General features: G+C 45.2%; 1 long non-coding RNA gene across 1 annotated transcript; it reads right to left on the bottom strand.

Moving 5' to 3' along the window:
* Positions 1–25,955: 25,955 nt before the first annotated feature.
* LOC138579528 (uncharacterized) lies at positions 25,956–111,611 on the bottom strand. The gene is made up of 3 exons (XR_011304041.1): positions 111,556–111,611; positions 35,921–35,996; positions 25,956–27,015 (listed from the first exon to the last, which is right to left on the bottom strand). It is a non-coding gene; the product is annotated as an uncharacterized lncRNA (long non-coding RNA).
* Between the last annotated feature and the right edge of the window lie 32,568 nt (positions 111,612–144,179).

Genomic DNA, 144,179 nt, shown 5'->3' with positions numbered 1-144,179 from the left:
CGCACAGAAGGAGAGAGAAGGAGAGAGAAGTGCGAATCCAGCTCCGCCCCTTTCCCGCCTCCGTGCACCGCCTCCAGGAAGTATATAAGGACTTCCCAAGCACCCTTGCGGCGCTAAGCCCGAGCGCGCAAAGGGCATCGACTCAACGGAGTATCCTGCTGTTGTGCTGTGGCTGCATTTGCGGTCCTGATCAGCTGTTGCTGTTGCTGCGAGGAGAACGAGGAGAGCGAGGAGAGCGAGGAGCGGCGCACAGAAGGAGAGAGAAGGAGAGAGAAGTGCGAATCCAGCTCCGCCCCTTTCCCGCCTCCGTGCACCGCCTCCAGGAAGTATATAAGGACTTCCCAAGCACCCTTGCGGCGCTAAGCCCGAGCGCGCAAAGGGCATCGACTCAACGGAGTATCCTGCTGTTGTGCTGTGGCTGCATTTGCGGTCCTGATCAGCTGTTGCTGTTGCTGCGAGGAGAACGAGGAGAGCGAGGAGAGCGAGGAGCGGCGCACAGAAGGAGAGAGAAGGAGAGAGAAGTGCGAATCCAGCTCCGCCCCTTTCCCGCCTCCGTGCACCGCCTCCAGGAAGTATATAAGGACTTCCCAAGCACCCTTGCGGCGCTAAACCCGAGCGCGCAAAGGGCATCGACTCAACGGAGTATCCTGCTGTTGTGCTGTTTGGCTGCTGGGCTGCGTACGCAATAGCCTATTGTAACGACAAGCGGAGCTGAGGAAATAAAGCTCACACCGAGGAGCTGCAATACAGGATGAAACCTACGGCTGTACACATGGAGTCACAAGGAACAGCCGTGCGAACTCGCCTGCAGGTAAGGCAAAAATTTACATCACTTCCGGAAGCAAATGCCAGCCCAGAGTGTGTACAGAATATGTCAACGCTGAAACAATCTCGCCTACCTTTCTGCACCAAGAAGCGGAAAAGCTCATCTATGGGGGCCCCAACGATTGATACAGGTAGTGAGAAAAGGCTGGGTATGGCAATAGAAGATCCTGTGCGGCTAGCTCCAAAATCGCCTGTTCTACCTATGGCTTGCACAGCTCCTACTGTCAAAGAACTTATAAGTCATCCTTCTCCCCCTGTTGAAACATCGAACCCGGACGAGGATGCCGACCAGGCTAAGAAATCTGATTCAATTTCTGATGAAAGATATCTGAGTAAAACGACCAACACCGAGTCCCCAAGAGACAAAGAAAAAAGCTTAGTTGAAGTAAACCAAATGGTAAGGGTATCATCCGAGAAAAGCCCAGTTCTCTCGGCTATTCTGAGCCCTGAAGAGACAATGGATATATCAGATCAGCCTAGCAACCTTGAAATATGGAGAGACTCACGTGATTCGATACCACCTGCAATCTCCCTAAGGAAGGGAATTGACACTATCCACATGCCGACTTATGATGCAGCCAATTATGGTACTGCACCTATACTAAATATGTGCGAAAGCATTTCGGATGAAAACTCTAGTCTGCCATTGACCTCCCCTACTTTGACCCTAAAGGAAACTACAAACAGACCTTTACTGTATGAGTCTGTCTGGGAAAAGGAGGTTCAATGGACCACAAAAGACTTAGAATTATGGGAGAAAGCTTAGCCAGACCCCAACAGGGAAACAGAGAAAAATAAACAACATCTGAGAGCCATGGAAGAACCCACAACAATAAGTGACATCTCCCAGCCATACAGGGAAGAGAACAGAGGTCTGTGGCTCAAGGAAAAGACCCCTCAAAATAACATCCAGCAGGAGGCAACTGCCCTGATACCTAATGACCTAACGACCCATCAATTTCCTTCTTGGACCCTCCATAGAGATATGCCGGAGTCGCCCTATCCAAAGGGGATGCTCCCCCCAAAGGCCAGACTAGAAAAGGAAACCCTGTGGAATTTTGATAGCGAAATTCCGTCAAAAACTACAGGTGTTGAGGGAATGACAATGTTGCCACTAGCAAATCTGAGCAACTCAAATTTAGCTAGCAAAATCATGCAAGACCTTACCCTTTTGACGGGGAAAATAGAGAGAGAAAAAAGGAGGAGCTTCTCGATAATAAGCGAAAAAATGGCTGAACTCGAAAAGGATCAAATAAAAGGGAACTCTCTGGAGTCGGAGGTCGCGGAGGCTGAGCTCCTCGTTGCAAAACCCCAAAGAGACCCTAGGCCACTGACCCTATTACAAAGATCTTTAACGGAGAGGAGAAACCCATGCCTCGAAGAGAGACCGACAAGCTTAAAACCACAAGGCCATTCTGTGTTGGACGGTCAAGAGCAGTGCTCTGAAACTTCTACGAAAGACCAAATTACACACCTAATTAAAGACGCTTACCAAATGACCAGAGAAAAGGATATGAAACACCTTCAGCAAGTGATTATGACCTCTTTGAACATCACACTGGCCCCATACCTAAAACTGTATGAGATGATAAATGATTCTGTGAAAGAGATGACCACTACTAACATACAAATCAAAGAGGCAAACATACAAACAGAATTGTCCTTGAGAAATTTAAATGTACGAATGGACAAAGAAGCCGAAAAATCGCTCACTTGGCAAAATCGCCTTACGGATCTAGCAAGGAGAGATGCTAATGATAAGTCCCTATTGATGGAGGCGGTCCTGGAAGACTGCAAGTGGATGCGAAATCTATGTAAACAGGAAAAAGATGAGATAAGCGTGGTTGAAAATCCGCGTCGAGGTAAAGGTCCCATGAAACTGAGCAAAATTAAACCATATCAACCTATGCAAAATGAGCAAATGACCAAAGAGGTAATATTGATCTCTCCTGGCTGTAAGGGGATGGGAACCTCTGATATTAAATTACAATCAGAAAAAACAAACTTCTCCATCTTTAGAGGTGGGACATCCAAAGACCTGCTCTTAGATAAGGAAAGTGAGCTGAAGACTAAACCTAATGAAAATGGAAAAAAAACTAAAAATGAAGGATTAAAACGGAAGACAAATAGCTCGAGGGCTTTTTTAAGGAATCTAAGAACACCACCAAGACGAGAAAATCCCCAACAGGCAAAGAAGCCGAGGAGAGAATTGGTAATGGGAGACACAACTATTTCGGCAGATACGAATGCTAAGGAAGTGGGAGGGGGGCATGACCCGACTCCGACCAAGAAGGTAAATGGAGATGAATCATGCCAACGAGAAGACCTAAGTGATTTGATTGACATTATGGAAGAATATAGAGAGGATGAAAAATGGCAATGCATCAGCCCATCAGAATGGGAAACTATGGACAACTGGGAGCTGGTGGAGAGAAGTTCTAACCCCCCCAATCGTAAGACACCCCAACGAGATATCCTGCCGATAATCTTAAAAGAGAAAAAAAACCGATCTGACTCGTGGGAAGTAGAAGAATTCAACGAGGCTGATGACAACTTTGCTAACTTCAAAACCTTAGAGCAAAAAAGACAAATGTTGGCTACCAAAGAAAAAAGGGTACAATTTCACCCTGAAAATTCTCATCTAAAACAAGATGGTAAAAATAGAATTAAAGAAACAAAGAAGAGCATTAAAGAAACAAAAGCGACCGCTCCCCCCTCGAGGACAGCCCCATCAAAAGAACGATGTCTGAAATTAGCGACGACATCAAATGGTCCAAGAAGGGCTTTACTCAACAGAAGCTACGTTGTCTCACTTTGCAACCAAACATCAGCTCTACGTATGATAACTACTAAAGATATAAAAATTGTGGAATTCCCAAAAGAACAGAGAATGGACCAAGTTATATTACATCTCAACTCAAATGACATCAAGCAGAAATTTCTGAAGGCTGCTGATATCCTTAAAAAAAAGGGGTTCCGCGTAACAGAATTGGAGGATGACTTTAAGCCTGATAGTGCCGATATAACCGCAAAGGATAGAAAAAAGGAAAATAATGAGTACTCACCCTACACCGAAAAAGAATCAACGGGGAAAAGGTGGGGAGAAAAAGGACAAGAAAAAGAGGAAAATAAGAGGAAGATTTTGAAAGAAAACGAAAAAGAAGGGAACAAAAACCCCGAAAGCCACTTACAAAGTACTAAAGAAAACGTCGAAAACTTAAAAACCCTGAGGTTCACGGCTGATAATTCACAAAACCCAAGAAAGGACAAAATAAATGAAAACAAATTTGAGATTAAATCAAATGTTCGGTATCCCTTGTCAAAGGAACACAACTCAAAAAAGAAACAATAGAATGAGGAAGCTGGACAGGGATCCGTTCGCTGTGCCTCATGGAATACCAGAGGATTCCATCATCTGTTCTCGACGGAAAGCGCTTTCCTGACTAAATATGATCTCATCTGTATCCAAGAATCATGGCTGTGTGAACCCCCGATATGTGAAGGATTTGAAGTCTTCTTCAATCCGGCAAAGAAGGGGCTAAAAGGTCGACCGTTTGCTGGCTTACTGGTACTAAAAAAAATCGATAGCAACCTTCAAATACTGAAGTACGAAATGCCAAATCCTTATGTTCAAATATTGGAAATAGCCTCTACAACAGAAAATCAGGAAGAGACGACTAAATTGCTATTGATTAACACATACTGGAGGGAAAAAATGCCTAACCCAGGGGCATACCTAAAATCAATCACGAAAGCCATTGACAAGTCCATGACGGAGGAAGAAGATCAGCTTATATTACTGAATGGTGATTTAAACATCAAGCTCCTTGACACAAGGGGAAAAATCAAAGAGATAGAAAATCTTACAGGAAAAGAAAGCCAATGGATGACGGAAATGGGCACACGGGATATGATGATGCTAAATAGCCAAACAAAGGGTGATCTAATGGGGGCCGACACCTGGCATAGTGGAAAATTGAAAGCTTGCTTGGACTATTGCTTTGTGGGAAGAGAAACGCTGGCCCGGATAAATTCGTTCCGAGTGATCAAGCAAGCAAATAGTGATCACTCTCTTCTGGAAACTGAGCTTGCATGGAATTCAAGAACTCTCCCAAGGGGAGGAAAAGTGATGGAAACTGAGATATCCTGGGGAAGAAACAGACTGCGACTTAAAGACCAGACTATTCCAACACTGGTGAAAAACTTCCAGGAAGCGGTAGAAAAGGGCAAAGAGGTGGTCGATTATAAATGGCTGTTCAAAGCCTATGAGGTTCAGTATGACCCATCTAAGCTGAAGCAAATAAAGAAGAAACACGCCTTTAATGAATTTGTAGTCGCCAGACGAAAAAGATACAGAGCTGACCTTAGGCGTATTAAAAAATCTCATAGCCTAGACAAACGTGATCGGGAAAGAAAATGCCGTCAAATCTACAAGAACTGGCTAAAATCAACCAGATATCAAAGAACTCAAAGTGACGCAGAACACATGATGGCAGCCTTAGCAGCTAATAACACAAAAAGCACATGGGATCTTATTAATAACAGAGACTCAAACCAATCGGCCATAGGTATTAACCAAGTCTCCGAGAAAAACTGGTTCGACCACTATACTGCCCTGTTCAAAGGAAAAACTGAGGGAAAGGCTGCGGAAAAAACAACAGGAAACGCTACGTGGTCATTGATCTTTGATAAAGAAGAAATCCAAATGCTGATCAAAAAATTAAGCTCTTCTAGGGCGGCTGGACCAGACGGCGTCTCCAACAAAATGTTAAAAGAAAGTATGGAAGGCTGGTCTGATTTCATTCACGCCCTCTTTAAACAAATAGCAAGAACTAAACAAATACCTAGTACGTGGACGGAGGCCTACATTGTGCCTATTTTTAAAAAAGGGGATCGTGGCAACCCTAGAAATTACAGGCCGATTGCGCTACTAGACTCCATTGGCAAGCTCTTTGCCTCCATCCTTCTACGTGATTTAAAGAACTGGGCAGCTCAAGCCGGAATTCTAGACGAGCGACAAACTGCCTTTGTGAGTGGAGTGGGCACCTGCCTTAACCTGTTCCTGATCAATATACTAAAAGCGAAGGCCTTAAAAAGAAAAACAACTATCTACCTGGCCTTTATTGATCTCGAGCAGGCGTTTGATGGAATAAACAGAGAACGGCTCTGGGCTAAACTGAACGCTTGGGGATGCCCTGTGGACCTACTGGAAGCAATCCAGGCATTGTATACGGACACTTCAATCCAAGTTCAGATTAATGCAGATGGTGGACTATCAAGGAAGATCAAGACATCCCGAGGCATTAAGCAGGGATGTGCCCTCGCCCCTTTTCTCTTCATACTTTACATGGCTGATATGAAAGCCTCACAAGATCGGATCCGGGCCTTCCCACCGAAGATCAATGGCATAGATATACCCTGGATGCTCTATGCGGATGATGTAGTGTTCATGGATCAGACGCCGATAGGTCTTCAGCGCAGGATTGAGGCCTTTAATGAATATCTGGAAATGAATGATATGAAAGTAAACGCGAAAAAATCAATGATCCTGACCATGAAATCAAGTCACGGAAAGAAATCGGCAGGGAAAATATACGCATGGTCGTTAAATAAAGAAAAACTGGCAGTGGTCGACACTACGATCTACCTTGGGATAAGAATTAACCGAAGCTATAATGAGCAGGCTCATTATACTCTGATCAGAGAAAAACTAAAAAGTCTGGTTAACCAAGGGCTACTTGTACATCGCAGATATGGGAAATTCTCTTTATTGCCGGTTATAACCTTCTACAAGCAAAAGGTAGTAGCCGTCATCACATATGGAGCCGAGGCTCTTCTAGCCCTACGTTGGGAGGTCTGGAACCAATGTGAAGCCTACTTCTGGCGAAAGATTTTGCGCCTTCCGAATTCATTACCCCTGGAACTTATAAGAATGGAATTAAGACTGCAATCCGTCATTTCAATCACGACGTGGAAATCATTATCCCTCTATAGAAAGTGCATCTTAGATAATCCACCTGCACCATTCAGAATCCTAGCTAAGCTAGGCGATTCCAGTAGTGATTCAATTCTACAAGACTGGAAAAAGAGGTGTGAAGATACTTTGAAACATCTGTCGATTTCCGAAGATACTCTGAAAAACAATCCAGAAAAGGCAAAAAGAACAAATCGGGAAAAAGATTGGGAGGAAACACAGGAAAAGAAATCAGCACGAGACCTATGTCACAATGTCATCTGGGAACGCAAAGTCCTGAATTTACTACCTCCATATTTGATGAAATTCCCCTCACAGCACTATCGTGATCTGCTCATGCGCTGTAGGTTTAACATCTGGCACTCGAGAGAATTAAGGTGGCGTAGAAGGCAAATTGATAAATCACTAGCATACTGTAGATTTTGCAGAAAGAAGGCCCAATTGGAAACTATAAGGCATGTGATGCTGACTTGCCCGAGCCTTAAACTAATTCGGTTGATGTATATGGGAAATTATACGAGTCTGATCACGGAGGAAAACGAAGAAGAGTATTGGGAAAGGCTCATCACAGCTGAGAAAGTGGGCCGTACGTTGGATGCTCTGAAATTTGTTGAATCTTTGAATCTGGACTGGGAGGAGGGGGAATCTGAGGTGGATGCCACCCAAATAACTAGTGCCTCCGGCCTAGGGACGATCATTTAGAGATTTTGGAACTCGACCCTATTTTTAGGGTGGCCTCCACCTCTTTGAGGAGGGATTGCTAAGGGAATGTTAAAGGTTTAACTTTGTCAAACCAATAAAACAAAAAAACAAAAAAAAAAAAAAAAAAAATTACTGTCACGTCTGGAATTTGGTTGTTCTGGAAGTGAAATTCTACTTGGTCAGATTTTTGTTCAACCATGTGGCAGGTGCCATTTAAACTAACATGGTTGACACTCTGTTTTAATTTTATTGGTCGGCTAGTCTGCCGAGTCCAGAGGACCTTGTTTACGCAATCTATTAGGGGTGACAACCTTCTCAGGAGGTAATTCCCTAGTAAACAAGGGGTGCCCTCTGGAGTCACTACTATGACCGGGTGTTTCACCTTGTGTCGCCCAATTTTAATGTACAAGTCTGCAGTCCCCTCAACGGGAATTTCCTTCCCGTCAAAGTTCTGCAGTTGTCCAGGAAGAGAGGTGAGAGGAATTCGGTAATCCTCCCCCCTTCCTGCATTTAGTTCCTCAAAGGCCCTTTTGGACAGAAGGGTAGCTTGGGATCCAGTGTCAACCAGTGCCAAAATTGTACCCTGCTCCTGTACTTGTACTGGGGCATAGTATCTTCCCTCCTTCTCCTCAAGGGGGCACAGATAATGCATATTTTTGGACAACTGGTGGGCTAACTTTCTGGTTTTGGACATTGCTAGCGAAGAGATTTGGGCAGAATTCTGTGGAGAGCCTTGGGAATCTGAAAGAAAAAGTTGGCAACTGGAGATCAGAGCCATTGTGGGTTCCCCTGGTTCCGGTTCTGGGCCACCCCCCCCTTTTTGGAGGCAGTCACCAGGATGGGTTTGAACCAGGAGATTTCGGTATTGTCGGTTCTGGGGTGAGATGATGGGCGGCGGTAGCTCAGTCTCCACATCTCCCTGAATTGGCGTCCCTTGGGACCCATTTTTCCTTGGGAGGAGTTCCCCATCTCTAAAGGAGAAGATCCTTTCCCCGGGATCCTCTGAGGATCCCCCTCCCTCAAATTGGAAGATCTGTACCTCCTCCACAAACTGGGTCTGTTTGGGTACTTTGTTTCTCCTACCTCCTCTCTGCTCCTTGGGTGGCAGACATTCAGGGGTAGGAGATTTTGTTTCCGGTTCCTGGTTTTCCAGGGGCTTTTTACAAGTTGGGAAGGAGGCTTCCTCCAAGGCTTTAAACCTCCCTTCCCCTTGTGCCTCCTCCCTGGGAACCGGTGGGTTATCGGGGTGCTGCACCCGTCATTGTTCTGGAGCACCCGGTCCAGAGTTTGGGGCATTCTGCGGTGGCATGCTCATCTGAGGGTTCTGTTGAGCCCTCAGTATGTGACCCAGATCTCGTGCCATATTTTGGACCTGGCGCTCAAGTTGTGAAACCCGCTCAGGCTGATACGGGGCTCTATTTTCTCCCCTGGGCTGATCCCCTGAAGGGTAGCTATCCCTTCTCTGGTAATACCCCGGATTGGGAAAGTTTTGGTACCCCTCCACCCTTGGTCTCCCCTCTCCCAGATTAGGTTGTCTGGGCTCAGGGAATTGGGGAAAGAAGGATGGATGATTTTGGGGCTGGAAATTGGGTGGATACCTGGGGAAAAAGTTCTGCCCAGGATTTGGAGAATTTCTGCCCTCCTGTGGGAAGTTGGGAGGGAAGTTCCCTGGGTTAGGTGCTTGGCTGGATCCCCCCCCTTGGGCTGGAGGAGTCCACACATAACCCAGGATTGGTCGGTTTCCCTTATAGCTGGGACTTAAATAGTCAGGGGGGCGGAGGACCCCATTTGTGGGACTACCTCCTCGACTCCCTGTCTGTGACTGGCCCGAGGGCCTTCTGGGCTGTGAATTATTTGGTGCAGGCAGGTTTTTAGGCCCCCCCATTTGCAAATCTAAAACGGGGGCAACCTTTACCTCTGCCACCTTGGCAGCAGCAGGGGTGCTGTTGGTTTTGTGGTTTTTCGGTGCATTATTTTTATTTTCGATAGGCTTCTGCACCTCATAGATCCGGGTAGCCTGTTCAATGACCCAGTCTAAAGATCTTTTCTCATGAAAATCTCTCACGAGCTGGGTCATTATGTATTTGGGTAAGGCATGGAAAAACGTATTGATAAATTCTCTGCTATCCGTGCGTACCCTTCTGGTGGTCTGCGCAAAAGCACGCTTTAATTCTTGCACAAACTCTTGTGGGGCCTGATCCTCCCCACATTGCAAATTGGAGGCTGCCTTGCGAGCCTCTTGAGGATTTCTGTGCACAGAAAAATGTTTCAAGATGGCCGCCTTGTTTGTGGACCACCTTGAATGATTTTGATCCTCCAGCCCCGCAAAGAAACTGGAGTATTCTGGTGAGAAGGTCCACTTTACATATTGAATACAGCTTTGGCTGTCCTTCAAATGGAAAGTCTCCATCATTTGCTCATAGAGCTCCAAATGTTCCCAAACAGAATACTTGGCGTTCTTATGATAAGGCGTGATGACACTCCTGATTACCTTTATTTGTTTCAATGGGTCCTTAAGCAAGGCCCTTTTTGCCTTATTGGCCTTTTTGGTTCGGGTAACCCTGGTCCATTCATCCTCTGACTCAGAAGCACTGCTCCCAGAGGTGCCCGTCTGATCTTCCAGGTTTTCCCGGATTCTGCGAGCCTGGGAATGGCTGGCAGAATGTGGGGACCTGGTCTCCTGTGTCCTGTAATTCTCAGAGGAGTCTTCAGACCCCTCCTTGCTGCCAGGATTTGATGGGTACCCCCCCCCCACTGACCTAACTGGGCCGAGGTTTTCAGGATGCCCTTAATGGGCCTACTCTCCTGGGGTTCCCCACTAAATTGCACTGTGCTTGTGTGCCCATACCCGGATGCCCGCCCATCCATTCCTGGGAGGTACTGGCCTATGAGCCCCATACTTCTAGTGGATATTAATCTGCCATCCCCGTGGCCCTGGGCTTATGTGCGCGAGGGGACATGGGGGTGGCAGAGTCCAGGAACTGGGAGAGATGAAGGCCTCTGGTACTAGGGCTCCTGAGGTTATGCTCAGGAGTTTCTCTTTCCCAGCGAACCTCATCTCTATCCGCCCCTGCTTCCTGTTGCAATGCAAGAGCCTGCGCTTTCAGTTCCTCAGTTAAGGCCTTACTAGACTCTATCAGTCTCTCCTGCATGGCTACCTGTTGCTGGAGCCTATCATTGTGCTGACAGAGAGCCTCATTTTCTCTCTGTGCCTCCCGATTGGTCCTGGAGTACTGGGCCAGTCTCTGCTGCAGCAGGATTACCTCCTGAGCTGTGTCCACATTGGCCTGCTCCTTTCTTGCCAGAGCATCCTCCACCCTCCTGGTGTGCTCTAACAAGTTGTGGTGTTCTTTTTGGAGGTCACCCAGTCCCTGGAGGGCCAGGTGATTTTCTTCCATTTTCCTTTTTAAGTGGCAGACTTCCTGGCCTAAGGTATCCCTTTCCTGAATAAGAGCCTGCATCTGTGCCGCCAGGTCGTCCCTTTGCCTTTGGAAGGCACCAGCTTTCTGGCGCTCCTGGTCAAACTCTGCCTGGGTATCCAGGTCTTTCAAAATCAGTTTATTGCTCTCTGCCTTCTCCCTATCTAGGTGGCTTTGCAGGGTGACTTCCTGCTCGGCACATGCCCTATTGAAATCTAATTGTTGCTCCAGCTTTTTCTGGCTCTGCAGTAGGGAGTCCAAACCTTCTTGGTACTCCTTCTGCAAGGCCAGAAATCTGGTATCCTGGTCCACCTTTTCCTGTTGCAGCACATCCATACCGTCCTTTATTTTAGTGATGTACTGTCTGCTGTCCTTTTCTGACTCCTGGCTCCTGAGCAGCCTCTGCTCAGAAGAGTCCAGATCAGATTGGGCCTTCTCTAACGCCATCTGTTGCCTATTTGCCAGATCTTGGCCTTCAGCACATTTGTACTGCGTGGCTCCCATATATAGATACAAATATGCCGCTATCCTGGCAATCTTATTATGTTCATCTTTGGCTTTAGGGGCCATATATAGTTCACTCAGGGCCACATGTAGGGGACCCTTATCTCCCCATATATCTGACCCTGTTTCAGTGACCTGTTGCGCGATTGCCTGCAACCAGACCGTTTGGTCCTGATGAGTCCACTCACCTCTCACAAATAGCTTATGTAAGAAGTGCTCTCTGGCTATTTTGATGTCTACCAGTGTTGTCATTCTGGAATTTGCGTTCCTTCCTGACTTACAGAAGTTTGTATTTTATTTTTGCAAAACAGACCGTTTCCTTAGAGCGTTCCTTTGAGGAGTGCTTTACAGCGTAACACAGCGTGGTGATCCGACCGGATGTAAGTCTCCCGTCAGTTAGCACACTGTATTAATCTGCACAAGTGATAAATCTAACCCAAAATATCCCGGCTCGAGCCCCCACTTTGTAAGAGGATTCAATCAACACTACAGCTAAGTCAATGCCTAGTCTGGGATACTGAATGGAAACCCTTATTGATATATCTTTATGTCCAGTTCATGAGTTCTGGGTGACTACCCCTATATAACACCCCTCTCTTAGAATCCCCCTGACCCCACTGAGCCAAGAAATAGCTCTGTTTTGCAGGTTTAAAAGAAAACCTTTGAGAAATAAAAGAAAATATAGATACCATGCTTTTATAATAAATTAATAATCGATATCGCCCTTATAAATATAATGTTAATCAACAAGGAGTAATCTGACACTAGCACACTTCTTTATAATCAATGAGGAGTTGGTGTAGGATGGATAAAGTAGCAAAAATACTTTTATGATCTCAAGGGAAAAGCAATGAGGAATAAAATGCAGTACAGAAATACTTGAGATGATTTTAGCAAAAGATAAGATAATCACTTTTCCTCTGGCAATTCACCCCCCTCCCCTATGCAATGTAAGAAATGGAAGGAGATGGAAAGAGGAGCACACAGTTCTCAGGAATGCAATCAAATACAATACGACATTCAGTTCCCCCCCAGCAAGCTTAGAGGAAACAGGTAGGAGTTTCAAACATAGGCCCAAGTGCTTTGAATGTGGTGGCAATGAAGTGAGAAATATGCTGAAAATGCTTTTAATTCCCTTTAGGAGGTTCAGGGTGAGTGAGAGATACTTGGGATGAGCTCAGGCTCACTTTAGCAATGATTCAGGGATGGTTATTAAGAGGCAAACAAATGTTTAGCAAAGGAAAGCAAAAAGCTGCTATCTTTTTACAGGTAAAGAAATCGGGCCAAATCGCAAATCGCGGTAGATTTTGCGAGTGCGAGAATCGCGATTGCGGTAAATGTATAAGTCTGTTCTAGGCTGCTTGGAAAGCCTAGATTCTAAGCTTTCAGATGAAAGTTAAATTTCGTTCCTAGCCCAAACGGTTCCAGAGATATGAACGATTTTGTAAAGGTCGTTTTTCGGATTTAAAGTAAACTCAAAATGACAGGTGACAGCTTGCAGCTGCAGAATTGACAGGTGACAGTTGTGCAGCTTTAAAAATGACAGATGACATGATTTCTAGGAGGCAGTTCTACTTAGGTTAAAATAGTTTGGATTAGATTATTTTAACTAAGAGATTGGTTCTGCACAGTTCTGCTAGGTACTCACAATATAAATTTGAAATAGGCCTCGCCACGGATCTGGTCAGGTTTTGGACTGGACTCCGGTTCTGGTCTCGGCACTTCACAGTGATCTGGGTCAGCTCTGGATCTCTGGTCTGGTCTCTGGCAATTGTTCTTGGCAAAAGAATTCAAACAGCTCGCCCGGCTGTGGAATAGTTCGCAAATGATTTTAAGGTTGCTGAGGCCTGCTGAGAAGAGTTCTCAGTTTGTGGGTTTAGGCCCTTGCTTTAAGTTCTGAAGTAAAGTTCTGGTCTTTGGAGATTGATGGATTTGAAGTCTGGATATCTGGATGTGAAGTCGTCGGTCAGCATGCTCCGCAGCAAATGGAATTGGATGTCTCTACCTGTCCCAGCAGTCTCTTTTTATGTGTTTTGAAAATGGGTGTGTGCCTGGGCCTAGCTAAGCCTGCCCCTCTCTACTTGTCATTGGCCCAATTCTCCCCTCTCCCATGATTGGGGGAAGGAAATGGATTGTCAGCATGATGAAGTCTGTTTATGGGTCAGGGGATCCTCCCCTGGTCAGTTTGCCCACAAATCTATATTTGATTCAAATACATCCTTCCCAGATATACAATTTGTTGAAATTACATGTGCACATTATATATTCCTTATGGTCCATGCTTGTCCGCCTCTGATCTTCCTGGGGGCTTGCATTAAAAAATGACAACATTTTGCGCTTTTTAACTGGTTTTGCAATATCGGACATTTACCCAAAATTACACACGTGCGCAAAGAGTATGGACATTAATTGATGAAGTGTCAGATTTTTAACATGCAGACATTTGGAGTGAGACCCTATTTTCCGCTAGCAACCCCCCAGAATACACCACAGGGTCCTAACGCCTCTCAAAATGTTCACAGAAAAATCACAAAAATAATGATATTACTTATATAATTCTGACAAGTCCGCACTTTGATTTATCTATCTTTTTAAAATTATGCCCTGGTCAAAAAGGGGTGTGGCTTCCCACATCACAGGGTGGAATAACTGGTTTATCCACTTCCCCCAAGCTCAGCTGCTAGCAGAGGCACTGCCCCTCCCAGTTTCCCCTAAGAGGAAGCCACTTTTACGGCCCCCCACTATAACATTTGCCTGAGTCCAGGACAGGCCTTTGTTCAACTCCCTGTAGTCCCCAGCTGCTCCACCCTTAATCTAATCAGAGAGGTGACAACTCCTTTTGGCAAGGGGAGTGGCTGAGCAGGTTTCTCCTGTCGGGGGTAGTTGTCAGGCAGAATCCAGTTTCATTAAGCCAGGTTTCAGCTAAATGTCACTTTTTTTCCCAGTTTTCTACATTCAAATCAAACTGACAATTTTTACATATACATTAAATAATGACTTCCTTCAAGTCATTTCAGAATATAGTTTTACATTGTATCCACCTCTTAGCAAGTCTTTCCTTGGTCTGGTTTTGTTTCATTTGTTCAGTTTTACACAAAAGTCTGGTGGTTTTAAAACGCCAGCTTTCTGATAGTGGTGAGTACTGGTAATGCAACCATTTTTGGGATTAAGAAAATGAATTCCCCACAGTTCTGAGTTGCTTTTTTGGCAATCAGCATTGCCATTCCCAATGTTTTCAGGCTACTGTGTGTGTAGCCCACTGGTGGATTTAGGCAGTGCCCTCCTGTGCTCACAACATAGGCAAAAATGGGTGGCAGCCTACTCTTCATGTTTTCCCTGAGCACTCTCTGGGGAGTTCTGGCCCTCATGATGTTTTCCATGCCAGTACTGCACAGTTTTATTGTAGGGCTTGGATGCATGGGTAAAAACATCCCACAATATGCACCAGTGAGTAACGTTCCCACACTGGAAATCAAGAGAAACATAGATAACATACCGGAGAGAGCAGAAGAGTTGGAATGGATCTCAGACAAAACAAAAGCATTTCTTACCACAACTTATCCAATCGCACCTTCATTTTACTTACTTCCAAAAAGTTGGTTGACCCTGCGGGAAGACGTATATGGCAGCCATCGGTCGATTGCTACAACCCTTAGGGATTTACATCGACCACTTTCTACAACCGCTTATAGAAGCCACATCAACATACCTAAAAGATACCACCCACTTTCTCCAAATCCTTGAGACAGTTCAGCTCACCAGTGAGGACATTGTATTTACTGTTGATGTGTGCAGCCTCTACATGAGCATCCCTCATGACCTCGAGCAGGAGGCCGTAGAATGGTTACTTTTACAAACTGATACTATCGGTGTCAACAGAGAGTTTATCTGGATCGTACTAGAATTTATTTTTAAAAATTCCTACTTCAAATACAAGAAGCAACATTACCTTCAAACATCAGGTACCTCATTGGGTGCCAGAATGGCCCCTGTGTACACCAACAGCTGTATGTACAGGTTTCAGACTACACACATCATACAGCACCCAAGTCTGGTGCAATTAAACGGAGGAGATTAACGTGAGTAACGTCGGTGTGACCTAATTTCAACAGCAGATACCAATGGTGTGTTTCTGTGTTTTTGTTTAGAGTTGATTAAGCTACTTTCAGCCACGCTTTCTAGAACATATATTTTTGTGATTATGAAGATTTAGAAGTGGTTCACTTGGATGTGCACCACTCATATTTTACCAGCCAAGCCAGCTAAACCAGGTACTCCTTCTAGGTTGTTCTCCAAGCTAATTGTCACACAGAGGGTGCAATTGTTGACAACATGGTTTAATCAGGGATATGGTAATAGTTTCTTTCAGATAAGCCAGGTACTGTTTTTAACTTCCAAGATATTTGTTAAGCAGAGGATGCAATTGTTGACAACACAGTTTAATCAGGGCCCTGGTGATACTTTGCATGAGAATGGCACTGTTTGGAGAGGTGATTCACTCTGATAGACACAACAAAAAAGTGGGTGCTAAATATAATGATGTATAGGGAGTCATTTGAGAGGAATTAGCCACATCTTCTAAGATCCTAATGATCCTTTTTCTCCTCTCTTCTTTTCCCTTTTTTCTTTACTGTTTTTTTTTCTTGTTGGTTTTTTGTTTATGGTTTTATCATCCTAATTCATATATACATCAATACTTTTGTGACACGATTGTTGATTATAAAATAATGTGTTGGAATTTGTTTTTTCTAGTAACGATGTCCTGTTTTGAACTGGGACAACTATGGAATTGAATGTTATGGTGTACTTATGGTGATGGCGGCTACAGACATGTCACACGGACCTATGTCACTGGGTGCTTTACACACATGATTTAATTTGGGTCTGGATGACTTTCACAATAACATGGTTCGTTCATTTTATTTCCTGTATATAAATGTGATCTTGGTGAATGATTCATTGAATACATTAACAGTTTATATAGCTATTTGCCCTGATGATGGACAAGTTGTCCGAAATGCATTGGCATGTTTAGAATTTTTTGGAAAAGGCTACCGAGAGGAGTCTTTATTGAAATAAAAACACAGCAGGTTTATTTTCACGAGATATCAGAGTCAGTGACGTTATTTATAACAGATTAATTGATAACTGAACCATGTAGTAATACCTACATTTAATGTTTTTCTAGACTTTGATCTAGACTAAGGGTGTGCAACCCGCACCGTAGTTTTCTTGGCCTTGGACCGCATTGCTGGAATTGGAGGTAATGCCTGGTTTAGTTATCTGTAATCTTCATTACTCCTAGTCCAACTATTTCTCATCCCAGTTTTTACCTATGAGGCAAGGAGTCTCATACTTAAGCACTGGACAAGAAAAAGGGATGTGGAGGTAATTCTGAGCAGAGAAGCTGATTTTGGGTTTGGGGCAGGGGGTGGGAGAGAGAGGGGATGTGTGGGGGGGTGGTTGGTTGGGACGGGGATTGTGCGAAAAATGGTAATGGTCATCCATGTCCAGGCTAAGCATGCATGATATGTGGTATTAGTGGCTAGAGAGGCATTTGGGGACTGTCAGTCTAGTCATTTCTTACTGCAGTATTGTATATTTTTCTGGGCATCTGTGATAAAATACACGTGATAAGTGTTATTGCTTCGACTGGCATTTTGGTGCAAGCTGTGTAGGTATGCCTAAATGTGGCCTGGCATGCTTTACTGTAATATGTTATTACGTGTCTAGACTGGTCTACACTGTGCAGCCAGTTGGACATTTTTTCATTGTGGCGTGACATGTTTAATAGCATAGGATTATATTAATTAAAGCATTAATGTTCCTGTGCACTGCTGGTGATTTGCATGAATTGGATTTTTGGATTGGTGTTATCCTACAAAACAATTGCTAACACCCATGCGTTTTAGCCAATTTTTCTCAGAAAGTGTGCTGAATAATGCATTAAAACACATATTTATATTTTTCTCTTAGTGCAGAGTGCAGCGAACACCTGCAGCACGTCCATGCGTATTGCATAAGCGTGTTCATCTTGGCCAGCCCCGAGTGTGGCGGGGCCCGTGATTTGTTGCCCAATTGGAGGCGTGGACCCTCAGCATGGCTCGCAGGGGGGCCCTCAAATTGTGTTACACCACTGATAAAGTTGTCATCAAAGTACATGTCTCATATTTTGATATTTTGTTTCCCAGAGAATATTGTACCATAGATTGCTGGGTTTAAAAGGTGAGCACCTTTTATACCTTGCCAGCGTAGTTATTGGAAAGAAGCAGCATGAAAGAAATTGCACAATTGTTAAACTATTTTGAACTTTTCCTTTGAGCGGAGTTCAGCTGCCAGCTCTGCCCCCTCTGAACTCCGCCTCCTCGGAACTCCATCGTTTGTGGGATCCCCCTTTATATTTTTTCCATTTCCACCGCTGATTATAAATTGGCAACATTATTGGTACTTTACCATTTCAGTCTATGGAAAAAACTCCATTATTTACTAACAGAGAAATAAATGGGCTCCATCACTTTGCTGCTCCCAACTGTACTGGCAGGCGTGTCTTGTGGCCCAGAGAGTTGTGGTGGGGGGCAGGGGGGAGCAGGTTCGGAGGAGGAAGGTGAACGTGGGGGAGGAGCAGAGAGTCGGGGATAAGTGGGCGGGGGGAGCGGAGGTGGTGCTGGGTGGCCCTTCTCAGCTGTACGCATCAACTGCCGAGAGAGGGAGTGGGGGAGGGGGAGCCATGCCTTCGGGGAGCCCCAGAGCCTCGAAGTAATCAGCAGGCGAAGTTATTATCATTAGGTTGCTAATTAATTCCCAACTCATTACCTTTGCTTCAGATAATGTGTCCCCGCCTCGGATTTGATTAAACTCGTCTCTATGCAAATAGAAGGAGTCTCCATTTGTTTCCTGGGTGGGGAGCACCCGCCACAAAATTGCACCGATGTCGCTTGCAAACAGAATTTTCTTTTGTAGATGGGCAAGAATTGCCTTTTAAATGCAACTGCTTGTGCATATTGCTATTGCTTGGAGAAGACTCTTCGAATTTAACCTTATTAGTCCCATCTCAGCAAAGTGCAGGAGCGCATTGGCTTCTCCCATTGTTTCGCACAGTAAAGAACAGTAAGCACCCGATTTAGTATTTGATTAAAATATGGTTGTTCACATGAAAAGCATTTGCCAAACCAGACGGCCACCCGAATGCCTTGATACACGTATATCTCCAAAGCGCCAGCGTGATGGCAGAATCCGCGGGTCAGTAAATTCACAGGCGGCAGCAATGCGTCCTCACATCACTGGTTTCCAAACCTAAAGCCCAGGCCAGTTTCCTAACCTAAAGCCGTGTCAATGTGAGACTCAGAGATGCTCAACAATCACAGACATCGTTCACACTGACAAGTGGCCCTCTCCGTGATGTCAGGAACTCATGAGTCATCCTTGGAAGAACACGAGCACAAACTTCATCTACTGCATGCCGAGGGGCCAGGCAGAACACATTCTGTACCTTTCTCCGCCAGCCCCATGGCTTGTGTTTCCCACAAGATAAAGCTCCCTCAGTTCCTCCTCTTGAACAAGGACGGCTTCCGGACTTTGTCTTGGAAGTCCTGTAAGCATTATTCTGGAATTCTACCGCCTGTATCATTATCCGCCTCTGCAGATTCTTAAGCCTCCATATCTACTCGCAGGCCCCCCACACACTCCACACTACTCGATCTGCATCTTATAAGAATCCAAAATTAGCTTGTAACCCCAATATGCATATTATTTGAACACCTAGTTAGTTCTCTGCATTGTCTCCCGCTGGAAGATAGTCCATATAGGATGGCATGACAAGGAATGCAAAGCATGTTCCTCTGCCACACGCCCTTCCTGCATCTACAAACTCCGGTCCTGCTTCCACACCCCCTTACTACACTCTTGTTCAAGCCCCCCCTTCCTAGCAAATGAAGGTGGTGATCCTGGGTTTCCTTTCCAGCAGACTATGGTCAGATGCTCCCGGACGGGGCACAGTATGGCACGGGTACGGTTTCAGCAGTTTAGAACTGCCATGGTGGTGGTGGGACGTGGTACGGAAGGATGCTATGATTCTCTTTGGTCTTCATTCTGGGCTCAGTCGTTGCAGTAGAAACATGCAGAGAAATGCGTTCACATTATCATCCCACATGCACCAATTCCAAAAAGTGAGGGCTCTGCCATCAGTGTCTCCCAGTACTACACATTCACAATGAGAATGGAGATGCCATTGGCATACTCTGCAGATCAGACAATCATGAGGATTCTGCTGCCAGGGGAAACAAATCGTTCCAGGTGCCAGTGCCACCAGGACACCACCGTTACCCCAGAAAATCATTTGCATTCCCATATTTTTCCTTCAAAAGGGTTTACTATGGGAGGTGGTGTGGTGAGGGAGCACAGGATCACATCCAGAGAGACTGAAAGAAAGGTAGTGGCATTTCCTTTCCCCGGATCTATGTGATCATTTCGAGAGAAAAAACTGCAAATTCTTTCACCCTATTCCATTGCATATATATGGTGGGGGATAACCCCCCTGTGCCCCATATACCCCTGCATCTTTTAATTAACTTTACCCCACCTCTCGCGTATAGAAACACTTGTGTACAGGCGCGTTATAAATGCCACATCATATCATATCATCACCACCCCCCACACATATATATATATATATTCAGTAAAAAAAACTTTGTTAAAGGGACGTTATGGTTAAGTGGCGCTACTAAAAACCTATGAAATTCAGTGAAAAAACTTTGTTAAAGGGACGTTATGGTTCAAAGTAAAACCGAAAAACCCCTGAAATTCGGCAGTTATGGTAAGATAAGCAACCATAACTTGCGCCGCCACCGTGCACTGCTAACACTAACACCCAGGACATCAAAGATGACATCACAAATGTCATTGATGACATCACTGATGACATCACGTGGCTGGCTCTCCCTTTTTTTCCTTTCCTGACATATCTAGGCCACATGATTTTCTTCAGTAACAGTCAGGAACTACAAATTGTAAATTACTATATTCGTAGCCTTATCCTTCAAGTATGTTCTTAGAATAATTCCCTTATGGTCCAGTCATATCATATGAAACATATACATAGGAGAAGTCACAACCTTGAAAGACAGCAATCCTTTTTGTGCATTAAAATTATCAGTAGATTTATCAGCACTTTCTGATACATTTGATGTTTTTTTTATTACTGTACTTTCCCTGTATATGCTCATATTTATATATGTGGTACTCACACTATTTTCCTTAGGGTCCAGACACATCATGTGATATATATAGATAGGGTAAGTAACAGCTTTGAAACAGAGCAATCATTTCTCTCCATAAAGGTAATCAGTTAGGTTATGAACACTTTCTGCTACTATTGCTGTTTCTTTTTCCTACTTCAATTCCCTTGTATATATTCATATTTGTATGTGGTGTTGTCTCTTTGTGATTTGTGTATAATGATGCAATTATGTAGTAAGTGGGTTTTATTACCTACTTATCACAAGTTTCACTGTACGCAAAACTCTAATATGAAAACAGTTATCATTTCAATATTCAACATGGCAAGCTTATGAATATTGCACCTCCATCATGTATGCTGCACACAATGCCTATGTTTCTACATGAGTACCTTAGTATACTGGATTGAAGTTAATAATAGAATGCTATTTATATCAATGCATAGCTTAATGCACTGATTACCACTTGATATTTATTCCAATAATATTTGACACTTTTTTTATTAACATTACACTAAGAATCCCTTGTGCAGTCTTTTCATGAAAGGTAAATGCACAAGTGATGTCATCAGTGATGCCATCAATGACATTTGTGATGACATCTTTGATGTCCTGGGTGTTAGTGTTAGCAGTGCACGGTGGCGGTGCGAATTATGGTTGCTTATCTTACCATAACTGCCGAATTTCAGGGTTTTTCGGTTTTACTTTGAACCATAACGTCCCTTTAACAAAGTTTTTCACTGAATTTCATAGGTTTTTAGTAGCACAACTTAACCATAATATCCCTGACTTCATATACATGTAACATACTAACCCCCTCGTAGTGATTTTCATGTCCACGGACTACCGCCATGTCCGCGGACACATCGAAAATCTGAGCGTGGTGAATGTAAATTTAAATATTGTGCCCCATTTCCCCTTTGAAGTTGGTTCTGAAAAGAGACGTTTTTTTATTTTTTTTTACAGATGCTTGACAGACACCTGTTATTTTGTATTTTTGTTCTTGTTTTTTTTCTTACTTTACTCCTAAAATCTTTACATAACCTTCTCCAAAGTAACCCTTACATTCCAAAATAGAAAGGCATTTCCCGTAAACGATAAAGAAATGCCATCTTCTTTAAAATTAACAGCATTACTGGCATCAATATTCTCATTGTTACAGAAGAACATACCATCTCTAAGCATGAAGGCACGCATGCCTTGGTTGATGACACACCTAGCAATGTTTTGCTGAGGACAAAAAACGGAACTATTGTCCCATATTGCCCTAGGTAGTAATCCAGAAAAAATGACTTTCGCATTTGGAAGGATCTTCATTACGACTTGAACCAAGCGTTCCAAATCAGCCAACAAAGTAGGGGCACTGACGTTGCCCAAATGGAAAGCACCATAGTGCAAAACTACCACATGCGGACTGTTCATCGTGGCCATATCCTCACAAACTTGTACAATTCCCTGTACATTGCAATCAGGCACAGTGCTCCACACCACCTCCACTCCTTTCACATCAAAGTTCTTTGCAACATGCCTGCATTCAGCATACTGCTGTAAACCATGCACAAACATATCTCCGAGCACCAACACCCTGACTTTCTCCACTTTTGCCATCTTCACCACACACAGTCTCTTTCAACACAAATCCACAACCTCCACATCTGATTGGCTGATCCGTACAGTCTTCTTTCCATGTTGGATTTCCTGGAAAAACCCAGATGTAGCACGCCCTGTCCAGGAACAGCCGCGGTGTCCGCGGATGCCGTCCACTTTACTCTCTGTGCCATTCCCTCATTGCATACAGCTAAGCAATCACACAATACGAATAACGTCCTCAGAACACCCCCATTTTGTGAATTTTCGAACATTTCAGGACAATTATCATTTCATTATTCAACATATTAACATTACAAATATTATACTTTCATCTTGTACTCTGCACACAATGCTATGTTTCTCCATTAGTAGCTCAGTATACTAGATAGAATCCCATAATACAATGCTATTTATATCAAGGCATCGTTCAAAGCACTAATAACGGTACGAAATTTATTGCAATATCCTTGACACTTTTTTCGCAACATTATAATAAAAATCCCTAGTACACAAATTCCATGAAAAGTACATACACATGTGATGTCATCAGTGATTTCATCAATGACATTTGCGATGTCATCTTTGATGTCCTGGGTTTTAGTTTTAGCAGTGCACGGTGGTGGCGCGGGTTATTTTTCATAGCTTACCATAACTTGCGATTTTCAGGGGTCTTTCGGCTGTACTTAAAACCATAACGTCCTTTAAACAAACTTTTTTTAATATCACGCAAAAAATATACAAACATGGCGTGCAAAAACCAACTTTTCACAGATGGCTTTACACAGAATGTTGCAAAGTAAGAATTTATGCTCGTTCACAGTGAAGGTCAGCTGCTTCCATTTTTTTCTCGGGCCCCGGAGAGGCTCACGAAGCGGACTATAAGGTTGTATTGTGTTTTGACCTTGACAGACAGAGATTGTGATGAAAGACTTCTCTTGAAGGAGTGTTGCTAAAACGTAAGAGAAGATAAGGATGAAATTTATGAAACGAAACCACTTTTATATATTATATCACTATGCGAAAGATCGTTGGCACACGCTGAGTCATATTTTGGGACTGCACCACTCGTAGACAATGGAAATTGAAATTGTACTGTAAGTAATCCTTTAGATTATTTTATACCAAATATAATTACAATAGCGTAGCATTAAAGACCGCTCAAGTTGAACTTGTTCGTTGAAAGTGGCATAATGTTTTCTACCGCGCACTATCAACGCCGAATTGATCCCCTGTTGTTTAGAGGGCTCTGAAAAAGGCAGACGACACAGGGTGGGTTAATACAAATAATTTAACCGATCTATAGGCGGTCAAGCGCTCTACTCGCTGTGCCACTTCACTGTAGCCTGTCAAATGGCACAGCGAGTACAACGCTCGCTTTGACATCCGTGCACAGATTGCTAACGCAAGTTCGAATCCCGGCAAGGCCAAACTCAGCCTTTCATCCTTCCGTGGTCGATAAATGAGCACCACACACCGTGGTTAATAATAAGCACCGCTTAGATACCTCACGGTTCTTAGCGCTATATGAATGGGAAAATATTATTATTTTATTATTAACATACTCCGTTGCACTATCTTCGATAGCAAATAGTTTCACGCCCTAATAAATAAAATGATGATTTTTAATGAAGATCGGCTGGTAAGACTAATTTATGTTTTTTAAAACAGGTATGTGGCCCCATTTTGCCTATGTCACGATTTACAGACTCCAGCGGATGGGGTCTTCAACTGCCAGGTGCAGGTCCAAATATGCAACTTCATGACCCTCACCATTTTATGGGACAATCGCCAAGGACCAATATGCCCTTACGCAGTACTAGCGGCTACAAACAACATACCAACCAATAGGGTGGTCTAATGGCTCGTTTTTGGAGCAACCTTCCGATTATCAGAGCGACCATTTACTGCTTTTATCATAAACCAACAGCCTATCTATCGCAAAGGAACAACGCATGGCTCCAAATAAACTTTTGCTGATCGACAGCAGAGACATAGCAAATCGCTGAATATTCACTAAACATTTCACGTGAAATAAATGTACTTTACCAAATGTACAATCCTGCTGTTTACTTTTAAACCACAGTTTCATATTCCGAATTGTGGCGCACTGAGTTGTAAGCTGATCTAACACCCTCTGTACCGCAAAGGAACATCGCGTGCCTCAACATGAACTTTTGCGGATCGACAACAAAGACAAATGCAAATTGCTGAATATTCTCTAAACATTTGATGTCAAATAAATGTCCTTTACAAAATGTACAATCTTGCTGTTTGCTTTTAAATCACTGTTTCATATTCCGAATTGTGGCGCGCTGTGTTGTGACATAATATGTCTTGTCTTCCGGGTTCTGTGTAAAGTCACTTAGGACTGGAGAGGACTGGGCGCATTTGATGACGCACCCTGTAACGTCACGGAGAGAGGCGAGGAATATGAATGCTTTGATAATATCAGGCTTAGGGGCGGGAGATATGATTTAGTGTCGCAAAAGCAAGTCAGCCAGGTCAATAGCGCCAGTCATAGGATTATCACATAATGTCGGCGCACACCAGCCGGATTTATCGTTTCTTTAGTGGACAAAAAGTCAGTTGACACCCATAGGAAATTGTACTATTAGCGGACAAAACGAGTGCTCTTAAAACACTTTCACCCTGACAACGAACAATACAAACAACGTTCTCAGAACACCCCCATTTTGTGTAATTGCAACCATTTCGGGACACCGCGAGTGTTCTTAGAACACATTCAACTACACAGATTACAATACGGACAGCGTCCTGAGGACACCCCCAGTTTGTGTATTTACGAACAATTAAGTACACTGCGAGTGTTCATAGCTCATTTTTACCTTCCTTCCGAACAAAAATGACACATACTCCGCCCTCTAAACACCCCACCATTTAGGTTATTTACAAAATGTCAGAACAGCCGTGTTCTCCGCGGACAAATCGAACGCAACAAAAACGTCTAGCACATAAAAAAACAAAACATTGAACCTATCTCATACTCCCCCACCCTCCCCAAACACTCTTACACACCAACACAGAGCACTAAATACAATTTTTTATCCACGTTTCACCACGCTGTACGCGGTCGACGGCGAATACAAGATGGCGGGCGCCACAGAAAATCTGACGCGCTCCACACCCCTCGCCGTCCAATCATCGAACACGTCACATGTCCGCAGACATGACGCAAGGCCATCGGCCAATCGGGGTGCTGTCCGCGGAGGGAACAGGGTAGTCCGTCCGCGAAGCGAACACAGATATCACTAATTTGTTTGCCTTACATTTTGGTCATTTTTAGAAAAACTACTGGACGGATTTACACCAAATTTGCAAAAGCATGCTTTCGGGACCAGGCCGCCGCTCCTGCCGCAAATTTGGTGTAAATCCGTCCAGCGGTTCGGGCTGTAGCCGTGCGCAAATCTTTTTCCCTAGGGACCCCCCCATAACTTTTCCCCCCCTGGACGAATCCTCACCAAACTTTGCAAAAAAAAATCAGAGTGGGCCATATACTTTTTTTGCAAAGTTTGGTGAGGATTCGTCCAGGGGGAGTGAAGTTATAAGCCGCCCAAAAAGTGCTCTTCCTATGGAAACACCAACTTAACCATAACTACATGGCCGCTGCCGCGGCCATGTAATATTACATATATATATATATATATATATATATATATATATATATATATACACATACATGCGGTGAAATGGGTCATCCGAAATTCAGTAATTTCGGATTCGGCGTGATTGCGCTATTTTGGTGTGATACCCTTTTCTCCCATGGCCGCATTGCAAAGCAGAGAGAACCAAGGGTGGACCTCAAGCAGGAAGCGACCCTGAAGGTAGAGCACTATGATGGCCTCACTCCTGAGGGTTTCCGCTTGCATGCAGAGAATCTGTGATCTGCATAAGGGGGTAGAGGGGGTGTGGTGTGGCTCAGAAGGAGAGTCCCCGGTACAGAGCCTGCCATGCTTTGCTCTTCGTTTCGAGTAATATGAATCAAGGATAAACATCTCCCCACTATACATTGTCTGATAAAAATAAAAAGAAGCATTGCCTATGGTGCTATACTCCCCACGTTGGCCCTCTGACATTTTTTATAAAGGGGGTTCACCCCAGAATCAAGGCACAGGCAGAAGCCATGGGGCTGCAAACTCTACTTGGGAGCTACCATATTCTAGCTGAAAAATATCCACTGTAGAGCTGTGAATAATGTCATGCTCAGGGGTGTTAACAATAATCATATAGTGCACAGTGTAACACTAAAATATCTCTCAGATGTTCAATAACCCTGGCCAATTATTGCTGCCTGGGTTTGGTGTTATTCCATTGATACTATCCACAAGGAATCAAGAGCAACGGGTGGATACAACCCACGAATCACAAGGAAAAATATATTGTAAAAATTCATCCACTGTAGTGTGCGCTAAAAAGCAAAATGCAACATGATAATCTACCAATATATGGCCCTCTGCAGGCATGCAGCAAGCCTGCATTTACCAGAAAAAGACAGTCGCCTCTCAGAGGTGTTCAACAATTAGAGAGCAGCTCAGCCTGAGAGGGATCCTTGACCTCAGGGCGAGCCAGCAGCAGTCAGGACTAGAAGGACCCCCTGGGTGCAGGGCCTTTAGTTCTTCAGCTGTCCACCATGCGACCGTATAGACGACGTTCCTTCATGCCTTCCAGTGGCGCGATGGTGACGGCGGAGATTACCCAATAGGCCACAATGCAAAAGGGTTCTGGAACCAGTCTCATTATATTGCTGTATCTGCACAGAAACAAAGAAAAAAAGCAGGCAGAGAAGATTGATTCTTACCACATGAACAATTACAGGTGTTAATTGCACTACATGAAACCTTACGCACTCACAATACCACATAATACACCACACAGATTTCGTCCATAACACTTAATAATATCAAAGGACATCCATTAAAATGTCATGAATTATCTGATATTGTCACAAATATGAGTGTCAAAACAAGCTTAAACCACTAGCAATTTCCGATACTTACAAGTTCCTAAAAGAAAACTCTAAAATCCATTCCTTATTTAATATCATTAACTGTTCAGAACAGATGACTATAAGATGAACAATGAATGTTTTCATATCTTTTAAAAGTGTCGACAAGCATTTTAAAACTCTCGAAGTAAGAACTACTTCTTGCCCCGTAATACAATGACAGTAAACATGTGGGTATCTAAAGATTCAGAATTATAAACAAATCTATGAAAGCAATCAAGGTGGCATTCCTTCACAGCTTCTTAATAGAATGCCCAGTGCTTTAACGTTTCAAGTAACCCTATATGGTTACACAATCTACAGGTTCACTTTGCCTGAAGTATATTTTTTCTTAGTACAATTACCTTCATTGTCTCCCATAAATTGAAGACAACCCTCTTTTATAACCCTCTTGATATTGTATCTGGGTAGAGTTGAGCATATGACATTGACAGGATACTTCTTTGGACTTCTTAATCTCCTTGGGATCCATTAAGAACAAGTTTGCTCCAATCTATCATCAACCCAATATATTCGAAAAAAGGTCATTTTAATATATGTACGCCAGTAAGTGTTTTGGACATTTCTTGTTCTAAACATATCTAAATGATACTAAAAGAATGTCATGTTTTGCAGACTTGATTTCCCCAAAAAACAAGGAAGCTTGATGAATTTTAACCATCATCATCAGTGATGGTAGACCTAATTCCAATCTAATATATTCAATAGGGCAACTCTGATGTACCCCTACAATCTTTCTTCAATATCCGGCCTTTATAATTAGTAACAATTGCCGAATTTGCCAAGGCAAGCATCTAATCCATAAAGAGCCGAAGGAATTATCTTTTTGTTTATAGGACTGGGTGGTGGAGCTCCAAGAAAAATCTCTGTAATTCATGTCAGAAACCTGTAACAACCCAGTTACTGTCAATCTCTGAGAAATGATTTCGATAATTGAAAAGGGAAGTCAGGTAAATACATCTGTGAGTTGCCTTCAAAACATTACTTCCCAATTTCCAAATAGAATTGTCACAAGGTTTTTCTGTTAAAAATCATTTGTTTACTCTGTAAGTTTATTCTCAATACCGTATGTTGACAATATATATCAATACTTCTCTGTAACCCTGTTTTAGTTTGTTATAAAACAGGACCAAGTCATCAAAGTAGCCAAGTTGAGTAATCCGGTGTGAGCCAGATATGCACCCCTTTTTAACACCACAAATGGATGGGACCTATTTAGAACGAATAACCTCTTTTTCCAATCTAACCCTCACACTTGTATTGCTATGTATCATTTAAATTACAAGGAAGAAATGTGTATGGGTCCCAACCCTTGAGAATGTGCTATGACCACTGACAAAAGTAACTGCAGCAAGCTGCGTCACCAATACCACAAAAATGGCACATAAAGATTTATAGTGCATATTGTAGAAAATTGATTGCTATTGGTGAATCACACTCTGCCTCCTAAAAGTTGGTTGCACATATTCATGAAGAAGATGAGTCAGCTGAGTCGAGTTTTCATCTGTAAGTGATTTTATTCCCAAAAAAGTCACCTGACATATGTTTCGACCTAAGTCGTCCTCAAGGCTGATAAAAGGACCAAAGCACCATGAAAACAGGTATGTGAATGGATTTTGAAAGTATATATACAAAACGTGAAAACAGGTAGAGTGTACAACCCAAACACAAAGTCCACATTCCATAGCTATACATATTTAAAAATATGACAAGACTTGTTCTGCGTATATGGGACTCAAGGTGCCTCACACCACCCTGGTTATGTTCACCAAATTCCAGACATCTATTGTATGTTATATGGGGACAAGTATGGAAATATTGTTAACAAGAAACTTGAAATCATTTCACAGAATAAAATTTCGTAGTTGCCATGTGCAGTTGGGGTGCACCACACAGACATATTAAGCTAAGCAATGTAATATTTTAAATTACCTTTGAATCACTGTGACAGTGTTTTTTTGTGTTTTTGTCTGTACCTCGTGCTTCTGCATACCCCTCCATCTGCAATATGACTTTGGGTATGTAACTATTCTTGGTTTGAGTTATGATTATCTGAATATGCATTTCACATTTTTTATTTGTTCTTTGTAACACATATGTATAATCTTACACTTTATTTTAGTTTATTAATTTAGTTTTATATTTGATATGTTTTCACCATTTATGGTTGTCAAAAAACGTTCACGTTTTGTATATATACTTTCATAATCCAGCCTGTGTTCATGGTGCTATGGTCATTTCATCAGCCTTGAGGACGACTTAGGTTGAAACAAGTGTTGGCTGACTTTTTTGGGCAATAGAATTTAAATTACTTGAAGCTCACCTACATCAATTTCTTGTTTCATAAGCGTGTTCCAAAGCCTGTCCCTAACTACTGTAGTTGGAGGCATGTGTTGAGGAGGAGCTAGAACCTTGGCAAGCTCTGTCCTGCAACCCTCACCTGCCTTACAATTAGGCCCGACTTCTCAAAGCACTATAGCACTGAGAAACTTTTTTCATGCAAAAATAATCACACACAGGCGTGGCCAGGCACTAAATGAAGATAGTTAGTATTTAAATATAAAGTGCAAATAACCACTATTTGAATACACTTGTAAATGTCATTCTGTTATTCTATGCAGTTTTAAAATCTCAAAGCACGGTGAATGTAGCCTGTGCTAAAAATAGTCTACAGGCATTGACTGGTGTCCGTTAGCTCTGGCAGAGCACACACAGTGGCTGAGCAGCTGTTCCCTGTCCATCAAAACACTGAGGCAGGCTGGGACTCATGTACACAATGTAATCATATGGGAAAAAAAGGTTTTAAGGAGAATTACTGGATCAGATAAAATATGAGTATATTGAGTGTAGTGTGGAGAGTATGGCGGGAAGGTGTGTTTATATATAAATGTTTATAATATAGCAAATGATGATAAACAGGAGCTACAATGTATTCCTGCACAGGCACCAGTATGCTAAGTAGTTTTTTCTAAATGGAAACCTGGCCATGCAAGAAGGAAGACTGCAGAAACCCTTGTATGGGAAGCAGGACAGTTTTGGATGAGCTATGCCAGTATCCAATGCCCAAGTCAAACAGTATATAAGGCACCTGCTTAGCACCTGTCTGGAGGAGGCAGCCATGGAAGAAGGACAGAATGTTGGTCGGAGGGGGCAGAGTCCTTTGCTCCCCCATCTTCATTTTTGTACGGATAAAATGTGTTATCCTTGCAAGATAGACTCTGGCCTTAATTCCCGAGAGGGATTAACTATTAATCTGGTGTGAGCGTGATTAGGGGTACCCATATTTAAGCGGTACCCCTGTAAGTATGGGCTACCTTTCACACTGTATCACACGTAGGACACTGACACAATGGGTACAATTTGTAAAACCTTTATTGAAATTGTTGGGGTTGCAGAAACTCCTACTTTGTCCTATAACTGAGATGGGAGTAGTCTCAACCATCAAATTATAAATAATGCGGTCCTAATGGAGTCCATCAAATCAAAATGGCCCATGCCAACAAAAAATCTAATGCCTGCCCTATTTCTTGTATGAAAAGTGTAAAAAGGAGAAATGTATGCAAAAGGAAAAATCAGTGTTCAAATGAATACATGTGGTTGAACCAGCTCTACTCCCCCACGTTAGACCTCACAGAGTAAGGCGGTCCCTGCAGGCAGGATGAAACACTCTGGCTTGGTTTCCAATACAATAAACCATTCAAAAACATGGATCAGGGCCTGTGTGGCCTTCCACATTAAAGTCTCTTTTCCTGACTTCCAAAATAACGTTTCAGACCTTTCCCCACAAAGTTCACATAGGTCTCCCTCTGCCGGGCTCAGACCTCTCACGACAAAGTTCAACACAAACTTGCAATGGGGCTCCCTTCCCCAAGCTTATTATACTTCGGTCTCCCTCTGTTGGCTTCAGACCACTTTCTGATGTCAAAAACGTTCAAATGCGCGTGATTTTCTTTACAGACCACTACATGACCACTTCGACTCAAAGTTTACAGATTAACTTTCACTTTCCCCTTCTCTAGGAGTTAAACTTAATTATTTCACTTTTGATGTTCATTCGCTTTATCACTGCAAATAATATACCTTTCACTGAGACTTCCGAGTTGGCTTCTTCCTTTTGCCAGATCACTTTTCACATCTGTCATTTACTTCAATGTTCATTCACAGGTCTGCCTTTCCTCACGTCTCATCCTCACGTGTGCAGCCTTCACTTGTGATATAATGTTGCTACTTAAAATTTCAAACCACACCAGTCCCTCAGGCTGCTTGCCAACTCACCGGCTGTGTGAGCCTCTTTCTTGGTTTTGCGATAACCGATTCATGAGTCAAGGTTAGTACCACAGGCTTGGCCTCGCATCCCCAACTCTGCTGTTCACCTGGGAGGGTCACTGGCATCCTTGAAACACAACGCAGTCTTAACTTGTGGGATTTGGCCTTCTCCACGTCTTTTCCCCTGCCAGTCGGAGGCAACAACCTCTGCTAGGGAACTTGGAGTTTTTGACCCATTGCTCTTGTCCTTTGGTCCATCGCTGTGCTCCAGTAGGTTTGCCTTCATCCTGGAAGTTCTCTTGTACTCGTGTTCCGCCCTGCTCAGAGTGTGTCTTTGGGTTCTGCCTTTTATTCGTTTGAGGAGAGCTAATTGGTATCAGTTGTTTGTACTTAGAGTCAAGTGCCTGACTTTGATGGACTCGATTAGCGGGACCTGTCCAATCCTTACCTCTATGCTACAAAAGAGTGTGGGATAATGTTCACAAAAAAAGAAAGAAGTGTACACAATATGTTAAGTCAGGATGCTATGGCCGGGGTCTCCTTCCCCACATTTTTAGCACAAGACAAGGCGAGACTCTTGAGCATACCACACTCCATTTCTCACTATCAGGACCTTCTGTGTCAAGGTCTCTTTCATGTAAAGTCTCTTGCTTCAGAGGGCCTGATGTGCCATTAACAACAAAAAAAATGTTCCTTCTGCTAATCTTCACATCAGGTGATTACTCTTCACCCTTGGATCCCCCTCAGCCAGGCTCCAATCCTTCTTTCACTGTTTGCCTCCCTCAGTCGGGCTCAGACCAACCACACACTATAGACATCCCTGGGTCGGGTTCACACTTGTTGTCACAGTGTTCTCGGGTGTATTACTGTTCACACTATTTCGCAGGCATCCCTCAACCGGGTTCACATTTGCCAAAATAAACAGTTCACTTTGCTTAGCTTTTTCTTTGCATCCCTCAGTCTGTTCACATTTGCCTCCAAAACATGTCAAAGACTTTCGACTGTACAAGGGATTTGGCTCGACCCTCTATGACCTCTTTGACACTTTACGCCGGCCTCCCGGAGGGCCTCTTGATACTTGTAGTTTCTACATCAACCGAAGACTTTTGACTATGCACGGGATTCAACATAACTCGGTGCAGGACCACTTAGATTTCCCAGTTCAACACATTCTCATTGTTCATGGGTGGGTCATCAGTCAGGGTCCTTCGAATGAGCACACACGTGGCATTGGACCACTCTAACTTCAAAACCTTGAGCCCAACACAGTCCGATCTATTATCAGTTCTTTCAAACTTACCAGCTGTGCCGAACTCTGTTGGCGTCTCCTGCCCCTGGAGTCAAGGACAGTACCACAATGGCAACTGCTTCTCCCTGCCCTGGCTATCAGTGCGGGAGGGTGTCATGTAGCGCTGACATCCTTTGCATCATTCGCCAGCTGTGATTACCAGTTTTACGTTTCCCTTCTCAGAGGCTCCGCTGGTATGGGTTGAAAAGGGCAAGAGCAATTCCCTCCTCATTGTTCTTTCAGGTCTCGCCGCCTTTCTCCTGCGTTTTAGCTGCCGTCCTGGAATAGCTGCTTCCTCATGCATTTGGCCTTGCCCTCAGTGTGCTCTTGTGCTCTGCCTTTTATTCCTATGGGGAAACGGAAGGAAAGTCAGGTGTGTGTAGTTATTAGTAATTGCCTGACTTTGACTGATTCTTATGTTGGGACATGTCAGGTGTAGGGCTCTGGGATTAGTCTGTTGTCTTCATGGTGATCGGCCTGTGAGAAAGTGTTTGTGTCAAGAAAGGGGCTGGGGGTTGAGCTACTAGATATCCTATTGGGTAGGATGGGGGTACCTTCTCTCACCCTTGTGTCCCACTTCCTCTACCCAAAGACCCCTCATCCAGGTGGTCCTCCAACATTGGTCCACCCACAGGAACTGGATACAATAGTGATGGTCGTGTCCTGGCCACCGGGATGACAGATCCCCGGGGACTAGCGAGTGAGACACCTTCAGGTTTCTCACATACCACACAGTTATTTTAAATTGCAAACACCCACAAGTTGCTTTTCACCCAGGGACTGACTGGCAGACTTCAAGGCACACACTGCACAGTACCCCTTTGTCAGAGCCACTGCACAATGGCATAGCACAACATTTGGCTGCTCCCCTGCTAGCCACTCTGTGGGAGGCCCTGAGCTCATTAACAAAGCACAGGGCACACCACATCCCGGACCGCTCGGACTACCGCATTAGCGCAATGTCCATGATGATTATGCTGCTGCAGGGGCATGCACTACTGCAAGTGAAAGAAGTAAACTTAAATGGTTCACGTAGCATAGAAAGAAATGGGTGCTGCCCGGTCCACAAATATACCAGCTACTAGTGGTGGCTCGTGAGTTTTTTTTTTGGAGGGTGTAAATATTTTCCACAAGTATGCGATTATGACCGAGCGTAGTGAGGGAGCCCAAACTAACAAAAATGGGTTTGGGGAGGGTCAGGGGGGATTCATCTCCCTCCCCTGAGAACATGTTTTGAATAATGGGTTAAAATGCACCATTACACAGTACACTTTCTGTGAAAATGTGGGTAAAAGGCCAACAATCGGTTTTGGAGGGTGTAGTGTAAATCATGAAAAAAAGTACAATAGATGCAATTCAACAAAAGTTCACAGGGTATTTCCCAATGCATTTTCATGCCGGTCCTGCAACATATTCCAGTATGAAAAACATTTTCTTGCTGGATGTGCAACACCAACATATGCTAGTATTCCCATGTAAGACCATACTCATGTTTGCGTTAAGATTTTTTTTTTTATAGTATCATTACTGGCACTGCGCACAAAACTGGCTTGGCCAATATATGCCAGTACCCCTATGTAAGAACCTACTCCTGTTAGTTTGCCCATTAAAATTGACATGTCACAATATGAAAACCTGTCCATACTGGTTCCAATGTAAGCCAGTCTGGACCCACAGTTCTCATGCTTGATTCATCATAGATGCTCAGTAATTGAGAATTCATGCTATAGTAAAAAAAATATATAGGCCGCTACACCAAAATATCAGTCTAGTGTGGTAACGCTACTTATCATGCTTGCTTTTTTTTTTACAGAGGCTGAGTAATAAATGTCATGCCACTGCACCAAAATGCCACTCTAGCCAGGTAATGACACACATTAACTTGACTTTGCCTGAAAATACTATCAAAACATGCAATGTCAAGAAAGTATGTGGCAAAAATCCTCCAGTGATCTCCAGTCTCCCAGGGCCTTACACACACATGCATCCCCTTTCACCCACCAGTCACTCACCAATACATCCCCTCTCACATTCATTCACGCTGCATTCATTACACAGTCACACACCCAACCCCCACCCAGAACATTCAATTACCACATTCATTCATATTCACCCACCATTCATTCACACCTTCTCTTATATCCAGTCATTGCATTCTCTACACAGGCACGCACCCACCCACGGCGTAAAAAAACGAAAAAAGGGACCGGTTGTTTTGTGCATCTGTACAGTATATAAGAAAAAGCACAGGAGAAATCATGTCAAGCACTATATGGGAGGAAAACATTCATTTCTATTCCATTAATTCTTAATATAGAAAGTTTAAACACATGAAAACATGAAACATTCTGCACTGAAGTTAATATAAATGTATCATGTCACTTAAAGATCGTTAAGACTCCATCTAAAAAAAATAGATGTGGAAATTATCAAAATCTATATACATTTTTAGTGAATAGACCAGCAAAACAGTATACAGCACAAGAACCACCCGTTAGGTGGTAAGCATAATTAAAATGACAAACATTCTACACATATGTATTACAATCAAACATACAATGCAAATATCAAACCTAGTAAATTAACAATTATATAATCTCTCAAATCAAATATTACACATGAAACAGTAAAAGGCGTGATACAAATAATTCAGACCAATATCATTCCAACATGATTCTTTCCCATAAAATAGGTGTTCCAAAATGCTGGAAAATTCTTCAGGGATAGTGTTTACTGACAGTTTTTTCTGGTAATACTTCACTACGTATATTTTGTGTTTAGTTGTCCTCACCCACACAGCCCCTAAAAAGAGGACGTTGAAGCTCTAGTTAGCCGACGGCCCACCCACAACATACAAAAACACACCATCACCTTCATACTCATTTACCCACCAGTCACTCACTTACACCTTCTCTTACATCCACTCATTGAATTCTCTACACAGGCACGCACCTACCCACCCAGAAAATTCACAAACACACATCACATCAGATTACTTCTCATTCAACCACCATTGACACACATTCATCTGACACCCTCTTCACATATGCAAAATACACATCATATTTCTTTTTTAAAGTCTTTCCTTTTTCTTACAGCTTCGGTCCGTCCTTCCAGGCCACCCACAGCTCCTCCATGCTGCCCACGAAGCTTCCTGGTTCCTGTATGTGAGCTGCAAGGAAGCAGAGGGACAAGGGGTTGGAAATGAATGCGGCATCTGATTTGTGCCAAGTGTTATGGTCATCTCCAATGCCAATCCAAACTGAGCACTTCCACGGCCAACCAGACCCACTACACCAGAAGCTTCCAGGTTTTAAAAAAAAAAAAGTTGTTTTAATTATTTTTACATTTGTGGTCATAATGGAGTCTGCAGGTGTTGCAACTACGGCCGAGGGGTTGCAGTTGCGACCCCTGGTGACCCCCAAATGACATCCCTGTGTATGACCCATGCATGTTATCTGATGGCTGACCGCATCTTAATTACGAGGCATCATAAGAACAGCATTACTGGGAAATGTGTGGCTACGCTTGCTTGGGCATATGATAGAAGCAACTGGATGTAAGAATGCAAATTACATTTAGTGATATACAATTTGTCTGAGGCATTATCTGTCGCTTCTGGGAAATGTATTGTCATTACTTAGACATTTGAAGCAGTGCTTGGCCTACAATAGCAGCAGCTGAACATGAGGATGCCCACTATCTATAATGATGATACCATGCATAGGATGAACAAAGTGATATTTCTGGAGTATTTCAGGCTGCATTAGGCATATGATAGAAGAAAATGGCTCTCTGAGGTTGCACATTATATCTGGGGACTACAGTATGCATGTGAAGCATTAACCAGTAGTGGTTTACATTGCTGTTGCATTAGAGGCTCCTTTTGATATATGATGCCAACAAATGGACGTCTGAGAGTTCACCTTCCATGTAATATTTCTAACATGAATATGGCTCATTACCTGGGCTTGAACTACATGATTGGGGATTTAAGTGTGGGGTTGGAGTTTGATGCCAGAAAATGAACATGTAAGGCTGGCCCTTAGATATGACGACTATAGGTGGTTTATGCGGCTATACCATGCTTAGATTACCAGCATCTGCATGTAGGAGCCTTAACTGGGAATGTGGGACGGTGTTTAGCATATAAAGATTACAGATGGCATACAATGGTTCTGCCCTTGGCTTATGCTGGTTCTGCTGGGTGTAGCCCTGTCATATGAAGACCCCTTCCATGGCATATCAAGGCAGCCCCAAGTTCAGTCATGATGGTCTACTAAAGCAGACAACAGTTTATTTAAATGGCAATTTGTTATTTTACCAGTCATGAGTTTATATCCGTTTTTCTGGTACATTTGTGACTTTACTTCTGGCAATGTCATATGTCATATGTCATATGTCATATGTCATATGGGTCCAAGGTCATATGGCATCACTTCCGATCATAGCACCAGTTCTGGTGATGGCATCAAGTATTTGATGTCACTTCCTCTAACCCCGAATTGACATCCCTGAGTCACGGGCGATTTTATGTAAGGTTTACGACTGGTGCTTTGCAGTGCATAATCCTCAAACCTACCCTTAGCACATTGAGATAGCATCCATGACATCGAATAAAGAACATATGCATGCACATGGTTCCAGGCACGCTCAACAACGCTCAGCGTTTCATTTTGCCCAGTACGTTGTACTGGGCGTGTGGGATCATACACCCTTTCTTTGCGTGACATCATGGTAACCATTTCTTAGCATAGACACTCTTGCTAAAAGAAAGGTGTATGGCTTTTGCCTTGCCATACACCCGCCTCAAGCCTGAAGAAATTCTGCTCTGTGTGTGCGTGTGCGTGTTTGTGGGGTGGGGTGGCCGATCTGTACGAGCTTGTGTTAGAGACACACAATGAACAATCCTGCACAAAGCCTCAAATACACATCATTCCATACATCCAATAAAGTATCTACACGAAGCAAGGTCACATCTCCACATATGCAAACTCTTAATCACAATAAATAATTGAAAGCAGCTGGCAAAAGAGAAAAGCGCTAAGGACATAAGAGCACAACACGATATTACGTAGAGATATGCGCTGTGGCCACATGCTCTCCGTGAGCAACCTTCATCTAGTCACGTCTGCTACCTTCTCTCTGCACCTCTCCCTGGCCTTGGTCTATAGTACATGTTCTTTCCACTCCACGGTTTCTGGATTCCTTGGTAATTTCTCCTCTGTCCCTTCGCTGACACTGCCCACTATTTTTAGTTTAGGCTAATTTAGATTGCACTTCAGCACTATCTGAATGTAATCGAAAATTACTGCTTAGGATTTGTTAAGATGAGGGTGGGCATGTTAGAGGCAGATATAGCTTCTGGTTGCTGTTTGATTGCCCAGTATTTTATCTCACTTAGTACTCACTTTAGGGTTAGGCCTTTTGTATTATTAATACTGGCATAGGCATATGATGACCATTGCAAGCAGTTATTGGCTATTGTAGACCATTGCCAACAAAAGATGACCAATCCTGAACAATGTTGACCATTGCCAACCATCGCCACTCATGGTTGACATCGACATCTCCATCACTAATCATGTTTGGGAATGACCAACTATGGTGAAGCACTGTCCACCGTGTTTGACCATCACTAACCATGGCTGACCATCACCACACAGGTCACCTCCCTGGTCTCTTTTCCTCTAACCTGGGATGAAGCCTACAACAACAGGCAGTTATCTTTAGCAAAGCCAAACCTGTTGGCTTTGTCTACCCTTTTTTTTACTGCTCCCATTTCTGATCACATCTACAAAATCAAAGACACCAAAGCTGATCATTCAACCGTAATCGACTGTCTAAAAGAAGTCTTCAACTGGATGAATGCCAACAACCTGAAAATCAACCAGGAAAAACAGAAATCATGATCATATACAAAGACGAAGAGAACGAAACTGCCCTCCCGTGGCCAACGGAAATGGGAACCACACCATCACCATCTAAGGTAGTAAAAAATCTGGGAGTCCTGATGGGCAACACCCTAACCTTAGAACCACAAATAATGCAACAGTCAAGAAATGTTTCTTCCTCCTACACACGGCAAGAAGAAACCTACCTTTCCTCTCCTTCATGCACAAAACACTCACTATTGTCACCCTCATCATGTCAAGAATCGACTATGCAAACAGCCTCTACCTCGGAATACCTCTTGAAGAAACTACAACAGATCCAAAATACATCAGCCAGACTACTCCTTAAACTATCCAGAATAGACCACATCACCCCTGCCCTAAAAACACTACACTGGCTCCCATTAAAACACCTTCAAAACAATGTGCATAACGCACAGGGAAATCTGAGGACAAGGAGCAGAATTCCTACAAAAAAAAAATAATCTACAAGCCAACGAGACTCCTCAGATCCAGCAACGAAATCCACCTGAAACTAAATCCATACCTTAAGAAAAAACTTGAAGGCACCGCCTTCTACCACTTAGCCGCAAAAACCTGGAACAACATCCCAAAAGAAATAAGAAACACCGAAGATCACCTAAAATTCAGAAAATTACTAAAAACCTGGCTCTTCAACACCACAGACTCAAACTGAAAACCGAAACAGAAAGGAAAAAGAATGACTAAATCGGAAAGGACACTGACAAGCTCCCAGAACCGACTGAGAAGCAGCCACGGCACCTGGACGGGTGACGCCGGGCAGAGTGGAACACAGGCGACACCCATGGAGACGGAGGCAACAACCCCAACCAATCCCGTCCAACATCTTCCCTCGCCCCTTAGCTGCTACTAGGTACCACAGTGTTGTGGAATTGTCGAGATATTACCAATCATCACACTGAGTTGTGGACACTGGCAGGTTCACTGGCCATATAAGCGGGAAGGAAGGACAGGTGGGGTTGTGAGGGAGGCTGGTGGAGGTGGGAGCGAGATTGAAAGGGACCTTGAATGCACGATGGGCCCAGATTAGGCCAGAGGCACAGGGTGCCCCCACACCAAATCTGGAGAGATTATGCAAGCCCAACTCGTCAATTCAGGACAGAAATGCCAACTAACCAATTCCACTAACAATTTCCCCCTCTGCATACACCTCTCAAACTCCAAACCAAACACAACAACAAACCTACAGCACAACAAACCGCACAAACTTCACTGCAACAAAACAAAAAACACACATAGACTCGCACAACAGTACACAACGACTACCGGCGGCAAACACCCAGGCCCAGCCAACAGACCCATCGGCCTGAGGCCGCCAACAGCACATCACTGCATTCTTGCACTTTTCCAGCTTCCTCCCACTAACTAACCCTCCCTTCCTCTTTCAGAGCCGCCAGAGACCCACTCCGGTGGTGATAGTGTGCGATACAAATGTCCTTTAACATTAACATACGACTCTAACTCACAGCCCCACCGATACACCCCATCCACTCATCTTGTCTCCCCTTTCCCCTGTCTCCTCACAAGAGCAATAAGTGGTTGGATCAATTACCAATAGTAAAGTGCAGTACCATAGGAATTACATTAGAGGATGTGGTCATAGCAAGAATATGCCAGCCAGTTTCAGTAAATGAGATTGCATGTCTCCCTTTGGGATACATTGACTTTGTTGGCAGTGGTACATATGTTCTCGTCACCCACCCATAGTAATCTTCATGAATAGGAACTTCTCACTTAACGTCTCTTCTTCATCACTCAGACTTATATTTAGAAAATATGCAGAACTGCAAGTGTGCATGTGATGTTCTGCACACACCTGATTTTACTTCATCTTGTAGTGTGCTTAATGTATTATTTAGCCGGTTAGGTGATGTTATAGTATGTTGAGGTTTCATTATAATGTTTAGCTTTAAATGTTTAATTTTGTAGCCCCTTTCAAGCAGCCATAACACAGCAGTTAGCAAGCCCCAAAACACACAAAGGAAAACAACTCAAAGGGAACACTTGGAAATCTATCTGTTAACCAGACCTAACCACCGGCCTTGCCCTAGCATTTGCATGATGCCCTCTATTAACAGGACACAGTAACTACAGCCCAGGGTGAAACGACTAATTAAAGGCTGGATTATGTAATTTAACTCCCATAGGCCCCCAGCCTTAGCCTAAGAGAATTCCTGCCTCACACACCAATATTACCATTATCTTTAGGGCCCTAGCAGGACTCAAGACCCTGCAGGATAGTCAGACTGGGGATTCTGCCCCCATGAAAGTAGTGTATGAAATCCTGCCCTCACTTAAATGTGCCCATATTTCCTTCCAGTTTCCCCATCTATAGAACCTGGTGGTTTGTGGAAGTTCGGGGCTTAGGGATTTGCACACTGTTTTTTTGCGCATGGTTTCCATATGCCTTGGCTCACCATGAAACTAAGCCATAGACAGGCTGTGTTTCCTTAGGCAGTTTTCACACAAGCACATACCTAGAGTTTTGGTAACAGGCATGGGGAAACCAAAACATGTAATTTCTTTGTTGGCTAACTTTTCAGGGTCTCTTGCAAACTTGGCAAATTTGTATTTCTCACATGCAGCCCCTCCCAAATGTTGTGGGGGGCCTAGAACAGTAAATAGATGGATTTGCCATCTGTGTTTTCTTGAGCATGACTTCAACATGCCCAGGCTCATGCCAGGCTCACCAGGCATCGAGTACATTCAAGACCTATCCCCAGGTGCAGCAAACACCTCTCCTCCAGATATCTCTCCTTGCAGATGAGTCCCAGATAAATGTGCTACACTTGTACACATAGTCCATCCACCTTTTCCTGTTCATGCCTTTCGAAGGATGTGTCTATCCCTCACTCTCATCTCAACTATCTACCCAACACTGCTCCTCCCGACCACTTCTGCATGTTCCATCACACTCCTTCCTTGCCTCTCTGACAGGCACAAGCACCTCAACCCCATAAACTATAGCCGGGGGTGCTATAGGAATGCAACATAACATACATCTTTTTTTTAATTAGTGTAATGTACTTGAAGTGTTATTTTCCCTTCAGACATGGTTGCTTACAAGTAACAGGTCGCAAAGTGGTTTGTGCCTAAATGCTCAGACTTGTTGAACAACTAGCACCTGAGAAGGGAAAATGTAAGATCTTAGTAAATGTTTCCACCATTTTAAAGACTTCCAGATTTGTGTATTTCAGGTGATGATGTCTATGTGAATGTGTGTGCTTTTATTGTGTGCGTTGTTATTCCTTTATTGCCATTCTGAATCCGAGCACTTCTTGCAATGTTTAGGGTATTATTGTTGTCCCACCTTGATATTCAGTGTGACTTTTTAGACCATCTTCACCTTGGGTTTATATTTGTATTCTCTTTTCCCAGGGTATCTCTTTTAATAGGAGAAGTTGTGTGTCTTTCTTTAAAAATGTGTCAATAGACGGAGGAGAGATTCGCTGAATCCTGATGGCAGTAGCCAACTCTTCCCTGGCATCCCACTGGGCTGATGGCAACATTGGCAATGCCAGCTGGAAGACACATGTGGGGCAGAAGCAGGAGCGGTCCAGCTGTCTTCCCTTTCTAGAGCATAACTTGGCCGTTCCCGGGGGAAACCAGATGCGGTGCGAGTGTGCTAATCATTCAGATTCCAATGCAGCATTGTACACATTACGAGTCTGAGTCATGCGGCAGCAAAGGTTCTGTGGAGTCTCATCTGCAAAGCGGCAATTAGCCACGCGTATAAACAGAGCTCCATGTTTGCCTGTTATGCAAAGCGTGGACTTTGCAGAGAGTGTCCTTGCATTTCAGAGTGCATTCTATGTTCAGAAAATAGAAGCTCTTAGAAATGCCAGAAAAGGCCTTGCTTTTCCAATGTATCTGTTCGGGATAAGTGCGGGAGAATGTGCAATGCACAGAAGGAGGGTTTCTCACCATTGTGTATTTTGCCTACGCTACATCCAAGCAAATCATTAGCTGCTGCTATCCCTAATAGGTTGCTGCCCATTTGTCTGGTGTAGAAATACATGTCGGCCACTTTTACCACTTATAATCGAAGGTCCTTTGGCACCTATCAGACTCTCTCATAATGGAATCGCTTGGGTCTACTGACATGACCAGGTTGCATCCTACCTACACACATGAATGCTGAAAGCCAAAGACAATCTAATTATCATGCATGCACGGCCCTACACTCCGCTATTCAGGACAGCACCACATGTATGCCACCTGCCCAGCACCCCAAAATAACAGGCCACCTTTGTATATGAAGGGACTTGTCTCGCAAACATTTACACTTGAGAAAAATGGGGTGACTCCCACTGCCATCTCAGATTTGCACCAGCTACCTTAAAGCCGATTCACAAAGCCTAATACATCTTTCAGATGCTCCTGTGCAAATGTAATTCACAAAGACGTTCTCAAGGGCATCTATGAGATGTTCCAAGCGCGTCCCAATTTGCCACTGTTTTATGCTCTGTGAATCGGGTATAAGGCAGCAGCTGCAAGTCTAATTCTCAATGACATACCCTCATTTGCTCCAGTGCAAATCTTTGTGAATTAGGGCCCCAGATGACCTGCACTTTTCTCAAAATGTAGCATCTCTGGATAAACTTTATTTGTGATTCTCAAAGATGCCCAATTATTTATGAATCAGAGAATATTAGTCAAAATAAATGCATGATAACCTTAGAAATGTTGAGTAGGTACTGTGAGAAACCTGAGGGTATTTTCACTTCTGCTCCCCTTGGATCCTCTGAGTAGGTGGCCGGGGAAAGGCTGTCGCTCTTGTATCCCAACCCTGGTGGTGCATTAGCGAGGGAGGATCACCTGGGCGGATGGCCCTTGAGGATCAGGAGTGTGGTGCCCTCGGGCAAGACATGGTATCCCCCTTTTCCTATTGACAACCAGCCTACTCCCCACCCCCTCCAATCTTTATGGGCTATTATAAGCCATCTCCCCACATGTTCCCACATGAACACTTGACAGTACTGAGATGAGGAAGAAGCAACTGAGAGCAATGAAAACTACACTCTTTCACCACTCTGGTACTGGAGCGAGGAAGAAGCTTGCAAAGAGCTGTGAGAGTCAGGCATGTCCCTTTGATTGTGGTCTGGAAGGGTTACTTAAACATCTGCACCTGCACCCTGTCAAGGGGCTGTAGGTGTATAAAAGGAGACCTCTGTGTGAAGGAGCAGCAGGAAACCCTCATGAGGAGGCAGCTGTGGTAGGACCAGAGACAGAGCCAGGACGCCGCCAATTATCCTGGAGGACGTCTTGAACCCAAAGTGAGTTGGCAATGTGTTTTCCCCAGGTCTGGGAGCCTCCATCTCCAAGTGTGAGCAGCAGGAGCTGCTAAGGAGAAGTTCGGTGCAGAAAGGATGCCACCTGCATCCTGAAAGAAGCCAGCGTACAGAGAGGAGCACTCGGCCTGCGAGCGGCACTTGTGCCAGTGGGTTTTCTGACTTCAGCAGTCAAGAGGAACCACCGGGAAGATGTACAAAAGTCTGGCGAGTGTCGGAAGGGTGTATAAGCACCAGGGCGCTCCTGTGGTACCGCAAGTGAATAACGGTCTGTGCATATAAGTCAATACATGCATATTGAAAACCAACTAAGTGGAAACTTAACTTTGAAGCCAGTACAGGCATATTGAATATCTAACTGAATTAGATCTCACAATTGAGCAACATAAGTGCACATGGGACACTGATCTGAAAGTAAACAATATTAAACGTCTACTGCACCATGATTAAACTGAAACTCTGAAGTTAAGTACACCAAAGGCTAAAAGGAGCCACACAGTGAACTTTGATGTGTGATCGCAATGTGCAAGACTATGAATTGGTAAGAGGTTTTTGACACGTGGTGGCAGAGCCACAAGGCTTACAAAGTGAAGCAAACCGAGTACAAGACTACACATACAGTCAAGAGGATGACGCAAGGAACTACTTGAAGGTGACTTGGTGCATAGGAGCAAGTGGCAAGGAACCTGTGTGGGCTGAGGAGTCCAGGAATCCTGGTTGCATGTCCTATGATGGGTGGACTGCGGTCTAACAACTGGGCCTAGACCAGTGAGCCCTGAATGGTGAAAATAAGGACACTGTGAAGCAGCCCAAGGAAACCAATGCAGATGAACCACACTTGTTGTTTTGAGAACAGAGTCTCAAGACCGCTTTTGTTTTGAACCGTGTTGCTTGAAACTTGGGGAATGGAACCCCAAGTAGTGATTTTGAACTGTGACATCTTGAACTGGAAAAAGGTAATCGTGAGATTGTTTTCATAGAACGTTCATGTGCTTGGGGAAGGGGTAGCTGAAAGAAAGCTGTGAGCTGGACAGAGGTCAGAACTTTGAGTTGAACACTATTTCTTTTGACTTTAATATCCCTACACATTATTTAGCTGAAGTTGTGAGGGCATGGATAGGTTTTGGACACAGACAGACTTTTAAGTGGAACTCTTTGACTTAGACTTTCCTTAGTTTCGTCCAGGTAGGAAAATCACACCTTAGCATAGGGCAAGATAGGCCTTTAACCATCCCAACATTTTAGTTAATATTTTTTGTTTGAACTTTAAGTCTGTTGTAAGTGTCTTAATTCGTGATGCCTTCACAGTACATGGTTCAACTTTAAAAATTGCACCAGATTTGTTGAATTTTAATTTTATATTCTGTAAATGTTAATCTTAGGTAAAAGTCCCATGAAATACACAATTGCAATAATTTAAAACAAAACAACTATAGACTAGAATTGTTTATTTCACCCTCATTAGTTGTTCCAAAAATAATAAGAATACAGCGATCCGACTTTGTAGCACGCTTGGTCATGGATCTTCAGACTAGTTGTGAACAGTGTACATTTTGATCAGGGCACACGTCACTACACCTCAGCACTCTCCAGGAACCAGGTAGCTGTACAAGGCCCATTGCCAGCAGCCGCGGCTTCAAATGTCTTTCTGCTCAGTGGATGCTCATTTATGGTTTGGATAAGGACACACAATAGGCCTGAACACCAACAAAAATGCCTCATATTCGCAAAGTGCAATTTGTGTCTTTAATTTACCAAATTATGTTAGTGGTACCTTTAAAAATGTGTTTCAACTGATGTGTTGTAAAGCAAATAGGGCGAGTAATATTGGGGGAAAGTACTAGCTGCAGAGTATATTAAAGTCCTCGAACAAGCTCAAATTGGGCCACAAAACTAGCCCGCACTGACTGGACCGTCCTGTTCTTGCGAGATTCCCCTATTACTTTATAGGAATGTTTGTATTTATTTAAGGGCCCCTCACGCCGTATAGAGGAAGACCGGGAGGCAAGACGGAATTGTGCAATCTGGTCCCAAATGTGGGATGCGTGCATACCCCAAACCTTTCCATAATCTGCCACTTCTGTTTCGTTTGCACTAGGATAGATACATTGATATGTGACTTTGCTGAATCCCAGACATGTGTGCAGTGTTATTTTTGTTTTTCACTGCTTTGATTTCTTGCTAACAAAGCTGAAAGTGCAAGAGCAGCTTACATGCGCAAAACATCACCTTTGTGGGGCTACCTGCCCACAACTGTGAAGGACTAAACTTCCAAAAACAATGATACCAGATAGAAGTATCACTGCAAGTTTATCCCTCGATCCCTCCCATCTAGATGATGGCAGTGTCTTCCTTTCCAGAATCCCAGTTTCTACACTAACACCCCACCACACCCATATGAATGCAGTGCACCGTGTACTAGCCACCTCACCGATTCATTGAAATATAACTGCATCACAATGCTTAGGCAACGGGTCCTGGCTATCCCTTCAAGTCCACCTCACATTCGAAACCGCTTTTATCACCTATAAAACATTGAAAACAATGTTCCCTCCTAAATTACTCATCGATTTTGAATGCAACACAACAAGTCATGTCATCACCAAAATTCGAGGAACGCATTGCTTGCTCTTTCCCTTGCTATCCCCTTAACTGATCTTATCACTTCTTCCACCTCCCCCAACAATTTCCCACTCTGCGTATTCTTGCTCCTCACTTGGCTTACCTCATTAAAACATGAAATTGTCAAGGAAAAAGTATTTCCTGACACTTGTTCAACTGCAGTCTTCTGTCAAAAGTCTGACCAGGATAATGCAGTTATTTCATATACAACTAGGACGTCAATCTTAAAGTTCAAAAACTACCCTCCACTGATCCATGGGGAATATATTATAGTTGAGAACTCTCACCATCCCCTGCAATAGCTGCACAGCAACCACATATGGACTGGGAATGTACCTAATTGAAGAATTACTTCCTGACATATTTATATGCATGGCTACCCTTCGGAGATAAGTTATGGCCAAAATAAGAGACTGTTGTTTCAACGACTAGCAGAAATGCATGGTTTTGCTGACAATAAGACCCTGATTCACAAAAGCATTTTATAATGTCCAATCCCATTGAAAAATGCTCTGTGAATCAGGCCATAAATGTTTAGAAGATTAATAAATAAAAACGACTGACAACACAGAGGCCTATCTAGCTTCTCCTCACACGGTGTGCAAAGAAAACAACTGTCAAGTGTAAAGGCTCATCCCCGTCTTAAACGTGCAATGCAAAGAAATAAGACACACCCCAACGGGAAATGAGACCAAGAGAACAGGCTGCGAGAGTTAGTTGTCTTTATGTAAAATTGGCATCCAGAGAACTCTGCTGCCCGAGAGCGCTCTGGCAAACAATACATGTACAATTGATTATAAGAACAAAAATCATCATCAATGAGGTCAGACAAAGATGACAAAGTATGCTGTGGTTGGACACATGTTTGCGTTGCCTATGGATGTGTAGGTGTTGCTCCCTCAGGATTGGCTGTTCGGTTGGTGGGAGTGTGAGCATCACGTGGTCCAGCTGCCAGTGTCCAGCTGGGGTGAGGTTGCTGTGGAGCACAGTGGCCACTAACTAAGCTAACATGAGATACTATCGTTGTTCATGCACTAAATATTAGTCACTACAGCTCCTTTGAGCAAATCATCACAAACCTATAAATTGTATATATATATGATCATAGATCACTCATTAAGACTTGTGTGGATAACTGGGCTTAGGGGTCTTGGCGGGTGTGATAACATTGATCATGGGGTGGGTCTGGGCGCATCAAAGAAACTAGGGGGCACTCTGACGTTTGTTAGTTCTAGAGTGCAATATACTGTGACAGAGGTCGCGTATCTGGTACATCAAGAGAATACCTTGCAGGGACACAGGGTTACACTGGCAGTAATTTTCCAATGGCGTAGGTGAGAGGGCACATGCAGGTTTGTGGAGATGGATGAGCTACAGGGCCTGGATCAGGCTGGTTCACACATGGGGCAGTGATCTCAGAGGAAGAGCGAAATGTTACATTTGTTCTGTAGCAATTACCTCCAGCTCAGGCGTGAGAATGGAGCTGCAAAGCTTTCAGACACAGGGAGAAAAAGTGGGGGCCATGAGCACGGTGTGTGCGGCGCTGCAGAGGGGAGAGAAGCCTTTTCGTATTATCGCAGTGAGGACTAGTCCAAAATAGAGTCGATGATACACAAAATGGATGCCAAGTGTCTCTGCAACATTCCCACCTATGTCATCATCAGCATGAGGGCTGGTTATGATCATAAGGGCAATGGAGGCATCCCCCACTGTTGGTCGAGCAAGTGATGCACATTGTACTGAATGCGTGAGGGAGGCCCAAACGACCCCTCACTCCCACACATTCCCCCCATTCGTTACATCTAAAGTAACAAACTACTTTTTATTATTATTCTCATTCTGATAATACTCTGCTTCTGCTATCGCTTCGCCCCAAGCAGGTGTACCTTTCATTGGCATCCAAGCCCGACATACACTTCCCAGGCTATTCCCATTCCTGGCATACTCGTCAGGTGTGCATGTCATATATATTCCTCCATCCCCATCCAGGTCCACCCACACCTCGCTGTACCATTGCAGCTCCCTTGGTTCCTTTATAGTTGGGTGATACAAATTATCCACCCTATCCCCATTCTGGCAGTAGACAGCTGTCATGCGATACTGTGGTGAGTTCGATTCTCCAGTTTGCATTTGTGCATCTATTATGGTAGCTGCCGTTGTCTGTCTGCCCATTGTTACCATCATCATTGCTGAATTAGGCATAGATTTTGCACAACATCGGATACCTAGTTGGCACACACAAAAAAATAGTAAAATAAAAACGATGACTGGAACAAAAATGTTCATCATGATGCTGAACCGGGATGGTATCCAATTGAACATGTTGTCGAACCAGTTACTCGGCTCTATTCCTCCCACTTCACACATTTTTACCCCCAGGCTGTGTACTGCTGAGATGACATGGGAGAGGGTCACATTATCTTCATCTTCAGAAGGTACAAATGTACAGCATGCGCTCCCGGTTTTTCAGCAAACACCGCCGTCCATCGCTGTGAGGAGGTCTAGGATGTACCAGTTCTGCATTGTCATTTGACGCAAGGCGCTAAGTTCCACCTTGATCACGTTGAATCCCTCTTCAGTGTCATTGGTCAGTTGGATCAGCTCCCAGTGGACACTCTGTAAACATTTGGTGTTTGTCCGTGCCTGAAGTCCTGGCGTTAGGAGGGAGGCAAAGAATGTCTCTGCTGAGTTAAAGAGCTTATACTTTGCCGGGATCTCCGCAAGAAGATTTGTGGACTCACTGGAAATATAGTTTGACAACCTCTTTTTGTGGGACAGTATGTTTTTTAAGTCACTTTCAGATGGGATGGCATATGAGTAAAGCTCTGTGGCTGTTGGTTGGGGCGCTGCCGATGTGTCAGCCGATTGCCCCGCTGTCGATATGCCAGCTGATTCCCCTGCTGCCAATATGCCAGCCAATTACCCTGCTGCCGATATGCCAGCCGATTTTCTCCCCCCTTGGATATTGCTTTCTGGTATTACCATCAATGCGGAGTGCAGTGTGGCTATGGCGCAAGTGCCTGTCCATGATGCTGGCAGATGAATGTAGGCTTGTTTGCCACACACCCAATACATATCCATGAATGCTGCTGTGCCTTTTTTCATGTCGGGAATGATGATTGTTTTGTTGAATCGCTTATTGGCACCCATTGGCACCTTTCCCGCTCTGTGGAAACAGAGTTCATGTGAGATTTCTTTTTGCGTTTTGATAGGTTTTTCGAGATCAGTATGTTGGGACCAGACAGGAGCATACGTTTCTTTGACCCATTGAAAGTTTTCTTCAGTTAGTTCTCTAAGTGCCTCAGCTTTGCACTCGATTGTCTCATCATGCCATTTATTGTCTGTAAATCTTGTTCCTCTTATGACGAGAAAAGGTACTTTGATGCAAATTACTCCTTGCCGCTTGCTCGTGCAGGTTTTCTTGTTCTGCAGCATTTCTATTGTAACTGTTTGTGCCTGGAAGGTGTTCCAAATTCTATGCAATACGAGATGACTCAAACATTGGGCGTCTGACAAGGGCACTTCTTGGGGTACAAGTATTTTGGGCGTGCCCGATGCGTGCAGTATGAGAGAGCAAACATAGCAGCTCTTGTTTGTTGCTTGTTTTGCTGTTCTCATGTCTGATTACCATTTATTAGACTGGTCTGGGTGGCAGGGGTCTTCTATTTCATCTAATCCCAGGCCATGGTAGACATCTCTTTTTCCTCTCGCCCCCCTTTTCCATCTCCTCCTCCCACCTTCTGTCATGATGCCTACCCCCGGAGCACCAGGCCAGGCCCAGCACCCCCGGGAGCAGGCATCACGCCCCTGGGTAAAAGCCCAGCGGCCCTTTATAGGGGCTATCTGTACTCTGTCCTGGCGCCGTTGGCGCCAGGCTCATGTTGGACATCAGTCCTGGCGCCATAGGCGCCAGGCTCATATGGGGAAGTGTTTGGATGCACTCACCTGAAGCAGACCATGCTGCACACTCACCTGATGCAGACCATGCTGCATGAAGAACCAAGCCAAATGAGGCTTAGGAGGGACTATTCTTCTGAAGGAACTATTTTGTTACTTGGGTGGGGCTGTGGAAGAACACTCACCTGGAACTTCTTCCAAGGCTATTTAAGCCACGCCCGGACAGCCACACGTGCTTCGCGTTGTTCTGCATCCCAGCAGCTGAACGCTCACCGTGTCTGCTCCTGCACCTGGACTCCAGCGACGCCCGCCTCGAACCTGGAACACCTGTAAGGAAAGAAGAGAAGAGAAAGGTGAAAACCAAGAACTTATTCAACCTTCTTACCTGCATCCGGAATCTTCACGCCAGCATTCCTGAAGGAAGACTTCCATTTAAAAGCACCGCATTGCTCGCTGCAGCGCCGCGCTTCACTCACCTGTTCCCGAGACGCCGCCCGGCTCCATCGCGGCTCTTAGCACCGGTCGCCACATCTCTGCACCTAGGGGAGAGAAGAAGAGACAAAAGGTGAGCAAGGGAACACAGGAGGAAAGCCGAATTTCAGCCATATTACTTACCGGGTTCTCTTGGTGAAACATTCCACATCTCGGGTCGGCGCCGCATCTTTGGCAGGTACCGCACCCCTGCCCCTATGGGGAAAGGACAAAAGACATTACTGGGGAATTATAAAGACATTTAGAGGGGTCGCCCTCAGCACTAACTCACCAGATTTTACCACCGGCAATTTAACCCCTCAACGCATCGCCTTTGTTCTGCACCTGAAATAAAGGACAGATCACAGGTTAGGAAAAACATCATAAAAGGAGGCTCACACTTGAACTTTTGCATCTTCATACTTACGGCGTATCGCTCAGAAAAGTCAAGTGGATTTGCCAGCGCCATTCTGAAAACCAGTGAAGTAACTGGACAAACGCGCGCCCCTGCACCAGAAGCAGGATGGAGAGTTCATCCTTCCAAACCATAAGCTGAGCTTAAACCGGGGGTTTGGAGGAAGTCAGAGAAGAACGAAGGAGGAAAGGGGGGAGCAAGCACACTATTCAGCAGACAGTTAATCCCCTTTCTCATCTGCAGAAGGATATTCCTACGGGCCAGACAAGCAAGATTTGGGGGTCCTGTTCAATCGGTGGTCCGAATTCTGCGCATCACGCTTGAAGAGGCCACAGCAACCCAGACCAGACCAGCGCCTCCGTGGGAGCCAGGTGAGCGTTACACCTTCCCTGTCATTGATCATTTTTACTTTTCAATAGTGTATGGGAAAGCCACCTGCCCATGCTGTGTCATTTCGTTCATTAGCAGCTTGCCAGGCCCGTGGGCCTGGCGTCTCTGTAGCAATATTAAAGTGCAGTATAGTGCATCGTGAGGTAGGTTCTGGGGTTGCTTGTACGTCAGTATCTATCAGCTCAGGTTCACTCTCCCAAAAGTAATCCCCATCATACTGATTGGTCTTGTTCACATTAATCGGTTTTATAGTAACATGTGGAAAAGGGGTACTGGTTCCATGCGGTTCTTATGCAGCGTGGTGAGGTTTTTCGTGGACAGAGGGACTATGTTTCCACATTGTTTTCACCCCAGCCCATATAAGTGTTGAGCTTTGTCGTATTAGGTTTACCCCACTCCCCCCTTCTTTTATGTCACAATAAAAGACACAGTATAGTACCATGCCATACAAAATAACATTGCAGAAAAAACTATTATTGAATACTTTATGCCACATTCATAATTATAGTACTTGCTGGCTCTATTAACTACTCTATCACTAACTAAAATTGCGTTGTCATCGGTGAGTGCACTCCTTTCTGCAATTGTGTCACCTGAAGGGGCGATATAAAATTGTTAAGTCACATGCATACATACATTATCATTTTACAATTGTTATTTTTTCACTACTCTAACACTGTATTTGAAACTCTACTGGTGTGCACAACCTATCATTATTTTAATATTTTTTCGGAAACTCAACACGAAAACATCTTTTATTCCTTATATGTTCTACTTTGCAATTACCAAAAACTCTTCAATACACGCAATCAATCATATTGTTCCTCATTGACCATTAGATAGAGAGAGAGAGAGAATAATAGTTCAACATAATTATTTGTCATTTCATTACATTGTTATTAACTTTGTACCTTACTTTTACCCACTTCCAACTTTGTTGCTGTTATTGTGTTCATTTTGAGGGATTGCACTATCATGTGCTCGTCTCACAACAGACAGATGCACCCAATATTTCAGTCCTTTAACTTTCACTGCAGTGGGTGTGCAGTAAATCACTCGATATGGCCCATGAAATCTTGGAGAGTTCCATCTCTGCACAAAACTCCTCACATATACATTTTCTCCTGGCATCAATTGAGCCTTTGCACTGTCATCTGCTGCTATGGCAGTGTCTGTTGTAGCGTTTCATGTGAAAGGTGGTGCAGTTTGTTTTGCTATGCTCCGCACCGCTCGTGTCAAGTGGGTGAGATATTCCTTAAGGTCATCCCCCGGCACTGTAGCAGCTCTGTGAGCATCTGAAGCTCCTCTCACAGGGGAGAGTGGCGTGTGATGTGCCTTCCTGCCACTATTTTGTGCAGGCTCAAATGATTTTCTTTACTTGGCTTTGTCCTGAGTTGGAACAGTGCTATAGGCAAGCAATACACCCAATACATTTTGAGCGTGTTACATAACTTTGATAACTTGCTTTTTAGCAGACGTTGATCTTTTCCACCAATCCGTTTGCCATGGGGCGATAAAAAGAACACAGTTTGTGCTTGATCCCCAGTAATGATGTTACTTCTTTGAAGAGGTCATTCACAAAGTGTGTGCCATAGTCTGATCTTATTACGTCGCATTTGCTCCACCTACAAAAAACTTCCTGCACTAAGAACTTGGCAGCACTTTTTGCATCTGGGTGCGGGCAGGGTCCAGCTTCCACCTACCTTGAAAAAGGGCACACAATCACAATCAGGTACTTTGCACCATTACATCTTTACCCCATATCCATGTAGTCTATGTGGAGCTCTCTAAACGGACCCACAGGGCACAGCAATGTTCCTCTCAATGTTCTTAGGGTCATTCCTGAATTATATTTTTGGCAGGTTGTACACTCTATTGTTAATTTGGACAAGTGTTTGTGCAAGTTTGGAATTAACCAATGCTCTTGTATCTCTGCTGTAACGTGTTGTTTGGCCACGTGTGTCGGAAAGTGCAATTGTTGGGATGCTATTTCTATCACTGGCATCACCACTTTTCCTGTTAATTCCTGTCTCCATATGAGGTCTGTTGGTGACTGTTTGCATCCTCTTTTCCCCCACATGTTTTGTTCTTCTGCAGGTGCACGCTTTTGTAGCTCTATTGTTTGGGCAATTGGTGTGCGACTGTATCCTTCCTCTAATGCATCTGCTCTTGGTGTTTTTACAATGCATTCTATTGCTTGTGGTATTTTGAAATATGCAGCGTCTTTTGCTGCTGTGTCTGCTGCTGCGTTCCCCAATGAGATCACGTCCGTGTTGTTGGTATGTGCTTGGCACTTCACCAAAGCTACTACTGACGGCTCTGCCAATGCTTCTATCAGTTTGTTTAGCAATGTGGCATGTTGTACTGGTGAACGATCCGCCCTTCGAAACTGTCTGCGCCGCCATCGTGACAAACCTGAGTGTACTGTTATAGCATATGCCGAGTCAGAGTATATTGTCACTGCACATCCTTTAGCCATGTGCAGTGCTTCAATTTGTGCTGTCAATTCTGCTGCTTGAGCCGGGTAATGGGAAGGGAGGTGCTTTTGTACAATAATCTTATATTATTCCTCTTCCATCCTCACAACTGCCGCCCCCACATGTTGATGCTGACCCGTCCACAAAGTATATCTCTCCCTCCTGTAATGCATTTTCATTGGCTTTGGGAATATAATCTTCCTCTCCCTCATATGTGGCACAGTCATGTGTCTGGATATCTTCAACTGTGCATGGTTCTGTGATGAATGTGGCTGGGTTCACTATCTTGCACCTGACCACATGAACGCGTGGGCTTGATATTATTATCTCGTAGGTCGTTGCCCTTTGTGTTGTCAGTGTTGATTTTGACCTTTCTAAAATTGCAAAGAGGGAATGTTCTGCATATAGGGTCACAGAGCATCCCATTACAATGGTTGCGCTTTTTTCTATTGCGAAGGCCGCTGCAGCGAGAGCTTGTTCGCACGCAAAGTGACCTTGCATTACTGAGCACAATGTACTGCTGTAATAGGCCAACGGCGTGTGGCCTAGGGATGTTTTCTGTGTTAATGCTGCTGTCATTAAAATGCCATTGCAGTGGGAAAATAAGTAAAACTCCCGGTCATAATCAGGGTTCACCAAAACTGGTGCGTGTGCAATGAGATCCTTCAGTTTGAAATACTGTGTCATCATTTTAATGGGACATTATTCTTTTGCACCTCTTTCAGTGCCTGTAGTATAGGGTCTGTGTATACTGCATAGTCAAGTATACATGCGCGGCAGTAATTGCAGATGCGTAGAAATTTTTGCATCTCTTTTACTGTTTTTGGTATGATTAGGTGTCGTATGGGTGCTGCTCTGTCTGGTAGTATTCTTTTTCCATCTTTTGAAATTAATTATCCCAAGTATAGTACTTCTGCTAGGCAATACTGTAGTTTTCCCTTATCTACCTTGTACCCTTTTTTGGCAAACAAATTTAACAGTCTGATTGAATCTGTTCTGCATTGCTCTTCACTTTTACTACAGACGAATAAATCATCTACGTATTGTATTATCGTGCTTTCTACATCAATATTGCCAAGATCTTCATGCAAAATTCTATTAAAAATGCTGGGGCTTTCACAGTACCCTTGGGGTAACCTGCAATGTTAATATCTATTCCCCCCTAGCGTGAACACTGTGATGTAACGTGAGCTTGGGTCAAGTGGTATTGAGAAGAAAGCATTCTTCCAATCCACTACTGTGAAACACATCGCCTCTTTAGGTATGCTGCACAATATTGATGCGGGACTAGGCACTAATGAGAATTCTTTCTGTATGATGTCATTAAGTGGGCGTAGGTCCTGGATCATCCTCCAAGCCCCACCCTTTGCTTTCTTGATCGGAAAAATCGCTGTGTTACATGCTGAATTTGATGGTACTATTATTCCTTGTCCTAGTAATGCATTTATTGTTTCTCTTATTCCTTCCTCTGCTTCTCTTAGTAATGGGTACTGTTTTACTCTTGGCGGTATGGCACCTGGTTTCAATTTTATTCTGATTGGCGTAATTTCTTGTAATAGCCCTACATCATGGACGCATGGGGGCCTGTAGTCCATATTTTTGGCAGGACCTTTTCTATATCTTCCTCAATTATGGTGGGTGGTACATTAACACTGGCCATGAGGGGGTTGTGTATCTCCCTGTGTTGGATCATGATATCGCATGGTACACTAATCTCCATTTTTATTTCCCCATCACTCTCATTGTCAGTAAACAGTTCTTCATCAGTTAAGTCGTGCAACATTATGTTTGGGTCTATGCACAATACTGTTCTCCATTCGCACCCATGTGTGTCCAGTCCTATCACTGCAATATGTTTGCTCGAGACCTGTACCCCTTCTAGATCAATGGACTTGACTGTCCCGGGAACAATATCTGTATTCACAATAGGGCGGAACACAAAATCTGAAGGCACCTTCCATTCCTTTCTTGGTATCTCTGGCACCACTCTGGCTAACACTCTGATACCATAAATTAACATATCAATGTCTATGGGTACCCCTCTTACCGCCACTTCATTTGTCATTGTGCTAATCATCAACATTGCCCACACGGGGCACTCTCCTGGGGTGGAACAAACTATTCCCCACTCAGTAAAGGATATGGTCATATTCAACTTCCTCAGGAGATCTCTTCCCAACAAATTTATTGGCAAGTCCTCGTGATGCAGTAGTGGTGCTCGCACTGTTTCCCCCCCCCCCACACCGTTATGTCAAGATCTTTTATGTAAGGAACTTTTAAATATCCCCAGAGAACCCTTGTGTTTCCAAATTTCTGCCCTAGAGCAGCAACCGACCTTCCATGAGGCATGATTTTTCAGCTCCTGAGTCCACCATAAAGATGAATTGTTTGTTGCCTATCTCCACCCCCACTAGTGGTTCCTCTTCTGCATGTAGGGTAGTGGATAGGACTGGACACGCAAGAGCTTTCTGTGGGCTGTCCTAATCTGCATATGTCTCCGTTCCTGGAAAAAAGAATACATTATCTCCCACCACCGTTACACCGCGGAATGGTGCCGGTGCACCGTTTGCAGAAGTTGCAAAAATATTATTGTTTGCATTGGCCATAGTGTTCTGCCTCGCCATTTGTTGTGGCATACCTCTCTGCTGTGGTTGTTGTGGATGTTGCATTTGTGACTCATTATAAAATTGTTCATTCTGCCCATTCCCTCCCATTGGTAACCCATAGGGACTGCTTGGGTGCGGGTTACCATACTGCTGTTTGTTCCCCATGGGGGGCTGTCCTTGATAATAACCCATAGGTCGCATTCTGCATTCTCTTGAATAATGCCCCCACGTCCCGCAGTTCCAACATGATCCTTCTGGTCCCCCTCTTATCCCAGGCCCCCCAAATCCTCTGTTTCCCATTCCTCTGAATCCCCCTCTTTGGCCTCTGTACCCACCTCTTCCTCTTGTAGGCCTCCCTTGCCATTGGGGCCCTCCATACTGCTCCTCTCCATCCCACTGCTTCTGCCCATTTGCAGCCCATGTTGCGGCCATTCTTGCTGGCGAATTTCCTACCCCCTCTTCTCCTTCGCCCTGTCTGTCAGTTGATGTTGCATTCATCGCTGCGACCCTCACTAGTTTATTTTGCACTAACTTCGCCTCGTCTGCCAACCTTCGCTGTGCTATCTCCTTTTCTCTTTCGTTGATCCTCCTACAATGGTGTACAATTATGCTCTGCATCTCAGGGCAGCCCATGGCTTCTATCCCAGCTATTTTATCCAATGCCTTATTTACCTACTTCGGGAGCCCTTTTTTATAATAAAGTAGAACAAAGCGGTCGATTGGTCCCACGGCGTACCCGTTTCACTTCTCCACAAGTCTTGTACCCGGAGGATGAATTGCGTAGGCTCCTCCTCCTCTCCCATAGTGCATTGCATCACTAAGTGTAAGTCGGAAGTGTCTGGAAACGTCCTCCGCAATGCATCCTATACTTGCGCTCTAACGTTGTTAAATGCTGACCCGTCATGGCAGTCACAGTTAATTGTTACTCCCGGGAACTCCGCCTTTACCCACACTGCATCTGCTTGGTCACCAACAGCAGACACCAACAAACTCTTCATGTCCCCTATAGCTAGAGGGACCCCTGCTGTGTGTTTTTCGAATGTGTGTATCCACTTCACCGCCCCACCCGAAAGTGGAGAGAGTAGTTTTAACAAGTTATTCTTGTCCATCTGTGCCCATGGTATGTAGTGGGGCCTTCCAGCTCCCTTGTGTATCAGAGGTATTTGCATTTTCATTTTTCCTCCTTTCTTACTTACCATTCCCTTCTTTGTTTTACTCACCTGCATGTTCCCTACTCTTTGCCTTAATCTCCCTTGCCACCTTGGTACATCCCCTTCATCCTCTTGGTCAAAGCGGAATGGCAGCATAGATCCCGCTGCTGCTGCTCCTTCGTCTTCATCTAGGTCACTCCATACCTCCTCTACCTCTTCTTCCGCTCCCTTTCTCCTTGCTCCTCTCCATTTTGGCTGTCTGGCGTTGGAGGTCCTATTATTCTCACTGGTTTGCCATTTAAATGGAACAGGAACTCTCCTCTTTGCCACTCTTGTTCTTGCCCTTTTGGTATTGGTGCTGACACGGCGGGACAGTGTAGATCCCCCTGCAACAGTCGGCGGGGGCGTGAGCTCAACAGCCATTACTGGTGGCACTTCCCCCTCCCCCTGGCAACATTTGGCCTTAAACGTGTTATTTCCACCTGTGCGTGTGCAAGTTGCCTATCTAGGTCTCCTATTAACCGTGCTAGGTTCACTGGCGGCGCACTAGTTGGCCCGTATAGCTCACCATTTCATATGGAGGCAGGGCCGTGGCTGTTGTTGTTCTCCGGGTGACTGGTGTGGTGCATGTTGGAATATACAGAGGCTCACTGTATCCTACTACAGGCCTCGTCAATAATGGGTATATTCTTGTGGGGTCATTTTCTATTGTGGGTGTCACACACTCACCTCCTGTGGCCCCTTCTCCTTCCTCTTGGCTCGCCTTCTTTTCAATCATTGTATCTTTACTTACCTCGCCACTAGGCACTACTTCCTCAAACATCCACCACAAGTCTAGCACCTACCTTCTGTTCTGCAATTGCTTTCCTCTGTATTTTGCTAGCAAGTGTGTTGATACTAGATCCAAAACCCTCTTATCAAATGACCCTCCTTCCGGCCATATAGGCTGTACACTGTCTCCTTTTATTTCCACCACCCATTGATGGTGGTACTTTTTATTTTTTTCAATATACAAGGGGAGATGTTGACAAATATGCACTAATGGTGTTGTCCTTCCCATGATGACGTTCTTTTTTTTCACTCTTACTTGTGTTTAACTCTTTTTCTGTGTATAAATACAGAACATGTCAATTACTTAACAATATGATATGATCGTTTATTTATATAGCGCATATACACAATGTGTTTCAAAGCACTTCAAGGCAAGGGAGGGCACAATGGAAAATACAACCACATTCTTACAAGCCATGAACAGTAAGGATGTGAAATTAACTATCATACTCAGCCTGATGACATTTCAGATAGTGCACAAGCTAAGACATAGATATGGAAGGGAGGGGGAAGGAAATGGAAACAGACAGGCAACTACCGTTCTAGGCCTGACAACATTTCTGGTAGAGCCGGGGAAAAACAAAAGGTGAGGGAGAGGGGTGCAGAAAGGGAGGGGAGGAACAAAACAAGCGACTATTATACTAGGCCTGACGACATTTCAGATAGTGCTGGATGGGTGGTGGGGAGGAATAAAACAGTAACGGGAGGGTGGAGGAAACAGATGAGGTTGCTATCACATTAGGTCCAGGGACAATTCTGATAGAGTAAGTGCATAGAAGAAAGTAAGTGGAGGAGATAGGAAAAGGGAGAAAGGAAAGGAGGAGAGAAAAGAGAGTAAGTAGTCAAAAAGAGTGGAGAAGCAAGAGTGGAGAGTGAAAACAATTGTAGAAGTCAGTAGTAACACATAATGTTGCAAGCCAGGATACAAGATGAAGATGGGAACAGCATGATTCAGGGCCACCATGAGTACAAGATGCAAAGGAAGTCCAGTATGAGAGTTGAGAAAGAGTGACGCACCGTGAATGAATGAAGTCCATAAAAGTCAAATCCAGCATTGGCCACAAGATAGTGATGGTGAAGGAAGGCACCAGTTGGGCAGGGCTTGCTAAGTGGTGAAAAAGAGCGGCAGGCAGGAAGGCACCAGGTGGGCGGGCCTTAGGCCAGATGACCTAGATCCACTTGCACCTGCTCCCCATCTGCAAAGGAAAAGAGGCTGGAGGGCTCCTTAGATAGGGAAACAGAGCGGCAAGCAGGAAGGCACCAGGTGGGCAGGGCTTGCTAAGTGGTGAAAAAGAGCAGCAAGCAGGAAGGTAGCAGGTGGGCGGGGCTTATGCCAGGTGACCTAGATCCACTTGCACCTGCTCCCCATCTGCAAAGGAAAAGAAGCTAGAGGGCTCCTTAAGTAGGGAAACAGAGCGACAAGCAGGAAGGCACCAGGTGGGCGTGGCTTGCTCAGTGGTGAAAAAGAGCGGGAAGCAGGAAGGCACCAGCTGGGCGGGGCTTACTAAGTGGTGCAAAAGAGCGGCAAGCAGGAAGGCACCAGTAGGGCAGGGCTTGTTAAGTGGTGAAAAAGAGCGGCAGGCAGGAAGGCACCAGGTGGGCGGGGCTTAGGCCAGGTGACCTAGATCCACTTGCACCTACTCCCCATCTGCAGCAATACTTGCAACACTTTTACTCAGTTTTGTTTTTCCCTTGACACCACAAATTTCAACACTCTTTATTTACACCATTTATAGCTGGGACTACAAATTGCATCAACCTGAAATATTAATTATACTCCATTATTTGAACTATTTATGAACATCAATCACTGTTTTCGTTACCAATATTTCTCATTAACCGTTATGTTTGTCAAATCACAGATACAGAGGTACTTACTGACAGACCAACATGTAACACTTCAGCACATAGAACACACAAAACATGTAACAAAAAATATCCCCCCTTTATTCTCCTTGTTTGCTTATTTTACTTTATTGTCCCCTACTCTTGCTTTCTCATGCACTCCCCACCTCTGAGGCACCTCAGGCTGCCTCTCCAATAATTCTGCTCATGCGGAAAAAGAATATACTAAATTACAACTCCGAGTCTACTTAATATATGAGACTCCTACTTTTTTCTCTTTATCTTCACTTGTTCCCTGCACTGGACGAGACAATGCTACGCGGCGCCACCTTCTACCCCGTTTGGGCTAGGCTCCCTTATTTCTCTTTACCTCTTTTAACCACAAAAACTAATGGCCATATAAAGGATAGATAAGAAAAAGCCTCAGTGACATTCACACAGACCCTACACTTTATCCCAACTTTTCCCAAACCCTCTTCTCACCCTTGAAGGTCTCGCAACCGGTACTCAAGTGTTCAGTTGGGTGGTCTGAGAGCCACCGTTCACGGTCTATCCACAATCTGGTCCACACCCCAACCAAGCCGTGGCCCGCCTTGGCGTGCAGTTTTTAGTTGGGTATTTGGAAAATGGGAACCATTGGGCCCTCTTGTTTGTGCGCACAAACTGGTCAACCGTGGAGGCGATGGTTTCGATGGGGGGCGTTCCAGATCTCACCACACAGCATGGGGCCTCGGGGCACCTGTCCCAATCATGTCACGGGGGGGAGTCACCAAATGTAAAGGCCCATCTCCGTCTTAAACATGCAATGCAAAGAAATAAAATACACTCCAACGGGGAATGAGACTAAGAGAACAGGCTGCGAGAGTTAGTTGTCTTTACATAACATTGGCATCCAGAGAACTCTACTGCCCGAGAGCGCTCTGGCAAACAATACACGTACAATTGATTATAAGAACAAAAATCATCAATGAGGTCAGACATAAAGATTACAAAGTTTGCTGTGGTTTGGACACACGTTTGCGTTGCCTATGGATGTGTAGGTGTTTCTCCCTCAGGATTGGCTGTTCGGTTGGCGGGAGCATCACGTGGTCCAGCTGCCAGTGTTCAGTCGGGGTGAGGGTCAGGTCACTGTGGAGCATGGTGGCCACTAACTAAGCTAACATGAGATACAATCGTTAGACATGCACTAAATAATAGTCACTACAGCTTCTTTGAGCAAATCATCACAAACTTATGAAGCCTTTTCGTATTATCGCAATGAGGCCTAGTCCAAAATGGAGTCTAGGGTGCACAAAATGGATGCCAAGTGTCTCTGCAACAGTCCCACATATGTCATCGTCAGCATGAGGGCTGGTTATGAGCATAAGGGCAATGAAGGCATCTCCCACTGTTGGTCGAGCAAGTGATGCACATTCTACTGAATGCGTGAAGCGGGCCTAAACAACCCCTCACTCCCACACACAAGGAATGCCAGTATTTTAAGTGGATGGATGTTCCTACTGTATCACCGAAAATAAGATGGAATTACCACCTGAGGCCAGCAATGCTTGGTGAATAGTGCCCGAAACCCAGAAAATTAAATTGGTCTCAAGAGTATTCAAGTAACAGAGATGATTGGCAGATATCAAGCTGTCCTTAATGCCATAAATCATCAACTCCAGGAATGAGTGATCATTACTGATTCAGATTACGCCCAAAATCGATTTGATGAACACATGATAAATTGGAAAGTTGGGGATATGCTGTGTCATAACAACAAATCCTTGAAACATGGAACATTGATCAAAACAATAGATGACATCAAAACATAAAACAGTGTACTGGAAGAATATTAATGGTCACTCTAAATTAGGAGGTCAAAAAATTATTTGGTAGACCAATTAGCCAGACCTGCATCTCTTGGGAATCCTTCAGTATGGAACACATACCGGGAGAAATAAAAATAACAGCTATGAATCAATCACAATCTCATGCTGAAAGTGAAACTTTCACTCTGCAGTTGAGTAGAGATGCTCTAGTTATACATTTAATTATTGCTCAAAGAGAAGAGGCAACCAATGGAAAATGTTAACAAAATCTACTTGACCTACAATACAGTCCATTATCTGAGCAAGATTACCCGAGAAGGAAGAGCTGACAGTGTGCATGAAATTCCAGAAGATGTTCCAATTCATGATAAACTGTTGGTTAGGAAAACCCAATATGGGTACAATCAGGGGGTAGCACCTACCTCATTCCGAAGCATAATGTTAAACAACGCGCTTGATGTGCCGTCTGTCGGTCACAGGGTATTCCAAAAGAAGATGGAGATCCTACATGATGTGACTTATTAGTCACGCACGGTCAAGAATTAAACATATATTTAAAGGTGTATCAGGTATGTGCTCAGTTCCAACCTCTTTTTCCCACTCCACAGGCTTCTCTAAGGAAAAGTGGAATGTCATTACATTGATCCAACGTACCAACTAGTTAGTTGTTCTGCCCAAGATAACAAATATAGGTTTACTGTTACTTGTCTGTTTACTAAGTGGATTAAATGTGTCCTAGCCCCAAATTGTAAGGCACAGACTGCTGCCACTATATTAATCAACCACATATTTTCTCATTTTGGCCTTCCTCAAAGAATTGAGTAGGATTGGGGTAGTCACTGTACCATTGAGGTACTGCCTTAGATGTTGGAAATTCTAAGAGTGAAGAGATAATTGCACATACCCTACTGCCTGGCACTTTGCAGGGGTTAGAGTGATATGACAGGACAACTGTGGGAATTCTAAAAATGTTTGTGATGGATTCTGGACCCAGATGGGTCTTATGGTTACCAGTGGGTCTTATGACTGAGATCTAACCTTAGTTCAGCCTCCTAAATGTTCCCTTTTGAATTCATAACTGCAGAGAAATTGTATTACCTCAGCATCTGTAATGCTGATAAGAGGGACAGATGTTTAATGCCTCTACTACTCCTGATTGTGTTGAGAATATTTTAAAACAGTTCTAACATGCATTCATCTATGCCCGACAGAACCTGAACAATTCTGCCATCATTATGTACATATAATAAGAACTTACTTAGGACCACAGCAGAGCAATAAGAGAAAGGTGACCAAATTTATCTCTATAACTTCCAAAGGACCCAATCTAAGCAGTCGAAGATTCTTGATTCCTGGAAAGGAGCCTTTGAAATTATGAACACTATATCACTGGTTTCCTACAAAATTAAAATACCAAAAGAGGAGGAACTGAGGAAAGCTGAGTGAATGTCAAACACCTGAAGACATGTCATCCTCATTTAGTTCTCTTTCAAACTCCCCCAAAACTGGAATCTGTTTTAGAAGAGCAAGTAAGCAATGTTTAGATAAAAGGATAAATGCTTGGATTGCTTTATTAACTTTGAGTGTTAAAATGTATACATGAACAAATAAGTAAAATCGAGAGTAAGAAACCAAAATATCTTCTGTATCCATGCCAAATAATATGTCAGTCATTCAACCCCTTAATTAACTAACCCGAAATTGTTTTCAGGTGCAAGATCCATAATGGAGGTGTGGGTGGTTTCTTTGTCAAAAGGAAACCCAGGATGCAACAAGGGACAGTAAGAACAACCTAAAGACAAGAAGACAAAATTAATAAAGGGGTCACACATATAAACCTTGGCAGGGGAATGTTACACTATCTTTTCAACGAAAGGGCGTTAAAAAAAGAATGAAATCACAGTCCTTATCCCTTGTTCGACTGTAACTGAACAGCAGTGGCACTCTCTTACTTTTGTCCCTCCAGAAACTCTTGCAAACTGACAGAGCATGTACAATACTATCTGATTTGAATATAGTACCTTTCTTTAAATAATTCAGACTCAGAATGGCTTTGAATGGAAATAACATATAAATTATGTTTCGCATAACAAGACCAAATGTTTAACTGAATAACAAAATTATATCATGCAAACGAGTTTCTTCGTTATGGAATCACATGAAAGGAAAATATAAATGCTATGCAATTTGTATTTTAGTATTCTGAAAGAAAGCAATGAATCAAATGTTAATTGCAAATCATATGAGCGGTTTAGTATATTTGTGAAAAAATACTTTTATTGTGCAAGTCTTTTTTATGAAATAAAGACAAGCTAAAAGCATATTCCAGTTTCATGGGACATAATATCTTGTGACGAAAACAATTCCGGGGTATTAGTGGTGCAGTGTTGAATATCGGTTTCTAAACCATCAATCAACACCACACCTAATACACCAGAATGGATCCAAACAGATTGAATTAAACAAGCATACAATTACAATTATAAACCTCCTTGTTCAATGTTGGTAACATGGACGGAACAGCGAGCATATCTCCTCTAAAGGTTGTAGATCGTTGGTTATTTGCAACACAGTGAAATACAATTATTAACCAACGATAAAAGGAGTGTACAATTCAGGTTGTATACAAATATCTACTTTATTATCACAACAGACAATGTAATAACGCTACTAAAGACAACCCACCCTGCAAATTAATGCAGAGAACAGACAGTTTCTAAGAGGGAAAAGGGATGCACTCTGGATACTGACAGGGTGGTAGTTGGTATGGTTAATAACCACAATCGTTTTTTTAAAGGTTTCTTGACTTCAGCAAAAAGGCAGAACGGGTTTTAAAATGTCCCTAGGGGCCTTCTGGTACATACCAGGGGACAGAACCCCAATGCACCTCTTGCTGTAGCTGTTCTTGGTGCTCAACAGCATCGAGTCAGCTTCAAGGTGCTTCCCAGGCTTCTGGACAGAGTGTAAGACAGAGTCTGTGGCGGGTATCAGGTAGCAAGATGGTTCAGTGAGCGAAGCTTGGCATACGGCAGCAGGCTGGGCTTCACGGCGACTTAGGGTCAGAAATGGTTGGCTCAATGCCGATTGGCGCTTCTATAGCGTTGGTCGAGACATTTCAGGTTCATTCAGGGACTGCAGCTTGATGGCGGTAGGCCAAGACTTGACGCCGGTCACCGTTGCAGATGGTTGCGGATCGAGGAACTCAACTGTCTCGAGAATGTCCTTTAAGGTGCACAGCGGCAGGTGCTTGATGTTAAACTTTTACCCACCTCTTCAGTCGGCTTGAGTTGTCCTTTAAGGTGGACAGCCCAGAGGGAGAGAGTGTGTTGCAGGCACCTGCCTTGTTCTTAGTTTCTGGTTCAGAAACCTTCTGCACTCCGTGTCTAGGGAATTTGCTGCAGAGTCTAGCATGGCACCTTGTGTGCTGGCTGGGTTGCAGTTCTGAAGCAGCTAGAGGTCTTCTCTCCCTGTTCCATGGGAGAAGTTATGAGAAGGTATCTTGCTTCCCTCTCTGGATGCTCCTGGCCTTCCTTCACTGGCAGAAGATGTAAGGCATACTGTACCTTCAGCCAGGGTCCAAGGATGAGTTATTCTTCATGCTTCAATTGAAGTCTTTATATGATTTGTCTGAAAGCCAAGTTGGACAAAATGATTGGTGTAGGCTGAGCCTACCTCTGTTAGCCACTCCTGGGGTCCCTACCAAAAATTCTTCTGTATGTGTGAGGTCATAACCAGAGTGCTTTGCAACAGGAAAAGGTAAGGTTATCCTACATGAACAAGTGGTGTGCCTGAACCAATATGGCTGAACCCTCCTCTCAACTAGGGGTGTACAAATGATAGATTTATATATTTCGGCTGAATACTGAAGAGTTGAACAAGTATTCGGCCGGTGCTGAATTCAGAGCCAAACAGTTGCAATTTTCATAAATAAAGTTATGCAGACAAGGAAAACATTTTGTAAATGAAAAACACACTTTAAAATATGTACATCCATTCTTTATTGCATTTCCTCTTTTATGTTGTCTACAGAAGATGTTTATGTAATCCATGAAAGGAATACATTATCAGAAAATAACTTGTTCATTAACAGCACAGTTTGTATTTGTGTGCATTCATGATTCTCACTTTCTGGGCAGGACCCAATTAACTAAGACTAGCCCAAAAGTAAAGTATGAATGTATGAAATCACTACGAGGGGAGACTGTGATGTGTCTACTTGCACTTTCAAATGTCCCTTTTTGCCTTACCAGTCTTTAGCCTTCTGGCTCTAGCAAGGGACTGAAACACTGAAACACAAAAGGAGTTATCACAACTCCAATTACTTAAACATTTACATATTAGAATATGCCCTGTTGGCCATAGCTGAAAACATGTTAGATAGATTCCCATGCAATTCGATTATGAGTACAATTAAAGTGTTTCATGATGTAACTCCTCGTGCTGCAACATGATACCCAAATCTTAAAATTCCATGTACTGCTATCTTCATGCTTAATTTCCCCAGTTTCACACACTCAGGGATGGCTGTAAAAGGAAGCCTTTTGGGAATTTCACACTGTGCTGACAATTACCGACCAGCAGGAAGGGAGGCATGAGGGGAGAAGCTATCCCCCCCCCAGAACAACACTTGGTTCTTAGGGAAGTGGGGGCAGTGCGGGGGAACATAATCAAAAGAGAGAGGGAACTTGTTTGTTCCCTCTCTCCCAGTACAAGCTCTCCCAGCAGCCACACAGTTCAAGATGTTGGACCCAGCTGCTGAATACCCATCAGGGTACATCAGAGCAGTGGCAATGCCTTGCTGCCTTCCATTTCCTCTGGCGGGTAGGCGGTCATCACCCCATCAGAGCGAGCATTAGCATGCATTAATGCAGCATACAGCCTGCCTCCACTCCACTGATATGGATCTCGGGCTCAAAGGGAAGCAGGACTGGTCGCTTCACAACCCCCCTTCTTGTTCACGAACTCTTGCAGCTTCAGCTCAAAGACACCGGAGCAGAGGGACAAGCACAGGGGTTAGATCCAGACAGCTTTGCATTTCACCCACTACCTTAGCAGATACTAACAAAAGTCACGCATAAAAAAAGCCCACTCTAATTGCAAGTGCCCGCCTCAGCAGGCTCAGTGGCGCTCGCATGTAAATGCACCACAATGCACTCATTTGCAAAGCCCACTTCCATCAGCAGATATACATACAGAGCACACCACGGAGCATTCCAATATACCACTGTGATCTGCATTTCAATGGCCTACGGCTTCTATTTTTATTTGATGTTTGCTTTCTTTGTGGACTGTTTCATATTTATTTTTGCTTTCCCGTGAACTGAGCTCATGGTCAGCCTGACTCATGATCGGTTGCTGGTGGTAGTTTCCGATCCCAAACACAGGCACTGAGCCCCAGGTTATCCGGGCAGAGACCCACCTCTTGCCCCATTACAAGCACTGAGCTCTGAATGAGACTGACATTGGAGCATGTGTTCAGGTTACTGATCCCAAACACAGGCATTGGCGTCAGATTCCAAACATGTGCGTTCGCTCTCTGGTAACCCAGTCTCAGGTGATAGAAAAGGTTCCTCACGCTCTGAAGCAGAAAACATGCAAACATCAATCTGAAGTTATAGTGTCCTAATGATCACCAACTGTGTTGTAAATGATGAATTAGGCCACTGTAATGAACAAAGGGGGATTTCAGCGCATTGGCAGCAGCCGCATTCACACTGAACCCAAGGCACACACTGATTCTTTAATGAAGTGGCATGCAGGCAGGTGTGCAACAAAGTCCCATAAAGAGGGGAAGAGTCTCCCTGGGCACTCCAGATAGCAGTGCGGTCATAGTGAACGGCCGGTCTGTGCAGCTGCACCGAACGCACCATGACCCGATTGGCCCTCAGTAAGAAATATGTTTAATCGGGTTGGCACCAGGGGTTACCTCTGCCCTAGCATCTCATTCTACTACGGCCACTTGGATCAGTCCCCTGCCAACAGCACCAGGCACAAAGGCATCTGCACTAGGGAAGTAACTTCGGCTTCGAGAACCGATTCAAGTAAGTATTTGGACAAATTATTTTCAGCCATTATTCGGCCGAATACTTACTCAAAGCCCATGTTTGGAATACCCCTACTCTCACCAGAAAGAGTTCTGGGCTCACTCTCCTGTGATACTAGGACCCACCCACCTTCTTATCTGCTGTGATCAAAGAGTCTCTATGGTAAATGGTTCTCCCTCTGTGGTTCCTTTTTAAAATCGGCCGACAACCCTTGGATATGCTGAGATACCAGACTCTCTGGCTTCTGCAAACTACATTATTGTATCTAATGAATGGGGTCACCCTAACAAGGATTGTCTACTGAAAAAATAGACTCAGACATTTCATTTCACTGTCATTTATAATGAAGGGCAGGAGCTGGCTTCAGGTTGACACAGTTACATATGAAAGGTTTGTTGGGTTTCCTGTCTCCTTTGTTATCCTCTGCAGCCAGGCCCAATGGGGGCCTGTTTGAATTACCCACTATAGGTATTTTAATTGCTGCCACCAGCAATTGTGGTTCCATGGAGCCCTTGTAAGTTTATCAGACTGTCCATGGCAGGGAAACCCTCCTCCTTGAAATTACATTATGCTCTCCTTTCCGTCCATAATATTCCAACTAAATATGACAGGGGCGGACAGTACCTGCAGGTTGTGTCCAGGCCGGAGTACACAGGTTTATGCATTTGTTGTGGAGGGAGCATGGTAAATGTGTATGGATTAGCTCCAGACATTTTCCTGAGGCAGGTCTATCGTCATCCATTTACTTAAAAAATTCAAAAAAGTTGAGGCAGGCCCACGCCCACCATGCAGATGGTCAAATTCCTCACATATCTCATGAAGCTTTTATGTAATATGAACCTAAGCTATGAACTTTGGTTCACCTAAACTGTATGTGTATACAGAGATCCTCTTCCTTGAGACCAATAATGTTCAACAACTATTAAATTCACTTTGATCAATGCATGGAAATATAAAGGCACATCTGTGTTTACTTGAAGAATAAGGATGTGTCCCAAATTACCAAAAGAATTCACTATTGGCAAGCTTTATGTTGCATTCTTCTCAATTCCATGGACATATATTTTTAAGGTGTAGCAAGGTCAATAGGGTCAGGGTCTGGTAGATCAGTAAAGTGCATATTGATATCAGCGGTCTCGAACAGGCCCTGAACTCTGACCCTGGTAGAGCAAGAAGGCCCAATGAAAAATGCACCTGTTTCATTAAAGTGGCTTCCTAAAATGAACTTTTGTTAATAACAGCAGGTGTGTCTGTTTATACCATGACCTTAGCAATACATATAGTTAAGCTAAATTGTAATGTACTGAACACAAATTATGGGGCCGATTCATGGAACAAACGTGCGCCGAAAATCCCAGCGCAAGCAGGCGCAAGGTGGCACAAGCGCGAGAAAGCAAGCACACGCGTGCGATTCAAGGAAGGTGCTGCGCTTGTTTCCCACTGGTTGTGCGCCAAATCGGTGCATGTCACACGCGGGCACACACATCAAATGGCGTGCGCTACGCGCACAGCAAAAGTGCACATAGTGCAGCGCACACAACAAAAGTAGGCATAACAGTGGGCATAACACGCAGAATGGGGAATAACGCGTGAAAAAGAAGGCGTAACTGGGGAAGTACTGCAGGGACTACACGGAACGCCCACATGCACGCGAACAAACCGTATTCATGGATACGAATACGGGAAAACCGCGCACGGCAAAAGACGCACACAGGCGTGAATGCGTCCGCCACACGAAGACAGGCGGAAACGTCCCACGCACAGTATAAAAGTGCGCGCAAACAACAAACACGTATATACAGCTACGATGAATGCCCCATTTGTCGCAGCACTGATCGTGGGACACCTCAGGAGGAGGAGAATAGCCAGGGCATGCATTTGTTCACCACGGACAAGCCTTTTTGGGATGCCTGACGACCAGGTCTACGGCAGGTATAGGTTTCCACCCCGTATCATCCTAGACCTGGTCAGGGAGTGGGAAGATGACCTTACATCCCCCACCCTTTGCTCCCAAGCATTGAGCCCCTTGGAGAAGGTGCTCAATGTCCTGCATTTTTTGGCCACTGGGTCATTTCAGCGGACTGCTGCCATAGTGGGGGGGGTCTCACAGGCCACGCAGTCACGCTGCCTACACCAGGTCTTGGCAATCATGACAGCGTGCCCCTCAGTCCGCAGGCACATTTACATGCCCAGACCACCCGCAGAAAGGCAGGCGGTCATCCTGGACTTTTACAGGGTGGCACACTTCCCCAAAGTGCTCGGTGCCATAGATTGCACCCATGTGGCCCTACGTCCACCTAGGGCCACTGAGCACATCTACCAAAACCGCAAGCACCGGCATTCCATCAATGTACAGGTGGTATGCGATGCAAAGGGAATCATCACCTCTGTCTATGCAAACTACCCTGGCTCCACCCATGACAGTTTCACATACAGAATGTCTGCCCTGAGCCGGGCCCTGGAAGCTGGGCAGCATGGCGACACGTGGCTCCTAGGTGAGTACAAATGCCCTTGCACATGCATGCATGTCACACACACACACACACGCACACACACACACAAACAAACCCCAATAATCACAACCATTATCACCTCTCCAGGGGACAGTGCCTACCCTCTGAGCAACCACATGATGACGCCAATCCAGAACCCCACCACACCACCCCAGGTAAAATACAACGCTGCCCATATCAACCAGGGCCATAGTGGAGCGCACATTCGGAGTGCTCAAGTTATGCTTCCGCTCCCTTGACCACTCTGGCAGCTACTCTATGCACCCCCAGTAGTGTGCAGGATCATTGTGGCAACATGTGTCCTGCACAATGTTGCAACACGGGAGGGCGTACCGGTGGACATGGTGGTGCCCCCACATCCCCAACCACAGGCACGGGCACTGCCCATGCGTGTGGATAGGGCAAGTGGCGAGGATGCCCGGACCCAGCTTGTGGACACATTTTTCACCAAAACTCCCACCCCTGCAGAGTGCACACAGGCCTGGCACATACCAGGTGACAATCGATGATGACAAAGAGACAGTCAACTGTCACAACCTTACCACCCTCAGATTGTTGCCATGGAAGTGCCACATTGTGTGCATCCCTAGCTACTTAAACACAAGCAATCCTGTGTGACCAAAAGGCATACATGCAAGGTGTGAATCACACACACCTGCAAAACAGGCCATGACTATCACTGGTATGTCACTCAAACCCTCCCAAAGCACAACATGACATGGCAGGCAATAGCCATACACCAACACAGTACCAATAAGGTACTCACTGCCATGAGAAAAATGTAAATTGGCATCAGACAATGATGCCTGACATGGAATCAGATGAAATGACTTACCAACAACCTCCCACCCAAAAGAAGTCATACCCAAATGCATTCCAAAAGTCAAAGTTGTAACATAACAATGAATGTCTGTCTACATGCACATTGTGCATTGACAAATCAACACTGCAGCTTCTGTGTGCCGTGTCCACCTCCTGCAACACACTGCTCAGTGCACAGCAAAGTTAACAGCCATTGCGTGTGATGCACACCCTGAGTATCACATCTAAGCGACAAACCACATCAAAAGCAAATTAGGCATGTACAGGATCCACAATTGGGCATAGGACATGTGCTGCAGGGACACAGCGGGCACCAGAAGGAAAACAGAGTGTACCCGTGGACATGGAAGGGTGGTTGTACATGTAGTGCATTATAGTGCGAGTGTGTGGATCAGTAGGGACATGCACTGAACATATGCATGTGCAAGCAAGTGACCATCAGTGCCCTCTACACATCACATGTGAACATTCACCATGTGTACACCCCAGCATGTCAAACCACAACTATACCCTCACACCTGAAAGGTAAACACAACACATGAAAAGGCATTGATCAGCAGAACACATCATGTACATAGGATACCACAATTACAATGTCAGGGTGCCCATCACACTGCAGGGCAAGGCAACTATCACCAACCAAGCACCACCCCTCCCTCACAAATCACCATGACCCACTGAACAACTGCACCGGGGTCATGGAGCCTACATCCTTGAATTTCAGCTGGCCACAGGATCACCCTTCCCCTTTGTCACCATCTCCCACCTTGTGTACAAAGTTGCCTGCACCCTCAGAGTCCACCTTGATTTGAAAAAACACTACATCCTAGAAAACTCAAAGCAGGCCAACACAGAAGCCAAGCAAAAAGCCTGCAGGCAGAATAACTAACCAGAACAGCCTCCAGTAGATGACTTGAAGTAGCAGTACCTCACAAAGGCCAAGTACTACCACAATAACGTAACAACCAAGGTAGCACAGTAAAACAATGTCACAACAGGATGTGTACCATGTGTGGTACATAACATAGAATGAAGCACCACAAACGGACGTGTACTGTCACTGCTCCAGTGTACAGGTGCAGGAGTGGCACGAACCAACCACCCCTACCGTGGTCTGGGTGGTTGCAAGGTCAAACTCACAGAGGCCTCCTGAGACCCTGGTGGGGAAGGAGGGTCAGGTATATGGAGTCGGGACAGGTGTTGGCATACTGGATAACCAGAATGAGGGGCAGGATAGGGGAGTAGGATTGACACGGGAAAGTAGGGAATGGCCAAGAATGTAGTACTCACATTAACACATACACAATCATACCAAACTTGTTCATTATAAACATAGCAGCAATTCACTGAAATGGAAGTCAAAGAGAAACTTATCTCTGGGGTGAGTGCTGGCCTCCTGCCTGCGCACTCTCAGGTCTGGTGACAGGAGCACTTCAATGCTGCAAAGAGAGCCACAGTTAAAAATCTGTGCGTGCCCATAACACACAAACACACCACCAAATATGCCCCAAAGTAACAAACTACTCTACAAACAGACAATCTGGCGTGGATGCTTCGTACCCATACGTAACATTACCCATGTGATGGTTCATACACAGTCAATGCAGTAAGTCAGGTGCCGGTGGGTGCGTGGCAAATGGAACACCAATGTGTCACAAATCACACAACATGCAATGTTCCCTGGGTAAGCAGACAGACGCATAAAGCAAGGTATGACTTCCAAACAAGTCATGTTCCACCATGACCCAAATAAAGTAGGCAGTGCATGTTTCAAATTCTACATGGAAATGAAATGCACTGCACCCGAGTCTGTCCCTTGCCGTCTGTCCCTGTCAGCTGCTTCTTTCCATGTCTCGGAACGCTACTTGGGCGATACAAGTTCCTCAATGGACCATGGTGGACCGGAGGGAATGTGCCACTGCCCCTCCAGGTGCCCCAGACAACCTGACAATCAACTAGCCGTGAATCCACCAACACATCTGAGCTGTATTGTGCTTTTCAACACCAATATTCGTCCAAACTCACCCTCAGTGCTGCTACTAAGCATGCATGTGCAACTGGCCTGGTGGAAGGTTTGCTGTGTTGTGGCCCCCCTGTGCTGCTCACCTTGCCTGGAGTCCCTTGAAACACGTCAGCAGTTTTCGGATGTAGGATTGCAATCCTTGAGCCTCTGCTTGCGCACACATGTGCATGTGGGCACCACCAAACGTGTCCAGATTCCAGACGTCCAATGGCCCATGTCTGCTGGCAAAGGTGGTCTGGAGGCTCATCCCCCTGCAGAAAGGGAATGAAACACATGATTAATGCATTAGATTCATCTGTGTGTGTCTCTTCAGGCATCACATCACTGGACCATGTCAGAGACGTACATCAGAAATCACACCACAGTCCGTCTTTCACAGCCAAAGTGTGGGACACACTATCTACGGCATGAATTGCAACAAGCACATGTACAGTAAAGATAAGAAACATACTACACAATACATAGCAATGAATGTACACATGAAACACCCCATCTAGCAAAAGCAGAACAGTGGTCACTAACACCCCAATCATCCCCACTAGGGGTGTTAACACAAGTTCCACAGCAGCAGACATGCCACAGATCTAACAGTCCAAAGCCCTTGTGTAATAGGCTGTTACACCGAACCATCCTTGCGAGCCCATGGATAAGGGAAGCAGGAGTGGCATATGTGAGTCAAGGACCCCAAGCAGCAAACACATACACAACACAAGCTTGAAGGGCCCAGCTGGAACAGACAGTGGATGCTTTCAAAAGCCACAAAGCACCACACTGTCACATGAAAGCACAATAGACAAGCAATTTTAAACTATATTAACTAATTACACTAACTACGAAAAACCTACTTGACTTAATTAAACTAACTATCAAACAGAAACTTAACTAACTAAACTAAAATAAAAATCAAAAATGGCCACATACGACCCAGGGGGCTGGGGGGCACCCAGGAGGGGGAAGGTACAGGGTGCTGCTCAACACCCACATGCGATGATGCGGAGCCAAAAAAAAAAACTCCATGGGCTCAACGCCTGCACAGCCCGACCTATGTGGGAGATAGATGGTCGTCTGAGTCTGGCTCATCCTGGAAAGGAGGACGTGGCACAGTAGCCTGGCCAAGCCTAGCCGCAGCTTGCCCCTCGTCGGCAGCAAGTCTGCCGGACGGGTGAGCCTGGTTCTGTGTGGCGATGACACGTAGGTCTGCATGCAGAGCCTCCCGTGATACACGTGCTTCCTCTTGCAAGGTAGCACGTGTAACACGGAGTTCCTCCTGCAAGGCCTGGCTGGACAACCGCTGCACCTCCCGGCAAGCCTGTAGCTCAGCCAAGATGGTACGCTCAAGCTGTGCAAACCTCTCCTCTGACCGCTCCCTCTGGGACATCAGAAGGACACCCAGAGTGGATCTGAGGGAAGACTACTCCTCCCTCAGGGCCTCCATGTGTGCCTCTGCGTGAGCAGCAATTGCTTGACGCAGAGACATTTCAGCCTGGAGTGCCCTGTCTGAGGCCGCCATGTCCAGCCTGAGCGAGCGGGCCGTGGACCATGCTGCCTGCTGCTGGAGAAGCACCTGCCTAGCAGGTGGGAGCACGGATCGGGCCACACGCTCCATGCCTTCAGCGATGTTCTCCATTGCTGCCCACTGCCGTTCTGAATTGGCAGTCATGTCTTGCTCCCACTCAGTATACAGCGGTTGCGAGCGGCGACTGCGTTGCTGGGCTTGACCCCTGCGGGAGCACCAAGGACCAGTTGTCCTCGTCGTGTTGGCACCGCCCTCGGCTGCACAACTACATGCCCCCGTCGACGTGATGTCCCAGGCACATCAGTGACTGGTGTGGAGGGTGACCTTGCGTCCCGATCCACCAAGGGCAGAGGTTTCAAGATTGCCTGACCCCTCAGTGCAGGTGTCGCGGACAGAGGAGTGTCCACATCAGAATCACTCACCCCTGACTCATGGACCTGATGCTCATCCAACTCGACATGGACGTCAGAGTTGTCATCAGGGCTGGACTCATAGGCAGCCAGAGACAAGATGGCCTGTAGCACTTGGGGGTTTTCGTGGCCTGCCACCCCACGACTCCCACTTGTGCCGGGTTGATGTAGTGATACCAACGCTGTGCCTGGCATAACACCATCCTCCGGCTCCATTGCGTCATCATCTGAAAAATAGAGAGTAAAAAGGTCACTACACATGTCAGAAGCACACAAAACACACACTGACAACATCAGGCAGACATGTGACACACAAAATAGAACCTGGCATGCATGCTGGGTCAACTTGGAATTGCTTCTGTGATCAGACCTGTTGAAAGGTGGCAGTTTGCATTGAAGTGGGTCTATGCAGTGCAGCCAATGTGTATGTTACTCACTACCTACATGTACAAGTACTACATGGTGTGTGTCAGAAAATGTGAAGGCAGTGCAAGGTCAACTTCAGGCATCACGTGCAATGTGCATTCAATGGGAAGCATATCTACAAGTAAAGCACCCCTCCACCCAAGTGCAAAAGCATGGATGCCTAGCATGTTATCAAAAGGCTGGCCATAGACCTGTGCATTGACAGGCAGTGTTGACTAGCATCAACAGCTTCATGTGAGTCAAAGGACAACACTGCAAATGATGATGGGACCGTAAGCAGGACACATGATGAAACGGCTGGAGGCCACCCACGTGTGAAGAGGACACTACACCAGTTGGACAGAGTCATTGGCCATTAAACAGGCTGAGGCCTGTGACCCACCCAGATTGTCAGACCCTAAACATGTGTGCAACGCAGTACTGAGCCACAGTAGACATGGGAAGGCTGATGAAATGCCATGCAATGTATGCCACCCAGGACTTGTATTACAGTGATCATCCAGTCAAGGACACATAGGGGCATGCATGCAATGCACATGGAGCATGAATGGGCACTCATGTCCCTGCGGGGCATCTGACCTCTGCACAGTACAAGTGAGATACCCTGCATCAAGAACTAAGGCTGTACCACACAGCATATGTCTGGCAGATTGGTTGCGGGAAGTTAGCATGTACACAGGACGCATTAACAGGGAAGTACCCAACGGCAATATTGAAGCAGACCAGTGCAAAGGTGGAATTGGGGTGCAGAGCGCGGGGTGGAGGGGCAAGGGATCATGCCTACATGGAGTACCCGCAGGCAGGCAGAGGACACATGCACGTCAGTCATGCTATGACATCGTGCCTGGGCTAAGAAGAAGGTCACCCTAAGCTACCTGCAGAAGGGCCAGTGAGCTGGGACATGGACCGGAGGGGCATACTGGTAACCAGCATGTGAGTAGGGTGCAATAGTGTTGATGCCGACAGTCCCTGTCTGCTCCACATGTACACCATCCAGCAGAGCAGACATGCATCACGGAAGCATTGCATTACTTACACATCAGAACCATGTACACGTCACATGCAGTGGCAATCATGCACAACACATCCCACAAATAAAACACACGTCCTCAACAAACACGGACTGGGCATCAAAGTCCGGCATCTCTCCCACTCATTCGACCGATTCAGATGGTATGAACTCCGCAACGAGTGACTCATGCGGAGTGAGGACTTCCTCCTCTGGTGCAGGCCCACCACCAGTCACCAGAGTCAAGTTGTAATTTGAGGCACGCTTAGCCTTAGCGCTGCGTTTGATGTCATTCGAACGTTTTTTGCACTCTTGCGCCGTGCGCACCTCATGGCCAAATGCACTGACATTTTCCGCAACATGCTTCCAGTGGGTATCACGTTGGGCAGTCGTAGTCTGACTATTGGCACCCACTAGCATGTCACGGCTGTGGCCCCGCACGTAGCCCACGAGGAAGTCCAGTTCCTGGTTGCAGAAAGGCTTCTTCCTCGACGTGCAGGAGGTCATAGCTGTGTTTGAGGTCCCAGCCTGTGCTGCAGGTGCAACCTTCCTCCTCTTGGATTGTGGCTCAGACCCTGGCTGGCTAATGCCGCCCTGACCAGAATGGCCAGTGGGTTCGGTGGATTGAGCCAAGGGAGTGGCAGGTGGAGGGACGACCAAAGGCCTGACTTCTGTCAGTGGCAGCTGGGTGCCCTCTAATGGACCCTGTGCAGCAACATCCGCTGTGGCAGGGTCATTGACCGCAACTGTCCTGGTTGGCAGACTCACAACCGGGGTGTTGTGGGTGCATCTGCCCCTGCACTTGCCAACACCCGGCTGTTTGGGGCAGCAGATGACATAACTGCCCCAGGGACACGTGTCTTGGTCAGGGCAGCCCTGCGTGCCCCTACTGTTTCCTCCTGGCCTGTTGGAAATCTTCCAAGGGCTCCTCAAGTGCCAACGCAGGCTGCGCTGGCAGACCCTGAGCCTGGGTGGCGGTGTATACGGCTGCATCTGCAGCTACCACTACCCTTGGGCCCGTGGCAGTCGATGGAACGGACTGTCAGGTCACACGGGCGCCAGTGCCAGATGCAGAAGCTGCATCTCCCGGCACCACTGGGGGTGATGGCATGACTGCACCGACACATGGCACGACATCGTGCTCAAGTGGCGCACCCCTGCCTCTTCCCCCTCTGCAGCTGCCCTGGAATCCCTGGTCACCCCGGCCACGTCCCTGACCACTCCCGCCACGAGGAGTACGCCCAGCTGAGGCGCCCCTCACCTTTGGTGTCCTCCCAACCATGGCACAGATGTAGTAGTGCCGGCACAGATGGAGTAGTGCCAATGGGAGGTGTACACCACAATTGACCTGGGCAATTGGGGTGAAGGGGGAGGGAAGCAAGATGTTAACAGCCCCCCTGCACCTGCACGGCTGTATGTGACCCCAGTGATGTAGTGACGGGTCACGCAACGCTCAGGCACCCCAAAACTGCTGGAAAACCATGCACGCAACCCTGCAGCCTACGTGCGTGGAATCAACCATCCGCAGTATGCGGTGGCACCCAGTAACACGAAAAACGTGTACGCGTGTGACAAACAGGCTACTATGACATCAAAAATGGTGCGATACACAGGGGCACCTGCAGTGGAAAAAATAGCCTGCGCGACTCACCGTCTGACTAGCGGGATGCAGAAAAACACACGTAGCCAATACTCCCGCCAAAAGAAGAGATACGTCCTTGATAGCTGTGAAGTTGTGATGGCGCGCGAAACAACACGAAGCAGCAGAACGCAGAACTACTGGCCCTGCTCACCTTTAACCCATGCTGAGGGAAACGCCCGCGCGTGTCACGTCACTTACACGCGTAGGCCCTTTCCTCGGATTACATGCATTCACACGGGGACATGCATTTTTTCACGCACGCGCTAATCCACTATGCCCACGTCACGGGGGAAATGCCCGCGCACGCCCCCGCGCGTCACTTCACAGAAGCGCTTACACGCGAAGGTCCTTTGGTCCAATGAAATCGCTGACGCGCTCACACGCTAAGGGACTTTCCTCGAATTACACGCTGACGTGCAATTTTTTCACGTGCCAAATCACTCCGTATCAAGCTGGCCACACGAAAACACATGGAAGACCACGCTCCTGCCCTGAAGGCCATTTTCCTGCCCCCAAGAGCTCAGAGCACGCTCCCACCAGCCATCTTCTGCTGCCTCCCTGCCTGCTGCCCACGTGCCCTGCTATTTGGTGTCTGAACGTCAGCCATCTGCAGGGGTCCAGTTGCTGTGTCCACCCCTGCTGGAACAGAAGACTCCCGACAGGGATTCCATCGCTCCACAGCCCAGCCCCAGGACCCAGTTGCCCACCCACTCCTGCCTCTGGGGTTGCCATGTCGGGCACATCTCCATCTGGCACCACTGGCAACCCCCAGCCAGAGAGGCAGAGGGCCACCAGCTTCACTGCCACCGAAGTTGGTGTCCTGGTGGAGCATGTCCTGGGGCATTATAATGCCCTCTTCGGAACAAGACGCGCCAACAAGGAAGGACGGGAGAGGATCTGGGATGACGCAGTGGTTGCCATCAATGCGGAGAGGGTGGCAACCCGCAACTACCAACATGTTAAGAAGCGCTGGGAGGACTTCAGGTCCAGGACCCTCATAAAGGCCCGGCGCCAAGCGGAGGGGGGCCGGGTCAGCCTGAGCAACATCCAGATGAGGGTCCTGGAACGTGTGGGCCCAGCGCTCCACGCCCAGATCCTTCGGAGGCAGACCCGTCTGGAGTTGAGCGGTAAGTGGCCAAGCATTGCTGTGTGAGACAGGGCATGTTGCAGTGTGCTGGTAGTCTGATACTTGCCTGTATGTGTGACATAGGCCATGTATGGATGTGTGTGTGCAGGGACATCATGGTCATGCATGTGAGACCAGTTATGTGTGAACCACATGATAGGTGCATGTGTTTTAATGCAACATGGGGACCTCTATGCAGAATGCACACCTGAAAGCATGGCAGTCTGTTCCTGGACATGGAGGGGGGGGTGAGGAATGGGTGCTGATGTCATGTACATGTATGGTGCGTGTGCGTGTGCGTGTGTGTTTGACTTTGAAACGCCATGGATGCATGTGACTTTGAAGGCAACATCTTGGTGTACAGGGGCCCTTGTACATGGGTGTTGATGTTGATTGCAGGCGAGTGTTTCTGCATGTGTGTTGCATGCATTGACCCATGTGTTGTGGAAGGACAGGATGGAAGTGACATTTGACAGTGCCACTCATGTGTTATTGCTTCCTGTCTAGGGTATTTTGTGCTGTACCCTGATGCTTGTTTTCTATGTCTCCCGCTACGTAGCGTCAAGTGAGGAAGAGGGCGGAGACGGTGCTGTGGAGCCAAGCGGCGGGGATGCCTCCACCGGGCAGCGACGCAAGGCCCAGCCACCCTCCCAGGAATTACCATCATCCGGGAGCGAGGGGGCTGGTGCCGCGTCTGCCACAACGGCTGTGGCGGAAGGACCGGGTGAGCCCCCACAGGGGCTTGCAAAGGCGGAAGACGGTGCAGAGACATCCAGGTTGGTGGTCTCCATAGAGGAGGAGGAGCCCGCTACTGAGCCGCACATGGGGCCTGGTGGGGGTAGTACCACTGGTGCAAGTGGTGCAGTCCAGGGCCAAGGTCAGGAGGCAGCACAGGTCACCACGGAGGGGCCTGTGCATGTCGCTGTCCTTGACCCTGTGACTGCACCATCATGCACCAGCAGGGAGGCCCTGTCCCAGGCCCGTCCGCAGGTAGGGGAGAGTGCCATGTCACCTGCCTCTCCACTACCTGCGGGCGAGGGGTCCCGCGACCGTATGGGATCCTTCCTGGTGGGTGTCGCATTGCGCACATGTGACATTCGTGATGACATGCGTTGTTCCTGGGCGGAGAACCCATGCCATCACGAAGAGCAGCGCCGTGACGTGGCACTGCTGGGAGGGGCCCTGGTCGGTGGGTTCCTACATGTGACGCACACTCTGGCAGACCTCTCCTCCTCTGTGGAGGCTATGCGCCGGTCGTTCTCCACATCATCTTCCGGCCCAGATTGCACCAGGACCCCCTGTGGACCTGGACTGACCAACACAGCCAGCTTGGTGGAGATCCCATCCCTGCCACAGTCGGGAGTCAGCGGTCCAGCAGGGGTGGACACCACAACTGGAGACCAGCAGATGGAGAATGTGCAGGCACCATCGGACAGGGCACATGGACAGCAGCAGCAGGAGCAGGCTGTAGGTGGGAGCAATGATGGCTCGGGGCCATCAACATCAGAGGGGCAGGCATCGGCCATAGGGCAGGAGGACCCAGGAATGGGAGTGTCTTCTGTGTGGCTGCGGTTGGGTGAGCAGATATGTGCGGAGTGGCGGCGGGCGGAAGAGGCGCGGCTCACGATGGTCAGGGCGGAGAACTCCATGCGTCGGGCGTTGAGGCGGGCAGAGTGCCTCGAGGCAACTCGCAGGGAGTTGGAACAGGCCATGAGCGCCTCCCTGTGAGACCTCGGGGCCAGGGCAGAGGCCCGCCTCCGGGACATCGACATGGAGTTCGATGTTGCCCTGGCCTGGGACACCACAGAGTGAGCTGCTGGACTTGCCCGCCGCCATTGTATATAGTTAGATAGTGTTAGGTTTCCTTTTGTTTTTTCTTTATGTTGGTTGCACTTGGACAATGCACCACGTTTCTGTATATAGTTTTTTATTAGGTAGTATTTTTGATAGGTTTCATTTCTTCAGTTGGGCTCATGGACCCTGGATTGTTCATCTGTATATAGTTCACCATTGGATTCTTCTCTTTTTTTTTATTTCACCATGGAGCAATGGTTTTCACTTTTCTTTTTTCCCTTGGATTTGCTTTGTTGGACTGGGACTTTGGACACCATTTCCTTTGGATTTCTTTGGATTATGATTTCTTGTTTTTCAGTTTTTAAGGGACATGCAGCTTTTCTTTTTTTATTACCATTGTTGTTTGTTTGATTTTCATTACATTCATGTTGTGTTTAATACATTTTTTTCTTCATACTTCGATGTGTGGTATTATCTCATTGGTTTCATGCATGTCATGATAGGGGTTTTCACATTAACTTGCAACCATTGTGTGTGTGTGACGGACATGTGTTCATTTATATACCTGGCATTGGGGTTGTATCATGTAATTGCCTTTTCTTTGTGGGTGGATGCAATACTTGGTTGGGTCTTTGGGCTGGGGAGGCTGGCCATAAGGGCCATGATTGAGGATCATCATGACCTGGGGGCAGGGGGACATGAGTGGGACATGAGTTGGGGCCTGCTGGCAGGTGCCACGCACTGCTGTGGGGTGGGGGTGCAAGGGGACATGAGTGGGGGCCTGCTGGCAGGTGCCCCACACTGCTGGGGGGTGGGGGTGCAAGGGGACATGAGTGGGAAATGAGTGGGGGCGTACTGACAGGTGCCCCAAACTGCTAGGGGGTGGGGTTGCAAGGGGACATGAGTGGGACATGAGTGGGGGCCTGCTGGCAGGTGCCCAACACTGCTGGGGGGTGGGGGTGCAAGGGGACATGAGTGGGACATGAATGGGGGCCTGCTGGCAGGTGCCACACACTGCTGTGGGGTGGGGGTGCAAGGGGACATGAGTGGGGGCCTGCTGGCAGGTGCCCCACACTGCTGTGGGGTGGGGGTGCAAGGGGACATGAGTGGGACATGAGTGGGGGCCTGCTGGCAGGTGCCCCACACTCCTGGGGTGTGGGGGTGCAAGGGGACATGAGTGGGACATGAGTGGGGGCCTGCTGGCAGGTGCCCCTCACTGCTGGGGGGTGGGGGTGCAAGGGGACATGAGTGGGGCCTGCTGGCAGGTGGGGGTGCAAGGGGACATGAGTGGAGGCCTGTTGACAGGTGCCCTGCACTGCTGGGGGGGTGGGGGTGCAGGGGGACATGAGTGGGACATGAGTGGGGGCCTGCTGGCAGGTGCCCTGCACTGCTGGGGAGTGGGGTGCAAATGGACATGAGTGGGGGCCTTCTGGCACGTGCCCTGAACTGCTGGGGGGTGGGGGTGCAGGGGTACATGAGTGGGACATGAATGGGGGCCTGCTGGCAGGTGCCAAGCACTGCTGTGGGGTGGGGGTGCAAGGGGACATGAGTGGGGGCCTGCTGGCAGGTGCCCCACACTGCTCGGGGGTGGGGGTGCAAGGGGACATGAGTGGGGGCCTGCTGGCAGGTGCCCTGCATTGCTGGGGGCTGGGGGTGCAAGGGGACATGAGTGGGGGCCTGCTGGCAGGTGCCCCACACTGCTGGGGGGTGGGAGTGCAAGGGGACATGAGTGGGACATGAGTGGGGGCCTGATGGCAGGTGCCCCACACTGCTGGGGGGTGGGGTGCAAGGGGACATGTGTGGGGGCCTGCTGGCAGGTGCCCCACACTGCTGGGGGGTGGGGGTGCAAGGGGACATGAGTGGGACATGAGTGGGGGCCTGCTGGCAGGTGCCCTGCACTGCTGGGGGTGGGGGTGCAAGGGGACATGAGTGGGACATGAGTGGGGGCCTGCTGGCAGGTGCCCTGCACTGCTGGGGAGTGGGGTGCAAATGGACATGAGTGGGGGCCTTCTGGCACGTGCCCTGAACTGCTGGGGGGTGGGGGTGCAGGGGTACATGAGTGGGACATGAGTGGGGGCCTGCTGGCAGGTGCCAAGCACTGCTGTGGGGTGGGGGTGCAAGGGGACATGAGTGGGGGCCTGCTGGCAGGTGCCCCACACTGCTCGGGGGTGGGGGTGCAAGGGGACATGAGTGGGGGCCTGCTGGCAGGTGCCCTGCACTGCTGGGGGGTGGGGTTGCAAGGGAACATGAGTGGGGGACTGCTGGCAGGTGCCCTGCACTGCTGGGGGGTAAGGGTGCAGGGGGACATGAATGGGACATGAGTGAGGGCCTGCTGGCAGGTGCCCTGCACTGCTGGGGGGTGGGGGTGCAAGGGGACATGGGTGGGGGCCTGCTGGCAGATGCCCTGCACTGCTGGGGGTGGGGGTGCAGGGGGACATGAGTGGGACATGAGTGAGGGCCTGCTGGCAGGTGCCCTGCACTGCTGGGGGGTGGGGGTGCAAGGGGACATGAGTGGGGGCCTGCTGGCAGGTGCCCTGCACTGCTGGGGGTGGGGGTGCAAGGGGACATGAATGGGACATGAGTGAGGGCCTGCTGGCAGGTGCCCTGCACTGCTGGGGGGTGGGGGTGCAAAGGGACATGAGTGGGGGCCTGCTGGCAGGTGCCCCACACTGCTGGGGGGTGGGAGTGCAAGGGGACATGAGTGGAACATGAGTGGGGGCCTGCTGGCAGGTGCCCCACACTGCTGGGGGGTGGGGTGCAAGGGGACATGTGTGGGGGCCTGCTGGCAGGTGCCCCACACTGCTGGGGGGTGGGGGTGCAAGGGGACATGAGTGGGACATGAGTGGGGGCCTGCTGGCAGGTGCCCCACACTGCTAGGGGGTGCGGGTGCAAGGGGACATGAGTGGGGGCCTGCTGGCAGGTGCCCTGCATTGCCGGGGGGTGGGGGTACAGGGGGACATGAGTGGGGGCCTGCTTTCCTTCACTGCTTTGGGCTGGTGTGTCCTTTCCAGGATGGCTGCCCCACGCGGAGCACAACAACAGCAGAGCTTTTCAGCCCATGTGACTACCGACTTGCTCTCTGATTGGCTGGGCTCCATTATGTTTCCGGACCTTCACCCGCAGGCGATCGCCGGCCGACCTATTTAAGGCGTGTTGCTCCCTCACCTTTCCTTTTTCTCCTACATGGCTGCTGAGAGCAACACCATCTCCCCACCGGCACTCCTTCCCCACCCCTGAGAATGGCCGATTCCCTGCACTGCTGTGGGCTGGTATGGCCTTTCCAGGATGGCTGCCTCGCACAGAGAGCAAGAACAGCTGAGCTTTTAAGCCCGCGTGACTCGACTTGCGCCCTGATTGGTTCGTGCCATTATGTTTCTGGGACCTTTGCTGGCAGGCGATCGCCGTCCCCATCAAAAGGGCCTCCTTCTAAGGGCCACAGCTCTCCTTGTCTGGCCATTTCCGGAGCGGGAAGGTGCTGCACCCATCTGCCTTCTGACTTCATCTGGTTTTCCATTCCGCATCCTGCAACCAGGAACTTATTCTTCACATTGTCGTCACTCCCCTGTAAGCATTTCAGATCACGTGAGTCTTGACTCTCCTCCTGTCTGCTATATGCCTCTCTCCTGCTGTGACCTGCTGCCTCACTCCTGACAAATGATAAGGGTTACGATAAAAGAGAAAGATTATGATATGGACTATGATGAATGTGAAGGATCAGGACAAAAGGGAATGACTATGAAGAAGAACTGTGATGAAGGACTATGGCAAAGGAGAAGGACTATGATGAAGGACTATGGGAAAGGACTTTGATGAAAGAGAAGTACTAGGATGAATGTCTAGGAAGAAGTACTATGGCAAAGGAGTCTGACTATGACAAAGGAAAAGGACAAAGGAGAAATATACGATGGAGGCGGGCCATGATAAAGAAAAGCAAATGCGACAAAGGAGAATGACTATGATGATTTAAAATAATAACACTGAAAGGGGGGGGACTCGAACCTAGGAGAATGAGTATGATGAAGGTATTTGATGGAGAAGAAGAACGATGATGAAAGACTATGCACAAGTGCTATTATAAAGGAGAAGGTCTAGGACATAGCGCTTTGATGAAGGAGAAGGACTATGGTGAAGGAATAAGATGAAAGAGAAGAACTAGGATGAAGAACTAGGATGAAGGAGAAGGGTTATGATGAATAGACGAATGCAGGGCTTTAAGGAAGGGGAAAGGACTTTGATGAAGGAGCAAGGCAAAGAAGTATAACTATGAGGAAGGAGTGGGACTATGACGAAGGAGAAGACCAGATGATAAAGTCTAAGATGCAGAAGAACTTTAACAAAGGTCGAGGGTGCAATGCTGTACTAAGACAAAGGACTAGAAGAAAGAATGTAGAATGGAAGAACTCAAAAATAGCAAACTGTGATGTATTGCCAATTGCCATGCCAACCAAAGATTCTCCTTCTCAGCAACATTTTTCTTCTTTCTCTTCTTTGTGGCAAAGATTTTCTCACAAAGTGGTGACCAGCTTATGGGACATACCTTAAAATGAAAATTATGTTAAGACTATGCTAGTATTTTGCCCCAAGTGCCCCTCCAATGTCCTCATACTTTTAGTACTTAAGGAGGTGCGATCACCACCTTCATCACCAGCAATGTTTTGCTCCGGCAGCTGCTTCATTATTCTCAATGCCTCTTTCTCCAGGGTGTTCATGAGGGTAGTGTGGTTCCTTACATATGCAAATATATTTGTCACTGCCACCAACAAATAGTACTGCAGCTGAAAAGATCATTCCACTTGGCAGCTCTCCAGAGGATTCCGGGTAACTTGGTGGGGGTGCTGGTTTTGTTTCTCTAGAATAACCTGGTAGGTTTGTGTTGTGGTGCCATATCATCAATTCAGAATGCCCTGCCTCCTCGATTCCCACTAGAATGTGCATCCTTCAAGGGAAAGCCGGTTGCTGGACAATACGAGCTTGGCATGAGCTGCTGTTCTTTCTCAATAAATAAATAATTTCCTTTCCTTGATTGCTTGGCGTGGATTATTCACAACAGAATTGACAACAAGAATGGCATATGTGTTGTAATGTTATGCCATCAATTCATAAAGCCCTTCTGCCAGGATTCCAACTAGAATGTGCACCAAATCTGCTCCTTTAAGAGAGTGCTACGTGTGTATGGACTGATGAGTGCAATCAACCCTTCACCGTAATTAAGGATAATATAACCATAGCCCCAGAGTTCAAACATTTTAACACAGCATCTAAGACATGTTTGGCAACTGATGCTAGTCAAGTTGGGTTAGGTGCAATGCTCTTTAAAAGAGATGAGTATAGCAGTGGATTGTAGCATTTGTCAGGTGTACTCTCAAAGGCCCAGAATGCAGGTAAAGCTAGAGAGAGAAACCTTGTGAATGGCCTTTGCATTTGATCATTTCAAATCCTACCTATGGGGCCGCCCTGTTGTGGTCTTGACAGATCACACACCGCATGTATTTACTGTTGGTGGCTGCAGGATTGTCTAGGTGGCTCTTAAGAAACCACCCTTTTAGTTTTTGTGTACAATAAATTTCATGCCGGAGTATCACCTTAGAAAATTCTATGTCAAGTTTCCTATCAGAAAATGATGGAGGGGCAGATGCGAAGACAGGGTAGGGCCTGAGCAGGCATGGATCACCCAAAATCTGTAAATGCCCACTGAGCAGTGCTGTGTGGGCATTTACAGATGTTAATGTTGAGGCGGTGAACCCAACTAAATTAGCTTCAGGTCCCACTTGTTAGACAATCCTGGCTATGCCTCTGTAAAAAGAAAAGGAAATATTTGAGGGTGTTGAAAACAGTACATCTATCATCACCAATATTTCCAGAGGAGCTGCCTCAGCTAAGGGTTAGGATGAGAGCATGGAACAAGATGAGGAACTCAATCTCATGTTTGATTCTCTGTGGCTGGCATCGGCACAATAGGCTGGGTAAAAAGAGAAATGTTTGCCATGTTGTCAGCCAAGAGTTATCCATGGTGGGCAACCAGATCTTAATGGGTAACCGGTTGGTGCCATCAGAGTCAATTAGATGCAAATGAATGTCTCTTCTCCAGAAAGAACATCTAGGATAGTACTACACTAAACGTAAAGCCAGGCTCACTTACTGGTGGCCCAAAATGGAGTAGCAAATTGATCAAATGGTAAGAAACGGTGCCATGTGTAATGCTCATGATAAGAGGAAACACTCTAATGGCTCCGGTAACTCTCACCCAAACCATATGAAAAAGTAGGTATTGCTATTTTTGTCGCATACAACACTTTGTCAGAAAGTAGTATGTAATTTGTGATAATGAATTACCACTTTCACTGGTTGGATGTTCATACTGTTATATCCATGACAACAGAAGAAATTATTCAGCTTTTTGTATCTCACGAAATAAACCCCTCCCTGTCCTTGACTGCTTGGAGTGGATTATTTGCAACAGTTTCCCTGGAGAACTACGTACTGTGAAGCACAGGTATGCTGTTAATACCAACAGTGCTTTCTCATTGCCATGCTACCTACCTGAACACTGGTGAATATGTGTTAGGGCAAACTTTGTATGTAACCGGGCTGAGTATGGGGAATTGCCATGCATTGCAACCTGTGGCTTTCTACCCATATATTGGTACAGTGCCACTGTGTCCTGACTTTAGTACTGATTTGTATGCTGTTTTGTGTTGTCTTTGGTGGTTCCTGTCATGCGCAGTGCAGAGGAGCATCAGGCCTCCATCTCACACCAACCAGAACCATGTCCTGAGTCCCTCTGAGTGATGGATTCGGCAAAAAGGGTAAAAACAAAATGTGCATTCTTTGTAAATGTGTCTGCATGCGTGCAAGGGTGCTGCATGTTCATGATATATGTTTGTATGTAAGTGTGTGTGAATGCAAGGGTGTGTATATGTATTATATAATGGATGTGTGAATGAGTGAGTGTATGATGTACGGGTGGCTGGATGCACATGTGTATGGTGAATGGGTGGGCTTGTGAATGAGCAAGTGAATGGTGTGTGAATGTGTGTGTGCTTGCGTTTAATGCTGGGGTGAGGAGCTGATTTGGGGACTGGGAAGGGGTGGTCGCCGGTAGAGTGTATGTGCGGAGGGAAGGGGGATATACACTAAAGCATTTTTTTTAATAGGGTTCCATAATAAAGCAAGCATGATGTGTTATTAGTGGCTAGACTGGCATTTTGGTGCAGACAGTCTAGTAATTTCTTACTCTGTCATGACATCTTTAACTGGACATATATAATAAAGTGAGCATGATAAGTGGTATTACCTGGCTACAATGGCATTTGGGTGCAGCCAGTCTAGCCTTTTTTTCTTTTACTGTGGCATGGCATAGTTTACTGGGAATCTATAATAAATTAAGTATCATATGTATTATTAAGTGGCTAGACTGAAATGTGGGTGCAGCCAGTCTAGACAAGTCCTACTGCGGTATGACATTTTCTGGGCATCTATAATAAAGCATCAAAGATATTATTACATGGTTAGACTGGCATTTTGGTGCAGCCATTTATCAATTTCTTACTGTGGTCTGACATTTCTTACGGGACATTTTTGTTAAAGCATGCATGACAAGTGTTATTATATGTGTAGAATTGCATTTGGGCGAAGCCAACATATCCTTTTCTTACTGTGGCACAATATATTTTTCTGGGCATGTATGATAAAGTAAGCATGGTAAGTGTTATAATGTGGTTAGACTGGCATTTTGTTGGAGCCAGCTCAGTTATGTCTTACTGTGGCATGACATTTTTACTGGGCATCATCAAGTCTAAAGCAAACCGGATAAGTGTTATTGTGTGTCTAGAGAGGCCTACATTGTGCAGCAAGTTTGGATAGGTTTTCCTATCGTGGCATGGCATGTGTAATGGCAAAGCATTACATTAATAAAATAATTAATGGTCCTGTGCACTATTGGATTGGAGTTACCTTACAAAACCAATTGCAATCTCTCCTGCTTTTTATCCCAGTTCTTGCAGAAAGTGTGCTGTATATTGCACCACTTAAACCCAGTATTGCATTTTTTTTTCTTGGGAGTGGGGGACACCCTAAATCCCCTTTGGTTGGTTTTGGCTACCTTGCTATGCTCAGTCAATCTAGCATATTTTTGTTAAATGTTTACACCCCTTCAATTACAAAAAAATCTCCAGCTGCCTCTGGATGAGTGACTGGTGGGTGAATGGGTATTGATGTGCACATGCAAAGTTGGGGCCCGGGAATGTTTGCACAACGTCCACTTGATGAATGCCATTACATGGAGGAGAATTTGGTGTGGGGGGTTTGTGCAAGGGGGCAGGCAGACTGGACTGGACATTTTCTGTGGCGTGGCATTTTTTTACTCACAACTCACATAAAGGGCAATGCCATTTTGATGTGTGCTCTTACATGGTAAGTGGAGTCATTTGTGCAGCCAAACAAGGAAATGTTGCCTTACTAATATGTTGCTGGTGTGGAGGGCAAAGTCATCTTGAAGCGGATTCTTACATGGTGGTGCAGGTGTTGGGTAAGCATTTGTGGAACCGCAATAACATGTTTTCTTCCTGTGACAGGAGATTTTTCCTGCCAATAAGGGCAAAGCCAACAAGAGAATATGTGTACTTGGGGCTTTTGGCATGTACTGGCAGAGCCAGGAATGCCCTGTTTTCTCATGCTATCATTACTCTGCGTAATATTACTGGCCACACACAGAAATGGCTGGTATGTTTCGGTGCATGGAGCCAGGCATAGACCCCACGTTTCTACACTAGGAGAATGATTTTATGTTTGATTGAAGCACGCATTTATATGTGTCACCTAGTGTGATGCACGGCGGGACCCTGCAGCATCACAATCATCCTGTGGTGCGGCCCGCGCCTTGTTGTCGAGCTTGGGGGGAAGTGGGGGTGGCGTTCAGCATGGCTCGTAGGGGGCCCCACATTTTGTGTTACACCACTGGTGGCTGACCCTTCTCCAGACCAAATGGCTTAACAGAGGTGCAGGTCTTTCGGGTATCTTCACCTTACCTCAAGCTTGCACATTCAACTGAACCCAGGAAATATGCGGCTCCATTGCAAAACAATCACAAAACATCGAACATTAGATCTACCTCCGAACTGTGCCGTGCATTCTGACAAATAGTTCACTGCTTTGCCACTTACTGCTTGATAAGGGTACCTAGCAGGGACGTGGTCAGCCCTACACACCTTCGTATTGACTAAAATGCACACACACTTTCTAAACTCGTCTGATAAACTTGCCATACCTTGGACTTCGGTCCCGAAGGCTATACCAATCACACTTTACATTACAGGAGAAGGAACAGTCTGCCTCAGGGTCGGAGGTGGCTTTGCCCTCTCTCCACCACCCCGGCTTTTAACGCCGGGGCTGAAGGTGGAATTCACGTGCTGTAGCCTGGGCTGGCTGATGTCTGCGATGGGAGGCGTAGGTAAGACGTGGCGTATTAGTCTCATTAACACACCTCTCTTGCCTCTCAATCTTTCCTCCCTGTCTGACGCGGCACTGCCCTCTACTGGACCACTATCTAAAAAGATACATGATATTGTGTGTGTATTCGAAGTTCACATAATCCCCCTCCCCCTCCTCCAGATCTACTTCGCACACACGCGGCACGCTCCGCGCCAACAGCCAATCTGGGACAGTGTCAACTCGGCTCAGCATCACCGACCCCGTTGCCGTGGAAACTTGGCGGCTGCCGATGAGCATTCTGGGTGCGATGCTGGCTTCATATAGACACTGCGTGTTGCAGCGGGGAGGGGGAGGCGGAGACGGGGGCCTGTAGGTCTCCTTGAACGGCACACGGCACTAATAAATCATGAGAAAAATCGCTTTCGGGCCACGGATGAGTGAAGATGCAGTGTGAGGAGGGGGGAGGGGTGGGTGCACAGGGGAGACTGGCGATCCCAGCCCCCTCTGCGTATGTCAGCTGCCAAGCTGCCGCTAATTTATTGATGACTGGCTTTTTATAGCCTGAACATCATTGGGGAAGGATGCAATAAAGAGGGGATGTGTGGGGAGAAGTATATGTTTGCTGTGGGCGAGTGGAATTTACAGGGCTTTGAAAAGAGCGTTAACATTAAACGTGAAATGCACTTTGTGTCCAAAAATAGTAGACGTGAAATGGAAACGTCATGTAGAAGAGGGAGCTTTGGGGACAAGCGTAGGGTATTTATTTGGTATATGTGGGATGCATTGGATTATTATATGGGTTGTACGCGTGCAAGGAGTACCTAGAGTAAACCACATTCAATTAAGGTGTATCCTAAATAACTCAGAGCAGATCTACCGGAGGATAGCTCAGGGGCAACGTGCTCGCCTTGGAAGCAAGACGACACGGAGCACGGTTCGATCCCCAGGTCCGCGCCTAGAAACCTCTGGGTATTAAGTGTGTTATAAAGAACCTATCATATCATTACAGGGGAGGGCACCCGTCATATTAATAGTGCCCCTAGTGAGTGTTCCTGGTCAGTGCCTACTGCATGGCCTTCCAAGCACCTGGGGGCAGTGGTGTCTCCAGGAATCAAATTTTAGTGGGTGTGGGGGGGGCAGAGAGGGTGCCACAGAGAAAAGTAGGAGCCGCCTATAAAAGGGCAATGTGTATGCTTTTCCCAAACTGACGCGGGCAAAGTAGTCCCAGGGGAGCTATAAATTGTGCATTTATCCAGCAAGCAATTCTGTTGTATATATGTATATATCTTGATGTTAATGATATGGTCTCATCCTATATAGATATTGAAAATATATATCGGTATATCTCCAAAACTCGATATAGCTTGCAGCACACACAGCACAAGTTAACTTCACTCCTGCTTTCGGACCTTCATGGGCAATTTGTCCAGATGTTGCCTCTTGTCATTGGCTGATAATGGTCACCTGCCATTTTTGCACTTTTAAATGATAGTGTCCATATTGTGTCCTGATCGCATCTGCCGTAGGTGGCCTTTTTGTGCATCTGGCTGCGGGTGCTTTTCTGGAAGGACTGTGCAGATCGCCATTGTGGCTGTGGGTGCCTTTCTCTGCAGTTTCTTTGTGTGGACAATGTATAGTGCAAATGTAGCAAGAGCACTGAGAACATCCAAAGCGGGGATGTAAACTAGAGGAGCACAGTGCGTGTCAGTGTGCGCGCTGTGTGGTCAACCAGCTGCAAGAACTGATCCTTTAAAGCTGTGTCGTGTGCAGAGATGGCGCCACTCTGATGTCTCGAGGACAGTGTGTCCCTTTCAGACCAGAAGAAAGAAACAGGCTGAGCAAAAGGCTTGTAAAAACACAACTGACGACTGGGGAAAAGAGAACAGCAGATTAGATCACCAAGCCCCTTGCTTTCCTCAGAGAGGCTGTAGGCTCTGCCGGGAATCCCTTGTCAGGGGCAAGTTACCCACCAAGACCCCAAATTGGAATTTCAGCAATCGCGGCTGGAAAGTCCTGCTACTTTTCCACCCAAATGCAGTGCGCGCAATCTCATACCGTCTCATTTGCCACCCGAACCGCCCACTTCTCTCCCAATCTACTTTTTTGGTAACATTAGTGGCAGATGGCATTTTCAGCGCTGGTCATTAGGCCGGCTCTCGCCGGATCCAAGATCCGGCACCAGATGGGTAGTCGGATCTCGGGATCTGGCCAGAGTCAGCCCCCAAACCCATGCTCTGCGCTGGGTTACTTAAAGAAAAAATGAAAAAAAATAAAATAAAGCCCCAGTGATGGCAGGGGACGGAGCAGCTCCTTGCCGAGCCTGCGATATAATCTGCCCTGTACTCTTTGTGCACAGCGATCTGCTTGCACAGGACAGATTAAATCTCTGAGCCCCCCCTTGGTGGGCTCAGAGTCTAATCTGCCCCATAGTGCAAGCGGACTGTGCACACTACACAGAGCATTTTTGTCATTTTGTACTCTCCCCTCGGGTGCTTTAATTTTCGTTGTGCACTCATTTCCTTTGTCTCTCTGGTGTTTATTCTTAATTGCTTATAATTATTTGTATAACCAACTAAGAACAAACACCAGAGAGACACACAGAGCCAGCACACATTCAAATCTGACCTCTATAAAATGCAGCACATCAGGTACGTTATATATTATGTGATGTGCTGCATTTTTTAGAGGCCAGCTTTTAATGTGTGCTGACTCTGGTGACCCTGTGTAATTTGTCTTGTTTAGGTTCCTGCAGGGAGTAAAAGTGTGGTTTGTGAGTGATGCTGTGGGCAAATGTTATGCGTCTGCATACTGGCTGCCAGCCAGGGTTGGACTGGGGCATAAACTTGTCTCAGCTCCAATGCAAAAGTGGCCCACAGTTGCACATGGCCATTCATTCCTTTTGTGCCAGCATGTTTGATATTGCTGTTTTAAACTATTATTTTGGACATTTCCTTTGATCGGAGGTCAACTGCCAGCTCCGCCCCCTCTAAACCCTGCCTCCTGGGACACTGCCCCCCCGCCCCCAAACTCCACCCCGGCCCTTGTGGCATCCCCCACCAACTTTTTTCCATTTCCACCACTGGACATTTTAACACGACAACAAAAATAAAACTTTGGAATCATTACAGATGCTGGAAACTCATAGAGTGCTGTCCGGTCGCTTTGGGGCAAAATATTTGCAAACCTCCCAATTTGCATTTGAATTGCGCTAATATAAATGACTTCACAGAAATGGACATTGCAAGGAGCATCATCAGTATTTGATACTTGGAGGCACCATGGAAGTGACTTTAAAATAAGTAGCTATAAATAAGCCAAGTGGCAAATATCCTTGTGTTGCAAAATACCTAAATTGCACTATTATTATATATGGAGCGACTCTATAATCATTAGGCTTTCTTTAAATAACAGCATGATATATTAACATAAGCTATGAAGTGAATCACTTATGGAGCTGCAGATAAAAAAACAGTGCGATTAAATGATTTGCCCAGGATCACACCCTTTGGTTAAATGGTGAAACCGGGATTTGGACGATTTAAGCAACTGAGCACATCTTGCCAGGTTTAGTTGATATAGATATTTATTAAGGTTTTGCTTTGCATTTCATGTGCTTAAATAATATATTATTTATAGCAATGCCTTGGAAGCAAACCACATTCCATAATACACTAGCCTTTTATAGTAAACCAACTATACACTATATACATTGTCATAGAAATGTGTTGAGCAATACAGGTACAGCTTTAGTTTTATTCTTCCTATACTGCATGCAAGGTCACAATAGCATCAAGCAGATTAATGTGAGCCTAACAAATCCCCCTTGGGTTTTAAAGCCATAGTAATTTCATAATATGCACCCTTCTCACTTCTGATCACTCCCTCCATTCCCATTTCTAAAGATACAAAAGTCCCTGCTAATAGTCCCCCTTCCCTTCCATCAGTGCCTAATGGCTCTCATTGAAATGCCTTGTTGACAAAGAGCAACTTGAGAGCCCCTCTGCTGCCCGGAGCTCCTTGGGACATTCTCCTGGCAGCGGGACACCTCTCCCATTGGAAAGGATAAGGTGTCCTGCTGCCAGGACAATGAGCATGCTGAGCAGGAATTGCTCAGCACACATTGTCCTGCCAGCAGGACACCTTTCCTGTTGGGCACCTTCCTTGAGGTGACTAACGCAAGAGGTGTTCCATTGACATATATCACAGTCTGGCTCTCAAAAGAGCCTCTCAGGCAGCTTGCCCTCGCTGCACCCATCCCACTCTGTATGCCACTGTAGGGGGGACCAAAGATGGGGCACAGGATTTCAGAGGAGGGGTCTGGGCCCCACCTGGTCCCACCCTAGCGCCACCTCTGCCTGGGGGCATTTTACCTAAGCATTTTGGGATTCGAAAGTTACCAGGCCCTAGCACATCTGCCCCAGGTTATAAGCCCCTCCCCGTACCCCAACAGAACCAATTTGCAAGTGGAGTTCATGGGCCAGGGAGGTTAGGGGTCTCTTTATACACCCCTCCCACACACACTGTATTTACATCTCCTCTCCTATGGCTCCTCGCTACTCCCACTTCTTTATTCATATCTCTGAGGTACTAGGAACTCACTCTGCCCAATCCGAACCCTCTGTCCAGGCTTTTATTTCCCAACTCTACAGGGATTTGTACTCCAGGGGTATTTAAAAAATATCTCAGCATAGCTCCACATTTCTTCCTCTGCTGCACTGATACCCCTGGGGTATTGTAAAGCAGCTGACATATCTTCGCTGTCACCACCCCCTGCAGTCATATGACTGTATTATATAGACATTAGGAAGCCCTGGCTGAAGATGTATTGGGGCCCATTTCAACATGATTGTTTGGGGGGCCCACTTGATTAGAGTGGAAAGCAGTGGGGGGCATAGTGCAGATAAAGAGAAGGTAAATAGCCGCCAATCATCACGAGACTGCGAGCCAGCAGGGAGCTAAAACACAGATTGTCCCTATGAATCCTTCTGTGTAAGCAAGTGGAGGAAGGCAACAAGGTGAAAGCACTTCTGTGTTCCCCATTGGCAGTGAGGGCCTAACCGGCTTGGCAAACCTAGCTTGTAAGGTCAGTGCTGCAAAGCGAACACTGTAAGCCCCATAATGTAAGTAACGTATAGAGGATTATATTGCTGTGTTATTAGTCTGCTGAGTGGCAATATGGGGGCAGTTGCTGGGGGCTGCCTTGAGGCTCGAGGCCCCTTCATTTGAAAAGGTTGAAAGGCCCTGATGCCGTCCCTGGCGCTGACACTTCCACAATTTACAGTATAGGGTGTACTGAATTCCAGATGTGCCCTCGCCTCTCAGCAGCATCTACAGAGTCTCTGCGTTGTGTTTTGCTTAAGATCTGAACGGATCTGTGGAAAAGCGCCACTGCAGTCCTTAACGAGACCATTCACCCCTGCGATGAAGCGTCACTGCATTACAACCCACTGCAGCAAGTGGGGCACGCTGCGTCTACAAGCTCAGTACAGTGCTGCATTAGAGCACTGCAGTCTCGTGACTGCCTCTGCGTGGAGGTCACAGCCATTGGTTGGCTCGCGGTCACGTAATCATTGTTCTTTCTCAGCCCCACCGCCATTAGACAGGACTCCGCAACATAAACCATTTGATGTAACCAGAGCAGGGTGTAATAGCTTAGAGGCCAAGTGATGAATGGACTGCAAGAACAAAACATTCTCTCGGCCGCTTAAAAAGGGTTGCAGTGCAGCAATTGTGTAATCTCTTATAAATTGGTAGATTAAATGAGAAGGACGGAAGCTTGCATTGCTTCTGCCTTCGCTGTATACATTCTATATTTAGAAAGCGCTTCAACACCATAACCTATGACAGGAGGCACTATACAAATGCAAGATAACATAAGTGCCATAGGGCCTCAAAACAGGGTGGACGGAATGGGATTAACGGCGCTGTTAATCCCATTGCGCCCTATTATGAGGTTCCAGAGCGGATCCCGCGAGGGGACCAAGGAGCTAACAACGGGCCTGTGGAGGCTCAAATGGAAATGGGCAAGAACCGGGTCCGGGTTCCCTGAAGGAGGAAATACCGGGCCCTCCAAAGTCGGAATGGCCCGGTATTTCCCCATTCAGAGACCACGGACCCGGACCCGAGATTGGAGGCAGCCATGCCCTTATTAAGGGCATGGCTACCTCCACTGTCGTAATGAGGCCCATAGACTTGGTTTACTGCATGTGATGTGCACTGCAAAAACACACTTTGCACCGCTCTGTGAATCAGGGTGTTTGTTGGCAGTGCAAAGTCACTTTGCACCAGTGCAATGTCATTTTGCACCACGCTAAAAAGTTCAATGTCCTTAGTCTGTTGGAAAGGGTGAAGCAAGAGGAATGGAAAGTGGGAAAGAAATGTGCAGACGTAGGGAGGGCGTTAGGTAGCGATACACGGCTTTATAAGTAAAGAGTGTCCACTAAATATGAACCATCCATTACAGCGAGGCAACACAGAAGAGTGTGTGTTTAAATAATACATGTGTACTGTGAAGGTGAGGGGGGGTGGTGTTGCAGTACTTTTATTGTGTACTGTTAACAGTTCCATTACTTTTTACTGCAATTTTTTACCATTACGGAATGGCTCTCTTTGAAGTTAAAGCATCCCTCTTTATTTTACCAGCCTATAATATTTACTCCTAAACTGGAATCTGTATGTCCGTAATGGTCTCCAGAACCTGGAGGGTTTTATCTCAGCCAGAGGAAGATGGAGGAGGTCCCGCTAACACTCAGAAGAAATCCCATCTAACCCCGCCCTCCCCTCTCCTGATTTTTGGAAAATGTGTGACCTCAGGTTAAATGCTTTGACGTTACATTTCATTAAAGTTCCATGCATTCACAAGGAATGTTATTTTAAAATCAGGGTGACATAGGAGGTATTTCCCATCATGCCACTGGATGCATGTGCTTTTGTAGTAGGAGCATTAGTGACTAGTTGTTTGGATTATTGTTATGCACACCTTTAGGGTACTTCAAAGTATGAGGAGACTCCAGCTTAACATTCTCTGCATAATCTTATTTATTTCCACTGTACCCTGTATTTGAGGGATCAACTGGCATTGAGTGGCACTAATGTGAGGCATTTGAGGCTGCAATTGGCCTATCATGGCAGCTCCTGCATATGTAAAGCTATCAAATACATGTGGTGTCTATGCCATACCGATGCGGCATCAACTGGGATGTCTACGTCATGCATAGTTTTCTTTTTTCTTTTTCATATAAGAAATGAACTGCCATTGAATGCATTACTGCCATGGGACCACTTGGCATATGATGAAACCTCCTGTGTGTATGAGACGGGACATTCACTGACTTTGGATGGCATTATTACCGGGTGCCTCAATATGTTGAGAATGCCATACAGACTGGACATTCACTGGCCCTGGCGCCACCCTTTGAATATGATGGCGGTGAGTGCACATGTGAGGCTGCTGTGACTTACACAGCAAGACTATACCACGCATACAAGACATTCATTGGAATTAGATGGCATTACTAAGGATCTACTGCCCTGAGCTGATCAAAGAACAAAAAAGCTTCTGGTGCCTTTGGTGCCAAAGTTCCAAAATACGAAGAATGGTGGGGGCACCTGATTAACGGGGAAACAATTACATGGGTGATAGCAGCTGCTTCATTTACCCTACATTTTTTACCCCAGGGTACAACTGTGCATGGGACATGAAGCCCAACAAACGAACGCATATTGACATGCCACTTTAATATAGTACTTCAGATAAAAAAAATGTTATCCTTAATTTATTTTAGGAGTATCACTCAGGTTAAGGCTCTGAGCCCTGGCCTGGAACGGAATTTTGACGGCCGGGATGGCAAAATGTATTATTCAATAGGAATGCGAATGGAGGGCATGGTTTTGCGTTTTAAAAATTTGTAAAAGTTGTAAATCAATGAAATCAATTAAAAAAAAAAACTATTACTAGGGCTTTTGAAACTGCCCTTGGCCTATGTTATGTTAATTCAGCCATCTTTTGCATACCGCAAAGTCATCAGTGTGGTGGGTTTAAAGTTGGTATATTCTGCCACTGCCTCGAGCATTCAAATCATAGGCTTGGGAGGAAAGGAAAAGGGAAGGGGTGAAGAGGTGGGGGGGAAAGAGTGCAGTGGATACGGGTAAAGGAAAAGGGATGTGTCAATTCATCCAAAGCAGATCATAGATCAGGATTGCAGAAATTAAGAGGGTCAATTCTGAGGTGCCTGAAGGAGAAGTTTCAAAGATGAATATGATTAAAGTTAGAGTGTGACTGTTTGAGGGTTCCGCTATGTACTCAAAAGGACCTTCGAAGCATGTTCGTTTTTATTGCCTGGGAGTGCATTTAATGTTGCCTGAAAAACAAACCCTTACAATGTGAACTCTGGCACTGTCAATCCAAATGGACAAATGTGGCCAAGTCAAGAAGAGACTCTGTGAAAGGTGAATGTGGACATAAGCAATGGTGTAAATGGAGAGGGATGGGACACCTCTAGCCTTGCCCCCCTTCTGTGGGAAATATTCCATTGATGCGACTACATCTTTCGCTCAGGGCTAGTAAGGCTTTGAGGCCTTGGGCAACACCTGGTTGTCATTTGTTTGCATGGGTGTACTGAAACAATGCACAAGGGAATCGTAGAGTAAATGCATTTCTATGTAATCCCTCCACCCGAGAAGGTCCTCAAACAGTCATGTTCTGTAGATTGGAAAGATTAGATGCCCCATGGGTGCGCTAAACAGAGGGTATGCTTTAGATTGTGGGTCGACTGTAGGGGTGTTCAGACATTCCAAAAAGTGCCCTGCAGGAGCTCAAGCTTTTCTGGGCAGATTTGATCCAAGCCGCAGGATTCCCAAAGGGTACAACACCACCACAGGTCCCACAGTGGGGTGTGAAGTGTGCCGCCCACTTGTAATGTCAGAGGTTCAAGTGTGGAATACAACCAGTCAGTCGGAGATCTTGAGTCATTTGCAAACAGGCTTGTGGGATTTTAAAAGACCCAGATTGCTTCTGCTTCCTTTCTGGGTTTTGTTTGCTATTGAGTTAAGAGTGGGCAGAACAGGTTCACAACTTGGTCATTTTGTAGGAATTTGGGAATGGTTTTGGCAAGTTTTGGAGAGTTTAGGAGTGTTTTGGAGGTGTTTTTAGTGGTTAGTGCTCTTGGTGTTTCTTGATGCCTGTTGTATCCCCTTTTGTCTGCTCATGTGCTTTCTTAAGGTTCCATCTCTAATCTTTACTTTTCATCTTTGCTCCCTTTCAGAAATGAAAAGAACAAAAACCCCATTTTTGTTCTTTTCCTGTGTCCCCTAAAAATGGAGAAAAAACAAAAATTGTGAGATAAACATTTGTGTGTGAACACAAGAAGACTTCATGTGCTGTGCTCAGTCACCTTCCCGATTGTTTGTGTATTTTGAGAAGCCCTTCCCAGTTCGTCTGTTACTTGTTTTGCTTTTTGACCATTGACATCTTACGCATCTAAGGCACCTTTGGCGTTTGTGTTTTGCAAATTTCCATCTTAAGCAACAGGTCCTTTTATGTGGGCGCTGTGATGGGGAGAAAAAGGTTTTCCTTAACAGGATGGCGTTGGGTACGAAGACACCCCAATCCATGACATCACCAGCGAACCTGTCATGTGTATGGGCCTCCTTCAACTTGCCCCAGGGTTTGACTATCAGTGGAGAGGTAGGCAACGTTATATGCAACCTCTGCAAGAAAAGAGTTCATCGGGTAACCCCTGCAAGAGTGCCTTGGCAGCCTCCTCGACATGCAATCATGTGTTCATTGAACATGCACACAAGTCACAGATGAAGCCACTGCAGCACCTTCCTGCAGAGGTGGCCACAGGTAAGTGTCTTGTGACACCAGCTCATCACTGATCATGCTCCAACAACCAACCACTATCCTCTTTGACTCTGGCCAGCCAAACCATCTTCCCACCCCCCGCCCCATATCTGACCCAGCACAGCCTGACCCAGTGGAGCCATCAACTAACAAGGCCACTTACATACTACCAGTGTGTCATGCTATGTGGGCAGAACTGGCGAGACACACTGATGTGTGTTAAGGTGGATTTCTAAACTCTCACCTGGTGGGCAGAAGTTTAGGAGGATATCCTAGTTCAGTGGAACAGGGGAACCTTCTGGACAAAATCAGACCAATCTACGGTAGTTTTACAGGCCGTCAAGACTAGGTCACAGGAGGGGTGAGAGTGATCGGAAGCCCACACAGTAAAACTCCACAGATTACCCTCAGACAGATGTATATCAAATATGCATTTATTATATGCCTTTATAACAAAACACGATTAAACCACAGTTTTTAGGAAAACAATTACCACACATGCTTATTCACTATGTAACATATACACAATAATGCAATTAGTCGACGCTGATGATGGTGGAGAAAGTACCCACAACCTGCAACAGAAAGGGGTTAGTTCAGCACATATATCAGATTAGGCTGTTCTTCATAAAAAAGCTATAACCTATGTAGTCCAGCCCTACGCTCAAAGTACAGTTGTGCTTTAGGAACGCGGGGTCTTGCGTAATCAAAAAAACGGGTTCTCTTCAGGGGATTGTAGCTGCTCAGGAAGGGGCTTGAGGCAATGAAGAATAAGTGACTATTTCTAGAAGAGGGTCTACCCTTGCGGATAGAGCAACCTTTGAAGTTCGGGAATAGCTGGGGAGTGCAGGCTATCCCAGCCAAGGTGAGTATCTTTTCAGGGATACTCATGCGTAAAAAGGGATGCATGTGCCAGGGGGCCACGGGTAAGTTAGTAAAGTACTCACCTACCCCTGACACAGTCCGGACCAAACTTTGGCAGTCTAGCCCACTTCACTCATAGGTGTTAACCCTACAGTTTCCAGATGCTCTGGTTCGCAGTGGATGCAGAATGGTATGATTGTCTGTGGCAGGACAGTAGCCTTTACTCAGCTCTCAAAGAAAGGAGATGGATAGTTCTGGTGCAGCATGTCTCAGGACCAGGTAGACAAGAACTGCAGGCTCTTTTAGCGATGGTCACCACAGTGGGCGACACAAGGACTGCAAATGGTCACAGCGTGGTGCCCTCTCATGAATTGTGACCCAGAAAAGCTAGTATAGCGAGATTCTGTGGGAGAGGGCCAAGGATCACATGCAACCAATTCCCAGAGTCTCAACTCGGGAATGAAACATTCCTGTGTGATACCATGGGTTCCAGCTGGACAGTTCACTGGATGGCCCAGGAACACTTCCGAAGAGGCTCTTTGCGAGGGTAAGTAGGAGGTACAGAGAGTAGTTGTTCCCAGTACTCCAAAGGGGAAAAGCGCCCTTGCAGACCTTCGTTTGATGAAAAAGCAGGGGTCTAACGGGACAAAAGCAGGGTAAGGGTGCCAAACCTTCCTAGCATGTCACTGGTGGTTCCTTGAGTCTGCTCTGTCATTCAGGATACTTGGCTCCTTATGAGGTTCGGTGTGTACCTCAGTAGATTGACCTGGAATGGATGCTAAGTCAATTCTCTTATCCAAGATTTGGTTTGTGCTCAAATCTCAGATAGCCAATGGAAGATCTTTTCTCTTGCATGCATGCCAGACGTGGGCCAATCCTGGCCCACAGTGGTTCCAGTGATTCATGACTACCAGATATACTGGCACCAGAGTTGTGGATTGGGACCAGACAGCCCCAACCCTCTTCTTGGGCAGTAGTACACGTGACATGCAGGAGCCCACGAAAGATGCGGTTTTCACGGGAGGCTGCATGCCCAAATAAGGAATACCCAGGCCTCCCAACCTGGGGCAAGAGAAAGGGACAAAATGTCCAAAGGGCAGAACAAAAGACTTTGTGGCACTGCCATTTTCGTCACTGGCCACAGTCTTGGGCCAAACGCAGTAAACGCGGTATGGTCCATAAAAATGAAGTAAAAATACTTTAAAAGTAAACTGCTGCCACCAGTTCATCATAGGCACACTTGTACAAACACCAAAAAATCCTTACAGGGTGGCTAGGGCCATAAAACAAAAGGACCCCTAATCGCGGTACTGTAAGGTACTTGGCACATAGATAAAAAGTTACTAAGAAATGGCAACATAGTCGAAGACAAAGGGAAACATAGTTTCCCAGTACTGACAGCCTGAAAGACGTGTCAGTTTCCCCATAACAAATGAGCGAACACCCAGAGGAGTGCAGCTGAAGGCTGTGCTCCACGGGAAAAAGCCAGGTTAGGTAAGCCAAACAAAAGCAAAAAGTTTGTGGGGTTTACAACTGAATGGAAAATTGCACCTAAGGGAAATCTTTCCTAACAATATGGAATAGCAGCATATATTTCCTACTTTGCGTGAACTAAGTGTTAGATGGATAATGAGCTGGTGATAGACTCCATGGTGAAGCACAAGCTCCTGCACCTCCCTAACCTATTGTAGAAGGGGGACCAAGAGGGAAGTATGGGGGTGTACATGGTTCACTGGGAAGAACACAGAAAAGGCACAAGTGACTTTACTGGTTTGTACAGCCAAATACATTAAGGCAACATGTCCAGTTTGTCAGTGTTGTAGAAAGACTTGGAGTGTAGCTCTGTTGGTTGGTGTACCTAAGTAGAATAAGATAGAAACTTAATTACATGTTGGTGTTAACCGGACTGGAGGAGTCAATAAAGTAATAAAATGTAGATGATGCTGTGTCACTCCCCTGGTTTGCAGAGCCACATACATTGAGACAGAAACTCCAGTTTGTTAGCCCGGTAATAGGACCTGGAAATTGCCTGTACTAATTATTAGAGACAAATACACTAAGGATGAAGTACAAACTAAATATGTACCTTTGCATTAATACACTCAACCACTACTGTCAGAGTCAAAGTAGCCACTCCCTTTCCCCATGCCACTCCATATGGTTGGCTTGCACTCAAATCCTCATTTTAGAAATCTATTGTGTGGTCTTCAGAGCAATCTGCCTGATGTTTACTCCCACCTTGTCTTTTCTGAAAAGGTATGTGTTCCTTTTTATAGAAGTGTAGAGGAATATGTAAATATGGGCACATCATTCAGCACTCTAAACCTGCCCGAAAATAAAACCTGCAAAAATCCCTCTAAAATAGACACAGAAGGGAAGAGAAAAACAAATAAACAGCCCATTCAGTGACAGGCATTACACGTAGCCCCAACAAGCAATACCAGCTACATATTTATTTAGCTATAACATATCCTTTACAGTCAAGCATACATGTGCTTTTAACCCAACGCAGCCGCAGTTTGCATCAGCTTAAGAAATATAGAAAAAGGTGTTCAGAGTGATGAAATACAGGAATGCCGCCAGTTTACATTAGCTAAACACAGTGCATGAGAACTCCAGATTTAGTCAGCATTTCTCTCTCAGAGAGAAAATCTCCCCCACTTCTGAGCATTAAATAGCAGGCAGGCTCGTATGGAAACACACACATACGCATATTATATATTACAAATAACATATGATCATGTGCTTTATAGCCAGATTAGCATCACATCATTTTAGTTAGAAAAGTCTATAGGAAAAGTGTTCTTTATTTTACTTTAGATAAATGCAACCCACACAGGCCAGAATGTAGTCAGCTTTTCTCAAAGCACACAATCCTTCTCTCAGAACAGAATATCAGACAGCTCATTCCAGAGTTTGCAACATAGCACAGTCAATAGCCTAATGTCTTGCAGAAATTGGCAGCCTGACAATGATGTACTAACACTCTTTTATCAGAGATGTTTAGCTTTTAGCAGTGAGCGATATAAATGCAACTTTAAAAGAGCATTACAAAACACTGGAGGTAAAGACAGGACATGGAACACTGATTGGACAAGATGGCACAAGCTTATCAAGTTCACACAGCCATAATTTAGATGAAATATAACAATGTATGTTCTTAGACGGTTTGCACTGCATAAACACATTCACACTTGTATGAATGAGATAGGTTTGCTAGCAGCTATGCCCTGCATGGAAGGTCAGAGACAGGGCAAGATGACTCATGGGAATAGGAAAAGGCATGCAAGTAAAGGTTTCACTGAGCAGAGTTACAGTAGGTACTGATAACATAGATCTTGATGGAGAAGAATAGTGTTTTAGCCAAAACGCAAAGCAGTCCGGATGGAACTAAAATGTTATATTTTATCTGCCACACAGTTATATCTCACAAAGATAATTGGTTCTAACAATTGTACTCAGTTCACTCCACTCTTATGCCTACTGAAGCAACCAATGGTAATTGTAATTCTGCTAGCTACATGTGTAATGTTTTTGACCTATCATAATGTATGTGACTCTTGGAGTACCTTTATTGGCAGAAGAATATACCTGCCATAGAGAAGAAAGCCCTCTCCCAGGTGTGTTGTTGAGGTTTTTCCTGCACTCTGAGACAATACCCCTAGCAGGGCTAAGACACAGTTCATACTGAACTCAAGCTAGGGGGCGGGGAAGCTATGGCTTTCCACAGTTAATTGAACAAGTATAGATGGCCACAATGATCACTATCCAAGCCATAATTGGAGCAGATCATCATCACTACCCAGTTGGTAAGTCTCACCAACATAGGCATAAATCATTTGGTCTGCAGTTGGCCCGCTAAATTATCATTAGGACACTGATGCACACAGCAAGACAGACAAGGGGAGGAGTCTGTCCCACATCCTCTGACAGTTTTCTATTCCTTTAACACTCACCATGGGGTCACCTGACCTAGTCCTTTGACTTCATTTTCAGCCAGTCTTTTAAACATCTCTTTAGTGCATCCTTGCCCATGGCTACCATGTCCTGTTGCAAATGACAACGAATGTGCTTTCCTCATCCTCCCATACATACTGTTTAAATGTTGACAACTTGACTTGAAGGTGCTCACTCCCCGAACACAATTATAAACTCATAATTACGGGCACACCCCAGTAGGGAATGAGACCAAGAGAAAAGTTTGGAGCAAAATAAAGTTCTTTATAAAGATAATTGCATGGAGAGGACTCTGCTGCCTGAGAGCGCTCTGCCAATCAGTACAAGCATGATACATTTTAAGCAACAGTCTATCAAATATATTGGCTGGCTTCACAGAATAGGTTGGTTTGGAAGTGTTGCTTCATGTGGCACATGCATTGGATCCACGAGAGGGGGTCACTGTATAATCTCGGCTACATAACATCTTCTGACACATAAGAATAATGAAACATAAAACATTGCTTAGAATGTGTGGACACTTATAAATTGTAGACATCCATAACCATATTTTTGCTCCAAGCCATTGTAGAAGTAATGGGTGTGAGGGTCTTGCCCTCCAGGTGCGTTATCAGAGGGCTTGATCTAGGATTTATTGGTCAAGGTGCCACAGAGCTTGGGAGGGCGGATTGATGGGTATTGGTTTTGAGTGCAATATATGATGACACAAGACCAGTTATATGGGGGGTACTCAAGTGGTCAGTGGGGAAGGGTCACACTTCTGTTACATCAAAGGGAGAATGAAGGGGCAAAAGGTTCTGCAGGCAATAACTTTCAACGGTAGGGGTGAGAGGAGCAAGAGAAGATTTGTGGAGACAAACGGGCCACTCTGGTCACACACAGGGCAATGAGTTCAGAGGAAAGGAAAAATAATACAATCTATACTTGTAACAATTTGCGCCAGAGCATCACTGAGAAATGAGCTTGGACAAGGCAGGCACGGGAGGAGGAGGTGTGGGCTGTCAGTGTTAGCTGTGTACAGCGCTGGATAGGGGAGAGGAGGCTTTTGCAACGATCAGAGTGTGGCCTAGTCCAAAAATGGAGTCGGGAGAGATACAAAATGGAGTCCAAATGTGTTGTGCAATAGCCCAGCTTCCATTGTCACCAGGGAAGGGCAATGGAGGCTCTCCACTATTGCATGAAAAGTAGTTCTCCTTTGTGCCGAATGTATAGGGGAGGCAAAATGACTATTCCTCCCTTACAGACGTCTCTCAAGAAAAGATGCAAAGAGATACTGCTCATTTTCCTTCCTTCTAACAATGTCCGGATCCTGTTTATAGGGTGGGATCAGATTCATAGCCAGTCGCCATGCTTTTGTATTGCCGGACAGCTCAGGTTTGTGTATGAGATCGGACAGTTCTAATTTCAACCAGGATACATGTGGCAGCACCTTACTAAGTCATATAGCATACAGGCTAACCTGCTGGGAGGCCTCTTCAAATGGCTGCACTAAAGAGTAAACTTTGTCAAACATTTGCCACTGTGTAGATATTGCTGGCTCTGATTATTGCAGTAGTCAGTCATTGTTTCCAGAAACTCTCCAGCATAGTGAGGGATGTTGCAGTATTCAGCTGGTTGTAAGGGAGATTGTGGCAAAACTGAACCTTGTCTAACATATTCTGAACACTATAGGAGTGACTAAAGTGGGCTCAGATCTTCTGTGCCACACTTTCCAACTCATCTAGAGGCAGGGGCTTGCTTATGGCGTGAATCACCACAAGGGTGTCCACGTTTTGGACCAGAAGGGTAATCTAACCCGAATCTTCCCTTAATCATAGTAGTCACACATTCTGATGCAGGTAATTTTATTTGTTTATACATTTTTAAAGACCAATTTTTTGGTTATTTTCTGTTGCCTTTATGCCGTATAATGACCGCCTTTTAAGTGAAACGTTAGTTTCTTTTTTTCTTCAGTTTCTATGGAAAGAAGATTTTCTTAAAAACCCACAGGTTCTTGGTAGATGTCACAACAGTAATACTATAGACCGATGGTGTGTGTTAGTGGGCACAATTCTAAAAAGGTGAATAGACCAAGGTGATTCAGTGAATTCTCCTATATACTGGTACACGGAGTGGTTAGATTCTTCTAGACTCCAATCCCAGTATGGTGAGACATCATAGTCCTCTCTTTTGATTTATTTTATGGGAGGATCAGAATGTAGTCTGGCATAGAGTTTTTGATGTATAGTCCATTTTTGCCAGAGCACAGAATAAAGAGAGCAGACTGGTTTCAGTGGTGTTGGGTCGTTGGATCACTTTCATCAGGGCTACGAAGACCAGCACTAGGTAGTGTGCGGTCTTCACAGACTTCCATTCAGCATAATCTGGCTGTTTTCAGGAGACCCCGTCTGGATGTGCCTCCTTAAATTGTTCCCCCGTATCATCTAACGGTCCTTATTCCATGAAGGGTAATTTCGTCTTCCTAGAAGGGCTGCTCATGATAAATCGCAGGCCATGTAACCATGTAACCTTGCCATAGGGAGTGTGCACATATTTTTCTGTTCTTCATTGTAGAATATCAGGATCATCCAGGCCTGATTCACCAATAATTCCAACCAGAAAGAACTTAATTTCAACCTGCCCTACATTTTCGTAGGGCTGAGGTTGCTCCTTACGACTCCTCCTTACCACTCCTCCTTATTGTTGCTCTCTCATTGCATTTTGCAGTGGATGTTGTGTGGTGACCCTTAACTGATGAGCTGGTATGTTCGCTTGACTGGCTGCAATGTGTGCTAGCACTAGTGTGTGTTTTTTCAGACCTTTTGGAAAAGACTGTAAACCAGGGTATGGACATTTTCTGAAGCTTGCTTCCTATTGTGATGAATCGGTAATGATTCCCCCCAAAGACCTGGCCTGGGACCCATTGCATGTGGCCAGGGAAGAACAGACACTTCCTGATCCAGGCCCTGGGGATGGTGTCTGCAGGAGGACAACATGGGGATGAAACAGGTCAGGAAGACTGGGTAAACCCCTTGTTTATCTTTCTTGCAATTCCACACTTATAATGGCTTATGGACAACTAAAAGAAATAAGAAAACCTAATGTTGCTGTTAGGTACTACAACTCCCATAATTCCTGAAGGATTGGGATGAGGAAGAGGACTGAGGGGGAAGTGTTGCAGTGGTAGTCAACCTATTAAGCTGAGGGAGGCAGGGAGGTTTAAAAGGGCCCCTCAGGGGCGGATAAAATTAGTGTAGACTTTACTGTCGCATTTGTCAGGAGAACCCTGGTTAAAACAAAGTCCTGGCTGTGCCTGATAGAAGAACACCCTGACCCTGTCAGGAGTGCATTGCCCTAGGTTATAGGTAGTGCGGCGCCTATCTAATAGGGATAGTGGGAGTAAAAACTGTCCCATATCACTACTGATTTTATTAGCTGTGTCAAACCTTTATCCATGTAAAGAAGAGGACAACCCATCAACTGTTGTGTAGACAGGACTGGTTATTAGATCCTATCTAAGTGACTAATTGGATGGAAAATTACAGCCTTGGGATTTTGTATAAGTAATTTATTCACCTGCAGGAATGAAATATTCCAAACAAGATTGGTTGTGTTCAACTGGGTTAATAAGTAAAAGTCCCATACACGTGGGACACCTTAAAAGGCTTACTGCATGTGAGTTCGATTGTACTTAAGCCGTATCCTCCATTATTTGCTGGGCTATCGAAATGGTCATGATACTCCCCATGACTTGTTCGACCGGTTTCAATGGTGAATGTAGTTTATGCCATCTTCTTCAGGACCAATTATTTTAAATGGTAATTCAAATTCCAGCATACATCTGTGTTTGACAGATCAGGCAACCCATCCATCCCCTGTGGGGAGACAAAATGCATGGAAAGCTGGTTGTAGGTACCCCATAGCTTAATTCTGTATGAATTTAACAGAGTTACAGACATATTGTTAAACAATTGTATGTTATTTTATGTCTTATCACGGAAAAACATAACACTGCCTCATTTCTTTTCAATTGGGCACATTCTCTAAAGCAAAAGGGAGGGATGTAGGAGGGGGAAATGAAAACAGGTGACTGGAACACTATGTGGGGATAATATGCCCTATTTAAACAGCTTCCTTGTATATTGTTCTCTTCTCTTTATGTAACCTCAAATGGCTGATAAAGCCTTGTGGGGACATGTTCATATTCATAGATATCGGGAAACATTTGTTATTCTAGTGTATCCACCCGCATGGTAATTGCTTATCACTGCTGTAGGAGGTGGGACAGCATAAAACAAATGTTCCAACTTCTGTTGCTTATGTTACATTATGTTAAAGGCACTTATATAGCGCACCGTCACCAGCGGAATAGGTCCCCAGGTGCTCTGGAGGATCTGTAAAGGAAAATATGGGATTGGTTAGGAAGGTGAAGAGGGAGTAGGATAGTGAGAGGAGTGGTGTACTGTTGGCAGCCTCAACTTGGTAGACACTGGGTGCTGAGCTTTGGTGCGAGTATTGGATCGGTGTCAGTCCGCGTGTGCTGTTGGTGCAGCTTATGTGTTGTTGCAGTGTGGTGAAGTGCGTGCAGCTTGTTGTGCTAGAGATGGTTGTGTGAGTTTTTTTGAGTGAGATAAGTTTGCAGAGAGTTTAAACTTATATTGGTTAGTGGGCTATATGACATTTAACATGCTAACATTACAGTTCTGTCCAGGTGTAGTACTTGCTGCTCTACATAATTTCGTCTAAGTGTGGCACTTGCTAACCTTCACAATAATTATCTAGATATGGGCAGGCTAATGTTCTCAATTCTAAGTGTGGCACACGCTAACATCCATGTTCCATCTAGGTGTGGCATATGCTAACATTTACAGTTTTGTCCAATTATGGTGCATGCTAACACTCATAATCCTATCTAGATGTGGTGCAGGCCAATCTGCTCAATTCTAAGTGTGGCACATGCTAACATTCAAGTTCCATCTGGTTGTGGCATATGCTAACATTTACAATCCTCTCTCGATGCGATGCATGCCAGAGTTAGGAATTCTGTCTAAGTGTGGCACATGCTAACATTTACAGTTTCATTGAAGTATGGCGCATGCTATCATTCGCAATCCTATCTAGATGCGGCGCAGGCTAATCTGCTCAATTCTAAGTGTGGCACATGCAGCATTCATGTTCCATCTAGGTGCGGCATATGCACACTCACAATCCTGTAAAGATGCGGCGCAGGCTAATGTTCTCAATTCTAAGTGTGGCACACGCTAACATCCATGTTCCATCTAGGTGTGGCATATGATGATATGTATAACCCTAGTTAGATGGGAGACAGGCCAAAGATAAAAATTCTAACTATGTGCAGCGCATGCCGCCAATCGCATTTCTATCAGAGTTCTATCAAGTCTGTTGTATGCCACCCTTCCTAGTTCCATCTAAGAAGGCAGATGCCGATCTTCACAAGCCTATCTTATGCAAAAGGCCTCGTAGTTCTAAGGAGGATAGGAAGGGCACGAGGCCCTGAAATATCAATATCCACACTGAACACCTTCTGATATTGTTGATTGTGCCCCCGACAGTCAGCTCGCATATTGTTTACCTTGCCGTGACTTTATTATGCTCGATCTTCGGCCGTCCTTCACTCGCTCTGCTGGAAACAGCATTTCCAGGGCGAATGCGGACTAAATAGCAGTTCCGCATTCGTCATGGGGTCGTGGTCCATGCACGTGACTGCAGAAGGACCGCAGTCACAGGCGGACACGTCTGAAAGAGAAAGATGCCATTGATTTCATATGAGAGAAGCGTGAAGGTTGCTGTTGGGCACGACTGCAAATGCATGCGGCGCATAAAATAAATATAAAATTAAAAGACATTCTTTTGTTTGTTATCATAGAGATGCGAATCCAAAATGGAAAAAAGACCTTTTAAACTTTTTTAAAGGCAGGTGTTTTATATAGAATGTTGTGTGTCAATGACCCATGTTTAGCCAATGCACTGTTAAATAGAAGTGCAGGCATGGGTGATTTTTACTGTAATTATATTTAAACATGAATGTTATCTATTGATTGGATCACTTAGATCAATGGATCACTACAGTGGATGCAGATACTCCATCCCGTTCACGAATACGGAATGTATGCTTGAACAGTTGATGTTAAATGAAGGTCAGACAAGTTAGTGGTATTGGGATATTGTCTGTCTGTGTAAGCACAACAGAAAATACCCTCTAGATTTCATTAATGTAGTGCTTAAAGGCTAACATAAAGGAAATGATTTTGAACTGGGAGAGCTGATTGGTTCAGCTGACTTCTGGCAACGTGGGCACAATGACTACGTCTGTGTCCCTTATTGTAGGGCAATTAGGTGTTGCGGAAAAAAAGGGGCAGTATTGCTATGTCCCATCTGGTGGCAGGTTGGATGTTCAAGCTTGTCATTTGTACTTGCAAAGACATAATCATGAATGATCCTCCATGTGTCTACTTCGACACAACTGTGCTCTTGATAGTGACAATTGAACAGTGTATGTGGCTACATCTCATTTTTGGTCCATAATGTGGGTTGGGTCAGTTCTGATTCTTGATCGAAGTGTGGTAGTGTCTTCACTAGTTTGTCCATAATCTTTTGTCTTCTTTTGAGTGCGAATCGGGGTGCTGGTAAAGTGCATTTCCATGTGTTGAGAATGGGCCAGAGCTTTTTGATTTCTTTCCTAATTTTGTAGAGCAAATTAGTGTAGCTAAATACCGCTGTTATGCTGTCATTCTCAATAGGTGTCTTGTACTGCTGTTCGGGGGTGACCGACCTCGGAATATTTTTGGCTCTCTTGTATGTGCTGTTTATTATTCTTGTTGGGTATCCGTGATGTATCAATGACATTTGTGATGTCATCTTTGATGTCCTGGGTGTTAGTGTTAGCAGTGCACAGTGGCGCGAGTTATGGTTGCTTATCTTACCATAACTGCTGAATTTCAGGGGTTTTTCGGTTTTACTTTGAACCATAACGTCCCTTTAATAAAGTTTTTTTCACTGAATTTCATAAGTTTTTAGTAGCGCAACTTAACCATAACGTCTCTTTAACAAAGTTTCTTCACTGAATTTCATAGGTTTTTAGTAGCGCAACTTAACCATAACGTCCCTTTAACAAAGTTTTTTCACTGAATCTCATAGGTTTTTCATAGCGCAACTTAACCATAACGTCCCTTTAACAATGTTTTTTCACTGAATTTCATAGGTTTTTCGTAGCGCAACTTAACCATAACGTCCCTTTAACAATGTTTTTTCACTGAATTTCATAGGTTGTTAGTAGCACAACTTAACCATAATATCCCTGACTTCATATACATGTAACATAGAACATACTGAACCCCCACGTAGTGATTTTGATGTCCGCAGACTACCGCCAAGTCCGCGGACATACCGAGAATCTGAGCGTGGTGAATGTAAATTTAAATAGTGTGCCCCATTTCCCCTTTGAAGTTGGCTCTGAAAAGAGCCGTTTTTTTTGTTTTTTTTTACAGATGCTTGACAGACACCTGTTATTTTGTATTTTTTTCCTTGTTTTCTTTTCTTACTTTACTCCTAAAATCTTCACATAACCTTCTCCAAAGCAACACTTACACTCGAAAATAGAAAGGCATTTCCCGTAAAAGATAAAGAGATGCCATCTTCTTTAAAATTAACAGTATTACTGGCATCAATATTCTCATTATTACAGAAGAACCTACCAGCTCTAAGCATGAAGGCACACATGCCTCGGTTAATGACACACCTAGCAATGTTTTGCTGAGGACAAAAAACTGAACTATTGTCCCATATTGCCCTGGGTAGTAATCCAGAAAAAATTACTTTCGCATTTGGAAGGATCTTCATTACGGCTTGAACCAAGCTTTCCAAATCAGCCAACAAAGTAGGGGCACTGACGTTGCCCAAATGGAAAGCACCATAGTGCAAAACTACCACATGCGGACTGTTCATCGTGGCCATATCCTCACAAACTTGTACAATTCCCTGTACATTGCAATCAGACACACTGCTCCACACCACCTCCACTCCTTTCACATCAAAGTTCTTTTCAACATGCCTGCATCAAGCGTACTGTTGTAAAACATGCACAAACATATCTCCAAGAGCCAACACCCTGACTTTCTCTACTTCTGCCATCTTCACCACACACAGTCTCTTTCAACACAAATCCACAGCTTGCTAACGCAGGTTCGAATCCCAGCATGGCCAAACTCAGCCTTTCATCCTTCCATGGTCGATAAATGAGCACCACACACCGTGGGTAATAATAAGCAGCGCTGCGATACCCGACGGTTCTTAGAGCTATATAAATGCGAAAATATTACTATTTTATTATTAACATACTCCGTTGCACTATCTTCGCTAGCAAATAGTTTCACGCCCTAATAAATAAAAGGAATATTTTTAATAAAGATCGGCTGGTGAGACTAATTTATGTTTTTTAAAACAGGTATGTTGCCCCATTTTGCCAATGTCACGATTTTCAGACTCCAGCAGATGGATTTTTCAACTGCCAGGTGCAGCTCCATGTAAGCAACTTCATGACCCTCACCATTTTATGGGACAATCGCCAAGGACCAATATGCCCTTATGCAGTACTAGCGGCTAGAAGCAACATACCAACCATTATGGTGGTCTAATGCCTTGTTGTTGGAGCAACCTTCCGATTCTCAGTGCAACCATTTACTGCTTTTATCATAAACCAACAGCCTATCTACAGCAAAGGAACAGCGCGTGGCTCAAAATAAACTTTTGCTGATCGACAGCAGAGACAATTGCAAATCGCTGAATATTCACTAAACATTTCATGTGAAATAAATGTACTTTACCAAATGTACAATCCTGCTGTTTACTTTTAAACCACAGTTTTATATTCCGAATTGTGGCACACTGTGTTCTAAGCTGATCTAACACCCTCTGTACCGCAAAGGAACATCGCGTGGCTCAACATGAACTTTTGCGGATCGACAACAAAGACAAATGCAAATCGCTGAATATTCTCTAAACATTTGATGTCAAATAAATGTACTTTACAAAATGTACAATCTTGCTGTTTGCTTTTAAATCACAGTTTCATATTCCGAATTATGGTGCGCTGTGTTGTGACATAATATGTGTTGTCTTCCGGGTTCTGTGTGAAGTCGCGTAGGACTGGAGACGACTGGGCGTGTTTGATGACGCCCCCTGTAACATCATGGAGAGAGGCGGGGAATATGAATGCTTTCATAATGTCAGGCTTAGGGGCGGGAGATATGATTTACTTTCGCAAAAGCAAGTCAGCCAGGTCAATAGTGCCAGTCATAGGATTATCACATAATGTCGGCGCACACCAGCCTGATTTATCGTTTCTTTAGTGGACAAAAAGTCGGGTCGGGCCCATAGGAAATTGTACTATCAGCGGACAAAAGGAGGGTTCGTAGAACACTTTCAACCTGACAACGAACAATACAAACAACGTTCTCAGAACACCCCCATTTTGTGTAATTGCAACCATTTCGAGACACCGCGAGTGTTCTTAGAACACATTCAACTTGACAGATTACAATACGGACAGCGTCCTCAGGACACCCCCAGTTTGTGTATTTACGAACATTTAAATACACCGCAAGTGTTTTTAGCTCAATTTTACCTTCCTTGCGAACAAAACGGACACATACTCTGTCCTCTGAACACCCCACCTTTTTAGTTTATTTACAAAATGTCAGAACAGCCGTGCTCTCTGCAGACAAATCGAACACAACAAAAGCGTATAGCACATAAAAAAACAAAACATTGAACCTATCTCATACTCCCCCACCCTCCCCAAACACTCTTACACACCAACACACTCCACTAAATACAATTTTTAATCCAAGTTTCACCACGCTGTCCGTGGTCGACGGCAAATACGAGATGGCGGGCGCCACAGAAAATCTGACGCGCTCCACGCCCCACGCCGTCCAATCAGCGAACACGTCGCATGTCTGCGGACATGACGCAAGCCCATGGGCCAATCGGGGTGCAGTCCACAGAGCGAACAGGGAAGTCCGTCCGCGAAGCGCGAAGCGAACACAGATATCACTAATTGTTTTGCGTTACATTTTGGTCATTTTAAAAAAAAACTACTGGATGGATTTACACCAAATTTGCAAAAGCACGCTTTCGGGACCAAGCCGCCGCTCCTGCCGCAAATTTGGTGTAAATCTGTCCAGCGATTCGGGCTGTAGCCGTGCGCAAAGTTTTTTCAAAGTTTGTCTATAGGAAAAAACAAACGTTTTGGGACCCCCCCTGTAACTTTGCCCCCCCTGGACGAAACCTCTCCAAACTTTGCAAAACAAAATTCAGACTGGGCCATATACTTTTTTTGCAAAGTTTGGTGAGGATTCGTCCAGAGGGAGCGAAGTTATAAGCCACCCAAAAAGTGCTCTTCCTATGGAAATACCAACTTAACCATAACTACATGGACGCTACCGCGTCCATGTAATATATATATATATATATTACATTTGACTGAAATTCCCTCAATAAATGATCAAAAGAATTTGGTCAAATTTAAAAGGTCAATTTTTCATCGATCAAGTATGTTAATAACGATCAAAGTCACTAAAGACACAGCCTGTTGAAGCTGTGGTAATACTGTTGGTTCTCATTGGATTTAAATCTTCAGAAGCACAATTAAATGTCGTAAACTATGAGACAAGCAAATGACCTTGCATGGTGAATTCGTGCAGAAGCTAACCTGAGATGAGAGTTGTTCAGGTGAAAGTAGAAGTGCTGTGAAGTCAACCTGACAAGATACAAACTGTGATTCTTAATACGGAGTCTGCTGCAGAGTCTTTTGGTCGTGTTTGGGAGAGAATCTACAGTGTTTTTGCTCCAGTATCCAGTGAGGAATTGTCCTCTTTCTACTTCCACTGCTTTAAAACACCCAGCAAGCCGCGGAGCGGCCGCGGAGTCTGCTGCAGAGTCTTTTGGTCGTGTTTGGGAGAGACTCTACAGTGTTTTTGCTCCAGTATCCAGTGAGGAATTGTCCTCTTTCTACTTCCACTGCTTTAAAACACCCAGCAAGCCGCGGAGCGGCCGCGGAGTCTGCTGCAGAGTCTTTTGGTCGTGTTTGGGAGAGACTCTACAGTGTTTTTGCTCCTGTATTCAGTGATGAATTGTCCTCTTTCTACTTCCACTGCTTTAAAACACCCAGCAAGACGCTGAGTGGTCGCGTAGTCTGCTGCAGAGTCTTTTGGTCTTTAGGCTCTGCAGCCTCCGCAGCGTCACTCTTCCCCGCTCCCTAAACTGTCCAAAGGATCTGCGTGTGGGATAACCTTGTCGCCGGCTGAACCCTCTGATTACACCTCCTCACACCCCCCCTGCGGTGAGTGCTGTCCCCCCTCATCACCTGTACACACCCACTCCCCCCTGCCTGCGCTCCCTACACTCCTGTTCACCCCTGTCACCTCTGCCCAACGTGCACCGGGTCGCTCCTAGCTTCACCCTGCCCTGCCCACGGAAAGGGCCGAAGGCTGAGTGTAGCGGCGAGATTCGACATCTGATCGATTCCTACCCCCACAAGCCTCTCGCGCTACACCGCCCCCCTCAACAGTTCACACAGTGGAACATCTGTGGAACGAAACACTTGTGTATAGGCGCGTTACAAATACCATATCATATCATATCATAACGTCGCCCTCAGCCCGTGGCGTGCGCCCACTCTCCTCTTCCCCCCCACTGCTCGTTCCCGCCTGCGCCCACCCGCGCACCCTCCCGTGCTCCGTTTCTTTCAGAGCTCCCAGCACCTTTCCTTCTCCTGCCCAAAGACGGCGCTGAAGGCAGAGTGCAGCGGCAGGACACGGCAACTGCCCGACTCCCTTCCCACCGGGGCTTCATTAACAAACTCTGTACCCGGAATCTTAACATCCGATGCCGCAGCCCTTCAAGCTACAGCTGACAGCTTACCACAATAACAGCGAGGACGCCAACGACCCGGCATCTCTCTCTCTCTCTTGAACGTGTCTCACGCCGAGACCAACCTGCTTCTCTTCCTCTGCATCAATCTACAGCTGACAGCTCATCGCAACAAATCCAAAGACGGCAGCAGCCCGGCGTATCTCCTTCCTCTGCACGTGTTCCACGCTGAGCCCGCCCTGCCATCCTTCCTCGCTTACTGAAACAACAGCGAGGGCTCCACTGGCCCGGCAGCTCTCCCTCCTCTGTATGTGTTTCACACTGGGACTGCCCCGCCATACGGCGGATGACTTCAACTTTGCTACCTGCATTGGCTCGGCGCCTCTCACGCTGAGACCGCCCCGCCATCACCTCTATGACTGTATTTCTGCTACCTGCATTGTTTGGCTCATTACAAGAATAGAGCCTATCGTGGCCCACAATAAGACCTCTTAACCCTGTGTTCTGAACTCGGACTTGTTTGTGCGCTCCATCTGATTCCAGCTACCGCACCAAAACCCAGTCCTGTAGTCTGAGACTACGCAACTACATTTCCGTACCTCCCATCGCCTGCTTACAGACCATATCTGCTGAGAGACCAGAAGGGCTCGTCCCTTGGATCTCAACAGACCCTGAGACTACGTAACTACAAATCTGTACCTCCCATCGCCTGCTTACAGACCATATCTGTTGTGAGACCGGAAGGGCTCGTCCCTTGGATCTCAACAGACCCTGAGACTACGTAACTACAAATCCGTACCTCCCATCACCTGCTTACAGACCATATCTGTTGAGAGACTGGAAGGGCTTGTCCCTTGGATCTCAACAGACCCTCGTAAATACCTTCTATCCAGGTGTCTGGAAGGACCTGAAATTTGCAGACAATAGACTCATCATTACACTGAGTGTACTATTAGGAGACCGAAAGGGCCCTGACCTTGGATCCTAAACAAACCTCAGCAACTTATACAGCTCTGAATCCATCAAGGAATTTGATAGGGCATCCCGCCTCGACCTGCCCAAATCTTCCAAGATATATCAAGGAGACCTGAAGAGATTGTCCCTTAGAGCCTGTAAATTACAGTTTCACCACCGAAATACCAAGATTGAACCAGGAGACTAGAAGGGCTCATCTCTCGCCCCTGCAGATTACAGTTTCAACACCGAAATACCAAGATCGAATCAGGAGACCGGAAGGGCCCGTCCCTTGGATCCTGCAGATTACAACTTCACCGCTGAAATATCAAGACCTAACCAGGGGACCAGAAGGGTACGTCCCTTGGACCCTGCAGGTCACAGTCTCATCATCGAACTACTTCCACCGTTAGGAGACTGAAAGGGCTCCTCCCCTGGATCCTAACTAATCCTACAGCTCAGACTTTATCAAGGAAATCGAAAGATCCCACACCACAGCATTAGCAACGCTCACCCAGGAAACCGAAAGAGCAAGTCCCTTGGATCTTGATAAGGTCTGCACGACGGAAAGCAACACAGACCCCAGTGCAACCAAAGGAGAAATGTCGGCAACCCGACCCAAACAGCAAACCGTTGTACGCCCGAAAACAAGATAGAACCAAACTCAACACTGCAATGTCTGCTACAGACTCATCACAACTAACCTTGGAACAATCACTCTCCAGAGCTCAAACAACAAAATCTGTCCTGAACAACCATCAACACAAAATGGAACTGGACATTGAGGAGGTACGCATCACCGTCGACCTCTCAAAAATAAAAACAGATCATACAACTTTAGAACTAAATAGAAAACTAAACGAACAATCACTGCCACCCAATCAGATCAATATACAAGCCAAATTCACAGCATCATTACCACATCTGATCAACTTGAGAAGCAACTTTTCGACATGCACAACATCTCTGAAATACCATCTCCTCAAACAGAAAGCACCCCTACCCAGTCAATCAAGGTTGTACAACCAACAAAAGAGAATCCAAGAAACCATATTGTACAGGAACTGTTACTATCACCGACGTCTCAAAACTAACACCCGCTTCAGCAACAACACAATACTGAAAGTGTAGAAAACGGAACACTGCAAGAAATACCATTATCACCGAAAGGAGACACACTGACCACCAACACAGATCCTACACCAACAGATCAAGGACACACACTGGCCACCAATACAGGTCCTACATCATCAGATCAATCAACCAATCTACCCCACAAATCCCCTGCTGGCCATCATCAGGAATCATCTCTTCCACCTTCTGACTCATATAAATAAGACACCTGAAACGATACCGTCAAAGACCCACCGACCGAGCGTAATTGCCAACCATCCTACAACCAGAATGCCATCCCAGAAGATTCAAGCGCAATCAAGAAAAATTTCGACATTCATGAACTCCAGAAGCCTAAATCAGATGAATCATGACCTAGCATTAGCCTACAAAAACCACCAACTGCTCTAAACCAACAAACTAAGAAAGAAAAAGCAAGATTAGCTAAACTTGCATGGCTACATACCCATAATTCAAACAAACTTACTCAAGCACCAGAAAATGTGGAAAACCACACTATAACAAAGGCAAGAAGACTTTCAATGGACATAACAGAAATCGAATCAATTATGCTAAGTCTTGACAAACGAAAGGAAATATTTGGAAATATAACCGAAAATCATCAATCGCAATTTACCTCGACTCCATACCTGACACAAGAAATCGGTCAAAGATCCATCAAAAGAGAAATTGAAGCAAGCCCAAAAAGAAATCAAAACATTTCAACATGATTCACCTATGACACAGATGAATCCTTCTACACGCCTGATCCTATAACCAACATTGATGCCGCAATGCCTGATCCTATAATCAACATTGATGCTGCAATGCCGCAACCATGTGCAACAGGAATTAAAGTCACCAATACGACATTCAACAAACCCAAATACGAGGATTACGCCAACACCAGGATTCCGACTACTATGCTTGACCTACAAAACATGCTCATTGCAGTGCTCCCGCAAACCATGATCCCCTTTATGAAACTCCACAAAGCCATGAACGACAATATCAAGGATCAAGCAACTCTTCTTGCACTCATACATTCCAAACAGATTTACACAGAGAATTTCATAACCAAAATCGAATCCCGATTGAACCTCGAAGCAGAGCAATCCAACCGATGGCAACAACGACTCTTAGAAATAGCAAGAAACGACCGCCAAGAAAAATCCAATTTAAATACAGAAATACTAGCTCTACTCAAAGCGCAACACCAACATCAAACAGCACAGAAAGCAACGTCAATATTTGACCAAGCCATATTAGCTGCCTCAGCCAACGACATGCACCAACAACCATTAGATGGAGTCCGAATCGATCACGAAAGCAACACACAGAGAAAAGCTGATCCCACGACAACCGCATATCTAGAGGCCGAAGACTTCTCGGCAAATAATAACACAGAACAGCATCAGATTTTCTCGAAGGACAAACTACCCAACCCCACGAAACCAGTACAGCCAAAACCAAACACAAAACGACAAACAGGGTCAAGAGCGTTCCTCAGAACAGTAAAAAAGACTGAACATATGCAGCCTTTACCAACTGGGAATATATCGGATCAAAACCAACCAGGACCGCCAGAGAAGACACCCTGTACATCCACAAAGGACAACAAAACACCAAACCAGCAGCAAAACACTGTGGCATCACAGTACCATGGAGCAGTGACCAAACCCTCAATTGAAGACGATCATCTACTCAACCTATCAACCCACTGTGACCAGAAAACTGATGGCACACCGCCACCTAGACACCCTGAAACACCTTCAAGCTTCATTATAATAGATGAATATAAAACCAACCAAGTACCACCGCCAGCAGACATCTATGAAAAAAATTTCTGAGGACTCGCTACAAGAAACCTTCTCTGCACTATCGGAATCATATGATCAAATATCTGATGACTCATTCAGTTCGCGATCATCAAGCAATAGTGATTGTATATTTCCCTCATTTGTTAACCCTTTACAGCAAAACCAAATTTATGAAATTCATATCAAAAGCAAAACCAAAAGATCTGAACCACTGATAATGAACAGGACAAATATCCTAAGACTTTTTGGAGCGATTCCACAATTACAACTAATTACAACAAAAAGGATTGATTTAATAACCTTTAAAGACGACAAGCATCTTGATAAAATTGTTGCTGAACTCTCTGATTCAAATGACCAAGAACTGATATTATCAAAACGCGACCAGCTTCTTAAACTGGGCTTCAATTGCTGGGCATCTACTTCAACAAGGAGACATCAACCTAAAAAGGAAACGAACAAGTGTATTGAGGACCATCTAGGAAATCTTACTTCTTGGAATGACGGAGGACAAGCAGAAGAACAGACCAGAACAGATCGACCATTCAAAAGAATCTATGACCTAGAAGCTTCATTCACAGAAACTGTATCTTCAAGAATTTCATTCTACTCTCACTCATAACAATTAATCAAACCAGATATCATGTGGTCACTCTGCTAATTGAATACAAGAGGAAATTTGCACCTTTTCACACAGCCTTCAAATGATTTAGAAACCTTCCTAATCATTTGCCTTCAAGAGACCTGGATCAGCGAAACCCCAGCGTGTGACGGATTTCTCACTTTTCTCAACCCTGCAATAGTTAAAAAAACAAGGAAGACCAGCATCAGGACTACTTACCCTAATCAAAATAAACCCTCAATGGAAAGTATTGATTAGCGAAAACATCAGTCCCTGGATCCAATTAACAATAATAACGACAATGCAGAACAATCAAACCCAAAAAAATGATGAAACAAGAATTCCTATTTTGAACCTGTACTGGAACCCTGCTGAAATAACAACTGAAGCTTTCATTGACGGTGTATTCATTACAATTGACAAACTAGTTGGAACTCACTACCATCTAGAGCTCATACTTTGCGAGGACTTAAACATCAACCTATTTACCCAGAACGGTACTCCCCGAACCTATGATCAACTGTCACCAAAAGCAGCAAGGTGGATGAACGAAATACGCACCCGAGATCTCATCCTCATAAATCACGCAAGGAATAACTCCACCTCCTACGTACCAACATGGTCCAGAGGATCCTCATCTGCAATCATTGACTATATTTTCCTCTCAGAAACTTTACATGATTCAGTGAAGCTAGCTCATACGACAGTCTCCAACAATAGCGATCACAACAAGTTAACAGTTCACTCACACCTCATTACAAAACAAGATTCTACCCCAAAAGTAACTCCGGTAGAACTTGATGGAACATCCTCAAGACTCCGCATTCCTCAAGCAGCGATCGCTTCACTACCGACAAAACTTCACACCGCAAACAAGACAGATTTTGAAAACCTGAACTACGAGTGGATTCTTCTACCCTTCCAGCAAACACTTAAAAATCGACCAGAAAAAAACTCACCTTCACACATACAATCAAGAAATAGCAGAAAAGAAAAAGGCCCTGGCGAAATCGCTAAGACAGTTGAAGAAAACAAAAACAGCAGAAAATATCTCACAGATTTCGAAACTCAAACAATCATATAACAACTGGAAAAAATAGCAACAAAAAATTCTATTGCAAACAGATGCAGAAACCATAATGAAGACATATAAATCAAACAACACAAAGGAACTTTGGAATCTCCTGAATGATAATGCCCAAAAACAGCACAAGCTAAAGGCCAATGTCCCGCAACAAACGTGGATTACACATTTTTCGACCATCTACGCAGACCGACCGTCTCATCTCGATGAAGTTCTAACCAATAAAAAAAGCTACATGGACAGTAAGCACCACCTGCGACGACTTCCTAAGTATGATTAAAAATCTAAACACATCAAGAGCGCCTGTTCCTGATGGACTCTCTAACGCTGTACTGAAACAAGATCCTCCAGCATGGGCAAGTTTCATGTGCCAGCTAATAGACATCCTAAACTCACTGCACCAAATTCCAAATTCTTGGAGATCAGCAACAATTGTCCCGATCTACAAACAAGGACCCCGTGACCAACCACAGACGTTCTGCCCAATTGTCCTACTGGATCCACTGGGGAAACTATTTGCAACAACACTCCAAAGACAATTTCTTGGGCAACAAAAAATGGCAGGATTTCAATACGGCAAACAGGCTTTACGCCCAATGTTGGTACCAACATCAACCTAATCCTACTCCATCTCATTAAACATGAAGCCATCAACAACAAAACCACAATATATGCTGCAGTCATCGACCTGAAGATGGCCTTTGACGCCATACCACGACAGAAGTTGTGGGCGAAACTCACAAAATGGAACTGCCCCCCGAACATCTTGGAACCAATCATCTTACTTTACTCAGAAACCTCAATAAAAGTGCGCCTACCCAAACAAGGCATGACTACCAAACCAATAACCACATCAAACGGACTAAAGCAAGGATGCCCACTTGCAGCAACTCTTTACAACTTGTTTACATAAGACATTGAACACCACCTAATCAGCACCCAAATTAATCCGCCAAAAATAAACTCAACTCCTATTCCTATCATGGCATACGCGGATGACATCATCTTGCTTGACAAAACCCGCTCTGGATTACAAGCTGCCTTGACACTACTGAGTAATTACATGAACAACAACGAACTAACAATCAACATCTCAAAAACAAAGACCATGATTCTTACTAAACCACAAGCAAAAACAACACAACAACCACAATTCAACATCAATGGAATCCAATTAGAAAATGTTGCAACATTCAAATACCTTGGCATATTAATCAACCAATCCAAGAAGGAAGATCAATGGCTGGACATGATAGAACAAAAGGCTCAAACTCTGGCACGGCAAGGATGCATACTGCATAGGAAATATGGAACATTTTCATTCAGACCAATCATTGCTTATTACAGATCAAAATACATCCCGATCATAACATACGGAACAGAAGCACTGATCAATACTGACAAAGTAAACTGGATGAAATTTGAATCAATCTTCTGGCGCAAGATTCTCCATTTCCCACACTCGTATGCAATGCCCAGAATACGATATGAACTAGCAACGCAATCAATTGGATCCATTGTATCTTGGAAAAGATTAGACATCTACTGCAAACTACTTTCCGACGAGAAAACTGCTGCAGTCCAAATCCTGAAAACTCAGCCAAACGCTTTTAACAACACGATGTTAGAGAAATGGACAAACTCTATCAAGAAAGAAATGGAACAGCAAGAGATATCTGAAGAACTCTTAATCATGTGCCCACAACATGCCCAAACAAAACTCATGCAGAATGATTGGATCAAAACCATTCAACTGAACAATAGCTACAAACAGACCCTCCAATGTAGCATAGACAACAGAAAAATACATGATCCACAGCCATATTTGCTATCACTCCCAGACCAAACCATCAGATCAACATTCTTAAGAATTTGTTTGAACATGCTACCAACAAATTCTCATCTTGCCATAACAAGACAGATTGACAAATCACAAAACTACTGTTGCTTCTGTAAAAACCAAACTACACCGGAAACCATATTTCATTTGGTTATGGAATGTCAGTCACTCGCAACTCAAGGCATGCAATTTGGCTCCTACTTTTATCTTGCATCACAACAAATGAACACAGAAAAAAGATGGGATGCCATCCTCAGCGGAAAGAACTACAAATACATATATACAATCTCCCTCTTCCTATGCAGCATTCTTGAACTCAAACCGAAGAATAACATGAAGCACAGCAAATAGTTTTATTTTTTATTTTATTTTTTCTTCTTTTTTCTCCTCCTTTTCTTCATTAGCTTATTATCTATAAACACATCTTACTCACAACGATGGAAAAGTTTGACACCAAACTAAATCATCATCAACATCAAAAAAAATAAAAAATAAATCCTAATACTATAGAGAAAGACTTCCCAAGTATAAACCAGAAGCTGTGTTTCTTTAACCTTATCAGAAGTTGTGTCCATTTGAGCATACAACAGGAACTGTGTTTCTTCTTTGACATTTATGAGTTATGACAATGCATCTTGGCCTGAAATAACACTGATAATATTTGATTGGATGGGTAGTCATTATTCAAGGAATAAGAAGAGAAGAGCTTTTCTGTTGGTTGACCTTTGGTTGACAGAACCTTCTATTGCACTTTGAAGGAGCCAGGAACTGAATTGAACCTTTACTGCAAACTCGGATTTCCGTGGCTGTGGATATATTAGAAGTATAACTGTGGATGTTTTTTGTGAATTGCCATATATTTCTTTGTGTATTTGATGTTTAAATGCGAGTACCAGATATCCTGTGTTAGAGTGTTTTCCTTTAGTTTTTTAGGCAGGGAAATCCTCATCAGGGTAGGGATAGTGAGGCATTTAATGAAACGTATGATGTAATAAAATGGCATATTTTTAAAAATTATCCAAATGTTGTCCACCTCACATTTCTGACCCCTCACTCTATGTACAGTGCATACACTTAATATTTGCATGAGTTTGTCAATGCCAGCACCATTTTCATCTATCCGTAGGCCACTCTTGCTATCTGTGGCAGTGTTAAATTAGGGGTGCCTGACTCTCAATGCTGCAGATTCTCCTCACCCTCTGCTTCCGGGTCCAGCAGAGCCTGTCATCCCTGCGTGTACTCGTGTGCAGCTGCGGCGTGACAGTTTGATTTGGAAAGACTGCTCCGTGCAGTCACGGAGCGGTCTTTCTAAATTGATCTTGTAGTGAAAATATCTTTGTAAAAAGATCTTTTCACTTAGGACCGAATCCATAACATGACAACATCTGCATATCGGAGGCTACATTTGGATAGTACATTTGCACCAGGGAATATGGCCCTGTGCCGAGCATATAATCAAACATGAATAAGAGGCTAAAACCGACATAGGATTAGAGTGCCTGGTCATATGCTATGTACTGGCAGATGGAGGCAATGTCCCTGGGCCATCTTGGTTCTGCTTGGTGTACTACTGTCATATAATTAAGCCACCAATGGCATATGAAAGCAGAACCCTAGTTATATTACATTTGTTAACTACAATAGTTGTCTGTCTGTATTAGTGACTATTTGTTATTTTATTAATGTACATCTTTTTATTTGTTTTACCATTCAGTACATGACCTCATGGCATGCCATCAGGTTCAAGGGTAATTTCATGGCACTTCATGTGATGCAGTTGGTAGTCAAAGATCATGTGACATCACTACCTCCTGCGTTGCAGTGATTACCTAAGAGTTAGGTAAATGTAGCACTTGTTATTTTGCATTTCTAAGCAGCTGCTAGACTGGGCCAGCAGTGCATGAACCCACAATGTTACTGTAAATGACAGCGCACAGGCTCTGTACAGGGAAGACTCATTTCCACCCACAGAAGGCTGTGTGAGGATCGCTTTCCCCAACTCTTTGTTATGGAAAGGTCCATGTAAATTGACATCGGGGTGCTGCATCCGAAATGTTCCAGTGGTTCCAGTGGCTTACACTACCCACCTTGAATCTCTGAAATTAGGAAAACCTCCCACCCTCCCCCGCTGCCTGGGGTCTGCATGATTCAATCATGGGAAACAACCTCCTGACAGCGCAGCGTATAGGTTCATTTGCATATGCAGATATGTCTAATTATTCAGCTGGCAATTAAAAGAGTCAGTGTCAGCAAATGAACCTAATTAGATACATTTATCAATGGTAATCAGTTTTATTATTAAATGAAATAGATGTCCTGTCATTTTACAGCAAGGTCTTTCCCACAGGATGGTAGCAGTCTGATGGGGGCACAATTGGGGTGCCAAGGTAAATGGGCAGGCGGCAGGGGAATTAGGAAGTGCGTTATTATTTCCCACCCTTTACCGCATAACTTTATGGCTTTCCTAAATTGTTTTAATATCTAACTTGGATACCAGCAACAGATCAGAGAAGAAAATGCCAAGTAAGTGAATGTACAAGTGTCAGACATTGGTCGAAGTGGGCGGGAGCAGTCGGGAGCAGTGCTTTTAAAAAAAAAAAAAAAGTTTTATTGTTCTAATACTTTTATTTTGAAAAGAAACCATTCAGGAAAGGTTTCGTTTTAAAATCAAAGTATAGGAAGAAGTTGAAACTTGCACTTCAGTGCACTGCACTGAACATTCCCTTGAATAACAGGTGTGTTTGTTTGGGGGTTTGGATTGCGCGTGGGAGGGGGCGTGGGAAGGCCAGCAGGCAATATAGTTCCATTACTTCTTTTTGTGCACTTCGACCACTGGTGTCAGAGAATACATACAGATACTTATGCACAATTATGTCTCACTTATTTGAACTCATGGATGATGAGGAACAACCTGAAACTCAACTCCACCAAATTAAACTCCTTCTCTGCTCTACATAGCCGTCACCTTCCAGAATGATGCGACAGAGATGTGCCTCTGCCTGGAAACATCCAAAGTGGTCAAGGAACTGGGAATCTTGATGGGGAATGAACTAAACTGGAGCCTCAAATCAACGTGTTGGCCAAGAAATGGTTCACCTGCGTTCAGTCAGACGCATTAGGGCTTTTCTCACCCAGGCACACAGGGCACTGTCAATTATACGATGGGTGCAGTATACATATTTAATAATATAACATACCACTGCGCCTATTGAGACTGGACACTGTTAACAGCAATTATCCTGGCCTCCCAGAACACCACCTGAAGAAGCTTAAATTCAGAACACAGCAGTAAGGGTGTTCCTTTGACTCGACAGAAGAGACCACATCCCCATTGTTCTCTAAACTCTCCTGTGACTACAGATCAGGACACTCATACATTTTAAAGCTCTCTGCATCATCCGCCGTGCACATTCAGTCCACAGAACTGAATTTATCCAAGAAAATGTGCACCCTTCGACTCAATGAGACGGCTAAGTTTTGGCAACTAGTTATATTTTGTCGCTTCATCAGGAGGTGACCTAGACGATCCACTTAGTCCAACTTGACGGCTAAACTCTGGAACACGCTCCATAAGGGAATTTTCTCTAAGGACCACCTCCGTTTCAGAAAACACTGAAAACTTTGCTATTTACAAAAACCTGGTAGCAGAGTAACAACATTAGGAAGGAAGGAAGGGTAGCTCAGGGGCAAGGCGTTTGTCTTGGAAGCAAGACCACTCAGCGCAACACAGGTTCGAATCCCGATCCTGTGCTTAGAAACCACTTGTTGGTATTAAGCGTGCTATAAAAGAAAAATGATAATTATTATTTACCTTCTCCCCCCAACCATGACCCCGGATCCAAGTACCATATGAGCAGTCCACCATGCAATCTTATGCTCCTCACTAGGCAGCTGAAAGATTTAGTGCACACTATTGGCTGATACTCTGATAACTCCCTTGACTTCTGACTTTGCTTGTTGTCCACTCCTAAATATGCCCGTTATGATATTATTACAAACTAAATGAATAGTCCTTCTTCTGCACCCCATTGATAACACAATCCTGAACAGTATTCCGGCACGTGGACAGCACCAGACAAACCTTTGCTCCTCATTTGCTAGGCACTGCTGTTAGATGTCCAGGCACTCACAAAATGTTGTGTCTGCTACCATCAATCAGCAATTAATACCACTATTGCAGTGCCTGGCAAGTGCCTTTCTCATGCTTACATAAAAAGCCCAAACTGATGGCATTGCCAATGATTGTTCATGTAAAAGTAGAGAAGTTGGCAGTTCTTGTGTATTCGTATGTTTCATTCTCATAACTGCAGATGGCACACAGATGCTTCTGCACCTGGACCCCTTCTAGTCTCCGAACCTGAGGGTGTGTTCCGACTGCGTTTTGGCTAGCGACCGACAAGTGAATGTGCCATAATCTGATTATTTGTGTATCGAGTTGTTTTGTGGAGTTCTACGTGTCACCCTCAGGCCTTCTTCTTAACACTTGACCATCTAGTGGGTTCAGTCAAGGTAGACATTTAGGTCTCATGATTAGCCACTGTGACTGTCTGATAAGCCATGGGCTCTTTCAAGGAGAGTTTGAAGAAAGGCAACCAGTGAAGTGCTTTCTGATTATGGGGACCAGCGCCTCAGCTGAGAGTTGGTTGGGCCTGATCTAGTCTTGTCTGGGGCAAAAGCTTTGATGTGTATCCTCTGCCATATTCCAGCTGAAGTAGGTGAAAAGGAACTGTGCCCATCTGAGAGTAGAGCAAATACCTCCCTGCTCACTCCCTGGCTAGTGGATGACCTACGTTTATTAACATGGACCCTAACATCAGCAGAGAAATCCCTAGCGCCTGAAGATGTCCATGCTAAAGTATCACAACTGCAGCATTCAGTACTTTGACCTTTCTGCAAATGTCTTTGGTAAGTGGTTGTTGGAAAGTGTGGAGTCTGAGTCGGCTCAATACCTTGGTCCAGATGCAGGCGTTTTTATGACAGTCTCGCCTATCCGTGTACGGTGAGCAGAACTATTGCTTATGACACTTGTGTGGGAGCGCGATACAAATAAAATATCATATTGCCCCTTCACTATGCAAGTACTCTTCCTTTGGGGCTACCCGAGTTTTTAATAATGTCTTCTATTATTTCAGCACTCTGATACCTATGAGTGTGTAGCACTATATATGAAACATATTATTAATATTATTATTTATTATTATTATTATTATTATTATTATTAGTATTATCATTATTATTATTATTATTATTTGCAGTGCCACCTGCAAAAACTCCAAAATGCAGGTGCATTACTGCCTGCTGTGGTGATACTTCCACGGTGGTTGCTGCATTGCACTATTTCCTAGTCCACAAATATGCAAAGCAGGCTGGTGAGAACAGGCAATCTTTACTGGATGATGATCGGCCGCACTATAACTCTATTCAAGAGCCGTGCGTTACAATTGCACTGGTTGTACATGATGCTAATGGTAATGGAGGCAAATCATCCTCTGTACAAGTGCCTCCGTCTGGAACGTTCTTTTTCCAGGCCTCTAAACTGTTTGACAATTCTTGTGTAAGAAACTGCAGTAGAGCACTGGAGTGTGGGAGTGGCTAGAGGATGGACATGTTCTTGCCGATTTTACCAACGTTCTCTACAGGTGGTGATGCTAAATATTGATGAGTTGACAAAACGTTACTTCCATTCAGAAAAGGCTTGGCTTTACAAGTGGGTTTTCTCTTCTCTCTTCTGATCAGCACTCTGTCTGATCCATCAGAAATGTTATGTTATGTAGATTTATACGGTGCACCGCTACCACCCAGGGACAGTCTCCATGGCAACACACATTTTCCCAATTCCACAATCATGTTCCCCCTTCACAAACTCCTTGCCCCATTCCACTTGTTTATCTATTGGCCACCTCTCCTTCTCTCCCACCCCTTCCTCCTTTCTTCCACAGAGCACGGTCTGGTTCAGCCTGGTCTGGGACACTATGCACCACCTTCTACGCCACCATGTGTTACATGCTTCTGCGCTACAATACGTCTATGGTGGTGATGGACGCCATACAAATTCTTTTTTTTGAAAATCAGATTTTTTGGGCATTTTGATTATAACAGCACAGAACAACCAAATTACATTTCTTAATAACTCCAACCCAACGCAACTGTCCCACCCCTCCAACCCCCCTGCTATGGCTTTCCAAAATAAGCACCACCACATAGTTGGACGTTAAATAACCTCGCTTCTGCGAGTCCGGGTTGCTCTACTGAGTACACCCGAGCGCCGGGCTAACAAACCTCCCCCCTAAATCCTGCCTTGGATCTCACTTTTATCAATGTCCCCCCCCCCTTGGGAGGCACCCTCCCCCTCCCCAGTCACCTCTGTGAGTCCAGTGGTCTCACCACCCACATTTCTGAAAGAAAGGGAGCCACCCACACTCAATATTCGACCTGGAATCGGCCAACAAGTGGGTTTAATACTCCATATCCTATATCGCACCGAATCTTAGAGACCCATACCTTTTACCCTGGTATTTGTGGGTTCTTTCACCATTGGGCCAAACAGCAGAATGCTGCTACCAACATAATGTGAAACATGTGGCCCTGCTCTGTTTCAGGCTCCTCCTCCGTGTTCACCCCAAAGAGAAGAAGCCATGGGGAGAATTCCCTCTGTATCCCAACTACCCCTTTCATCCAGGACAGGACCTCATTCCAATATGCCTGCACCTTGGGGCAGCCCGCCACATTTGAATATATTCTCCCTTTTCTCAGAGACACTTCCAGCAATGCGGATCGTACCCTACCCTCATCTGAGCTATCCCAACAGGGGGGTAGTGCGACCTATGTAACAGTTTCAGGGCTTGGTGCCTGTATTGCAGTGATGCATTGGAGCGGTGGGCTTGCCTACACATTTGAGACCACAATGTGTCCTCGATATCTCTGGCCAGGACCTGACCCCATTTGGTTCTTTAAGGGGATCCATCAGGATCGCCGAGAGAAGTATTTTATATAACCCAGCTATAAGCCCCCAGGACTGCCTTTGTACAATCAGGATTTTTTTTAAACGTGTTCATTCCCTCCTGACATTCTCCCCCCACTTTTCCTCTGTAAGAAGCGGAAAGGGGATAGCTTACTAAGACCCAGAGCCTCTTCCAGCTCCTTCAAAGATATGAAAGTCTCTCCTACCCACATTTGTCCTGCTCTGCTAAACCCAGCCTCGTACCAAGACTGGAACGTGGCTGGTTCCTCGATTATGTCCCTAAGTGGGGGTGCCCGAATATAGCTTAAGGGCAACAGCCATGTTGTGAGCGACCTATTATCCCCTCCCTCTTTCCAAATGGACCACAGACCCTCCAGAACCGAATGGCACAATACTCTTTTCGGGATGCTTGTCTGTTTGTTTGTTTATTATTTATAATGCGCATCATACCCGGGGGTAACAGGGCGCAGCAATTACAAGTATATGCAAGGCTTGGTTACAACAGAAAAGGTATAGAATCTACATACAAGTCATTAATTACAAGAAGGTATATACAGATGGTACCTATTTGCAGGCGTAGGATAAAAGCGAAGTATATACAAATGATACAGAAATCTTACAGAAGCAATATATACGAGATTTAAGGTGTTTATAAATATAACCAGGTGGGCTGAGATAAGTACAGGTATACGGCAGTGAGTAGGGCAGTTATAGTTACCACAAGGGTAGCAGGTCGAGAGAAGCAATGAAGGAAATACTTCATACAGGCATAAGGTACCGCAACAGTGAGTCCTAACTGCTTGCTGAGCAATAGTTATCATTTACTAGTCATTAGATTTCAGCCACATAATGATGTTGGATCTGAAATTTTGGTAAAATTGGTATATTCTCAGTGTGGGAGGCAGGGAGTTCCACAATTTGGCTGCTTTCACGGGGAAGCTGTTGCCTCTGATTGTGGAGCGTATGAAACTAGGTATGGCGAGGCGATCTCTGTTAGCTGATCTAAGTGGTCTCAGGGAGGTCTGTTTATGGAATCTCTCGGCCAGGTAGTTGGGGGCAGCATTGTTGAGAGATTTGTGGGTGAGCGACAAGGTTTTTAGAAGGATTTTGTCATTGGTTGGGAGCCAGTTGTTCTGTCAGCTGCACTCGGAAATGTGATCTCTTCTGGAAATACCTAATGCCGTTCTAAGGGCATTGTTTTGTAATGTTTGGATTCTTCTGATAGTGGCTTTAGCCGATCCTAAATAGAAGGCATTGCAATAGTCCAGACAAGACAGGATGCGGGCTCTGGCCAGGATGGTGCAGCTACTGTCAGAGAGAAATGGCTTGCCGGTGCGAATAAGTTTGCACGTGTAAGCCGTGAAGGCCGCTAGAGAATTGACCTGTTTGGCAAATGAGAGGTTTGAGTCAAGATAAAAGCCTAGTGTTTTGACCACTTTAATGGTATTGCCATCAATTATGATTGAGGAATAGTCAGAAACTAGTTTGTTTAGGTTAGAGGGGATACCCAGGATGATGAGTTTGGTTTTATCATCATTTAGGCATAGACCATGCGTGGCCATCCATGCCTGGATGATGATGTACACTCTATTCACCAAGGCCCAATCCTTTTCATAATCCCCTGAAAGCGGGAGGAGGATCTGGGTATCATCTGCATAGTTAGTGTAGGTGATACCGAGATGATCCAGATCATCGAAAAGGGGCTTGGTAAAAATGTTGTAGAGTGTGGGTGAAATGAAGGATCCCTGAGGAACACCACAGGTGATGGGTATGGGGTCGGCAGCTGCTAGAGGCGAGAAGACCCTCATTGTTCTACCATTTAAGAAAGATCTAATCCAGGTGACATCGTCGTCAGAGAAGTGTGCTGCTGTGTCAAGATAACTGCAAAGAATAGTGTGGCCAACCAGGTCAAACGCATCCAAGAGATCTAGGAGGAGGAGTAGGGATGATTTGACATTATCTCTAAGCACTTCGACTTGGGTCTTGAGATCGGTGAGGGCTGTCTCCATTCCATGATGGGGACAGAAACCCGATTGTCTGGCTCCTAGTAGGTGGTGTAATTCCAGGTGCTTTTGGATTTGTATATAAGCTACCTTGTCCAGAATCTTTAGAAAGAAGGGCAATGTAGTAATTGGCCTGTAATTGGTAGGTGTAGATGGGTCAAGAGTAGGTTTTTTTAGGAGTGGTAGTACCCAGGATTGTTTAAGGTTGGTAGGGATGATACCAGTAGAGAAGGACACGTTGATAAGTTTTGTTATGAAGGGTGATAGGTCTTGGGCCGCATCTTTGATGAGCTGCGCAGGGCAGAGATCGCCCTGGCAGTTGGAGGGTTTGAGGGACAGAATAATTCTTTCCACTTCAGGAATAGAAACTTTGGTGAAGTTAAATTGGGTGGATTCATCAGTATTGGTATTCCCAGTTATTTTGGATGAAGGAGGGTCATTTAGAGAAGCTGTTTTACAGGAAATTTTGTTTTGTAGGGTGGATATTTTATTGGCTAAAGCATGTTGGATATCTGAACACCATTTTATATCTTTAGTACATATGTCAGGTAGTGCTATAGGGGTGTCTATTTCTTTTAGAATGGTGAATAGTTCCTTCATGTTGGACTTGGCTTGGGATATGCGCGTGTTGAAGGATATTCGTTTAGCTAAACATATTACTTTTTTATAGAAGGAAGACAGTTTGGTGAGTTTAAGCTTGTTGACTTCTGATGGAAGTTTTTTCCAGGCAGCCTCACAGTTTCTTTTTTGTTGCCTTAGGTTTTTAGGAAGGGTGTAAACCATTTATTCAATGGAGTTTTCGGCTTGCTTGGTCTAAGTTTGAGGGGGGGGGCGATCTGGTCCAAAGAGGTGGTCATAATTTTGTTGTATTCCTCAACCAGGCTCTCGGGATCGGTGTTGTCTGGGAGCAGGTTGAGGGTGGGAAGTAAGGCCGGGATAAGCCTGTCCGCAGTAATATTATTTTTCTTTCTAGTTAGTGTGGGTGGAGCCCTAAGGGCAGGTGGAGGTGGGAGTCTGTTAGAAGAAAGCATAAATGACACAAGGTGGTGGTCAGTCCAAACTAGTGCTGAGATCGAGAGGATGTTGGCCTGACAATTATGGTCTGCCACCCAGTTAGGTATTCTACCTTTGTTGTGGGTGGAAGTTTTACTTCTTTGGGTGAATCCAAGTTCTGAGAGGATGTTAGCTGTATTTAGGGCAAGCTGGTCTAATGGGTCATTAAAGCCCATATTAAAGTCTCCAAGTAGAAGTACTTGCATTGCGCTTTTGAGATTACTAGACATGATAGTGTTAATATCATCCTCAAATGTTCCGAGAGGGCCCTGGGGGCAATATATCAAGTGGATATTAAGGGTGTGGGCATTGGTAAGTGGTACTTTAACTAATAATAGTTCACATGAGTGAACATCGATTGGAGTGGCTAATCTCATAAAGAGTCTACATTTGTAGATAATAGCGATGCCTCCTTCTCTGGATTTTAGTCTGTCTTGTCTCAAGATAGAGTAGCTGTCAGGGAGAGCTAGCATAGCATAGGACCTGCAGCGGGGTGTAGCCATGCCTCAGTGATGGCGAGGAAATCTAAGTCATCTCTCTGGATCACGTCGGCAATTTCCGTGGCATGCGCTACTAGGGATTTGAAGTTTATTAGAGCTCCTTTGATCTGAGGGCTCATAGCGATTGTTGTTGTCGGTTGGGAGGCTTGTGAAGGATTGGGTTTGCCGTGTTTGGCTGTGCCTTTTATTGACCTAGGGCCACAGTCCTTATTCCTATAATGGTAGGAAGAGAGCTGACAGGGGGCTCGTATATCTTAGCTAACCTAGCTCTGAGGCGTATGTTCCTAGCCGTAGTTGGGCAGGGATTGCTTGGTATGGGATTTTTCGAATCTTTCATATCTATGAGTAATTTAGTAGTAGTATTAATCGAAATAGTGGAGGACATCAACGTGGGTGGAATCCCAAGGGTTGGTGTGTGGAATAACATGATGTAGAGCGTAATGCTTTGTATAAGGACTGTGATGTAGACAGTCTGGCTGGTAGTTGTAGGGCGCATACTAGTATATGGTGGAGATAAACTTTCATTGGAATATGTAACTGAGGTAGGTGGTGAACTGATAGAGGTATTCATTTGGAGGCAGAGGTTCACTCTAAATGTGAAGTTAGTGCTTGGGATGTGGGCCATGTGGACCCATAGCCATTCATCCAACGTGACCGGGATGAGTACCTCATTGTCCATTGCCACCAATTGCTTTTGTGTCCCCAGAGTAAAGTGATCCACCAGAATCCGCAGCAGAGCCGCCTTGCAATACATGGCTAAGTCTGGGAACCCCTCTCCCACTCTCCTCCTTTGGTCAAGTTAACGTCTCGTATGAGATCCTATGCTTCTTCCCTGCCCAGAGGTACTGAATCAGAACTCGTGTCACTTCAGACAAAAAGGACACCGGGGTGGGCACTGGCAACATTTGAAACAGGAATAAGAACTTTGGGAGAAGCACATCTTAATGGAATTTAACCTCGCCATCCAAGACAACCCCATCCCTGCCCACCTCTCTAGGTCTCTTTTCACCGCTGGCCAAAGATGGAGGAAGTTACCAGGGAAAAGATTGCCATGGTGCAGCATCACCTGTATCCCTCAGTAGCGAAACCCTTCCCTCTGCAAACTGAAGGGTAGTCCAACCACGTACTTCCTCTCGTCTTCTGCCAGCACCCCGCCGCGAAGACTACCGATTTTCCAAGGTTCACCTTAAAGCCTGAGAACTTTCCATACTGCTCCAGACTGTTCCGCACATGTGGGGCCGAGGTGGATGGCTTGGTGACATAAAGCAGGGCATCATCTTCAAAGAGGCTTATCTTACAATGTACTCCACCCACCGTAACCCCTCTGATTCCCTCATTCTTCCTGATTGACGCTGCCCACGGCTCCATTATTAAAGCATAAAACAGCAGGGAAAGGGGGCATCCCTGATGGTAACCCCACCTCAGTTGGAAGGACCCTACTTCACTCCCATTAACTATGACCCTAGCAGTAGGATCCGAGTACAGGGCTGAAATCAAGCCTAAACTTCTCAGGCCCATTCCCACGGATGACAGGACCTCTCCCATGAAAGCCCAGCTCACCCGGTCAAATGCCTTCTCGACGTCCAAGGATAACAGGAGCGCTTCCTCCTCCATTACCATCCGTGAATTCAGTACATGGATAGTTTGTCAAATACTGTCCGCTCCTTGCCTATTTAACACAAACCCCGCCTGGTCCGGGTGGATCAGTCGGGGGAGGCACTTTTCCAGATGCATTGCCATGACTCTAATGAAAATCTTGGCGTCCACGTAGAGGAGGGAGATGGGCCTATAGGATGCACATTTCCGCTTGGTCCTTCCCTGGTTTTGGTATGGCAGCTATCAGGACCTGGAGAAATGTCAGAGGTATCGTGTCCCACCCCCCTATTCGCTTGAACAACTTAGCCAATGGCTCCGCTAGCAAAGTTTGATTTTGCTTGTAAAAGTCAGCCATGAAGCCATCGCCTCCTGTTAGAACTGATATGATATTGTTTCATCCTCATTGTATATGTTGGCCTATGCCCAGTCTCTTTGCGAGGAAATTTGTATTGCAAGGTCGTGACCTTAAGTAAATCAAGCCTCCATTTTAGGTTAAAGTCGCCATTTTAGTTTTCGTGCAAAGTCACCCTGTAGTCTAAAATGGCCGTCTCGTGTGCTCTTGTTCTTGCTTTAACCTCTCCAACCTCTGTAGGGGAGTTAATGTCCAACCTGCCTTCAGGCTACATGTTAGGGTCATGTAGACCTTGTCCTTCGTTGACCTCGGGAACAGGGGATTACTTGAATCGGCGATGTTAACCTACAATTATACAAGAACAATAACGCTATCCAAATACGACATGTGAAACATTTGTTTGATCTGTATTAAAGCAATGTGTAAAGAGTATAACGTTAAACTATAGAATAATAGTGTGTGTTAGTAAATATGTTGAAAAGTAAACCGCATGCATGAGATATGTAAATTAGGAAAAGATCCTGGTGCGACCCTATTCCAGTGCATGATTAACTTGTAAGAGGCTGGACATCATTTTAACAAACTGTATAAATACGCTGATGTCCAGCTAGCAAACCCTGCTCACTGCTCACATTGAACTCTGCTGCTGGTCTCTGTGATGTATTGACAGCCAAATAGCTATTTGTGTACTTTGTTTTATAACTGTTCAGTTTTGTAATAAAGATTCTGGGAATCTTTACAAGCCTGTGTCGGTGTATTTTCCTTTGCTTGGTGTAAAAGCCTTAATATTGTATTTTTCTGATTCCACAGATGGCGCCTGAATAGGGACCCTCAAGATCGACTTCATCTCGTTGAAGGTTGGCTCAGCTATCGGACCGGGATCGGACGGTGCCAACAGAAACAGCCACTCTGGACGAGAAGAGAATTCCTCGACAAAACTGCACGATCCGATCCCTGAACGGTGAGCTTTAGCCCGAGACGACGTCTTGACGAGGGTACATATATCGAGGTGGGTAAATTTGCCAAAAAATCACCAGACACGTGGGTCCTTAGCATTGTCCTTAGTAACCCGATCGGGCCTCCCAGTCCTTTGGTCAGGTGAATCATGTCCCGGTTCTTAATTTAACCCTGACAATTTGAATTTGGCGCATTGTACTCGCGAGCACAATCACTTGACCAGGTAACACCAGAACTTTGATATGCCTGGGAAATTGTCTGCCTGCTTTAGGAAATTATTCCGTAGCGACAGACAATCTTTGGAAGATAGCCGTCCCGCATCACAGGAGGGGTCGCCGGCATGTACTATGTACTGTAAGAAAGGCTTTAGTAGTATAGCATTTAATGACATTTGGCACAGACAGACCAGACATAATTCTAATCTTCGGTGGCCCACCAATGGTAGTTTTGACATCCCTCGTATAGAATATGTAGAGTCTGTATTAGTAAAAAAAAAGGCTAGACCTGCAGCATTTGACGCATTGCATAGTTGTAAAACTTTGCAGCAAAAGAGTAGAGAGAAACATATGCGTAGACATATGACAAGTGTCGAAAAGGCACGGTTATATGATCAAAATAAACAATTAGAGTCAGTTAGGAACACGGACAGGGTGTTTCAATTAGGCATTCAGAAAATGTACCCTTCAAAAGATTTTCATACGTCAGATGAATTGATTAATAAACTTTTGCATGAACGAAGGCCCGATGCCTCCGCGCCACCTCCGTACGTCCCTCCTCCTGGCGCTTTGCCTCTTCCCGTTGTTATTCCCCCTCCTATAGTTCCTCCGGTCCCCCCTGTTGTTTTTCCTGTTGTTCTTCCAGCCGTCGCTCCACTGCCTGCCCCCTTGCCTCCACCTGTTGATATATTCAGAATGTGCCTACTCTTCCTCTTCCAAGTAATTCTGTATCATTTGTAGTAGACCAGGGAGCGAGACCAGGTTGTGACTCGTAATACTGTGTCCCCAGAAAAAAAGAATGAATGGATCGCTTGGGCTAAACATGGCATGGAGAAGGGTGAACGAGCTGATATTTTTTCCACATTCAAAAATTTAAAATTTAAAAGGTATTCCCGAGGAAAATGTCTTTATTGAAGGATTAGGGATTCATTTAACTATAATGTTGAATAGATTAAACAATGTAGATCTCCCACAAGGGTTACGGGATTTGAATGCCTTAGCATTGTCCAGAGATACTGCGGAGAAAGTATACAAGCACGTTGAGAAGATTTTTGATTATAGGAAGGAGTTGGAAGGGTTACAGAATGAGGAAGCAGATGGTGATAGTTTGGGTATCATGTTCTTACAGAAACGGTTTTCTCCTCGCCGTGAATTAATGGGTGAGGAAATGCGAATTTGTACAAAGGATGCGATAAGATGGATTTCGGATATGTCGATAACTCCAGATGAAGTATATGACACAAATAGTCAGTATACGATAGAAATGCAAAAGAAGGTGATACAGGTGATGGTAGAGTACCTACAGAATGAGTGTGTAAAAAGAAAGATTTGTTGTCCCGCAGAATTGTTGAGTGTTTATAAGAGAGCCTTTTCAATTGATACTTCTTCGACTGCCTTAGCGCTTGATTTGGCTCTGCTGCTTAGTAAGCGTTCGGAGCTGCCTACTTCTCAGTTGCCTATGAGAGAGGTCCCTCCGACATTTGTTCCGAAAGTTGAGATTGCGGCCGATGCTGGACGAGGAATACTTGCGGTAGACATTCCTGCACATTACATATCGCAGTTTGTTCACGTCCCGTTTTCAAGACCGGAAGTGAACACCATAAAGCAATCTATTCCGGATGTAAGAAATAATCTGACCGGGTTCTATAAAGAAATAGAGTCGGTCTTACAGTCGTCGGTATTCACCTTAAGTGATATTGATTTATTATTTCCCGTACTCCTGCCAGTCGATTTGTGGAAACAGGTTAGGACTATAGATGAAATACCTGGGTTGGGAGATACATGGGATAACATGGTTAGGCTAGATAGAGAAAGACCAGCTGGCGAACGATCACCTCAAGTGATATTAACCTTGCCTGATAGGATTATTGTAAAACTGAAAACTATAGTTCCTGAAAAAAGAATCATTTGGGACAAGCTTACGGCCTGTGTCCAAGGAAAATCTGAGGGTGCTACCGATTTCTTCAATCGGTTCGAGCAGGTATTTTCAGATTTCAGTGGACAAGACTTAGGCACAAAGTCAGGGAAAAGGCTGTTTGTCGACAAATTTGTACGTGGATTGCTGCCTGACATCCAGTTACAGATTATGTCTTCTGAAAGCGCTTGGCAGGCGAAGTCTCAATCAGAAGTATTGCATATGGCTCAGTACTATGAAAATCGTGTGAATAATGAACAGGAAAAACTTGAGAAAAAAAAGGGTGACCTGAAAACAAATGTCTTATTACAACAGATTGTTGGAATCCCTAGAGGGGGTAATCAATTTAGAGGTCAGTACTTTCCACAGGGAAGTACGCCTCTGGCTCCGGTAACCATTAACCAGTGTGCCTATTGTCGACAGGAAGGCCACTGGCACGTACAATGTCCGACCTTGCAGCAAAGGTCATTTGGGAACATGGGTAGACGATCCAGAGGTCGCCCAGGTGCAGGGGGCCCTGGCAGAGGTCAGTTTGCACCAGAATCACAGCAACCTCTTTCACAAGATAAGCAAGTTTTGAATGTGGATAATAGAAACATTTTTGATCACCCTTCTGCCGCGTACCTCTCTGAAGAGCTTCCTTTTGATAATATTCTGTTTCGCTAGGATTGCCCGAAGCAGGATTTGGAACCGGCGCCTATTCCCGTTCATCAGAAAGGCCCCTACGTTGCGATGGCGGTGGGAAATAGGAAGCATCTATTTTTAGTAGATACGGGAGCATAGAAATGTTCCATTTATCATTCAAGGGTTCCAGATATTCCCCTGTCAGGGCAGTCCAACGTTTCCGTAGGGTTTTCAGGCACACCTGTAGTTTGTCCGGTCTCTTTGCCGGTACCGATAACACTGGGTCCCTTCACGGAAAAGTGTCCATTTCTACTTACCACAAACTGTGGGGAGAACTTTCTGGGGCTAAATTTGTTGAAGGCATTGCATGCAGTAATACATTGTTCTCCGGACGGAGTTTGGTTAACAATTTCACCTCAGCAATCACTCGCCTCTCAGTTTTTGACTCAACCTTTACCGCCAGAATTCAGTAATGTTCCAGAATGCTTATGGGCAATTGATGATAATGATGTGGGCATTCTTCAAATTGAACCTGTTAAAATTATTTTGAAACGTGGAGTAAAATTGGCTTGCATCCCGCAATATAAGATCTCAGTTGAAGGCGAGCAGGCTTTCAAATGTATAGTTTCTGATTTTGTACATCGTGGAGTAATTGAGGAAATTACGGGTAGCCTATGTAACAGCCCCATTTTCCGAGTATGCAAAAAAGGTGATAATTTCGTTTTATAATTGATTTACGTGCTATTAACAAAATTGTGGCTCCTCAATTTCCTATTGTACCTGATGTTACAACGATACTAACCATGATTCCGGCTTCTGCCACGCATTTTAGCATTGTTGATCTTAAAAACACGTTTTTCAGTATTCCCATACACAAGGATAGCAGGTATTTGTTCGTGTTTACCCTATGTGGACGTTCCTTTACATTCACTCGTGTACCTCAAGGGTACACTGAGAGTCCAAGTATTTATAGTAGGGCATTGAAAGAGCAGCTCGATACTCTCGAGTTGCCTACTACTTGCACATTACTACAGTATGTAGATGACCTCCTCTTGGCTGCTGATTCTGAGAGCGCCTGTAAAGAAGGCACCGTGTTGTTGCTTTGTCATCTAGCAAAACATGGCCACAAAGCTTCACTCAAAAAATTCCAATATTGTTGTCAGGAGGTCGCCTATTTAGGCTATCTCCTGTCAAAGGAGGGAAGACGGTTGACACCTGAACGAATAAAGACTATTTCTGGCATGTCTGTCCCAAATACGCAGAAGGAAGTTAGAGCCCTGATAGGTATGGCTTCTTACTGTAGATTGTGGATCCCCAACTTTTCGTGAACGATTAAACCAATGCTGGCTTTGACAAAGAAGGGCATTTCTTTGCCATTGCCATGGACTTTGGAACACCAGACAGCATTTTATTTGCTCAAATCCGCGCTCTGTTCAGCACCGGTTTTAGGAACTCCGAATTATGACAAGGCCTTTGTGTTCTATGTGCATGAACGTGATGGATGTGTTTTGGCTGTGTTAACGCAGGAACATGGAGGGAAGAATAGGCCATGCGGCTATTTCTCATCCGCCCTTGATCCTGTTGCATGCGCTTTGCCGAGATGTTTGAGAGCTGTTGCTGCTGCTGCTGCGTCTGTAAAACAGAGTGAGGGAATGGTCCTGGGTCATGCGTTAACCCTAATTTTACCTCACTCTGTAGATATTTTATTGAATAGAACTCAAACGCAACACCTCAATTCCGCACGATTGACAAGATATGAACTAATCTTGTTTGCCCCCACATTCAAATTCAGAGGTGTTGTGTATTAAATCCGGCTGAACTTTTACCTGTCCCGCAAGATACTGTTGATGGTGATGAAACGTCACATGATTGCCTTTATGTGACAGAACAAGAGACTAAAGGCAGAATCGATCTGAAAGACATGCCTTTGAATACCCCACAAGGAGAGCTATTTTGTGATGCCTCTTGTTTTAAACTTCCGAACGGTACATCCACGGCTGCTTATGCCGTCACTACTTTAAGCACGATTGTGGAAACCAAAAGAATCATGCATAATTCCACGCAGGCTGCAGAAATTATAGCGTTAACTTGAGCTTGTGAACTTTCTGAAGGGCTTACAGTAAATATATATACCGATAGTCAGTATGCTTTTAGGGTGGTTCACAACTTCGGTAGACTTTGGAAAGAACGAGGTTTCTTGACCTCGCATGGCACGAAAATTCAGCATGGCACTTTAATAGTGCGATTACTTTCAGCACTCGCACTCCCTGTTCAGTTAGCTATTATAAAATGTGCAGCACATCAAAAGGTTACAGATGATGTAGGAAAAGGGAATGCTTTCGCTGATCAGATAGCTAAACAAACTGCCACTGATTTCAGTTCAGAAATGTATGCTGTAAGAGAAACTGTAAATATTTGCACTTGGGTGAAAGTATCGATTCTGTAAAAGACATTCAAGCAGATGCTACCATAGAGGAAACTAAGAGATGGATCGAGGGTGCAGGGAAACTGGATGATGATGGGTGTTGGGTGGACAATATTGAAGGGAAATGGTTACTCCCTGACGCCTACATTACAATGATGGTTATTATGGCTCATGGTCCGACACATGTTTGTGCACGTAAATTGACTAAAATGCTACACAGTGTATGGGCCAATGATAAGATTTTCAAAACTGCGGAGCGCTTTGTCCAAGGGTGCATGGTCTGCTTGCAGC

Source organism: Ambystoma mexicanum, chromosome 3p, assembly GCF_040938575.1.
Source record: "Ambystoma mexicanum isolate Mex_15411 chromosome 3p, UKY_AmexF1_1, whole genome shotgun sequence".
In the NCBI taxonomy this organism is placed as follows: Eukaryota; Metazoa; Chordata; class Amphibia; order Caudata; family Ambystomatidae; genus Ambystoma; species Ambystoma mexicanum.
Note: the sequence above shows the minus strand (reverse complement) of the source record. Positions and strands in the feature narration are given on the sequence as shown.